Genomic DNA, 144,179 nt, shown 5'->3' with positions numbered 1-144,179 from the left:
GAAGGAGATAGCGGTATCGTAGTTATAAATATATTCTGGCGAATTTTATCCAGAGTCGGCGGCGGCAGCGGCGGTCTCCTTGGACGCTTTTCAATCCTCTCCTTAGGAAAGGCCAAGTCCAGAGAGCGCGTTCACGTATGCACGCACACAAATTAAGGGCGCGGGCATAATCTACATTTACAGCGGGGACTCGATGAGCATCTGCTTCTACCCCTCTCGCCCTCGACCGTCCCCGTTTACCCGTCGCCCTAAACTCGATCCCTTTCCCCGCCAACGAGCATCCTCTCCCAACCGCGCATTCTCCCAATCAGAATCGTTCTCTCTTCGTCCGTTGTTGTATCGGGCTCACTATCCCGCTCTCTCGCTCTTGTCCCCGCTCTCTCTCCCTCGCGTTTTCTTCATCGCTCGTCCCATCTCGTTCTCTCGCAAACCCACGAGCGAACGCGTGCAGTGGTGTCGATAGGTCACGCAAATCCCTGTTCGCATCAATTCGATATTGTTAATAACAATCTTTACGTCGAAAAGTTTATAATTACATCAATAATATATCGGGCTAATGTGCGTCATAACTTGACTCAAACTTATAATTCAAAATAGAAATACTTAAATTACATTTAACCCTTTTATTCGCGTGAGGATGCCTAGCTTCATAAATTCGCTAAATATTATTTATACATGTTTATATACACAACACCAATGCTATTTATACACATTATTTAGTGCAAATTGCTTCATAATTTAAAAAAATTAAATTTAAAAAATATTGTTTTGCTTTATGTTTATTTAAAGGATGTGTAAAATATTACCAACCTTTATTTAATTATAAATCAAGGAATAATGGAAATTAAGAATGTTGGAATGATGTCAAAAACACCCCACGCGAGTAACGTAGGGTTAATTACATAATGAACATAGGAAATAGAATATCGTCGATAATACTCTCACACATTGATATTTTACCTCGTGGAAATTCTCTGGTATTGTATTAAAATAATCCTTTTTTTTTTTTACAAATTATGAGAGTAAAGCGTTATGCAATTCTCACATGCCGCGTATAACACTCGATCTCATTACCGTTACTTTTGGCGGCCAGGAACAACTGGCGGTGGAAGGCAAACGACGGAAAATGGAAGACATTTTAAGGCTTTTTGCGAAAAACACGGGCGCACGCCACTCAAGAATTCCTGACTAATGCAAGTCCCTCGTTACCGAACCGCATATACGCCATTCGCCTCGCTCCTGTTATGGTCGATATGAATTTGCCACTGCGTGAAACTCGCGCTCCGGGTCCTCTCTCTTTCTCTCTCCACGGCTCTCTTGCTCTCGTTACTTCGCACTCTGTCTCTCCGTTTCTTTCTGTCCCTTTTCCTCTCGCAGTCGTACTCCGTTCGCTCTTCAAAGTTCCTTTCTGTTCATCTCTCTGTGCGCTCTCCCCCTATCACCTTCATTTCTTCTCCGCAAATTTGCGACGCTCCACGGAGAAGAGCAAAAGTCCATTAGCCGTGGCGAGAACTGGGTTACAGAAACGAGCTTGGCGCGATAAAAAAAGATGCCGGATGATCCGCGTACGATTCTCCATGTACATCGTTCCCGATCGCTACTGTAAATGATTGTATATCTCGTATCTTAAAGATTTATAAAATTTCTCTTTTATTGTCCTCGACAGTATATTTTGTTGGTGATTATATTTTACCGTTAATATTTGGAGCCGCGAGGCTCGAAAGAGAGATACAGTTATATTTCATGATTGACGGTATAGGTAAAAATAAAAGTTCATCGTCTTCGAAAATCTCATCGCGATGCTATCGAATGTCATCCTCCGTGAGGACAAATACCTATCGTCCTAGAGAGTCGTGTCTCTTACCAGCTTGACTGAAAGCACCACCCTACAAGGGGCACCATATCCTGGTATCCCCTTGCTTCATTGGCGTAGCCACGATGGTTCTCAATTATGTTTTATCGTTCGCGCCGCAGTAGAACATTGTAACATGGAGTAGCGTTTAATGTTCACAACTGTGTGCATAAATTAGCTGAGGCTATTAACTCTGATCACAACTATCTAAAATGATTTATTATTAACACGGAATTTTTCTGTTTCAATTTTACTTTACACAAGATATCTGTAAATCGAATTTGCGTGCATGTATTAATTGCACGTGATTAAAATATTGAAAATATTAATCTGTATTGAATGTACTTAAAATTCCACCCACGGTTTGATAACAAAAAAATTATTCTTTAAATCTGAATCAGTGGATAATCACTGATATCAATGTAAATGCCTGTAAATATGTCACTAATCAGTGAATGAAATGTGAGGTGCCTAACCTAATTAATCTTTATTACGTGATCTAACTAACCTTATTTTAGTGCATAAGTTTAATGAATATGGTATTGGAAGTTTAAAATTAACGTGCAAAAATATCAGTATTTTAATTACATAATACTCAAACTTTCTTTTTTGTTAAACTTCACTGATTATCCAGTGCTAAGTATGCCACCGAGTAATTAGTGACTATCCACTGATTCAGATTTAGAGAGTAATGTGTGTTGTGTGTGTGGTAATAAAAATTATTTTTCTCAGATTTTTTATTTATTATATATACATTGCTTTGAGTAATATCTCGAGTGTTAAAAATTAGGGAGAGATGGTGCAATGCCACCTGCAAAGCACCAACAGGCACGTGAAATCCGATAGAGAGCGAATCTGACCAGAATCATATGTGTGACACGCACGCACGCACGCATGTACGAATTCATGCGTATACGTACGCGCGAAGCGCATATGCACCGAGTAGGTTTTCGGCGACACGCGGCACCGACCTGCGCTACGTTCGAAATAGACATCTGGTCAGATTTCGTTAAGTTTGGCCCACATGCAGCCGAGTAGTACGCGTACCTACGTGCGTGCACGCGTGTATGCGTATGCGCGACGTGTTCGTCCACGCGACCGGGGTTCGAACAACAAATGTGCACATGGGGCTCTCTCCTGGCTGTGAAAAAAGGGGCTCCGATTTTTTGGCAGGTGCCACTGTCCCCGAGCGCGCGACGTCACCTTCTGACGTTCAATGGCCCGCACGAAGCTTGAAGGAATGTCACTTCTAATTGGGTAAAAACGATCATGAGATTCCATCGAGAGAAACGCTGAACGCGACCAAGCACGTCTAAACCCTTCGTTAAATCCTTCTGCTACCGAAAATAATTTTTACTCTGAACTTAACAGATTTCTTCTTTCGATTACTTTTCAGAAAGAAAGAATGAAAAATAAAATATGATTTAAATGAAATAAAAAATTGTTGATATATGAAGAGCTGTTGTATTGTGGTGAGATCTCTTTTTTAATAATCACAACTTCATCTCAAAATTCTTCTGTAAAAAGAGAAAGAGGCGTATATACGTTTTTCTTCCAATTAGTTTGAGCTTCTCAAGCTTTTATCACGCTCACTGTTGTATCGCGGAAGTAAAAATGGCGTCGTAAGTGCCGCGAGATCACCTGTTGAATGTATATCCCCGAGGGCAACCACCAAGATTCGCTCTCCTGCCTTCGGATCCTCATCCTCGTTGCCCTGCCGCGCGTTCGTCGTTCGTGAAGTCGTGTGAATGAACACGCGTGTCGAGAGCGTCGCGTAGAGGCGTCGTCAGTGAGTGCGAGCAAGACCAAGAGAAACCGGAACACGTGCGTGCCACGTGCCGACAGTGGCACGCGCGCGCACGCACTCTGGCCACTTTGGATTCTCTTTCTTTTCTCCTCTCCTCCCCTCTCTCCCCCCCCTTCTCTCTCTTTCTCTCTCTTCATTGCCCTTCTTTTTTTTTGCACGTACACACACGCACACCTTCCCCGTTTTCACCGATCGACGGAATCGACGACGGGCATACTTTTACTTGCCGCGAATTGCCATGAGCGATTGATCCGATCTCTTCTCGTTTTCGGTCCGATATTATGCGACAATCGAGAATGTAAAGAGCGTTTCTCGAGTACGTGGTAAACGTTGCCACGTGCAACGTTTACCAACAAGCATGATGCAACTTGCGTTTAACCCACATTCTCGAATACTTGAATTAAATTCAACTATTCAGCTTGAAACTGGATCGCATTGACGACATAATTGCTTGTGCGAATTTATTGTTTTTTTTTTTGTAATACCATAAATTAACTTATGCTGTATCTGATCATAGTTTTTAGTCTTTAGTTCTGAAATTTATTCCTGAAATTAACGCCAAGAGATACAAGAATTTATATATTGCGAAAGAAATGTTAAATTCTCTCTTCCTTCTCTTTCACGTTAATGGAAACTTTTATTTAATTAACCATTCTTTGTCCTATTACTGAAATTGTTTCTACAGCGAAAATCAAAGGTTTCTCTTCGTTCGGAGCTTCAGATTGCACGAAGCTTCGTTCACGAAACGTGAGTATCAATGTTGCCCGGTTATTTTAACGACAGGTTGAGATGCACTGGGGCCCCCGTGGTCTGCGCCAATGTCCTTCAGTGGGCCCCTTCTAGGGTAACACGAAGGGGGGCACTGGCAGCGACAGCTGCTGCTGCTGCATTTCCCCCCTCGCCCCGCCACCTTCCTTCTTCCCGTCTCCCCATATACACACGCCCGCCCCCTCCTCCCCCTTGGCGGTTCACGATCGCCTTGGTCCCGCGGGCCCCTTGGCACGCCGACATCCCCACCATGGGGCCCCATGGTCGCGTGGCAGGCAGCCTTCTCCTCCACAAAATACACCTTCGCTGTTCCGTTTACTCCCGAACGGCAACGGACGATACCTCCTCTTACCGCCCTTCCTCCGTTTGCTCTCTTTCTCTCTTTTTCCCTCTGCAAGTTCGCCGACTTTGTCACGCTACCATTTTCTTTTTGCCGTTTCGTTTGCTCGCTTGCGACCGTGACGCTCATACAAGTATCGATATTTAGTATCGAAGTTTTCATAACTTTTAATTCGTTTTTATAATTCTTTTTAGTCGACATTAACTTTGCGCGTTTATGATAACGCTATGATTTTTTAAATGTTTTATTTTATTATTGTTTGTGGTTATTGCTTCGTACGTTTTTATTCTATATACAATTGAACGAAAATGATTGAAAAACGACGTATTATGGATGGAATCGTTAAGTTATTTCCATATTGTAATTCATACACGGAGAAAATTTTACATTAAGTTTTAATACAATTTTAAATTACATTTTACTGTGTCTTGTATTTTCGGATGGACTCTCACAACAATGTTCCGACATAACTTTTGCTATGGTAATACTAATTTTATCACATAAATGAAGTAATTTTTGTTAAACAACTTCTTAAGCCATGAAAAGAGTTAATTTTTACTTTGGTACGTAAACAAAATTTGCCAGGTATATATTTTTTATTATTTTTACAATACTAACTTTTATTCAATAAATTTTGACTTTGTAATAAAAAATTTTTACTATGAAAAAGTGTGAAAATTACGTTATATTATTGTTTTTAAAAAAATGGCTATAGCATTTAAACTTATAATTACATGATGGTCCGCAGCTTCTACCACATTATAGTAATTTTAAATATAAAATTTTCTCCATGTATAATATGGAAAAAAGGTTTGTTATTATTATATGACATAATATATAGGAGAAAGTAATATTAAGTATTTTTTAAGAGCATGGACGGCATTATTGTTTAAATTTGAACTATTATTGAATACTATTATTGAATAAATTCGTGAGAAAGGAGTAGCAGGTAATCCTGTTGTTCCTTTTATTCTAAATAGAAAAGTGTGTTTCTTAAGTAAAAGAAGATCAGTGACAATCTCACGAGACAAAGTTCCCCGTTCTTTCCCTTTGGGCCAGTTGTGCTCTTTTGTACTCCCGCGAGCTTCTGACGGCACACGCGACGTTTCTTTCGATCTCGGCTGGAGGGGGAAATTGGAGCGTGGCCAGAAGTTCGTCTTCACAAAATTTCTGCCTCCTGAAACCCCTCTTCCTCCTGCTTCCGCGTTGAGCCCCGTGGGACTCGGGTCGCGCACTGCGGTTTTCGGGACCTACGGAGATCACTAGCGTAGGTACGCAGTCTGAGAATATAACGCCTGAAAGTGGAGCATGAACGTTCTTCTTGAATTTCGATTATTCTCGCTTGGACGATCTCACTGTGCGCATTCGCGATTTGGACCTTGCGGTTCTTATAGGGCTATCATTTAACGGACATTGCACTTTCTACAGCCATAAAAACAGAATATCTCATATTCTTTAAATATTTTAGACAGTTTTTGATCTGTTAAAGCTCTGCTTTTTCCACAAGTTTAATAATTTCATTATTCTTAAAAATAAATTTACAAAAAATAATATTTTTGTTGTATATATATTCGCATATTTTCAGGTTGCTTTTATTAGTTTTTATACTTTTTAAAACTATCATTGTAGTTAGTTTGTACTAATTTTTTAATATAATAATTTAGAGATAATTAACTCGTTGGTTACGCAACGGAGTTTTATCAGGACCGAGATAATAGAAATCGCGCAAGCCCGGTTGAGCACCAATGGCTACCTGAGCCTTTTTCTACGTTTTTTTCGTTTTTCTCGTCTGATTCTATTCTTTACTCCCTCGGCAAAACCCTATACTCCTCTCGTCGAGGTCGTAGGCCCCGAGGGTGGTAGGGCCCCCGCTACCGCCGTTTCTGTATACCTCAATGATCGTGGCTCCTTTTCTCGTCCTCCCCTTCTCGTTCTTACCTGTAGAAGCCTCCAACACCCTTTTAGGTCGCGTGGCACTATGCACTGGCACGATACACACGTGAGCTCGAACATAGGGTCCAGTAATAAAGTTAGCAAATGCTAAGTACAAAAAATAATAATGTGAACAATCGCTTTTGAATTATGTGTAAAGCGATTAAATGATGTCATTTTATATTAATAACAAATACGTTTCAAAAAAATAAATAGTATTTATACATTTTTTATACAATCATGATTATTAAGACAAGAAAATAATTTTATAAGAGAATAGAGAATCTTTTTTAATGAAAAAAAGTATTTTCTAAATCTTTATATTTAAATATCTCTTTACATTAAAGCTATGAGTTTTTTGAAAATGTGCAGATTCCAAACAGCTCCTTTTAAGCTTTCTAGAAGTCGCGTCACATTGGCATCGAATCATAAAGCTGCACGATTTCTGGTCATAATTACAAAGTTATTGAATTAAGGTACACAATGACATTTTTATCCCAAAATACCAGTGCATAGACTGAAATTACTGGAGATACGTCGCGTATCCAGATTTACGCAAGAGGCCTCCGTAAAACTGTTTGTAAAATTTACATCGGGCGTACAAAGAAAGTGTCGGGCATTTGTCGGGCGAGCTAATTGAATTAAGCCCGCCATGGCGCGCAGGTGTTCAATTATTTCCTTTACCGCTTTACGAGCTCCGCTTTTGCCGTGATACTCCCCGCGAGATTTTTCTTGGCGCTAGAACGGCATGTAACCTGCGTGCGGCATGCTCGCTCTCGGCAGGTGATCCGGTGGATACCACGAGAGATGATAGAACGGCTATTCGACCGATGTGCGAGATAACTGACTGAATTATTTTTCGGCCAAACATGAAAACCGGCTGTTGCGATTCACCTGTGTGCCGTTCGTCATGCATGAACTGGTATTCTTAGTTCTCGTTACTCCAAGCTGTGTGGTCCCTGAACTTCTCTCTCTTATCATGATTTAATGTATTAATTAATTATCGTTAATTACTTCTTCATAATTTAATAAATTTAACGTACTTGTGTAGGATATCTTCTGTCTTTGTTTATGATCTGTTATTATTGTCTTATAATATATTAAAACACTTCTTAATGAACGTAAGATATCTATTATTGATGGTTCGCTTATCACATTGAATTGTGAATTATCGCTGATTTTTACATTTATCTCTGCGAGATTAGTTGATTGAATGAACGATGAATTATTTTCAATGGAAAAAAAAACTGCGACATTAGATGAAAGAATCCACAAGCTCTCTATGAAATTATTTCCTATTTCCAGAATTTGAATATATAATTGAATAGAATTGATTTTTTTTCGAAGAAATTTAGAGTTTCTGATGCGTTTCAAAAAATTCTGACAATTAAGTAATGAAAGGCTGCCAATTTCACGGAGTCCAGATGGTCATCTAAGGCACAGGATCGTGTTAAACACACTCGATCGAGCAATCTCAATACGATCCCGGTGTATTCCTTCATGTATACTTTGTCCTCAAATTTTTCTTAAAATTCGCAGATGATCGGCTTCCCGATCGGCAAACTTTTTCTACGCGAACGGTTTAGCATGTTTTTTTTCTCCGCAATTAGTCGTCGAGACCAACGATAAGCTCTAATGCGACGTGACGCTGAAATCCTCCTCGATTTACCTCGGCCATTGCGCTGCGACGTATCAAATCGCGAAATCTCCCCAGCCGTGAATTATATATTTTTACGGTCCCCAAATGCTTCGATGCCGCGGCCGCGTATATTCACGCTCACGCGTGTCTATTTGTCGCATTCGCGTTCTCTGTTTTTTTTTATGCGCGCACTTTTGTTACGGGATGCCGCCCACTCTACACGAGCGGATGCCTCTTTTTTACGAGATCGTCAACGTTGAAAGTGTCCGACAGTTTTGGCCTCGTCGCGCAATAACGCGGCGTGATACTCGACTTTTCATGTTCCAGTTTTTACTCAAACATAAATATTCGTGATGCTCGGTCGTTAGAAGCTGACTAAAAGCTTGATACCTTGGTTTAATTTAATCTAGAAATTGAGAAGAATAAAGGAAGAGTTTATTAAATTAATCCTCTGTACTTTTCGATTTAATTGGCATTTTTTTCGTCTATTTTATACTTTATCGTGAATTTATTTTGTAAGGACTTAATTATTTCATTAGATAATATCTCATTAACAAGTATAAAAGTTACACAAGTGTATCTGAGTAAATCTTGTCATCAATAGTATAATTTAACGCAACTGATTATAATAATTAATGAAATATGTTTATCGATACTCAATTTTCGCTTCTGTGTGTCTTCTGTAACGCGATCGGTACTTTGTGGATTTTCAGAGGGACAAAACATAACCGACACGTCGTGGTTGCGTGTCGTCCATCGAAAATTGCTTGCTGTATAGTGGTTTTCGAGGTCGTGTCGTGCGAATCGTGAGGTGTAATATCGAATTAATGCCGCCTGAAAACCGTATGGATACTATCACATCGGACATCACGTTGCGCATTGCGTAACAAATTCCGTATCAGTATCAGCAGAACGTGCTGCCCTTCTCTTTCTCGTCTTTTATCGGACCATCTCTTGTTCTTCCGCGTGAATATCGCATTAATCTAACGTTTCCGACTATCCTTTTGACCGAACGTGTGAGGAAAATCAAACATGCAAAAAAGAGAGAAAAGAGATCACTTTTTGATAAAAATTTTCAACAAGAAACTTATATATCTTTCTGGACACGTTAATATTATGTTGTATTACATTTTTATGTTGTATCACGGAAAACAAATGTTTCTGGTTTACAGCTAATTCTGATTAGCTGAAATTGCATTAGCTACTGTAGCTATGAATTTGCTAATACGTACAAAGGATTTGCTGCTGTAGCTAATATAAGGATGTGATAAAATATGCATGTCTGTTACAGATCGATTTATTTAGCAATATAAAGTTAGTTGTTACAGTTATCGGATACGTCCGTGTAAAAGAAAATTGTCTCTACCACAGTTAAATATGGTTTGCTGAAACTGTACTTGCTACCAAATTGTCTGTTACACAGAAAATGTTTGCTGCAATGATCAGTACATCGATATAATAGCAAAATGCTTGTCTGTTACAATGATAAGTGTCCATATAATACTACTGAATTTAGCTGCCATACCTAATTTTTAGCTGTGGCAGCTAATCTTTTTTTTCCGTGATCAAATAACATTTTTTTTTTATTGTTCTTAATTGCTTTGACTTTTAATTGAGGCCGAACGTGTGAGAAAAATTAAACATACAAAAAAAAAAGATTATTTCTTGATAAAAATTTTTAACAGGAAGCTTACATGTCTTTCTAAACTTAATATTATACCGTATTATATTTTTTATTTTTATGTTGTACTAAACATTTATTGTTCCAAATTGATTACTTTAAATTTGGGTGTAAATTGGTAAATTTGCGAGCGATATCGTAATACGTGTATGTATCCAACATAGCAATCCGCCACTGGCGGCAGGTCCCACGCAATCTCACGATCGTTTCTCGGTGTCTACATACGTACGGTCCAGACTGAGGGCGGCGACACCCGCAACCAGCATTCCAGGCTAATTCTTCATCGAACAATTACCGAACGGATGACGGCGGCAGAGGCAACGCGGAAGACGAACTAGTCGTGACATGGAGGCCCGGTGCTCAGCACTACGTCATAACGGTCGAGCGGGCTTGCGCCGGCTCTGAGGATGACACGATGGACCATGGTTTAGCTTGTCCTTTGATGCATGATATTGCGGAGTCGGTGCCGCACGCTTCGGCAAACATGTCACGAGCAAGCCGAAACTGTTAGGATTCATAGTTATCTCGGGCGATCGTGTGCCGTCCGAGGACACTCGCCCTATCGTCCACGCGAGACTACGTTCTCTATAATGTAATACGTATACACCTGTAATGCGTGTGCGTTTCCGTATGTGAATCTCGCGATATCGCTACCCTGCGAATTTCGGACTGTAATGTCGTTTCTAGGATAACGATTCTCAACCGTAGGAGAATCTACAGGATATGAGGAAAGAAGGAAGGAGTTCGTGTAATGAAATAATATTTTTGTCTCCTTAATTCAATCTGATTAATTTATATAATCTTCTGTTTTATATATATATAATATATCACGAATTCTTTTCAAACGTTAAGATTCGATGAAAGGGTTGTACAAGACGTTAAGTCCCATGAGTATTTTTTCGTATAATTTTAATTCTCCGTCTGCAATCTAGGTCTTTTTTGTTCAGTCCAAGTTCTTTCACTCTTCTAAAAAATGTAGAAAAATTCAGTATTATTTTTCAACATTTCTATTGAATTATCAAATTGGTTTTTTTTATTATTTTAGGACACTGAGAAAAAATTGTTTATTTAACTGAATTAATTTAGTTTGTCTCTATTTCTTTCTCAATTTATGTATTTAAGTCAAGTATAATATGTTTGACTTAAATACATACATTCTTCATCGAAAGAAATAAAAACGAACTTAATTCAGTTGAACATAATAAATTAATTCAGTTGAATGAACAATTTTTTCTCAGTGGAGGGAGACTCGAACTTTATTTATCTTCCTTTATTTCAGAGAAATTTAAGAATAAAATTGAGGGGATTGGCGGAATAAAGGCACAATTATACTTAGGCTCTTTTTCCGGAGATTAGCTTTTTTTAGGTATAATATTAATCGTAATAGTGAAGTATTGTAACATGTAACTTCTTAAAGTAAAACATTACATAAATTCATTTGATACTGTACCCATTTGTGTACAATAAAAAAGAAACAAGTTATTTTAATTTTTATTAAAATCAAGATTTTGTAATTAGGCCTTATTTATTCCGTCCATCCCTTCAATTATACTTGTATCAAGAAAAACCCAGATTGCAGACGAAGGTTAATATGATAATGAAGGACAATAGGGTAGAGAAACTACAGTATAAGAGAGTACTTGCTAGTGCGTATCTCGTCGAATAAAAATTAATCTCGATGCGGCAACGCGTCGCTCTACAATTCTTTCCGGGCGTTTTTCGAAACGTAAATCCAGCCGATCCTCATAAATTCTCCGTAAGACACGGTGCGCCTCGCGCATAGGTTCGCACTCCTATGTATATGTGTTACGGGGTGGGCATTAATAACGGATGAAGCCCCGGACTGCGGCAACCTCGTAATGTTTATCTCGTTGTTTATTCCGCGTGCGTATCAGCCGCAACACGGAAAACGCGCGCATACATATCCCCGCGTGCGGATTCTTAGCGCGATCGCGATTTTGATTTATAAAGACGCATCGCGAATTTATGCCCGGCATTAATTTTGCATCGACTATGCTCTCGAGAGGGGAACTTTCTTTTCGTTCCCCCTTTCACCCAACGACTCACGCGCCAAGAATATTGCGGACTGTGGGGATGCGGAATATTCTTTTTTTTTCTAATCCCCTACCCGATACTGCGGATATTTTGTCAGGTATCCTCTTCCTTTGTCTTCCTTTTATAATATCGCGCTGCGTCTGTTCTTTTATTTGCCGAAGGATTACGCGCGAGTAGGATGCGGAAGGTTGAATTTATGTAAGGGCTTCGTACATATGTATATGCTATTATGATACACATTTCGTACATTTGACATAATTTAAACTATTTCAATTAGTATGTTAACGCACAATTAATACAGCTTTATATTATGGACAATGATATGTGAACTTAAATAAATTTTTTTATAAATCCATTCAATCTTTTGACAAAGAGCAGGAGAATTATTGGAGAATTGATTTTAACAGATTTGTTTTATTATCTGTTACAGAAAAGCCCTTTCAGACGTCGTATGGTCCCACGATAGACAACGGAATGGTGAGTGATCTTTTGATATTGACCTTCACGCCGACAATACGAATCGCAGCGATTTCTTTGCGCGCGTATCGCCTTTTGTTCCTTCCTGCCCCATTCGAGTCGAGTGACGGCGCGAGAGAAGTTGGAATATTCAAGATCTCTCCCTTTGTTACAACGACTTGAACCTCTAAACGAGGCGGGATTATGTAAGAAATAGGACCGTAATAATTATTGCAGTCGTAGAAGCGAATTTATCTGAGAAAAAGTTACTCGTTCCGCGCCGTTCAACTCCGCACTCTCCCTCCGACATCCTCAACGTAATCCCAAAACTTTACCCCGGATGATATTTTCGGAAAGCGGTTCTCATTTCTTGTTCAAACGAAAGATATTCTTCCTGGTAAGCATATTATTTATCGGCACGAGCGTAATACAGCACGAAAATCAACATGTGTGTTTGACTGCCTCGTTAATCTTAATGACATAAATTTATCTTTGTGACTTTGCTGTTGTGAATTAATTCTCATTCATTTATCATACTAGTATCAATATCATCTTAATTAATTAATAATTAATGTTAACAGTATATTATATGCGCAATAGCAGCAACGTAATGTCGCGAATCGAGACGAAAATATCTTTTAGTTTCACAAGGCTGAGCGCCGTCAACCTCCGACTTTAATATCACTTACTCTCTCTCTCTCTCTCTCTCTCTCTCTCTCTCTCTCTTTCTCTCTCATTCGTGGCAATTTATTCGGTGCATCAAGTTACTTGCACGTATTCCGTAAGGAAACTGGGATATTTTCTTTTTCATATCGTTGAAATTAAAAAGATTGTTACAGCACTTATTTTTGAGTTATTGCCATGTTTTTTCGAAATTTTTATGAAACAAAAATTTCTTGTCACTTATCGACGATTCTTGTTAGATAATCGCGTTATACATATGCGGAACGTGAGACCTTGCACGTATCTATTCAACGTGAGATAATGATCCTACTATGTTTGAGTTTTATACGCCTTCCGTTCATCGCAATTCTCGAGAATATAATTCAACCATTGTTTCTGCAAATGCTAGATGACAGCAGAAACGAAGCGAATACGATATACTTGAACTTTTCGAAAACGTTAGAGAGAGAAAGAGCAGTATCTAATCGACAGTCGTTAAACCATAGCTGATAAGGAATATTGATTTCGATGGATGATTTATTAAAGCCGCCCCCGAGTTATCGCTGTCGCATTTCCTCCATTTCGCATACTCCCCCATCCTCATCCTTCCTCTCTTCTTTCATGACTTGTGACAGTTATCCGTAATCAATGCAAAATGCAGGTACTCTTTTGACTGAAGCTATAATTTACGGAAATTTTATTAATTTTATAAATTAAATAAAAACGCAGTGTTTTTATAAATGAAGTGTATAATTATGCAATATTTTTGATAAATTAAAAGATATAATTACTCAATATATGTATATATATAATTTTAATGAAACATTTTTTGCAGCTGGAATATTTTTTATACGAACGGTGTCCCGTACTGTTATTATTATATCGATAATTTGTCGCTGCAATATTGCGATTATAATTGTCGCGACCAGAAGTGAAAATGAAAAAATTGAGAAAAAAAGGATGTATTTGGTGGGGTCGAGGGTACCACATATCCCCCGGACTCACCATATTTTCCGTTCGGGACCAGGGGTGTACCGGTCACTGTAGGTACCGTCACTCCCACCCCCGTCGTGAATCCGACTACCCCCGCTGGTACCAACGGCACACGGTTACCTAATCCCACTGGCGGTAAGTTCTTTGTTATCACATTATCTTTATCAAGGATCAAGATAATGAAATAAAAGCGAATGTGAGAATGAGAGAAAGATAACAAAAGAAAAGGATTTAATTTCCATTAATTTTATATGTTTTTACGTTACATTTTATTATCGGGAAATTTTTTTTGTCGAGTGTTTCGCACTGTGCATTGTGTTTTAAAAATTGTTTTGTAATATGATTTCAGGTGCCGCAACCGTGAAAAGGAAGAAGGATGTAAGTATTCGACGTCATTCTATTTTATCATTATTTTTAAAAATTATTACTGAAAATGTTGATCGCGCGATGTGATTCTATTACTCATTACTTATTAAGCTAAATCTATTACGGTTTGGTTTCGTTCGTTTTCGCGGCACCGTATATATGGGAGCCACCGACAAGGCGTCAAAAACAAGCATGACTCACTCGATCAATGATTAGGCAGCTCTTGAATCCCACGATCGATAGCGGTCGCGTTTAGATATTGCATTCGAACACCAGCGTGTCATATCGCGATCACGTGAACATATCTTTTGTATGTTTCCGCAACATTTTTAACAATATTCCGAATTTATTTTCTCTACAGAACCTCGACGGAACGGAAGGAGAGGTAGTGGCGACGCAGCATTGGGTGAGTGTTAAAAAAAAGATGTATCACGACTCATAGTATAAATTAGATTAGCTCGTAAATTAAGTTTTTGCTCGTGTTTCTTCGCCGTGAAGTGAGCGAGAAATATTCGGATGAGCTCAGGCAATGCATGTGATCTTTATGAGCGGCGTTATTGAGGATGATGATGATTTTACCATCCCGTGGTGGCTGGCACGAAACGTCGACGTTTCGTGACATTTTCCCAAGAATTTCGAGTCCGTCCATTTGAAATGTTATACTCCTACGAACACGTAGGAAGTAAAATTATTTACCGTTCAAAATAAAATTGTTATGCTTTTTTATCAGACGATAATAAAAGTTAACGCTATATCAAAGTGAAGATACACACATGTCTCACAATTTTTTGTTATATAATATTTCAATAATGTATATATTCCGGAGATTTTAGTTAATGAGGATCAAAAATCTTCACATGAAAATGTTCAGATTAATTTTGTAATTATAAGCGATTAAAATTAGTCAATGGTATTACATCGAATTTACATGTTGACGATAACAAATTTTATGCGATTTATCACTTATTAATTTTCACTTTGAGTGATTGATTTTTTTACTCAACATTTTGTCTTTTAGTTTTTTGTGCGTAAATATATGCATATTGTAATAATTAGTTAATATTAGTAATTTAATTACTACTTTACCATTTTTTAAATAAAAATTTAAATGATTCATTAAATGCTCATTGAAAAATAATGATTAAATTACCAGTTAATATTCAATTAAAAGAATAAAATATACCTTTGTCCTGTGACTGACAAATAGAAATATGTAATTTTGTTATTCTTTTATTCTCTCTCTCTCTCTCTCTCTCTCTCTCTCTTTCTCTCTCTAGAATCAGAATTATATAATTTTCTGAATAAATCAGGAAAAAAATCATAAATTTTTGCAGCGTTTTAATTCCCTTTTTTAATTTATTAAAGCTTTAATTCTCGATGTGTTAAAAATCATACATTTTTATTCCAGAAAAATTTAGAAAGAACTAACAATAAATTAATTAGAATATGTTTTTGCATAAATACCTTTTTCGAAATAAAGGTCATTTTAATCTTTAAATAAACATTAGACTCAGCGCGCAATAATTAATAGGAATTAATTTGAAATGTAAGGACTAAAATAGTATGCGTTTATTTTATAATATATACGTTATATTTCATAAAATGGCTGAATCGGTTGGCACACAGCATTCGTTTTTGCGACGTATTGCGACAATTTACTATGTTATGACGCGTCATCTTGTTTACATTCGCGTAGTGAGACTTGAGTCGGCAAGCAGCGATGTGAGCCGCTTTCACACACATTGACACATCTATGTATCGTATTATTATTTCTCGAGACACGACCGCGACAAATTATCGAAAGACGTCAAATGCAATCATTTTCTACCTATATACCTATCGCTTCTCATTTCAGCAATTACCAATTTTAATAGACTTTAAATATACAAGACATCACGGAACTCGGAAAAAAAGTGTCGTGCTGGTAATTTATCATAATTCCACCGACGTTTCTCGTTAGTTCTAACAGAATTTCATTCAGCGTTCCACAATTATTTTTAAACAGAGAATTTTTCCGACTGTTACTTTTTCAGTTTTGGTTTTTTAGTATACCAAATGCGGAACTCTTTTTATTTTTATAAGGAGCTGTAAGACTATGAAAAAAAAGAGTGCTACAAGAACTGTCATTATTTTTTTATATTAATAGAACGGCGTGCTAATTTCACAATCCAAATTTATGTAAACCTGTGAAGATTGACACACCATTCTATTAATATAAAAAAAATAATGACAGTTTTTGGAGCACTCTTTTCATAGTTCTACAGTTCTTTATCAAAATAAAAAAAAATGTTCTGCATTTTTAATACCTGAAGTCAAACATAAAGAAATGAAAAGAACTAATCATTGTTTTTTAAAAATTAGTAAGACGCCGTGCTAACTTCACAAACGGAGGCCCGGACAGACACCGGGTGATGAAGCAACCATGAGGTGAATATTTTTAATAACATTATTTATTTATTATTTGTTATTCAGTGATTTTCATATTTATTGCTTTGAAAAGATGGGTGGGTTAAAATAAATTAAAAATTTATATAATTCTAGATATAAACAATTTATTATTCATACATATACACGTATACACATATAAAGCTCAGATATTAGAGCTTATCATTTTGACGCATAGGTATCATTTATTTCATTTTGATATCCCATCAGATAAATTACTAACAAGATACAGTCATTTTTATAAGATAAACTCACGAATATTAATAAAAAATGTTTGAAATATTTCATGAGTAAATTCGGTAAAAAGCGGTAAAGTAACAATGATAAAATAATTTTTGGAAAAGAGAAAATGTTCCCATATTTGGTAAAAATATTTAGTTCCATGGTCATACGCTGCTTGCTGAATACTGTATACATATTCAAAGTTTTTAGCAAAATTAAAATATTATGAAGGTAACATTAAAATAATAATAATAATAATCTTTATTGAAGTGCAAAGTAACAAGAGAAGTATAAGAGAATGTACATGTACAATATAAAATAATGTATAATAAAATATTTATACAGTTTTAATATCTTTGTAATAGTAAAAAATCTTTAGTTTTATTTTTTTGTTTAATGAAAAAATATTTAACAGAAAAAAAATATATTAAAGTAGAAATATAATAAAATTATAAAGAATAAATTATTGAGAACTAGAATATAAAGTTTTTAATTTAAATATATTCATGGTGTTATATTTTATAACAGTCGGAGGGAGGATAAAAAAATGGTTTTTATATGTATTTATGTAAAATAAAAATAAACCGATATTAAATACGGGAAAAATATTCATTAATATTTGAATGTTATTTAATTTTCCTTTTTAAATAATTTTTAAATAGAATTTGAGATCAGCGTTTGGTCTTATTTCTCTTTTCCAGGATTAAACATTGTGTAAATTGGCGAGCGAGAAAAAGTCATATTTAGAATTTTTTTCAATATATATGTAATTCCAAATTTAAATAAAAAAAGGAATGAAAATATTTTATAATTATATGACATTTCCAGTATTGAACATTTCAACTAATTTCTTTAATAAAATCACACTAATGAAAGATTACTAATTATGTCTATTCTTATACAATAAATCTGTATGCCAATCTTTTTCATTTAATTTTTTATGGCCTCTATTTATCTATATTTATCTCAACTTTATATTGAAATACTTAAAATAAACTGAAATGAGTTGAATATTTTGTCATGAGGAAAGAATCTGTTAATCAGCTGAGCGACAAAAATCAATATCACCTAAATTATGAAACTAACAGATGACAGACTGGTACACGTGTATTGCAGTTATAAATATAAATGTGCGAATTCTACGTGTGATACCATTAATCAAGTTTAATTGATTAATGGTACTATAAATTCAAATCTACGTTTCGTTGTTGATTTGATTATTTATTGTATTAGGATTCTAATAAAAATCTCCAGAATACATTATTGAAATATTATATGCATTATAAAATAATAACGATTATAAATTAGTAATAAGATTAAATTATGTTTTTACACATCTATCGCTTTATACATCTCAAAAAATGATTAATAGGTTATCCGGGTAGAGATAGACATTAGATATTAAAAATCCGATATATATTATAATCGCGCAGTATGTGATTATAGGCGACAGTTCATAATTTAATATTTCATCTTGCGTAAACAAGAATCCGCAAAATTAAACAACAATCGAGTTATGATGGCGCATCAAACTTGTTGTTTACAGTCTCGTGTCTCAACGAGTCATCATAGTTTGTAAATGATGTACATATATGAGCGTATAAAGAGAGAAAGGAAAAGAACTGTTCATCTCGGCCTTTCATAAACAGATATAATATCGGTCGATCGTAAGAAATTCAATATTTGTCGTTTGCTTTGCATGACTTTCGCTCAAAAAGGAGCAAATTGTTTTTCGCGACGCGATCAAACACGCCGCCAGTTGTGTAAATTCTCTCGATGTAACCATTTAACTGATTTATTAATAGATAAATCGTGTAGAATCGTCAAGGTTCCCTCGTTTTTTTCTGTCGAATACAAAATTCAACATTATAATTTTCAGAATTACAAAAAAATGTTTTTCATATTATCTAGATAAGAGTGTTAATACCTGATTACTTTCACGAATTTCCAAGGATATTCGTTCTATAATAATCTAAGAATTATTAATCATGTATGATGGTTTAACAAAAGTAAGGATCACTTCTGTTATTGCGGGAATGGAAATAGTAATAAATATAAAAGAGCGGAGTTGTGTCGGGAGAGTAGAATAAATCCACGAGTGTCCCAACGGCGAAGATCATCGCTAATCCACGATACGGCGATCCCTCTCGTTCGTATAAACCCCCACGATAATTTATTCAACGGGCAAAACTACGCGATTACGTTTCTATTAGGATATAGGCATCGACGGCATCCTCGAGGGTGCTGTAACCGCCGTCCCAAGTGGCTCCTACGGGAATTTCACTTATCGTTAGCACCGACCGTGTTGTCCCCGTGCTCGTTTCTCCCTTTTTTCGAGCCCACTCAAACGTGTGGCCGTCGTCGTCGCTGCCGCCGGTGACTGTGTTAAAAAAACATTTCGCGGCGTTTCCGAAGGGAATAAATAACCCTCCGTGCCGTCGAAAGGCCGTCCCGCAGTCCGCCTCGTAATTTTCGCGCCAACAACGGGTCACTGACTCCCGTAATCAACGCGTCCACTGCGTTTGATCGTATGTATCCTAGCCGTATCGCAGTAAATCTATCTATCTACAACCTACGTTGTACCGGAATCGCCGAACGACCTCTCAGCCATAAATCCCGCGACGAGTATGAAGTCAAGTTTTCCCCGTGAGGAATTTTTCATTTTTTCAAACCTCAACATCTGAGAATGTGAGGAAATCGATTCAATTTCTTGTATTACCGTGTCAACTAAAAATTATTCGTTCTAAATTAGAGCTTCTAATTTCATAGAAATTATTGAAAGTTTCAGTTAACGTGACGTCGAATTAGGGCTGTTTTTTTATTCACATTTTTCTTAAGGAGGTTCTCGCGCCACTTCTTAGTCAATAGGTAATTTAAATTTTTTAAATTGTGTTAAACGATTAAAATATGCAAATGTCTCAAATTAAGAAAAAATATTTACGAGATAAAGTTTTGCGTATACTTGTAATGTAAAATATTCCATACATTTAGAATTAAATATATTCAAAACGGTTCGGTAAAAATCAATGAAAAATATTTTTAAATATTATTAATATAATCAACTTTCATATCGTATAAGATTTGTCTCAAACGCGAAAATCCCCTTAATTCGTACATTTTTTAAAATTCAACGTAAACGAAAAGCGCTGCTTTTTTTTCCGTTCTTTACGATTTTTCTTTGAATGCCAGTATCTTCGGCTGAAAGAACATCCGGTGGTTCCGGGCACCCTATGCATCCGCATACATTGTTCTTGATTCTCCGGGAAGAGTTTTGGGGACCGCGTTACGAATTTCCGCCGCGTTACCGGAGGGGCCAATTCTCGGGATGGGGCGTGCATCCGATGCGAGGGATGGTGCACCGGCCGATTCGGTTAGGATCCCGCAATTCCGCGAGTCTTTTTCGGGGGTTTCGTGAAGAGTTGAGGGGCCCCTCCGTGTTTGTGTGGACGGAGGTCACGGCAGACCATATGGTGTCGCGTGCTGCGGTCACCAGACCGTGCAGCAACAGTCGGGGCCCTCCTTTCCAAAGGTCTTTCGTACCCGTCTATGGCCATGTATAGTCCGTGCATCGCGCCCGGCTCCCCGGGCGTACCGATGGTTTCACACTAATTCGTGGCTTCGTGGAATTTCCTGGGAGCCTCTTGGCCTCTCCGATCCTTTCCGATATAGTATAGCAAGAGGCTGCCGTGTAAGTGGCACGAATTTACACGCGCCACTCGCTCGAACGCTGCCTGTTTCGATGGCGCGATGGACCGCTTTTTTTTGCACGCGGCATTAACACATTTAATACGGCCGTATCGTATGGTCGCATATATTTTACGCGGTGCCCTTATGGACTGCGCATATTTCTGCGATATTCCCGCATTTCGTGCTGCCAGACTTATTATCTGCGCTCGAAAGAACTCGAGGCGAATCGGATGTGACGTAGGGGATATTTTGATGCTTATATAGGTATATTTGATGCTCACGACACACATGCAATCGTTGCAATGTGTGTGGCAGGCTCGAGTTAATTTTGTAATAAGCAATACTGGTTTTACCGGAGGGCAGGTGTTTGTTTCGGATAGTCATAATTGGTGGTATTTTTAAGGTTTTGCACGTCTTTCTTGCGTATATCATTAAATGTACGCAAGGTGAGGGTTATTCATTTATGCATTACGTTATATCTCGTTTCTTATCAGGTGAAGTTGGTAAAATTCGTTTTTTTTATTTCTTAATCATAGCAAACTATTCGAGAGTAAAATTTTATTATAATATCTCTGCGTTACTCATGTTATCTATATACATATGTATTCCTTCTTCACGCGATGCAATACGCTCTCTGATATACAGTTTAATGCTCGGTTATTTACGCCCTCTTTGCTAGTATATCGGGTTATAGTGAAGTAATTAAGGAGTTTTTAAATGCGCTTTCAAAACCAAATTGCAGGTTTTACGTTTTAATTGCCTCGTAAGACTCACAATTCCCGGTTTATTCTTGTTTTCGTCTCTTAGTGCACAAAACGAAAATATCTTTGATGAAAACTGAGAGAGAAACGAGCCATTTACTTATTAATGAATAAGTCCCTTAAACGATCTTAACTCTTTTATCTTTCTGATCGTGCCGACGGAGTGTTTCGTGCGTTTAATTACGCGACGAATTTCGATTGCATTTTATTACCCGCGCGTTCCTTGAAGTTCTCGACGAAAGATCCGCTTCTTCTCTTTTACTTCTCGCTTCGATCTGATGTTAATTCGGCGGAGAGATTTCGCAAATTAAACAGGGACTTTAAACACACACAACAATGCAATTTTCAATCAAGTAAAATTAATTAACTATATAAATGGGACAAATAACTAGATAGTAAAAATTAAAAGATATCTCTCTCTCTCTCTCTCTCTCAAGGAATTACTTTTTATTGTAATTTTTATCGAGTACAAAACAATTTATTATAATGGCGGAAACAAATCACTGTCATTTGAATTTTACTTAATGATTTTCTAAGTCGTGGAATAAGTTGTTTTAAGATCACAACCGTTGAATGTTCGATATTCGGTGAATTTCGTCGATATCGATGTTTTTACGCTAACGTCGCGACGAACCGAGGAACGCCATATCATTTATTTAATCACGCACCTCGTGCTTAGTAATAGTCGGTTGTGCCCATCTCGAAAACAAAGTCGAGTCCTGTTTAAGAGGCGCCGTGAAGTCCGACGCTCCCGCCCTTTATATATGAGATTACACGGCTGACTCTTTTGGCATTACATGCATTCTTCGAAGAATCTCAAATTATAGACTCTAATCTTTCGAAGATCGTTTAATACATGTATGAAAAAACGGGAAACTGGCTTATATATCGATCCTCTACGATCGAAACGTGAGAAAAAGAAAGGCATTTGCTAATTTCTTTGAGACATTTATCTGTCTAAAGAATTTAGATATGTTTCTATTTTTATATTTTTAATATTATGGTTTGAAAAATTTTGAGTATATAGCCAATAATTTTTGAAAGATCGGAAAAATTAATTTTAAATTAATTGAAAAATTCATTAAGGAAAGATGGCTCTCAGGAAAGTAGATTTAGGGCATTATTTGTAATGAATTCAGCGTTTAACAGTTTGAAGCAAGAGAAGACTGATTTTATTCTCGGCTTCGTAATTTGCGCAGCGGGAGGAGATAATCACGATGATTGCGTAACACGAAGCCGCGCGTGATGCGCGGGGAATTATTTATCAGTGGCCGAGAGAGCGAGATTTATCGAGCGTGAAACGACGTCGACGAATAGCAACACCCTGGAATCTCTCCATGACTTGTATCGCGCGCGCGGATCCGACAGGAGTATGTCCTGTCTCGTCAGCGAATCAATTATCGAGAATCGCGTGCGAGGCGAGCCCGGCGGAAGAAGGTGAAAGAAGAGGAAGAGAGCGCGCGGGGCAGAAAGAGAAGCGGCTCGTTGCTAGAGACGTTGGTTGAACGTTGTTTGACGGGCACCTGTTGCTGGTGGCACACCAACGAATATCTACCTCTCCTCTCTGCAATGTGCACTCTCGCCCGACCACACTGTTCCTCTCGTCTCCTCTTTCTCCTTCTCTTGCTTCACTCCGGTCCTTTCGTGGCGCACGCTACTTCACTCCTCCCTGCGTGCCATTGCACTTGTTTGCTCGGTTACCTCGTGTTTCTTTCATGTACGAGGAAGTGAGAAGGACTCTTCGCGTTGGAGAAAGCTGTAAAGGTGAAATGACAAGTTCGTAATTTGTATGAAATCTAGAATAGATCTTACACACAGATCACGGACTTACTTTATCCTTGCGTTTCTATTGCGAGTTACGCTATTAAATTAAATGGCTATCATTGCCTGGCAGAGAGATTTAGTATGCTTTTTAGCCGCCTTCATACGTTATTATCGGAAATAGCGGCTGACGTAACGCTGGTAGCATTTGCGCACGCGCGCTCGTGCTAAGAGAAATTCAATCTTTTTTTCTTTTTTAATTCCATAGCGCGTGTTTCGTCACGGCAATAGCCATGCTGAGGTCGTAATTTCGCGTGTTGAAACCGTACAAGTGCGTTTCGCGATCAATCGGCTGGTCGCTTATCGGAATCAGTAAGTGGTTCGTGTCGTGGCATTGTTTGGATCCTTTTGTGCCTCGATCTCATCCTTCTTCCCATTTTTTCTTTCACTGGTTTCCGCGACGGCACGTGCACGCTCTCTCTAGATACGCTGACAATTTTATTACTAGCTAAGTAGACTAACAGTAACCCACCGCGATTACAATGGGCCGTATATGTCACCAGAGTCTAAGAGATAAAAATTATTCCACAGTGAATATGTACAAAGAACACGGATACAGAATGAACTAAGTCGGTTGTTTGGTATTGTTTTAATTTATTTCAATTTTGTGTTATGCAGTTAACGATGAGAAAACTTTTCCGGCACACGAGCGAGTCATATTTTAATGGTATTTAGGAAATATGGAACTTTTCTACTGAGTTTGGCATATTAAAGCCGAGTTACGATAACGAGAGCGAATTTTAGATGGTCTCGCAGAGAAATATTTGCGTTTCATTATATTGTATTTTATTTACGAACCGCGGGGAGAGTGTGCCATTTGTATTCCGATTCGGAAGTTGCAATGGCACGCGAGATGCATACGGTAACGCCGCATGCGGATACTCGTCATTTCGCACAAAGACGTAATTGTGTGATATTACAGTGCGAGCGAATCGATATCTTTTTTTTTTTCGAAAGGGAAATTACCGTTACATTTCAGAAAATTATAGCCTTACGAGATACCTGCAAGAGTATCGATGCCATTGCTCGCGAGGATCCTGGTTTTACTCTCTCCCGGTAATAATCTTTGAATATGTATGTTTCAATTATTATGTATCTCTTTGTAGCGATGTCACATCCATAGAAAAGATTCTAAACGTAAAAATATATGATCTTAAATTTATGTGTTATTCCACTTAGAAAAGATTTCTAATAATGAGACAAAAATATTCTTGACACAACAAATTGATCTTATCGCAACTTTATGCATCATAAAAGTAAAAGAATATTAAAATTAGATCAATTTCTTATTCTTTTCCCTAAAATTAATTAAGATTGACTTGTCGTCTCAAGACATAAGTTCATCTTATTTAATTAAAGAAAGGAAAATAAAAAGTATCGATTTAATTTTAATATTTATTTTTATATCGTGATAAGATTAAGTATGTCAAGAATATTTTTGTCTTATTATTAGAAATCCTTTCTGAGACGAAACGTTTCCAATGTCTCAACATATTTTTTAATTATGTGTGTTTTCATCCTTTTGTAGGTGTGAATTTCTTAACGGTAAAATCACTTTATTCACAACTCCTACTATTATCACAGCTTTTCCGTCACTCGTCTCGTCCTTCTCGCACGCGCGCGTCTCGTGCAAACTCGCCGCAGTGTACAGAGTACACAGAGCGCCTCGGGTTTATAGAGTGAGTTGTCGACTTACACCGGGTAAACCACCCGGCCGACGGGCTGACGGTGGTCGTTGGGGCGGTAGGATCGGTTTGGATGAAGAGCCGGAGAGGAGAGAAGACAGACCGCGGATGCGATCTATACACATATTTTCTGCCTTCGAGCGCGTCGGTATCACGTACGCTTGCCATTGTTTGTCCGCACAAATTAATTCATCGCCACTGTAGAAACGCATTGTGGGTAACCGATTAGTCCCCGATAAATCGAAAGAAAACAATGGGGAAATTTTATTTCACGCGAAGAAGAATCTTTTATTATCTTCACAAACAGTTTAATTGTATCTTTAAACGATTAGAAATAATTCTTTAACATTTCTGTTATGTGTTTCCACAGACTGCGAGAAGATTGATTGCATTTATTAATTTTAATATATATATGTGTGTGTGTGTGTGTGTGTGTGTGTGTGTGTGTGTGTGTGTGTGTGAGTGTGTGATATTTATATCGTAAGAATTAAGTACTACTAACATGTATTAATTTAGATATCTCGCGGCAAAAACCGTTAATGATTACGTAGATCCTATTAATAAATCTTTTTATCGATTCTCGCAATGAGGTTCGCGTAGAAGCGTAATTTCAGATTCTCGCCTCGCGCACCGTTTGTCAATGCCTCGTTACACACCGAAGTGAATTTTATTCTAATACGGAAGGATAGCCTATTGTAGCATTACAGATTACAACGATGTACCATACATCGACGGCTGTTGTTGGGCCGCGGAGTATGCGAAATACCGTGCAAGCCGACCAAAATGCACGCGTGAGCGATAGTTTACGGTCATTGTGGGATTATCGCGATAAATTATTGCATGTATCGCAACTGCGCTTATCGGTATGCCGATAGTATTAATTGGGTCGTCGAGATTATTACCGGGAATGTATCAATAATAATTACTAGCTTGCTGGGGTGGAAAAGGATTTCCCTTGCAATCATAATCGACCACCTTCGAAAAGGAGCTCTCACAAATAATCTATATAATTATATTTTCGTTTATCGAAGCTATCATACGCAAACGCTAAATTGTGTTGAAACTAAAGCAATAATCAAAATTATTTATGATAAATTATTTAATAAAGTGTCCGATACATTTTAGGTAACCAATTAATGAATAAAAATTTAATTAACATAATATAACAATTAATATAATATCAATTTAATATAAAAATATTATCAATGGCAATACTTATTCATTCTGTATTATACAGAAAGGGTGTTTGTGAAGTATCTAAAAATTTAGCTAGACAGATTTGAGAATAGTTTTGTTGGGTGATTAAAATAGTTATATACGACGCTCAAACTGATTGCTACCAGTTGTATGTCAAAACTTTTTACAGTGTTGCTCATCATGTTTGAGATTCCTTTGTAATTATTTTGATGTATCAACAAGATTATTCAGATTTGTATCTAGTTAAATTTTTAGATACTTCAGCAAAATCGTTCTTTCCGTGTAGGAAAAATTCTCATTACAACAAAGTCCAAAACGTTAGCACACGAATGGCGTACTTGCCCAAGATAGTGAGAATTTTTTGCGGTACATTAGGGGGGACATTAAGAGATATCATCGTTGCGTTGTGCGAAGGGTTGAAAAGTGGCCCATACGGCCAGTCCTATGGATGGCTGAGTTTTTCATGGCGCGTACAATATTTAATGATCCCGTCCACTTCTACTGCCCTTTCATCGGCCACCGACGCGTACGATTAATCTATTACCTTCGACTAGCACGAAATTTCGAGTGGCTACTATCTACCGCCGCCCTTCCAAGGGTCACGTGGCCCGCACGCGGGGTTTTCTACTCCAGTGGGTACTCGTCATATATCCCGTGATCGTTTTTATGGGGGATTAACGACCGCGGTGAGAACTCTGAGCCAATTAACATATCAATGACATTAAACGGATTCTCCCATTCCGATCTTCTCTAACTTGTTCGTATCAGCATACGAATATATTTCTGTACGAAAGAATCTCGGTGGATTTATCAGCTTTTTTTTTATTAATATCTTACCTTCGTAGTATCTAATCAATTTTATTGGTTTTATATTTTACGATATGCAACAGTAATTATTAGATGTATAAATTAATTCTCGACTCCAACATTTAATAAACTGCAGCACTTATTTAAGCGAAAATTTATTCATGCGAAGTTTTGTACTAAATAATACCAACCTAATGGAACTAAAAATTCGAAATTCAATCGACATGATCTCAAAAAATTGACCGTGACAGTAAGCAACACGATGTCGACAAAATACATATTAGGCACTGTTTACTTTTCGCGTTTCAATTGAAAAAAAATGCTTCCGAGGCGAAGGAAATGATTTGTTTGGCATTAGGAGAGAATGCTATATCCTATAGTAGGTACGTGTTAAAAATGGTTCCACAAGTTTCGGAATGGAAATTTTAATCTCGAAGATGACGAACGGCCTGGACAACCAAAGAAGTTCGAAGATGATGATTTGGAGCAATTATTGGTAGAAAACCCATGCCAGTCCGAATCTGAACTTGCTTCAGCATTAAAAGTAACTCAGCCAGCCATTTCTATTTGGTTGCGAAAGTTAGGAAAAATTCAAAAAGAGGGCCGTTGGATTCCGCACGTTCTTTCCGTAGACAACAAAGCGAGACGCTATGATACGGCTCTGTCTTTGCTTTTTCGATTTAAAAAGAAGGACTTTCTGCACAAAATAGTGACGGGAGATAAAAAGTGTATTACGATAACCCAAAAAGATGAAAATCATGGGTGAATCCAGGTGAGCCTTCGACATCGATCGCGAAATCCAATGTTCATGGCGAAAAAGTTCTTTTATGGATTTGGTGGGACTTCAAGGGTGTGATATATTTTGAATTGCTTAACCGAATGAAACTGTCACTGCTGAACGCTACAAACATCAACTTCAGCGTGTGAGTGATGAAATCGAACGTAAAAGATCTTTTACTGGCAAAGGACCTAGACCGGTAATATTACTGCACTACAACGCAAGACCTCACACAGCGAAAGCGACTAAAGACACTCTTAATTTGCTGGGCTGGGAAGTTTTGCCACACCCGGCGTATTCACCAGACTTAGCACCGATAGATTTTCATTTATTTCGATCCCTTCAACATCACCTTGCAGACTCACACTTTAAGATATACGAAGAAGTCGAAAATTGCGTTAAAAATTTCATTGAATCAAAACCGCCGTATTTTTATCGAATGGGGATCCGCCAGCTCCTTGAAAGATGGAAGAAATATGTCGATTTTGGTGGAGATTACTTTCCTGACTGAAGCATAATTTCATTCTATGTGAGTAAACCTTCTCACTAAAAAAAAGGCTGAGAATTAATTTATACACCTAATAATTATTGAAAGATTGATATTACTATAATGAATACTCAAGTTCAAAGTATGATCCAGGTAGTTAATTAAATAAATTCGGATGAGATGACTATACGGAAAAGATGGTTACAGGTCTCAAAATGACTACAAAAATACTTTGTTTAGTAATTATTAAAGAAATTACAGTCTATAACCATCTTTTCCGTATGACCATAATGTCGGAGTTTACTCTATTTTATTGTGTTTTTTCTGGCAGCTTAAGATACATATAATATGTTACATAAAATGTTCAATGTTAAATTAAGGGACATACAGCGTGAGTAATTTTTCCCCGGGGGTAAGCTCTTTTTTTCACGAGCAATTGAGGCGTGTGAAGATTTCGGTATTGCTCGTACATCCATATATCTCTTCATTGACCATGTACACCGAGTCGCGTGTGTGTGTTTGTTCTACATGCGTGGCAGTGTTTGCTCGATGCGTAGAGCTCAGCCGAGGGTGCGGGATGATACGAGCCAAATCGAGCACCACCCAAGTGTGCTTCATTTGTGGCGTAGCGGGCTGTGAAATTCGGGGATAGCGCTTTCGCTCTATCTTCAGTCGTCTCTCTCGAGCCGCTACCCCTCGATGGTTCATGATGATTTGTCGGCTGTCTGACCAGACGTTATCGAAAATTCGCGGGCAATCTTCTGCGATGATACCGATCTAGGGTCTTGCAGTGCTTGCGAGATTATGCAAAACCCGGTGTATTACGTGAAGCGAATTATTTGTACTATGTCAGATATATGACTCGGGCGTATGAGTATATATCGGTCCGACATGTACACTAGAATTTCAATGAGTTACGGATAAATTTGTTATATTTCTCTCATGTAACGGATATGTAGAGTTTAGCGGGTAAATTGCGTTTACGCGTCAACAACTGAATATTCCTTGAAATTCTATCGGATGATATTTCCCGCTAAAATTACAGCACCTACGATTAAGCGAGTATAGAAATAAAAAAAGTAGATTATTCCGAGATGAAAAGAACGACGGTATGAATTTCAAAATAAAGCTGTAGGTAGTGCAAGTAATTAAGGATTCGGCAACCGTAAAATATTCGACCCCCTCGCGACTGACACGGCTTCGCAGGTTATAATCCGTCGGAAAATATAAAATGACAGCTCCGTCGGAGCATAAAACCAACAGGCCTGGGGCGGAAAGGTACAGGTCGTTCTGAAAATCGAATATATACGGCCTCGCGGGGATGAAGAGGCCTTCCCCCTTATCCAGGGAGGTTTCGTGCTGGCGGAAAGCCGCGAGATCGTGTGTGCAAACAGCCCCCAGAGCAAACAAGTCCTGCACTCCGTAGTGAGCTTATATTATCTGTTTCGACGTGTACTTAAGGGATGCCGCGTCTCTTAAATCTTTCCGTAGTAACTACATTTGCCTTACGCGTTAGGCGTTTAATTACCTTTTGCATACATCGCGTTATGTTACGTTAAGGATCTAATCGATTTTAAGATTTACAATTTACATTTTACAATTACTCGAAAACCAATAATTTATTTGTTGAATAAATTTATATCGATATTGTTAATTTTTATATTTTCATACTATTGTAATAAATGAGTAAATGAGAGCCAAGCAAGAAGTTAGCGTTAATAAATTAACAATATATTTCTTACATAAAGTTAAAATTAAATAAAAGCCATTTAAAAAATTTTTTTACCTTGAAAAATTTCTTTCGGAATTAGAAGGACGTTTTCTTCTCGTTAAGTACCAGACATGGGTATCATGTTTCGGTCAATGACCTGGGAAATACCGTTTCCATTTTTTGACCTGTATCTTTGATTAACTTGGAGCTCCAGACGAAGTTATGCGGTCTCATCTTTCCCTTATCCTTTCCCATCGATGTGCAGTGTCACGCCTACGAGACCCTTGAAACTATCCTTGCGATACACGAAGAAAACTGATTAGAATTTTATTATCGCGAACGGCGAGAGAAAAAGGGGGGAAAAACCTACTCTCGAAGAACAGCATATGGCGCGACTAGCGAAGCCGCTCTCTCCTACGGCTTTTGAAGTTTCGGGGATGAAAGAGGCCGCCGTTCTTGAGTTTACTTGACTCTTGTGCCTCCCCCTCGGCCCCGAGGATTCTCTTCGAGGATACCCGTCCCTTGCTCCGCTCCTTCCTTCCTCCTCCTTCCGTAAAGACCTTACTCACGAAACGAGCTACAATCCCTCGTTCTATCCCTCCGGAGTGCCCCGGAGTTGTCTTTTGGAGTCTCGGAACGACTACCGTTACGGAAGACGTTGGCCAAACATCCGTGTGAATCCTTCAGTCGAGCTAGAAATGCTACCGATGAGAACAACCGAGCGGAAAAACAGGAGTTTTTTTTTCAGAATATTCCCAGAGAATATTGGTCTCGTTTTAATGCATTATAAATAATAATTGTTACTCTCTAAATCTGAATCAGTGGATAATCACTGATATCAGTCTCAAGTATGCTACTGGATAATCAGTAAAATTCATCTAAAAAAGGAAAGGAGTTTGAGCATTATCTATAGTTAAAATATCGATATTTGCACGTCGATTCCAATATCACATACATTGAATATACTAAAGTAAGATTAGATTAGGAATTCCACGTTTCACTGATTAAATTTTACTGTTTTAAATTTTACTGAATTTATTGATTATCCAGTGATATACTTGGAACTGATATCAATGATTACCCACTGATTTAGTTTAAGAGAGTAAGAAATTCTTACGTATAATAATTATTAGTAATTATGCCGAGATACGTTCTATTATTAACATATTTTTTTAATTTTGTTATTTCCCATATCTCCGGATGCAAAAGAGAAATGAAGAGTAGTTCGATAATTTAATAATAATTCCATGTGTGCAAAAATTCGCTGAGACGAAATGTAATGTGCGTTATGATATAGATACCATTGATCCTTGTAGCGATATTACAAGAGCAGGGATATGTTTTAGTAACAATCGGGGGTTCTCGAAAGGGACAAAGATACGAGCTTGGTCTCGGTAACATCGAAGGGCTCCGGGCGTATATATCGAGCCGCAGGAAGTTGTCCCGGGATTCTTTCGCGTCGCTCCCCCTCGGTAACTTAAGGGTCCCATTTCGTGAAGTGGTTTCCTTCCTCCTTCTCCCGCGTGCTCGAACTAATAGAAATTTCGGAGCTCGGTACCTTCGCATTCGGGTAATGCACCCTAAGTACTGCCATATAAGATAACAGTAAGTGGGGCGAACCTCGGGACGACGGATAACGTCTCGCCTTAACGTCGCGTCGTGCGGTTTTAGTCACTGTGAGTTAACGCGTGTCGGGAGTGCTTAATAATTTAAGACACGCGGGCGGCGCCTTTGGCGTCGCTCGCGTAATCGCGAATCAAGGAAGAACGAGTTAGAAACTGATGGATCTGTTTGGCGACGCGTTACATCTCCTCGTTACATATCGATGGCTTTCGAGCTGCGATATTACTTCCGTTTGCGAGACACTAATGTTGTATCATAAGCGAAGACTGATATGAATTGTCGTGGATAGTGTTTCGTGGTGGTTTGGTATTTCTCTCTCGAGTATCGACTATAGTTCGACTCTCGGGACATGCACTACGTACACTATACACAGGATGGGTAGACTAAGCGACGGAGGTTGGTACTAAATCTCACCCTAAAGCATCCCTACCGAGCCACCCCTAACTACGCTACTAGTGCTCCTGCTACCCCTCGTTCAGTGTCTCGCATTGGCGTAGAACAGGGCACTCTTTGCTGTTATATCAAGATATCGATATGTGATACATTATTTTCCATGAATTATTTCCGTGAATTTTTTTCTGTTTGATCAGATAATAATAGAGAAAACTTAAAACATACTTTTAGATATAAATTTGATATATGAACTATTTCTTAATCATAAAGAATAGAATTTACTAAAAAAATTTCATAAGTTGTTCGACTATCGGCTAAAAATTTTTAGGCAGAAGAGAGAAAGAACATCGTTAGTGTAGAAATTAAAATGAAGAAATGATTAGGCACGGTCTTCTTGTGCGGATTGTCGACCATCGAGCAAAAGACCGATGAGATAAGATATATTAAGCAGAAATGGGATGTGTGATAAAGAAAAAATAGAACGTTGCAGGTAAACGAAGTACGTTTGCTCGATATGGTCGGCTTTCGTCTCTTTTTCAAGATATCTTTCTGTGTACACGTTTGATACGTTAGTATGCGAATCTATTATACAGTGGCTGTTGTTGCGACCATGTCGTGCAGTGATCGAGATTCGTTAGTCGATCTATATTTGGACAAATCGATTGACGAGGAAATACACCGCTATCCAGGCCTCTATTAAGGCTAATCGGGATTAATCTCGCGAATCTTACAACACGAGAATGCTTCTGTTCATGTTCGTCCTCGTCCTCGAGGAAATTGAATGGAATTAATTCGAAGGATTACACGTGGCAAGCCTGGTAATGACAAACCACCGAGATTCTTCGGGCACGCGCGATTGTGCGTAGGAAAACTTACTGAATTAACTCTGCTACTAATTAACAAATATTTTTATAAACAAATTAAAATATTTATTCAAATATCTATTATATTTATTTAATTATCTATTTTATTAACTGTAGTATTTGATTTTATCACAGTTATCCTATAATTATATCAGAATAAGTCAATTGAATCATTCAATTAGAGATCAATTAGAAAATTGTTAGCAAAAAAAAAAGAAAAGGAGTCTTTTTGGATTTATAGTATTCACACAATATTAGATTATCCAAGATAGAGCAGAATAATTCTCAGAGCAAAATTTCAACCACCGCGTTAAGTCTGATAATTTCCGAAGGAAGTACTCTACGACGTGAAAGCGTACGGGGTGTTACTTCCATTACGCCACTTGGTTAACAAGAGGTCAGAATTAAGCCGTAGCTCGTCGCACGCTCCCGAAAACGATTTCGTTTTCCGTTCGGCTTACGCCAGTGGTGCGGCCTCAACCCACCCCTATATACCCCGTCGCCCTGCAGTTAATGTGTTCCAGGGTGGAACCCTGCCCCCCTCCCACCTTCTCATCCCAATTTCAGTTCTCCTACCACCCGCTCAACCTCCTCCTTCGTCCCTTCGAACTCACCGAACCCGGGATCTCGGCTTTGCCTCCACGAGAGAACGTTTCTCTCTCTCTCTCTCTCTCTCTCTCTCTCTCTCTCTCTCTCTCGCTCTCTCGCTTCCTTGAAATCGCTCGTTCATCTCTCCCTCTCTATCTTTTTCCCTCTCGTTCTTTCTTCCTTCCTCTGTCTGCTTCTCCCGCTTCCGTTGGCGTGCTACGATCCGCGACTCTCTTTGTTTTAGAAATTAGAAGAGGATTACCGGATCCCCTTTTCAGCTGCGCTGTTATTAACTATTACCTTTTAGCCATTCACCCTCGGACACGATATCCACGAAAGGGTTGTGACGGGGGGAAATTAAATCGGTTTCTCGCGGAGGTTTTGCTTCGTCCGCGCTTTTTACCGCGTTTACCTTTCGGCGAAATATCACCGTTTCACTTCCCTTTCGCTGTATAAAGATTATCGCATATGAGTGTAATTATTTCCGTCGTTCTCTTTGCTTTTTAGTAATTTCATGCCAAGTAGCATTGATTGGAATATTATTACTTTTACTTCCACAAGTCTCTTATTAGATGGCAGAAATTAATTGGCCACAAAAGGACAATCGATCTCCTCAAATTATACAAATTTATATAACAGATTCTAAACGAATTTTTGCTTATGTGCAATTATTTATTTATGCTAATTTATAGAGATTTTGCCAGCTGCATTATTCAACGTATATCGTATAATGATACCAGTTATGGTTTTAGAGCGCTTGAACTCGCGCGTCGTCGTAATGCTGCCGACGACGCGGAGACACCGAGTTCCGTTTTCTTGCCGGTCGACGTTTTTGTCATGTTCCCCCTGTGCGCGTCGCAGGGAGAACGGAGAAGACGAGGAGAATCGACCTCCGACAGCCACGATCTTATTATTTTTTTCACGCTCTCTCGAAAGGGGAATCGTGCGGCGGGGACAACGGCGCAAAGAAGAGAAGAAGAGGCGTCCGGGTCGACGACTCTTCTCTACCTTTCTTCGTCTCCACTTCTCTCGGATCTTCTTCTCTTTTACTTCTGCGTCTTCTCTTCCTCTCCCTTTATTCGCTTCGTCTTTACGCGACCCGATAAGGTGTAAAAGGAGCGGGGCCGCCGATGCCGAGGAGGAGGCGCAGTTTACACAGTTGGCCAGGCGAGGTTACCTAATTATTTGTTAGCTGTCCAATGACGAAACGCTTCGAGGCAACGTCATGTCTTTTCTTTCTTTTTCTATTAATTTTTATTATTCACGCGTTTCCTGGCGAAGCAAGGAAAAAATTCTTCGCGCTGTTTACGCATAACGTCGTTGCAAAACGGTAAAATTCTCGATCACTTAATCTTCTGTTCGGATCAGTTTAATCCAAAATCTAGTTTACTTTCTTACTGTTATTTTATTAAATTTTTTTTGTATATTCAATGACTTTGTTAATGTAAGGTTTTTTTTTTATGCAAACGTTTTTTTTCTTTATATAGTTGGAAAATTTGTGTTAAATTTAATACATTTTACATGTTCCAAACGGTCTATTCAAATTTTTGTGTTAATTTAACACAAGATAAATATGTTAGAAAGTAACATAAATATTGTGTAAACAATTAACGCAAAAAAAAACGTAACATTGATACAATTTGTAAGCAGTCATATATTTCTTCATTGAAATTAATACTTATAATATGTTAAATTACATATTTTATTCATTTATCTTAGAATTTACATTAAAATATATTTAGATGTTTTTTTGTTTACTTATAAATTGGGTTATTTTAACACTAAGGCTTAAGAGTTAACCATGAGTTATGGAACTGGGCCTAAGAAATGTTGAATATCAAATTTAACGTAAATATTCAAATAACGCACAATCACATTATGTTAAATTTGTGTATTTATTCATTATTGCATATTGAGAATGTAATGCTTTAAATATGCAATATATTAAATTGAAATTAAATTAAATTAATACTTGGATATACGAAAAATTTGACAGAAAGTTTTAAAATTTTAATAAAGTGGACTAACACAATACAAAATATTTTTAATATGTAATTTTTTTATTATATTGACCCAAACGTATAGTAAATTTGAACAGCAGATTAGTATTTAAAGGTTAATATGTGGCACGTTGATCTCTTTTCTTATTTTTTTTTCTCTAGAAATGAAAAGAAGAAATACGAGAAGTTTAGTCTTTCCTGTACGAGAAAACATTTTTAAAAAAAGTTGCCGTTTCTGTAAAGTATTTTCTTTGCGTATCTTATTTCTTCATCAAAGTCCCCGATATTATCATCCGGACTGATACAGCAATGGTCAAAGCGCTTTGCGATCCGATCTGAGAACACCATATGCTACTGATCTTGAGTTAGTCGCGCGACATGGTGAGTAACTTTCGAGATTTACAGCGACTGTATTAACAACAACCAGGGGTGCCGCGAGTATCATCGGGATCTCCTATGGTCCTCGCAGCATCACCGAAGTTCTCAAATGCGTCGCATTAGACGGAAACACGTCGATCGCCAAAACTTGTTGGGAGATAGACGCTCTCATGCGAGGCCGCCGTGTGATGATCGATACTCGAGTTGCTGCGCGTCCTCTGCTTATCAGCGAGTCGACAAACGCGAACGTTGCGTAATTATTTAATTAAATTGTGTCATTATTTGCTACGGCGACTGTGTTCGAAACGGTGGATCGTTTGTCTTATTAGTACATTTTCCGATTTGGAACAATTCCAATTGCAAAATTTCGTGCTCCACTTTTGTTCTCGGATATTGTTCTTAGGTCCAGTTTTTCATTTTCTGGTTAACTTCTGGTTAGGCTTAACCTGATGATAATGTAAAAATTGTATTTTCCTGGCTATGGTTAATCACTAAACTGATGGTTTTGTAGTGAATAACTTTTAAAGTTACCACTACAAAACTATTAGTTTAGCAATTAATCATAGTTAGAAAAATACAATTTTACATTATCATCAAGTTAAGTGAAGTTAAGTCCAAACTTCAAGTTAACCAAATTATGAAAAACCGAGCCATATTGATTCTGTTAGATATCAAAGGAGCAATGGTAACCCAATTTCTTGAGTTAAATAACATTTTGTTATTAACTGTCATATGTATCAAAGTCAATCTATTTCTATAGCTACAAAGGAAACAACGTTCACATATTAACATATGCACTTAGTAAATAATAAACTAAATTTGAGTCAAATTTAATACATTATTATTTTTTGAGTTAAATTGTTCCAAATTTAACGCCATTATTTTCGTTAAGTTAACTAGATATTGTATAGGAGCAGTGGTGACTCATAGAAATGATTAAAAATAACTCAAATTGAGTATAATTCGTCATAAATTTAACGGAGTACAGTGATAGTAAAAAATTTATAAGTAGCTACAGAGTACTAATACGTAAATAGTCGTTCATAAACGTTTATAAAGATTCATATCTCCTCCGGTTTCTATTATATTTTTTTTCTCTTTTATATTCAGTCAAAGCTCCATTATAAGATGTAACATGAAAAATTAGAGGAAAACAATTGACACAGCGTGTAAAATAGACGCTGTAATATAACATTTTCTACGTGCTTTTGATGAGGATTTCAAAATTATAGTGGGTTCCTAGTTGGATCATTATCGTTCAAAACATAGTTTTCTCTCATCGCTCCCAAAAATGTTTCGAAAAGCAGGTACAAACAAATCTCCAACTGTGCATTAACGCTGTCGCATTGTGGCGGTTGTCGTTTTACATGATTTTACTGTCGTTACTAGCTTATTTAAATTAGTGTGAATGGCATCCTTATACCTGCACCGTTTCAACAGGATGGTCATTTATTTTGACTGTTTGTCGGCTGTTACTTTATGGCGACAAGTGTGTTCGCACTTTGTCACCTTTCAGGTACGAACACCTTGTTACATTTACACCGCTACGTTTGGCGACTCTAATTTAATGCATTACGCGTTTTTTACGTCAAAATTTCAGAAGAATATACCGCTCTCCTTTTACACTAATAAAATACCGATTAACCTGCGCCATAAAAGTTGATATTGTTCGCTCGCTCGTACGCTCGTGTCTTGAATCAAAATGAGATCAAGTATCTTCAATAAAGCGGCCGTTCGCAATTGATGTCAATCGTCGCTACATTGTAATGTCGAACTATTTAGCCACATATAAATGCAAATACTTATATTATGCCATTCCTGCCATCAGAATTTGATTGCCGACTTACAATCGTCATAATATCTCGTTTATAAACGATCGCATCGCGTCATTAGGTCCAAGTAAAGTCAGGTCAGATATTAATTGGAGGCTCGTCGACAATTCCCGGTCGATCGACTCTTTCTTCTTTTTCTCCTCTCTCTCTTTTTTTTTTTAACGAGCTTCGCCTGTCGTATCCGGCGTTCGGGTGAGAGGAAAACTGGAACTCTCGCTCGTTTGCCAAGTGGGTTAGATTAGGTCGGGTGAGGTTAGGTAATTATAAACCTTCGGCCAGTCGCGTGGGTACGACACTAAAATTACTCACGAATATCCGACTAACGAGGCACCTTTGGCGCCACGAGATATCTCGTTTGTCCCCCTCCTTGACAGATTTTCCGAAATCGCGCGCGGTCATTACGGGGTCTTCTTCCGCCGTCATCCCCGCGAGCTCGCGCTCGCACGCGCAACGAAATGAAGATATTCTCGGCCACGATATCATTAAACTTCGCCGGGCGCGGTAAACAACGCCATTTAACTTCGCGCAAAAGTTAAGCACGCCACCTTAAAATTCGCCGACGATCCATTATACAGCGGGCGAGGCTCGCGCCGAGCTTTTAATTAACTGGGCGTCGGCGAGATCGGACAGTTTCAAAGAAACTCGCAATGGGACTCGTTACAACGTGAACCCGTCGTAAAGTTTTTCCCCGTTTTACGGAATCATATGAGGGATGCATTGATACGTAATTTGTGGATTAGATACTAGAATATAAATTCTACAAAGTCACAGTCGATCGTAACTTCGATCATATATTTATGCCTAAATTCTAAGCAGAATCGTAAGGCTCGTAATATATTCCTGTAAGACTTGTAAGAATTTTTAAGTGCTTATACCTTCATACAATATTTTTGCAGACAGTTTCTTACTAGCCACAAAATTTACAAGAAATGGTAGATATTTACGAATAATCGTAAATATCTACGATAAACGTCTTACGATACATTCGCATAAAATTAGAATACTAGTCATAAGTTCTTACAAATTTTACGAGAACACATTACGAGTCTTACGATTCTGCTTAGAATTGACCCATTAATCGTATCTTCGTCTATAAATTATTTTTTGGCATGTGTGGGTGGATTTTATTAATAGCGAGATATATTTTATATATAGCTTATTTACTACAACAAAACAACATAACTCAGAAAACAATGTTTTCTAGAAAATGAGTTTGAATGTTTTGAATCATTAAAATTTTGGAATATTAATTTTAAAAGTGTAGTATAATGACTGATAGAGGGATAAAAATATGTTCTTTTGAAATATAATATTCTTTCTTTCTTTTTTTTTTTGAAGTTTTCATTCTTTTTTCAATTGAATAAAAAGTGATCATTTTTTATATCTCTTTCTCTTTTTCTTTTCTGCAATTAATTAAAAAATGAACATTTTTTAAATTATGTCGTAGCAAATGAGTGACATTTCCTTTTTCTTGATACACATACATAAAAAAAAAGATACCAAATAATATGTGACTTACAAAAACTGTCTTACTATTTAATTAAAAAATTTTTGTTTCTGATCCGATAAACTCCGAAAAATTTTTAACTAAAATGTAAGAAAGTTTTTGTAAGTCATATCATTTGGTTATTTTAACCAAATTATGATTAGAACAAGACAATGTATTTACAATTTATTAACAAAATTATATAACACAGTTTATTCTAACCAAATTTTGATACCAACACAATTTTTTAATTAAAAGATAAGAAAATTTTTGTAGCTCACATATCATCAAAATAATGGTTTCTCATCAAACGTTTCATATCAAACGTTTCTCTCAGTGTAATAACGTAAGCAGTAGCAAATCCAAACTGTTGATTTTCTCAGTGATTACGTCTTATATCGCTTAAGCTTTTTTGTGTGCCATAGCCTTAATCGTAAAGGAAGATGGAGAACGGGACAGACTCGATCTCGTCACGACCGCGTATAGTGGCGCGTACTCTGAGGGTCGATCCTCTTTGTCCGTCCGTTGTTAGCGCCGCGAAGCTTTTTATCTCGTACGCCACTTTTCCGCGCGTGTACGCATACGAACGCACGCACGTACGCATCCACCCACACGCTCTCGTTCTCCGGGGTTCCGTCCTGCTCTCCTTCGCTCGCTCTCTTTCTGACTCAACAAGTGGACCGATGTTTTCGGCATGGTGCATAGCCTGCGGACAAGAGCGGAGCGAGAGAGAGAGAGAGAGAGAGAGAGAGAGAGAGAGAGAGAGAGAGAGAGAGAGAGAGAGAGAAAGCAATCCACCCACACTTTGCATTCGCGTTAGCTTGTCGCCGGTACACGAACGTCTGCTACTTCATAGACGCAAAAACGGCCCTATGCGTTTAGGGGTTGCTTCCTGCGTGAACAGAGCGTTAAAAGGACGAAAGGAATCATTGTCGAGTGAACGAACGAGAAGCGAGCGAGCGGAGCGAGCGATCGTACGGCGAGCGTGATGGCGCGCGGAGTGGGGTCTGTGCACGGGGTGTCGGTGGAAGGGATGGGAGCCCTTAACCGGTAGGGGGGTGGAAGGAGCCGTTGCGATCGCCTCCCCTCGCGACCGCGACGCGTCAGTCTCGTCGCGTATCCCGTGGAGAGAGGATCTTTCGCACGTCCGCTCTTCGACTCGCTCGCCGCTTCCTCCGCAACCGAGTATTCGCGACCAAGTGAATTCCAGTAGATACATCAGTAGACAAGTGAACGCGATCGCAGAACTCGAGAACCGAGCGCTACTCGCTCGCGGGCTTCAAAGGAGATGCGGCGCGCGCGATAGGACGCCACCGCCGGACGGGTTTCCTCTCTCGCGTGCCATCCGCGTTCTAACCTCGAAAACGGCGACCCCCGACGCCATGCAGCTGGTGGAGCGACGACAGCGATCGCGCGCGTGTGCGTCGTGATGCGCGTGCACTACGCGGTGACGTTCCCGTGTCTCCCCGAGCGAGCGAATGAACGATTACGGCGCGCTAATGATTCCGCGCGCGAATCCGCGAAGGGGACGAAAATCGTGCAGCGATATCGATAACCAGCGATAAGATACTCGGTGCTCACAGGCTTCCGGTCGCGCATCTCCTTTTTACTCTCCTCCCTCCCGTACGTATCTCTCTTTCTTTTTCTCTTTTTCCCTTTCCGTCTGTACCGCGTTCTCGAAATTTTGTGACAAGTGCGTGGTATGTTCGCTCTGACGGGGACGCGACTTCGCACTCCCTTCGACCGTTCTCGTGCCGCGGACTCTGCGAAGCGGATCCTCGTCACGTGACGACGCGTGCTCCTCTGGATCCCCCCTCCCCTTCCCCGCGCCGCCGGTGAGATTTTTAGCGACGATGACAACGGCGCGCGGTCGTTCGCCGCGAGACGCCGACGTCGCTAGGGTCTGACGTCGGAGCGTATCGGTGACGACGCCGCGATCTATCGCGCCGCGCGCTCGAACACTCGCCGCGCTTCGCGGATCATCCGCGAATCCAACGGCCACGTGCCTGTTCCCGTTGTGTTGCCGGTCCCCGCCTGTGAGTTATGCAGTCTAACACGATACTCCGCTCCGACGTCGGCAGTACGGAGAAACTGATGGGCAACAACAATAATCTCAACAACAACGGCTCGCCGGGGGCAGACATAATGTTCCAGATGGAGGACGAGGGCCTCACGCAGTTGGGCAGCGTCTTTCAATCGGCCTACCAGTCGATCGTGGGCGGCGGTCCTCAGGTAAAAGATCGAGGGACGCCCTCATTCACCGATCCGATTACTCGGAGGGTACGATGGGATGAGACTTCCCGAATTTATCTTCGATATTAGAGATTTGTATCTGCGGGAGGGACTGAAATAAAATACTAAAATATTAAAATATTACGTAAATAATATGTTATATTTTTCAGTTCATCTATTTTCTTTTCGTGAAAATTATATATTTGTTTCGCAATTTTATCGAGCCAATCGTGCTCCGTTTTTCTTGCATTTCATCATAGGAATCTATCTGCGCAGGAGGAATTTAAATAATTAAACTATCGCATAAATAATATATTATATTTAGTACATCTATTTGTTTTTGTGAGAATTATATTTGTCGCAATTTTACCGAATCGTGCTTTGTTTTTCCTGTATTTCAGTATTAGGAAATTCTCCATCTGCTGGAGGGGCTTAATTAAGGCTTCCTAAATGTATCTTCAATATTAGATTTATGTCTGCGGGAGGGACTTAAATAATTAAAGTACCGCGTAAATAATTTATTATATTTAGTATATTTGTTTATTTTCGTGAAAATTATCTTTGTCGTAATTTTATCGAGCGAATCATGCCCCCGTTTCTCTTGCGTTTCAAAGTAGCAGAAATTATCGATCGCAATTGATGTAATTTGGAAAATTGATTTGGTTCAGCAGGATCGTTTTCTCCTTATTTCGATATTATTATTTCGCTCTCGAATCTCTCATTTATAGCAATTTTAAATCGGCGCTTCTGACTCGGTGAAATACGATTTCGTCCGCGTCCAATGTAATTTAATCTGTACGGTATCACCCGATGTGTGCGCGTATAACGGGGGAAAGCGCGAAAAATCGTACATCGCGAGGAATCTTTCCGACAGAAGAGGCGAGCGGAACTTTCTACGAAAAATGTAAATTCCCCCTTGAGATTCCGACGACGTCTCGGCACGGGAAAGACGTTTTTCTCCAAAGCGGATTGCGCGTCAATCGTGAATAGGGGTGGGATGGCGGCCGGGACGGATTGAAGGGACCGTACACGTTTTACGATTTTTCCCCGTGCACCCGACGGAGCGTGTGGAGCACGCTATCGGCACAATGACGTCAGAATTACGTCACGACATGGCCGCTCTCACGTGGGCGGGCTCGGTGTCGTTCGACTCGCTCTTTTTGCGTCCTTCCTCGATTGTACAGGGTGCTCTAAAAATTTTTATGACCCGGCGCGACGAATTGTGCTCCCCTCCCCTCCCTATATAAAATCGGACGCGAACGGCGACCTTTCGATGAAATATCGGACGCACAAACTCGCGAACTGTCCTCCTGTGGTCCGCACCGTTCGATTGAAATTGATGGTACGCGCTAACTTTCCAGCTGATTTGAATAAACGACGGCTTGGGCTCTCTAGGTTGCGACCTAATATGAGATCCTTGAATGTCAGAGGGCGGTTGACGCCGGGTTTAGCTGCATATTGTTTCGGGAATACTTTTCCAAAACCGATAGGTCGGAAGACGCCGGCACGGAATATCGCGCTTCCTCAAAACTAGAACAGGCGATATCATTCTGCGCCCTGGAGATAGGATAAATCCTACATCCTGTCGAGATAGCGTATCCTTTCTTCTCGCGCTATCGACTAATATTGCTCGCTCTAGTTTCACAATGTAATCTGCCTGCCTTACCGCCCGGTCCCCGTATTGGGCGTGTTGTATCGTCGACGGGTGCTTATCATTAAAAAATAAATGAATGTAACTCGGCTGGGTCGGATTTGCTAGAGTATTAGTCCGAGATAAACGAGAACCGGATGAGGACGCGTTTTTCATTGCAAATTTAAATGTGGGAAAAGTGACTTCAGTACATATCATATATATGTGTGTGTGATTAGTTTTCCGTGGAAAAATAACATCTTACACTGCATACAAATAGGTACAGGGTTTCCACAAAACTGAAAATCAGGGAAATGTCATGGAGATTGAAAATGGTCAGGGAAAGGTCAGGGAATTTTGCAAAATTTCCTGGAAAATTAAAATTCTTGGCTTTAAAGAAATTTAATATACGTACATCACACCTACGCAGTCTTGGAATACTATCGACTTAACGATTAAAAATGCAAGCAGTGTCAGCAACATTAAGGGGATCCTAAAGCGGAGCTCGAACTCCGATGAAGTCACTAGATGTCGCTGTTTTTCCAGCGCATCGACATGTCTTTATATGCTACCATACCAATATCTCACGCAACCTATGATACACGCAGTCGCACGTTCGTGTCAATTTTCGTATAACAAATTTCGTCGCGACAAAGCGTCTAAGTCTAATTCTAAGAACTCGACGTTATTTATTCGTGTGTGTGCAAACTACGTGTTTGTGGATTACTATTTCGTAAGTACAGGTTGCAAAACTTTCGTATCAAGCAAATGTTGTCACGATTTGACAGCTTCAGACGCTATGTTACACTAAGAAATGGTAAAACTATATCAATTTCGAAATTTTTGGTCGTCCTCGGCATAAACTCCACCTTACAAACACGTATTAATGCGTATACTTTAATTCTGAAAAAGGATTTTCGAATTTGTGAAAGAGAAAAAAGTAGTTGTACAAAAATTATATGATTTAGTCGGTGATATAGATGGCTTTAGGATCTCCTCAATAGTAATTTAAATTGTTACACTGAAAGACATCTAAAAATATCTGAAACATCTGAAAATAATTTTGTTCGACCATCAAAATAATTTTACAGGAATCTTAAACACGATGAGCAAGCTGCAAAATGTTTTGATATTCTAGCAATCAATTTTGTCATCCTATCTATTTATTTTGATGATCTAGCTAAATTTTTAGACTTTTCAGCAAAATTGCTCTTTCAGTGTATGTTAGATTGATCTCAACAAAATATTTAATAAATCGAAAGAACTCAAAATTTCAAAATATTTTTGAAGTCAGAGAAAATTATGAATTTTTGAAAATCAAGGAAAAGTCATGGAATTTTATGACGAGGAATTCATGACAATCTTGAAATATGAGTTTACATTTAAACGTGTAGTATAGTGTCATTTTTACATGAAAAATTAAATAATACACATATACTGAGTCCTTTTTTACACACTTGAATTTGCAGTGTTCGCTTAAGTGTGCTCTCCGAGCAGGACAGAATATATCGTTGCCAAAATATATACACACTTGACGCGGCTCGCGAAGCTCGGCAGCGCGATAACACGGCTAGCTTGTAAGAATTTCGCGAAATCAGAAATTCGCTCGACGACGGGGGAGAGGAATATCGCGCCGGGAATGCCGGGACTGCAGTCGCGGCAGAGGGGCGGGAGGGACAATGTCTATTCCGACATTGCGAGTCAGCGCGTATACGGCGAAGTGACTCATCATCCCCGCATTGTTTCGTTAAATGGAATTTCTATCTAATTTAAATGCGGCTTAGCTAGAAATAATGCGATTATGCGTTAGCTTATTCTGTTTGTTAATCTCCTTTGCACACCATTGTTACCCCCGTCGACGGGTGAGGGAGATGGGCGGCGGAGGACGATGCGAGAAAGGGAGACGAGGAGCTCCCCCTCCCCTCTTGCCCCTCTTTTACGTTCCCCTCTCGCCGACTTGCCATTTTGTACGGCACTGTACATTATTTCAGTACAGTCTACACAGCCGCTAGATCCTCTCTGGCTTATGGACTGTTCGCAGCGGTTCTCCTTTTCGACCTGCGACTGCAAATTTAATCTGACTATCCTTGGATTTTCTCCACTTAAGTAGGATTAGTCTATGGAATGTTTAATTTAATTTTTAAAATGTTTTTTTTCTGTAATTTAGAAATTTTTTTTTCAACTAATTTAAGAATATTGACTGAAACGTAAATGGATCGGCGTTGATACAATTAATGGAAACTTGTCGTAATTTGTTAATTTAATTTTCTACTGCGATGCAGTACGTACCAAGTTCGCCGTTTTCTAACTGAATTATGACGGGCGATAATGCGTCAATTAAGCCGGGAGCTTGTAACGTTATTGCACAAAGGAATCTAATTTACTACTCCATTTTTAGAATATCGGCATTAGGTCTAATGGCGCGATCTGTAATTACTTATTCTTGACTGGGCGACCTCTTTTTCATCTCTCCGCCTTTGGGACCGGCTCGATCGGACGACTTATTAACGCTAACGGTACAAAAGCATTGTAATTATGCCTCTCGCGTTATGCCGAGCAAAAGACGTATTTAATGACGCAAAGCGTTATGAGACAAATGAGATCGAGTAGGTCACGCATTTACGCTGTGTTAGATCGACAGCTGTCGGTCCATTATTTCAGTATCTTCGTCATCAATTTCAATTCGCTTAATTGCCGCTTCTAAGAAAATAACACGACTAATAATGATTAATCGATGGAATCGGAATTACGGGACTGTATTACAAAAGTGAAGTTTTCGATACCTACATTGTTTTAAATGTCACTAGTTATTAAAGTAGGTAAATAAAAAAGTTATACAGTTATGTCATTAATTTTATATCGATTATATAAAATTAAGAATACAATGTGAACTGAAATGAATGTAAAACAGATAATGCAAACGAAACTACCACTTGCAGGGTAGTTACTCGAATTCCATTGTGATAGATCTTTGTCGATTTATTTTTTTATCGAATTTCTTTTTTTTAGTAAAACATCACGTCAGATAAACTTAATATTTGCAGCTTATTTCCCGCGATTGTTTTGACCACAGAGACCGCTTCGTCGTTCGTTCGTGCGAGGGAAAACTGCACGGTGCGTTGCAACGAGAATTCCCAGGGCCGTATTTCGCGGAAGTCACTCCGGATTAACTGCATTAAAGTTTCTCCGCGGCTCCCTTAAAATATTGCAACGGCTTAAACGTTTTTTAACGCCGAAACTTTTGCCTCCCTCGATTTATTCGAGAGCGAAATTATCCGTTATTTACCGAGCGAGAGAGCGGTAGGAAGGAGGACGGTGGTGGAAGTATTCTTTCTCTTTCTCTCTCCGTTTCTCACTTTTTTTTCTTGGCTTCCCTCATCTCTCGGCGGCGCTTTCGTGTGTCTGGCGAAACCAGTTTTTGATCGCGCCGGGTTAAGGGCGGCCATTTCCGGTCCGCGCGCGCCTTCCTCCCTCCTTCTCTCCGTCCCTCTCCGCGTCCCTCATATCCGGTACGGCACTTGCAACGTTTTAAACCCGCTGCTCTCTCTGGTACACTCGGACGACCTTTTTTTCCCCCCGAGAGCTTGTCGAGCGTAAAATCTTCCCCGGCGCGGCGCGTCGGGACGACGGGAAGGGCGACGGCGGCGCTCGAAAAATAGACAAAAAATCCACCTTCATTATGAAACGTTATCTTTCTTTACGTCCGACTTAATTAGCTCGCCGCGTCCATTTTGGGGTATTACAATGCGCGGACCTGGAGCAACCTCGGGTGAAAATTAAGTCGCTCGTGCTGTCGCACGTGAATCACTTTGATAGATTAAGCTACAACGATAAAATTCAATTTGATTTTCCGCCGAGGGGCCACATTGTATGTAATTTTGTTGTGGGTTTTTAATTTTTTTTTTTTTTTTTCAAAAATTAATAATCGAAGAAATTTATCCGTATTTGTCTCGGATAATAAGTGGATACATGCAACAGACGTTTGCATTTATTCGGTTGTTTTACGACGTCGCGTTGAGACCTGCCATTTCGATGTTATTAATGAAGATTCATATTACGTGCTTCGCCGCGATGGCGCGTTTCTCTATAAGCTCGTTTCAGCCGGATACAGAGGAAGATAGAGCTAAGAAAAATAACACACATCTACCTCGCCGCATAATAAATGGCTTGTCATAACTGCTCCCATTTTTGCATAATCCTATCATGGATTAATGAATTCAATTTCTTCATGCTTCCACAGCCGTGACAATTTGGAAGCTGCACGATTCTTTCGTATCTCGTATCTCTTTTCCTACAAAAATCCGATTAATATGCAGAATAACGTATGCATACTCGAATTTATTGAAACGAATTTCTCGGAGCGAATGGGAAGAAACACGAAAGCGAAAGTGGCTGTCGATTGCGGTGGTCCAGCGGCACGCCCGCTTCAATTAAGATGAAAATTTGAGAGAATCGCGCGCGCGTGCAGGTCGGATTGGTGAGATCGTGAAAGCCACCGCCGTCGTCGTCGTTGTCGAATCGTCGTGGCGTTTGGCGTTTTACGAGTGATCCACGCGCGGTCGATCGTCAGGAAAATAACGCTCACGCGCGCTCGCTTTGGAGGTCGGTATAATTGCCTCGAGAGAGAGAAAGGAAAAAAAAGAATCAATGAAACCGATAGGTCCGTTACGTCGCTCCGTTTCACCTGCCTTCCCACGGTGCGCGTTACCGGTGCGGCCAAATTTACTCCGAGTAGAACGCGGTGGTCGTGTCGATGTTGTACGTGTATATTGGTCACGTGTGAATGTGTGCTATATCTGAAATTCTGTCCTTCGGAACATTTTTATGAACTGGCACAAAGTAATCGATAATGTGGAATCTAATGTTTCTCGAACGTTATGATTTGTTTTAAAATTTTACGCAGATGGCTCTTAAGCTTTTATTCGATTTTCTCGTTACTTACTCGTCCGTTTTCATTATTTCAAGAAATTGAAAGGAATGTTGTTGCTCCATAAAAAAATCTTGGCGATGAGAGCCACTGATCACGCGAGTGCTAGGTTAAAAGCGGCAATGAATAGAATTGATATAAATGGGACGGCGACCTGGCTTCAGTCTCGAAGTTGATTGTTTTTTCTTTCCTCTACCGTCGAATTGGTCGACAAGTGCCACTTTATTATCGCAACGAGTTCGTTACCGTGCTTTTACCGAATCATCTGTATGAAGTCGATTAAGGTAGGAAAATTTGCGCCCGCGAAATACACGTACCTTCTCTGTAGGTATTAACGAACAGATGATTCTGCAATCAAATAATTTTTATTTATTATTTTAATAGAATTTTTATTAGTCTGTCATTAGGCATTATTTTCATGCACAATTATCTTTGATCGTCCATGTATTACTTTACAACAATACGTATGAAATAATTTTGAAAAAAGGGCGATAATTTGGCGTCAAATTCGATAGAAATTATACCGTTACTTCTACGAATTTAACATTCAATCTTGCTGAATTATCGCACTTCTTTCTTTTAAATTGTTTCACATCATCAAATAATGAATGGAAGATCAGAAACAATTTGACATGAAAATAATACCTAATGACATACTAATAAAAATTGTATTGAAATATAAATAAAATTATTTGACTGTACAATAGTTTCGGTGTTGTAATTACATCTGTTTACAAAATATACTTTCCTTTGCGCGCGGTGAACTTTATCTGGATCAAGTGAAAGAAACGATATTTACGCCCACTCATTACGATTCGTTGGGCAATCGCGGAAAGCTAGACACTAGGAGTCGCGGAAATTCCATGACGGCGGCAGTTCCGGTCGATCGTCGCCGCCCATCTCGTAATCTATGGTTGGGATTAGCATTAGTACCCGACACGTATGCGTAACCCATATGATCGCGCTTGTAGCTACAAGTTACGCGCGCGCACGCGGTACGTATATGTACATATACACGCTCGTATGCACACGCCGTACCTATAACGCTGCTCTTCTCTCCGTTTATCTCTCTCGTGCTTGCGCGCGACTCTACGGTTTAGCACAACATATATATATATATATATTACTCCAAACTATATATATATATATATATACAAATATATATGTATATGTGTATGTACACACCCGCGTCTAAACAGATACGATAGATACGGTGGTTACAAACATATTCGCGCGCGGCGGCGCGCGCGAGGTATAATTAGACGCGGCCTAGAGCCGTACTAATAGCGGTATCCTAGGACCCCAACACACGTCTGCCGATATATCCATTGCTGGTAACCATTATCCCCGGGTTCTGTTTGTGCGGATACGTCGCCTCCGGGACACGCGTACTCCGTACATATACACATGCACACAGGAGCGCACTCGTGTCCGCACGTGCGTTGTTTCTCTGTGGACGCGCGTGTTTGCACGCGCGCGAGAGCATGCATTTGCCCGTACCTACCGTTATATGCGTTGCGCATATTCTGTGTGCATATATGTACTTAAGTCAGCGTACATATATGTGTGGTGTGTGTATGTGCGTGTGTGTGTGCGTGGCTGTGTGTTTGTATGCACATATAAAGCGTATGTGCGTCCGTGTGTACATGTTTATACCTGTGTGCGTGCGATACTAATGAAGCCGCGCGCTCTACGCGATTATGACAATTAGCATCGGCGAGGTCGAGCGATCGAAAAATAAGAAACGTACGTACAACGATTGCCGACTCCGTTCGCGCTCCCGTTTGATGTATATTTTCGGTCGGCTTGTGCTATAAATGTGAAACGCATATAATCGTAAATTAATACCCGGGCAGTTACGGCTGCGACTCTATTCCACGTTGCACTCCGAGCGCTTATAAAGTATTCATGTACTCTGTTTGCGCGCCGCTTTCAGTTCCCGATTAATTGCGATGAAACTGGTGATCCTTCCAAGATCCGATATTGTTATTTTTAGTAATTTATTAGAATTATAAATATTTAATTTGTAGAAATTTATAGAAAAATTGCTATTGTGTTTATATAATTCTTTTTAAAACATGGATTCCAATGCATTATATATGATATTGATACGGCTGCGTTTATTATACAGATGTTTGAAAAACGCAACTTAACTTTTATAGAAATTTAACTTTTGCGAGAAAGCCACTGTAGTAGCACTGAAACATTGTCATGTTTCGAGGCAAGAAATACAATAAAAAAAAACAATGAATTATCACAAATCTTATTTAAGTTGTACTCTGAAAAAAAATTTATGAAATTTTAATAAATGTTTGTTTAGATAATTCCAATGGGATATTTGCTTACAGTAAATAAATATTTATTCAATTTAAAAAATTATTCTCAAATTTAATTATCATTTTTTAAAATAAAAATAAATATTTATTAATATTTCATAAAATTTTTTTCAGTGTAAAATTTTAAAAATACATCCCTGTCGTTTAAAAATTAATGAAGCCTTTATAGATTAATATCTGTTTAGATATTTAAATGAAAACTTATTTAAATGAAAATCTTTTTACATTTATATCCGAATGGGGAAGTACCTTTAGTTTGACATCTTTGTCAATTTTTAGAGCGCGAGCTGCGCTAGTTGTTCGCGCGTCATCGAATGAATATTTGATGCCGAAACTTTACTTTCCCGAGTTTCTTTCGTACTGTCGAGTATTTAAAATATATATGTATATCAGCGAAGTAGAACGGCAGTACGTTAAAGCGACGACTGAAAACGCCACGATTAGGAAGTAACTACGCGGCGCCGGATATCTCGATTATCTTCCAACGATCATCCTCCCTCTGAACCGGAGCGTGTATGCGTTCTCGAAACTGGCGCGTGTATACACGGACGCTCGCAAACGCGCAGGCATATGTCTACGCGAATACACGCTTGCACACGTACGCATCCGCGCATACGTACACATGCGGGTGCGCATTTCCTCCGTATATCTACCAGCGCAATATAACAGCAACGTCACATACGAGCCGCGTATGCTGATCTGCTGCAGGAGCGTGCGCGCGTATCCGTGTCTGTGAGTACTGTATGGACACCATATATACGTCCGATTATTAGTGTGTCACACACGCTTGATTTGGTAGCGGGCTTATAACGCCCGCTATAGCGCCGAGAGGCGCCAGCTGGATGTTTCGAAACATATCCTCCAACGCATCCTCCCCCCTGAACGCGAACTTCAATCTCGCGTACGTTCGTTCCCCTGATCCTCCGCCGATCCTCTGTTCGCGTTGATGATGATGACGTTGATGATGATGGGACTTGCGATGTGTTGCGATGCCGCACTAGACCGCGATTAAATAATCGAGATTTTCTGGGGGAAGTAAAGTGTCGCGAAAACGAGACGATATATCGAGCCTCAGGTGAAATAATCGATACTGAACTTCTGAAGTCGTACTTATGAATTTCCTGTAACATCATATAATTACGCGTGGAGCTACCTGTACATAATACGCAAATCGCAAAACGTAGTTTGCAAATATAGACGCAGAATGAAGATCTGCGTTTTGCGAATAGCGACCTATATAGATAAATGTCATTAGTTGCGTTCAGCAGAGAAACCAGCTTTTCGACTGTTGTAAAATTCTTTGATGTGATTGATTTTGTCCTTAGTTCTTCATTGGATCTAAATGTGTAAACCAATCGTATTAAAAAATCGTAGTTGTGCGAAGCTACTTTTTCTGCTGAACGCAGCCATTAACTTCTGCGCTGCGGCGACTGCGTTGACCAATGACAGAACGGCAAAGATTAGCGGGAATGAATTTTGTATTTGCTCATTTATCAGCAGAGTCTTTTTACAAATTTTCGTGATGTAGAAAATATCAGACAATTAGTTTCTCTAACCTGCTTAAATTAAAATGTCAACTGCTGTCGCAGTTCAATTCATTGCGATTGGTTTACATCTGCGTGTATCTTGTGTGCAGTGATACGTCATTCTGCGTCTGCGAATTACGTTTTGCGATTTGCGAATTATGTAGAAGCGACTTTACGTTGTAAATATAAAAGATTATATCAATTCTAATTATTTTTCTGTGATGACATACATTATTTCAGCGCAGAAGTGACAATTATGAATTTTATATTAATGTGAAACAGACCTCCACGATCTCGTAATCGAAATTAGACACGGCGTACGGTCGTGCGCGCATTTTAATTATCATTCGCAACGGCACGGAATTTATAGTCATGCTAATTGTGTACGGCATCAGTATTGATACACATCGTGCGACGGCTTGCACGATCCGCGTGCGCCAATAACACAGCGTGGAGAATTTATTAACATGGTCGTAGGACAGGGAATACACGAGGCCGTTTAACGGCGTTGCCAAACGGCGAATGCGATGGATTAGGCATCGCGATTACCATTTCCGCCGATGGCTACGTGGACCACTGATGTGGCTCTTTCATCTTAATATCGTACGAGTGGGCGTCGCCCGTGACGACACGATGGGACAGTTCGATTGTCTATCGTGTTCCGAGATTTCCATGCACTGTCCGCCGGCCAGCGGACGCGCGAACAGTGGAATATACACACGAATCACCGTGCTGTAATTACACGGTCCCCGGCCCGTAAGATATGTCTTCTAATAACGGTCCCGTTCTCTTTCTGTTTCAGGTGAGTTAACAGTTCCTCTCTCCATCTCGTGTGCCGATTAGTAGCCGTGAGCGCTCGCCGGTGAGAGATTTATATCTATATTTCTCTGTTGCGGCGTCCTTTTTTCTCATATCCCCTAGTTGTAATGATCTTTGCCGTGAAATTTTTAATTTCACGCTCTTTCAATTTTTATCTTAACTATCGTTTTCGATCATGAATAGGATCCATAATTAGCTTAACATATCGACACGAGTATTTAAATATAATATAAATATTTAATACAATCATTTGTACAGCAAATTATTTAAACGAGCAATAACAAATAGTAATTAATATATCAATAATTTATTTTTTTGGATATAAATTAAATACGTTTCAACTTATTTAGTCTTCCTCGGTTTATAATAGTTCCAATATTCAATAATTATTTACTTAGCAACTAAATTAAATTATTCTCGTATCAAGGTAGTTGGATAAAGAACGAGTTAAGATATGATTTCGGGATTTTCTAAAGCTCGAAGAGAAATACATCGAGAACTCGAGTCGAGCTAGCGAGTAGCGAGACGAGGGGGAGCTACTGTGAAAAAAGAAAAATAAAGATGCGTAGGGACCTGAGTCCGCTCCGGGGCGAAAGAAAACGATGGAAACATGGCGACTTTCGGGCCATATGGCGTTTACGGGTGCCCAAGCACCGTAAACTTTCATGGACGTAGTCTAATCTCTCTTTTTCTCTCCCTCTTTCCACTGTCGGCCCTCTTCCTTGCGAGAACAGAAGCCTTAATCAACGACCGCCAGACTCTTAAAGGATGACGAGTGGTTTCGGCTGAAAGTCACGGAGGCAAAGGTTCTTCGCCCTTTGCGTGTCTAGGTCGGGCTCGCATTGTTCCAGAAACTATTTTATTTCCCAACTCGTTCGATCTGTGCCAGATCTATCTCACCCTGTTCTCTCTTTATATCCACTTTACCTTCTTCTTTTATGCGATTGCACCAGATTCTCTCCGTTTGAAGCTCTTTAAATTTTTCCTTCAATTCTGTCTCTAGCTATTCGCGATAAGGAAATAACACTCCTATCAATCACAGCCGAGATAGACCGCATCGATCGAGAATAACGGATTACGATACCGAGAATTCTACATAGCGTGACGCACGAGCGCTTTGCGCAAAATTAATGCTACGTCCGATTAATTTCCATCGCACGTTTGCGCGTTTTCAAGAAGACTATACCAACGAAATCCCCCGGCGAATATCTAAGTCGGGTGGAATTATACGGTAGCGTCTCCAGCATTAATAAACGTTTCAATCGTTGCCCTAAAGTTTCTCTCTCTCGCGAAGCGCACATTCCGTACGTACACGCGGTAGAATACACAATGTGCCGATTCATATGCGCACACACAACATCCACATGTGTACACACACACACACACATACACACACAACACACACGCACCCGCGCAGGTCGCGTCCACATGCGGGCATTCTTGCCACCGAAACGGGCTTCACCTTCGACCCGAGGGATCGATCTGCATAGCGGGTAGCTCTCGCATAATCGCGCAAAACGCGCCCGGCGGACATGCACATGCAAACGGACGATCGCTGGGTAGGAGCGTTCGCATGCACACCTGTGCATGCGTAAGTGTGCGTGTCCAGTGTGTGCCGGAGCTCCATAACGCGAACATGTAAGCCAGGTTAGGCGTCCCAGGAAGGGTAAGTTTCCCGCTTTCTCTCTCTCTCTTCTCTCTCTCTCTCTCTCTCTCTCTCTCTCTCGGTACGAGATAGAGCTTAGATTAGGTTGGCTCGAGCCAGTTCCGATTTCCGTGCTGATCTCGCGATAGATCTCGTGCCTGTTTCCGTGCCTGTCTCCATCTTCTACACCCGCAGTCTTCATACCTCAATCAAATCCCTCATTATTATTGTTTACGATTATGTCGTAATTATGGTACCGCCCTTTGCAGATGTATCTCTTGTTTCTCTATTAATTAGATATAGTGTTTAAGTTCTCTCTAAATTCTTTGGAGTGGAACTCTAAAGAGTGGAAATTTGAACTAGTCTTGAAAAAGAATGGCTCAATTTTCAATCTTCAAGAGTAAGATTTCACTTTCCCGAATGACAATTTACTCTAAAAGTTTTAGAGAGTTAGTATTCACCGATGATGTAAAGTTTGGTTTGGCATAGGTACTTGGAGCTTAATTTTTAAGAACTTGCAGTTTTGACATAAAAGAACAACCGAAATTTCTCGACAAATATTTAAGCCGTTTATTGTAATTTGTAACCCGCCATTCTCTAGCACTCGCAAATCCAATTATCTCCAGATGAAATAAAACGGGTATTGGTACGAGTTATATTGCATCGGGGTGCATCGGGGTGCATCGGGGCCCGGAATAGAAGCGCCCGAGCCAGTTTCGATTTCTGCGGAGATCACGCGGTAGATCGTGCCTACCTCCGTGCCTGGCCCCCAGATTACTTCCCGGTGATCCTCGAGCGAGCGAGTTTACGTCTCTACGAACGGCTCTTGCCGTTGTTATCGGCGTCGCTGCGCCGTAGCAACGTCGTGTATTCAACGAGTCCGAAACTTTTCGCGACTGTGCACACGACTGACGAGGAAGTCACGAAGCAAGTTCTACCTCAGGGGACGCGTTTAGCACCGTTGCTTTGCTCGTATGTTCGTATCCGCGCCGATTTTACAACGGCCATTAAACAGCCGTTGAGCGAACCGATTCTCAATCCTGACGATTATTTCACCGGAACCGAAATAAATGTCTTTTATCGTTGGCGCTTATAAATTAAGCTCGCGAACGCGCAATCAGTTCCGTCATAATAATAAAATATTTTTGCACAAACATGGATATCGCGCCGCAATATCTATAAGATATTATACCCGATCTTGACATTGATCGTCACGGAATAGTACTTGGCCTTATCGCTTTGGGATAAGAGAAATTTCTAGATAACGAAATATTCTATAAACATCGTGAATTTCTTGAAATGAGATGGCGGTTTATATCTGATGCAGAACTTTGTTTTCGAGCTTTCGAAGAATTAATGCGATAACCAACGATCCCAAAGTGCATCAAGAGTCTCATGCCGATCAGCGACACCTAACCTTGCGAATGACCGAAGAAAATTAAGTCCTCTTACTGGAATACGCGATAAGATAAATTTCTTCGCACGGTTGATTTGGCGAAATGAAATGATATCCGCGATAGATATGATTTCTCCGTGACAATACGCTATACCCGGTGATGCAGCAGAATAGACAGCCACGTGTACGTCGCTTGCAGGCAAGTCCGATCGATCGTTCCGGGATTACCCTATAGACAATTGCTCGCTCGCGGACTAATTTCGCGAAATTGCATCGTTCCGCATCGCCTAAGCGATAATTGTCGTCGATAGATAGAGCGATTCCGCGACGAAGACTCGGTTCAGCTCGATTTCGCGAGATCGATCCCGCGTTATACCGAGTGGCGAAATAAAACTGCTACTTATTTGATACTTTTCAAACGCGAATCGTCCACGATGACTCTACTACAAAATTATTGACTTTTGCTATAAATACCGTTTGCGTTGCGGACTATAGTCGACGTACCTTCAAGACAGCGATTCTTCACCTTCGACCGGTTCTTTCCGAGGTTCCTATCGTAGAAGTTTTCTGTGTACTTGGTAAAACAATTGGCAGCAAATAACAATACAGTAAACTAAACGATAATATGATAAGATAATTAAAAGTGATAGGAATTAGAAATGTATTTTATTATTCGTTTTATTGGTGAATTTTGATCGATTTGTTACCGAACTCCTCTCGTATTTGCTTTTGATGATGAAAAATTCCAAGAGCATTGAAAGCAAAGTAGACTTTTACAAAATCGAGATTTCGACGTTCCTTGAACCTGGACCGATCGATACGCAGCTTCCTCTTCTTACTTTCCCGGAGACACGGATTTTAATTCGAGCCGCGTGACAGGCCTCTTGAAATTCGATCCGAAATTACGAGACACGGTCCCCGTTCCGAGTTCCGGGCCGGTGGTAACGAGGAGCGGATGGGTGTGGAGGTCCTCTCGCCTCTTTCCGCACAGCTCCATGGAATTATGGTTTCTTTGGTCAGAATTATGGTCGCGCTCTGCACCCATGACCGGGTCATTTCCTGAGCGCCGCGCTGGCGTATTCGTCCGTTTTCTCTCTCTTTCTCGCTCTCTTGCTCTCTCTATCGCGCTCTCCGTTTCTTATTTTCTTTTCCACGTCCCTTTCTTAGATTCTCAACAGCCCTTAATATGCCCTACCCTTACTCGTTCATTCCCTCGAACGAGAGGGCGTCTGAGTGAGAGTGCCTCTCCAACCGAGGGAATTACAGTTGAAAAAAAAGCATGGAAAAAAATGTGGTCCTCCGCCGCAAGAAAAACTGCTCCCTCTCGGATCTCGATGATATACACGGTCTAGACCGGAATGACTTGGCGTCGCGACGCCACGTACGTTTCTTTTTGCGAGCATGATTTAGATGATAAATCGTTTATCGATTTTGAGAGAAACCGTGTACAGAACACTTGCACGATGAAAACTGATTACCGATATGCATTACTGGCAAATAAGGAATTCGATTTTCGCGAAGATTAATTTGAAATGGAATAAATAATAACTTTGATTACAGTCCGAGATACTATAAGACAACGCGATAAAATGAAACGGCATCTAATAATAAGGCAGATATCGATCTTACATTGTTTAAGAACATAACTTTCTTGCTACTTTTTACGTACTTTTTTTCTTTGAATTATTAAGATTCATTTTATATCCGAACATTCCGGGTTTGCTGTGTCGTTCTCTTGACACAGGTGCGCCTAATTCGGCTTGTCTTTGACTATTGACGATCAAACTGTGCAATTCGCGCAACAGTAGAATACCACTCGTCTTTAATTGTGAAATTTTTTACTATTTAGTAAAATACTTTCAGCTTTGATGTCACGGATAAATATTGAAATTAATTCCATGTGTGCGGTATCAAAAATCGAATTTTAATACAATTTTTAATAAGAATTAATTTTGGTTATCTTAGCATTTCGAAAAAACCTTGCGAAATATTTCTGTAGCAACGTATTGCATTTCTTATTGTATTTTATTTCTTTATCCTGTGAAAAGTCCGAAGGATTGATCTTAATTAATCGGAAGAGTAATCGTTAGTTGCTTTCCACTTACAAAAACTCAGATAATTCTTATTTGTGACGTCATAATTTAGTTGAATGTACGTTCCTTTTCACTCTGACAAGTATGATTCAACTGAGTTTTTAACAATCTAAATATCAAACTACAACCTGCACAAATTTGAAACTGTGTGCTTTACCGAGTCTTGTAACTTGTATTAGAAGTGAAATTGTAAACCTGTATTATTAAACTAACTTTGTCTGCAAAGTCAGCAAGTAATGACGTCATTATCTGAATAAATAAGATACATAACTTTAGACTCAATATCACTTGTGTGAAAATAGAAAGCAGATATTATTTCTGATGCATAGACTCATTATTGTTGTTCGCAGGTAGAACAACAAGATTACCAACCGTTCGAAAACCGGTTACGCGTGTTTTTTTAAAACCCATAATCCTAGGTCGTAGGACCTGCCGGGACAGTATGCCGTCGCACGAATTTGTAGGCGAATGAACGAAATCCCTGACTCCCCGCGGCGGCTAGCTCACCCCCCGTGACTATTGTTTTCGATTCCAACGTGATGCGGCATTGCCATCATTCTCTACCTGTTTCGGAAAAATCATCCTCTATTCCGGATTTGCCCAGATGTGCCACCCAGACGAAGTAAAAATTTCACGGTTTTCCCAACAGCTAAATCTTCCGAGAATTTCCGGTTGTTCCGTAAACATGATTAGAGATATTTCAAGAAATATGTAATCTTAGAACCGATCGTTAAAAATAACGATTAATTGAAGGATATGAATAATACTACGGTCATTTCAAGCTGTCTCGTTATCAAACGTTGTAGCTCTATAATGTAAACTTTCGTTTTGTGTTACGATATATATAATGTATTCTCCAATTTATTGACATTTTGCGTTTATATATAGATGTATTTTCGGTTCCGGTGTTATCGGTTGCAATTTCAAGCATGTTATTTACGCGTACTTACAATTGCTCGTATTTATATAAATATTGACAGAAGAGCATTTGCCTATGCGTACGCGTTCCTGCACGCAGCTCACACACGCAGCTCACACACGCACATGCACACGCACGCTTTCCGCATGCTTGTGTACACGCGACAGCGATGTGAAACGATGACGATGCGCATGTGCGCGTGCATTCACGCATATATGCGTGCTAACGGCGCTTACGCATGCGCATACGTCGTCTCCGTAGCAGCTGTCCGCCAGGTGCGTGGCACCGTCGACCAATCGGAGGCCTCCCCTTGACCGGGGGGTGCTCAACCTTCGGCGTCCTCAATTACCTGCGTCCTATCCTGCAGGGATATAACCTGCCATGGAGGCATTGTCCATCGAAATAAATCCACCCTCGCGAAATATCCGTTCGTGTGTGAAGAAATAAAAAGGACCATCGATGTACGGTGAGATTTTTATAAATGCGTACCGCGGGACGTTGACGTGTAACGGGAGTAAGCAAAAGCATTGCTCTTTGTCGTGAGTACGATGCGATTTCGTTTGCAAAATGTAAACTTAAAAGAAGGATTTGAAAGCAGGTGTTGAGGATTAAAATGTTTTTACAGAGTAATATTTATGAAAATGATTTATTCGAGTAATATTTTACAGAAAACATTCACAATTCAGAATACTGATATATTGGAGACCACACAGTATTAAAATCATAATTATTAAATTTCAGTCATTGGCGTAATATTGTGAAATCTTTAAACAGCAAAAATTCGATAACTGATTGTAATCACTAAATTTCGATATGTTTTTTCTCTGATTATATTAATAGAAAACGAACAATTATGATAGCCAGGATTATTTATCAAATAATTATTATTAAGCACCGTGGGGTCCGCTTTGATTGAAAATAGGAATCTTTCTCTTATTCGATTTATTAAATTCTCGATCTAAATCTCATTTGTAATTATTTATTAAACTAACAACGACGTTGTCGCTTTTTTCAATAGCAGCGTATCGATATGTAACAGAACCGTCGATTCTGGTCCTTCGCGTCGCGGCGCCGTGCCTCAATTCCTGGCATTGCGCGGCGCAAAGTGTTACCGTTAAATAACAGCAATAGCCGCGCAAATTGCTGGCATTAGACGGCCGATCCATCGCACTCGGGAAGAGCGCGTAATATTCGCGCACGCGTCTATGTACCGGCGCTTTGCAATGGGTTGCAGCGGCTGCTGCTGCTGCTGCTAGGCATTTTTGTTCCGATCGCTCGCGGCGTTTTCTCTCCCCTCTCTCTCTCTCTCCCTTTCGGGCGTGCACGCGATCGGAATCCGCAGCTGTACGAAAAGTCATTTTCGTGCCTCGCATGAACCGTCCACGTGGCAACTTGCGAAATCAAGGCCCACCCGAGGAAATCCGCGCGGTCGGTGCGCGTTTACGGATCGCGTTGCGAAGTTTGAGAAATCGGTACATACGAGAGCGAGCCATTAAAGGAGATCGACACCGCCTAACTCTGTCCGTGGCAAATTGTCCCGCTAGCCGCGCCGTGACAATAGCGCGCCGCCTGCCCTCCCCCTTGTCGGCTGGGCTATAAAAGTGAAATAGAAACTAGCGATACTATCGGCTTGGCGAGTTCTATATCGTACGACGCTACATCGCGGGTAGTAACGAGTCGCGATTTATTAGTGTTCGCGATCGCTCGCATCGACGGCGTTGCGTCAGGTTCGTCGACGATTCGAGATTGCTGTATCGGATGGTGACTTTGATCGATATAACGCTGAATCGCACCGGTAAATCGGACAATTTGTCATACGGAATTGAAGAAATATACGATATTTCATTGAAAATGTAGCATTGAGATGGGCCGAAGCGGAGTAGAATAGTGCAAATTGACGTTATTTACTATTTTGACATCAAAATGACAACAAATAACGTCAACTTATGTTACCTAGATAATCATTTCATATGTACAGTGATTTGAAATACACAAAATTTTATTACACAAACTTTTTGCCACTCTATACACGGAGAGAAAGTAGGACGCTCGAACTAATTGCTAGAATGTAAAAAAATTTTAACATTCTAGCAATCAGTTCGAGTGTTCTACCCGAAAATATTGATGGTCTGTCAAAATTATTTTCAGATATGTATCTATAGCTAAATTTTTAGATTTTTCGGCAAAATCGTTCTCTCCGTGTAGAATTTCAAGACAGTCAAAGGCATTAAATTTAGCTAGTGTAATTATAAAATAGGAAATGCTGAAACGATAACTAGCGGGAGAGAGATAATGCGTCAGATAAAAGAAGCGAGTGCGTTCTCGTATTTTCTTGATAATACAACGGGAGTTTGCCGTTTAGGGAAATCGTCGGCTCCTTTGAAACGCCCGCGCAGGATCGCCGGTGATTTGCCGCGGAAACATCGGAGGAAATGTCGCGCACGTGCACCACGAGGTATATCCAGTTTAGGCCACCACCGCGCGCGGTACGATTAATGGCCGGCGATGGAAAACACGGTAGAGAAAGGGGCTTGGCACCGCGGGGAAATGACATTTTCCTACATCTGCGTTATTTAACGAAATACGAACTGCGTGAGAACGGGAGGATTGCGGAATCACATCGCGATACGCATCGCCCTGTTCGCTTCGGTATTTAGCGCTGCTCGTTGCCTCACGTTGCGTATCAAATGCGGCAGACTGAACAATGTGTGCTTGAAAGATTAGTTAGAGGTGCTGAAAATGCCATTGGGAGAAAGTCGAGTAGATAACGGGTTGTTGTTTGATTCATGATCTTGATTAATGAAAGAAAAGTAAAGTGTGAACCGAATTGCTGCATTTTCGGCACCTTTGTACGTTTCTTTAGATTCTGTGATTTTAATTTTTTCATGTCAGAGGCTGATATTTCATGGGTCGACAAATTTTTCAAGTGTGTTGAAAGGCTGTATAAGATAGAGAATTTTTGGAGGCTCTATTCTCCAATCAATCAATACATATAAAAAATTTGTCATACGACACATGAAATATCAGCCAGAGCCTGTAAAAGTTAGTGCAGTTGATTTTTTAAATATAAAATATATCCATCAATAGCTTTCGTTTGCAGGATTGTTAAAATTAAAAACTGTTCATCTCATCGCAGTGATATTTCGATATTCCGCGTATTCGTATACGTATCAATTTCGATTAGGAGTGCATTATTGTTTATGCAGACGCCCCTGCATATAAAGCAGTTCGCATCTCTCTGCGATTTGCACCGTAAAATCGCCCGGTTTGTTATCAAACGATCAAAACGTTTCGCGCATCGTCGACCATAGCCATGGAGATTAATGACAAGCTTTGATGCGTACCAACAATTATTAATTACTCGCATTACGCGACGCCGCCGGACTCGACGTACGCACCGTATGATGTTCAATCGCGTTAACTGTTAGCCTTAATACACCAGGAAATGAACTTGCCTTCGGTGATCACGTGGCTGTTTGACGGCCCTCGTAATCGATTATTCGATGATATCTACATCGCATATACATGAAGAAGAGGAAAATATTAAGCGTACAAGATAATAGGTATCTTTTATTTCATACTTTATTATAATAGTTGAGAGAAAGAGACAAATTGAAATTTCAAAGTCACAGTGGAAAGAAGATAAATACATGGAGTTCACATATGCTGTACAGAAAGAACGTTTTGCTGAAGTATCTAAAAATTTAGTTATAGGTTTGAAAATAATTTTGTTGGATTAGTAAAACAAAACTTTTTGTAACATTACTTATCATGCTGGAGTTTCTTATGTAATTATTTTGATAGTCCGAGAAAATTATTTTCAGGTCTATATTTACTTAAATTTTTTAATATTTCAACAAAATCGTTCTTTCGATGTGCTTAATACGTTGTTTCTATTAATTTTATTTATTATTCATTTTTTATTCTTCTCACTTAATTATCTCATTGCTTCGTAACCGAAAGAAAGATTTATCTCACATTTCCGGTTATTATAGCATCAGAATAAAATATAAATGCATACCCCCGTTGTCTATTACGACACGAGAGAACGTTAACGATGGGGTTTATTCGATTCCCAATTGGCTGCAGGATGTATTACGTAAATAAGTGACGACAAACTGTCACTCAAGATACGCCGCCGTTGTTGTTGGAAATTAATTCGCGTATTCTGCGCATTGTGCCATCCTTTCACCCAAGTTATGGAAACCGATCCGCGCAACCGGATGCCGAGATTATTCAGCAGGCTGCCATTTAATCAGGCCTCCTTAATTAGCGTCCAATTATTTTATCTGCGGCTACTGGTAGACCCACTGTTAGATCACCGCCGGTCTGTAAGCACTTCAGGCGGAATCGGCCGATGAATTATTTATCGCACGTTAGACGGGTCAAGGGTACTTTACCGAGTCTACTTCGTGCCAAAAGCTATTAGCTCGAGATGATTGTGGTAATTTCTCTCCTCGGCTTGCATCTTTTTTCAATCGTGCGTTTCCTTCATATCTTCACTTTTCCTTTTTCCACGGAAAAAAATATCTTAATCTGTCGAGATGGATCTTTCAGAAGTTTCCAGTATTGTTTTCTTATCTCTTTTGACGTCATTAGCGAGATAATGTTAGCGACAATAAAATTTTTATTTGTAGTAATTCTATTAGTTTTTAATTACATTGGCATTATAATTTTATTTAAAATAACTTGAACGATCGCCCCCTTCTACATTATCACTTGTCACTTGAAAAAAGAACTTCAATCAGTTTCAGCATTCACTATTGACATTTTCTGCTCTCTTTCGTAAGACAACCGAGTACAAATGGAAACGTTTTTCTTATCTTAACCGGGCCGGTTCGTTGCTTAAAACGTCGTTTCCCGTCCGACACGTTTCGAGGTCGGAATCGATAAGAGAATCCTTTCTTCGGTCGTACGTGGAATCCCATCAGGATTTCAACTTGGTGTCTATGTACCCAGTGTCCTTAGGGGATTCGTAAGTACGAATGGACGACGATGCCAAGGAGAATCGTTCAGGGCCGCCCGAGGGAGTTGGCACTGACTACTTGACTGACAACCAATTATACGAGCGAGTTGGTCAGGCAGCCACCGTTTATATATCGAACGAAAACCTCCGGATCTGCTTGGGTTAATGTCGACGAGGGACCTAGGGAGGTTGTCTTAAGGAGGATTATGCACCGAATGAAAGAAAGACAGTCACGGCTGCACGCGACACGGAGATTTCTGGATGCGTATAGGAGAATATTCGGTAATATTTATTGATCTGAATCTCTTGTTTACGTAAAATGGGATTAGATCGCATCAACGAGGATCAACTGCGTCAGATCGGAATTTTTTTTCTGGATGGAATTAACCCTTGCTTACAACAACTTCAGGTCGCTTGAATCAGAAACGAACATTTTTACACTGATTGTATAATATCTGTGTGATTGATATTACACTGTTAAATCTATATTGTCACATTTAATTCCATTTGAATTGTTTAACTGCATTGTTTTAGTATAAAATAACGATATATTGAATAGGAACAATATGGACTCAAATTAGGTTAAATTTGATCCTTTAGATTTAACAGTGCATAAGGTATCGTAATTGTAAATTGATAATTCTAAAGAATAATAAGATATAATTCTAAATTGTATAGGTAAAAAAAAACTTTGAATCTTCCCCTCTATCAGTTATCGTAAGGCGGAGGTTGTATTCTGTATATCTTGCATTTAAATAGAACGCTTTAGAATTTAGGTGTTGTTTTTATAGCTGTAGTAATTGAGGATTAATCATGGAACAAGAGAAATGTCAAAACTGGAGCTAGCAAGTTACTCCAGCGAGCGTTAAATGATACTATCACGGTCTTTTATTCATTATAGCGGTTTCCAGAAATGTCTTATCATATTTAGAACATTCTTTCGGCAACGCGGTTTCAATCAGTGGTTGAACTACTTAAATCGGAACGCGCCTTGTACGCGCAGATATCAGTCGGCTTTAATGCGTTGGCTTATCGCGAAAAAAAGTCCCAGAGCTCGAGGGAACTGTGTTATCGAATGCTTTTACGTTATAGGATAGGCGTGAACAACATGAGGCAGTAATTAGCCGCGCGGCGACTCGGGCGGTATCGTCTTCCAAGAAACGCGCCCCATCATTTTTTTCGGCGACGACGCGGCTTCTCTCCGCTTCGCTACTTTGTCTTTCGTCTATCTCCGTCAGTGGAGTTAGAATCGTTGTAGGAGATCGGGATGAGGACGGCGATCGAAGAGCGAGGGAGAGAGAAAGAGAGAAAGAGAAAGACGAGATAACCCCGAGGTGAAGCGAGATAAAAGCTGCCTGCCGTTTATTTTAATGAAAGCGGCTGATAATCACGGGTCACCGAGGAGCGCCATGTTGTCTGCTTGGTTATCGCACTTTTCGTTGCTTGATTGACGCGCGACAGGAAGAAGCCGGCAAATGACGATACCAAATTCGTACTCTCGTCACGCCCTCGAGCTTCCTCGCGTCTCTCGCTTCTTTGCGACTTTTACTTTTCATCGCTCATCGTCCGAGAGCAAAGGTTCGGGGTTAGCAAAAATTCGATATCAGAGCGCAGAAAATGCATCGTGATAAATCCGAGCGGGAGAAATGGCTTGAAATCGCATAATCAATTTTCACAACGGCTTTCCGTTGCGTGATTTTACCGAGTCGAGCGTGACTCGTCGCTAAAAATTAATTTCGTTTAGTGAAACGAAAATTTCGACACGTTTGCTCGTCAGCGTACGTGCGTTGGCGAACAGCGAAATTATTACATAATTGTTATTCGCACCGGGCGTGGAGAATTAAATCGGAGTATCGTGAAAATAAAGCGGACACGAGGCGACGGATCGGGGTCCAGACCGAAGTGCCCAATAACGAGGTGGTCACTCGTCCCGGGAAATCGCTCGTAATTCTCGTATCGGTGCAAACATCATTTTTGCGCCCTGGGGGTCGCGTGAGAGAGCAGGTTCTCAACTCTCGCTCGTTTACCTCTTCCCCCTCGCAAAAGCACGCTGCGATAATAATCGTCCGCGCGAATAACAATTTTTCGCCGCAGTTTCCACCCTCGAGCGCGTGTACGACGGCTCTAAAAAATGGTACAAAAATCGTCGAAAAAGAGTCGATACCAAAAATCCTACCGCTCGCAGGCGAGCTTTCCACACCGCGTCACCGCGCTATGCAAAAAGCGTCGAGAGCATCGCGCCGACATGTTCTCGTCGAGGATTTATCGTGCATTATTATTTCCCGCGAAGAGCAATTATGAGATTCGAATCAACGCGAATTTTTTCTCGTTATTTGCGTTAGATCGACATCGTCGACAAGCATCAAACCGATCATTGCCCTCCATTTGACGATCACAATCGCTTTGACGCGACTCTTGCATAGCATTAAAGTCACTTTCCTCGCCAGCCGAGCCTAATTACAATTATTATTATCATCGCAACGCGCCGTGGAATAAAGTGTGGGTTACCCTACCGTGATCATCGTCATTATCTCTTTATCGTCTCTCACATCACATTACCACTCTCGTTTACATCGGATGCATGCCTGTTCATTACTACGATCGGCGATAAGAATCGTTCTTATCGACTCCTCGTAAAAGGAATCCCGGGCCACACGATCGTATCCATTATGTAGATAGATAACGTTTCTAACTAGTGTTTCTACCTGGTGTTAGTAGACTTTCAATTTCCCATAAAATTCCCAAGACTGCATTTATTTCCCTCGATCGAATATGCATGTTGTTTTGCGTGTAAGTTGAAAATGTAAAACAGCATTTTCATTTCTACTACGTCGCATCGTTCTTACTCGAACGTAATTATCTAAAAGAAAGTAAAATTACATACTGCAGGATTAGACAGGGAAAAATTTCGATTATCGCTATAGCTTCCCTATAACAATAGATTCGATTCGCGTGTACGATGCAGAATCGCTTTGTGATCGACTATATCGCCGAGCGTGAATCGGCCTCTATATTGGTAGGTCGACGGCGATGGAAAACTGTTGTCTCGAATTATACTCCGCCTGTACTCTCCTCTCCTCTATATTCCGCGATGCATTGCGACGACCGGCCGGGATTGCGACCCCGCGACACGCGCGATTTACATATTTCGGCGTGCGTTTGACCGATAATAATGTTTCACCCCGTTTTCAACGAATGGCTCCATTACCGTGGGCCGAGGTATCGTGGAGTTGACTTTCTGTTATTATGTGCTTTGAAAAATCAACCGCCCACGCACGTGAGAGAGTACGTGGCCGCGCGTGTATCGTCGTCGCACACAATGCAGCGTGCTCGCACACAGAATCGTTTCTTTTGTGTCGCACGCACGCGCACGCGCGCGCATACACGAGCGAGTGGTACGGTAAAATAGGGGACGACTGTAACTTTTCACAGAGGCGGCGAAGTCTGCGCGAACCATTGATCATCGGTCCGCCGGGTATATACCGCGTTGAGGGGTGGTCGTCGGTCGCTCGGCTGAATTTTGGCTATTTTTCGGTGGTCTGATGTTTGTTAAAATGGATATTTTATTGTCGTTTGTGCCATCCACGGCCACTCCATTCTTCCGCTTGCCCGCGAAAGCATCGCGCGCGCTTTCGTTAAACGATAAATCAATACCATGCAAATCCCATAAAGCAGTACTGCGCGTTTTCTCGGCCGGGTTTCATCGTTCGGCGAGCGATTTCGCTCGTTCGCGCGAGTGAGCGGACGACTTATCGTCTCGTAATTTGTTCAGAAAGAAAGAACGAAACGTAATTTTGTTTCGATACGTGCCATCGATATTAACGTTTAGTGTAATCTGATATGGAGTTTTCAAGGCCGCACTTACATGGAAATTGGAAAAACAGATTATGTAGAATCGCTCGAAATATTGTTGAATTTTTTAACGATGCTGTAAACGAGGACAGTAAATTTTTATTTTAGACATATGCATATATAAAATATTTATTACATAGAATATAATAGAGAAAGAAACATATAGTTTCTTTTAACATACACAGAAAAATCGATTTTTGATGTATCTAAAAATTTAACTATAATAAATACAAATCTGAAGATAATTTTGTTGAAGTATTAAAATAATTATGTAGGAAATTCAAATATGATGAACAATGCTGCAAAAAAATGTCAACAATCAGCTTAAATGTCTTTCATAATTATTTTGATAGTTCATTAAAATCATTTTCAGACTGTACTTTTAAGCTAAATTTTTAGATATTTTTGTAATACCTTTCTTTTTGCAAAACCTTTCTTTTTATGTATATATATATATATATATATATACACACGGAAAAATATATGCAAATAATAATTACTTTCAAGTATTTCAAAAACAAAAGTTCATACATCCGTATATCTATTATAAGTTCAAAAGCATTAAATTTATTCAAAATACATTCTAAATCCTAGTAAGTTTAATACTTCAATCAAAATTACTAAATGAAAACAAATTCGAATTGCTTATTACATAAAATCGCTTCTTCGATCCATTTTATGATATTCTTCGAAAGAAAATAAATGTTTGTTTTGAGAAAAAGTGTATAATAATTAATTTTCCTAAAACTTGTAATAAGTATATTTTAAGATTATTATCAAGAAAATAATCTTTGTTAAAGATAATCGTTACTTAAAAGAAAGTAAATTGAGTAGTTACTTTTTTAGCAACAGAATGCTATTTTTCCGTGTGTATCCTTATTTGTGTGTGGTTCCATCATATTTTTAACAAAAACCAAGTTTCGAGGAAAAAAATATTTCTCTAATTCGTATGAAAAATTCGAAACACGATTATAAAGAACAATATTAGCGAAGAGACGAACGGAGCAACCACGAGGCATTCTTCCTCGGCCTCTTAATAACCTCGGGGAGAGGAAATAAGGAATAAGTTGGGGTAGCATATTCTCGCAGGGGGCGGAGAGAAACTTCGTCGGCTTTGGTTAAATATTTAAGTAACAGGGCATTTCACTCCTGAAAGTGGCGTCGTGAGACTGCCATCGGGGAGATCGTCGTCGAAGGGAACGAGGCGACACCTCAGAGTATTCCCCTTATCTTTATCCGTAAGATATCTCGCGGAGACGATGAGGATGATGGCCCCGACGAAATCCAATCGCGGTTTTATTTGCCTACTCTTGGAAGGCGGTTTAAGTACGTTTCTATGTCCCACGGAAATTCACGGGGCGAGAAAATGCCTTTTGAAAATTTCGACCTCTGTCACCATCCCCTCTTTCCTCTCCCTGCCTACCAGTTCTTTTGTTTTATCACTCTCCACGGTCCATTTTTCCTCTTGATTCCCGTCTTCCGGTTAAAATTGTCGAGATTAATTCGCGCTTTGCCGCACAATCTCGCTTTAATTAAACCAATTAGAAATTACAGAAATTGAGACGCTATAAATTATGCTAGGAATTTGCAAAATAGCTTTCATCGATTAAAACTTTGGTAGTGAGTACATTCGTGATTAAAGCTGATTCACGAGTTCGGGACCAACGCGAAAGTTATTAATCTGCTAATAACCGATAGGTAACGGCATTTAAATTAACAAACGGCAGTTTTAAACACGCGCGTTTAATCATATTAATAATTCAAAGTTACCGTACCGAAAGGTTGCCGGCCCGTAAACGCTTGTAACTCGCCATGTAATTCGCACTGCTATCGACACCCGTCCCACCGCGTGCGTACATTACGCGGATAATTTACGGATTCGAAACGAGCCGTTAGGCGTTACCTTCAATTAAAAGCGCGTAATTCCGAGAGGCCGCGACGGGGCACTCGAGCGCGCTGAAACAGTTGTTGCTTCCCGATGTGCGAAGTGTCGTTGATGTTTCAAAAATGATACTCCACTCGATGCGATGGTGTATAATTGAAAAATCAGTGAAGCGCCCTCAACACCGTTGGCCGCGCCGCGCTCGTCGAAAAACGCACCCTCGCACGCGCGTGCACTCGCGCTCGAGTACCCTCGTTGGTCGATACCTCGAATTGTTTTTCTCTTCGAAAAGCTGTCCTCATAGCATGCCCCATATGATTTTTAACTCGTCCATCCACTATCTTCGTAACAGAGTTAAACGTGTTCCCGTAATTAACGCTAAACCACAGACCGATTAATTCCAACACTGAAAAAAAAGTCTAATTGAATTAATTGGAATTCTGATTGAAAATGGACGAATCGGAATTTTCTGGAATTTAAATCTATTAGAATTGTAGTTAAAATAACCGAAATTTTTATTGGTATACAATCAAAATGTTCTGGTTCGTCTATTTTCAATCAAACGTTTTTCTCAATGAAGCTAACGTTGATCGTGATAGACGAAATGCGTTAAAAATGTGGGCTTTGAATACGAGCCTTCAAATCACAGGTGAGGTTGGTAAAGCGACCGAAAATACGAGAGAAAAACAATAAAAAGAAATAAATAAATAAAATAAAAGGGACCTTTGTGTGCTCCCAGCAATTAATTATCCACTCTATATGCTAATCGCGCATTCGTTGGTTCGTTCCGCAGAGGCGTGCCATTGTCTCCTGAAAAATTAGAAAGCCCATTTACGGCCTCCTATGCGGTCTCATTAATTTGCGAAAAAATTCGCGCGGTGCCCGTTGGAATAGGACCCCCTATGTAAATCGCGCGAGTGCCTGCATCCGCGCGATCCATAACGTGTCAAGGATGATCTACGCTCGTGTGTAAGTGCGCCGTGTCGAAAAGAAATTATTTACAGGTGTGTGCGTGTCGTGTTTATGCAAATAGCGGTGCCGGCATGCCTCTCGTGGTCGGACGCGAATGCTTGAACGGCGGTTTCGAGGCTCTTCGCGTATTAACGAGCGGCATCGACATTCGTTAGCTGGCCGTTAAAATCGCAATATCATAATGCCCTCCGTTTTCGTTGACACGACGATCTTTTGAAAACGCAAAGAGTGTTCTCTGCGTTTCCGATACAGCCGCGACGTCGCCTCGGAACAAATACTCGGGTTATAAATCGTGCACCTCGCGATTGTCGTATTTTCAATTCGATCGCAAATGGCTCCTCGAGCTATTTTGCGTTGTACCAGAACGGTTAAAAATACTAAAAATTTTTTCGCGTAAACCTTGTTTTTTCCCTTATTTTATAAAATTGTATTCATCATGGACTTAATTAATAATCATAAAAATGGAAATGAATAGCAATTATCTTGTTTAATTTGATATGCTTTGCCGCTCTCGAGAGCATATTTAAATTTTTTTGAACGTCCCAATTGTAACGTTTTGCGGTCGTGCCGAGTTTTAACATCAATGAATTCGGCGATGATCGACGTAAGCCACTTTCCACCGGCGATAATAAATAATAAAAATAGGAAGCGTTAAAAAAATGGCAAGTCATGCTCAGAGCGGTATAATAATATTTCGGCGCGGCACCATGCCCCGGATTGATCGGTCTGCACTTAACATTTGCGCAATTGCCGCAGGTGCGGCTACAATTTCACACGTCATTATTATTTGTTATCATTTAATTAATCGCCCGGGCAAGCATTTATTTATTTACGGTGCCGGAGCGCGCGCGTCGCATTGATCTCTCTCGCGTTGTGTTACGCGAACGTGAATATCGAGAGCGAGAGTAGGAGAGTAAACGCACAGGCGAATTAGCACGGCCGCGTCGCGACCGCATTAATTATTAGTACATGCTGAAACAAAATTAGGCGCTGTCATAGGCGTAATTTAATCGCGTGCGGGAAACGGTGTAATAAAGTCGAGCGAATCGTGTCGATCGATCTCCCGCGGGGAACAATTACCGGAAAAAAATTTACCCACTCGTTTCGCATTTCCTTTCTCATTTCTGCTTTTCAAACGCAATCTCGATATACACAGCTTTCTGATTTATTACTGAAAATTATTCTTAATAATATTATTTTTATCTTTTAATGCGACATTATAAGTATTTATAGGCTTCGCATATTAATCGCTATTTTACTAATTTGACGTTTACCTAACTAAAGCATTCCTACTAAAAAGAATACTAAATTTTAATAAATATTCGTTTGAATGATTCTAAGTCAATATTTATTAAATGTAAACATATTTATTTAATACAAAAAGATTAATTTAGCTATGATTTTTTTTTAGTAAATAATATTTATTTACTGTAAGTAATGTTTACCTAGTACTATTCAAAGAATTAAGTATTGAGATTTATAGCGAATCTCTTTTTCAGTGTATAAGTTTATAATAAGTTCTCAGAAGAGACTTGTTGTGTTTGTCACTTATGTTAGATGTATTTCTTGTCTGCTTAAGATTGTTTGATTCTTCATTGACTAGAGAATATCTTTAAATAAAGGCTCTTCGATATTAAGGCAGCATAGCGGCGGCATTAAATGACTTCACCGTTAGTTTGAGCAACAACTTCCTCGTCTCTTGAGGGCTTTCATCGACGCCAACTCGATTCGATTTGAATTCTGGATTCCGATCTGGTACTGCCGCGAGATCGGCGCGTTCGTTCAGCATTCCAGGATCGACCCTTTCGCTCGGCTCGAGTATCGATGTGCGTACAAGGCGATATGAGATGAGAGTACGTGTACACGCGTGCGTGCCGATTTATACGCGTGTACGCAGTATATCGCGTTGAGCGAGCGAGCGAGCGATTTATTACGTTTTTGCGGTGGACTCTCCGTGTAATATCTCGCGTCGCGGTAATTGAATATCTGAAAATGTCAGGAAGCATATAAGTCTTGCGGAGTGTACGGGGTCATTGCGTTCGCCAAGTGGAAAGCCATTCTTACGAGACGCCGCATTTCGGACGCCTTTATTATCGCGTCCTCGTTTCCCGATAATACGGCATCCGAGAGTGCATTTCTTTTTACAGACCCGTCATTATTATCGTTCCGCCGAGTTGTCGTGCGAGAGGTGTTTTCCGCGTTTCTTCTCGAGCTAATAGAGAAAATAAAAAGGGGGAGAAGCGCAACGATCGAGCCACGATCGAGTAAGAAATTCAAATTGCGATCTTCAGCCGATCGTACGCGGTGTGTGCCTCCTCCATTGATCGACCGCGCGGATTCGAGAGCGCCCGGTGCACAAATCATCCTTCGATCGCCGGTCGGATGCACCTTCTCGGTGGAAGCAGAAATTGCCGACAATAAATAATAAACCGAGCCGTGTAATTTGAGGTAACGGGTTTTCTCGCTCCCCCTTCACCGCTCACCTTCCCCGTTTTTCTCTCTTTGCTCTCCTCTTCGTTCACCACGCATACACGTGGACGACATGTTCGTGGCGCTTCGCGAGGAGACGCGTGCTCGACACGCACAGGTGCAAGCCGAGATTACACGCTTCTCCACGTAAACCACGCCAGAAGAAGTACTCTCGCGTTGCGCAGAAAAAGTTGGCCGCGGAATTGAGATGAAGAAAAGCATCTTAATTCGACCGTAAATATTTTCGCTTTTCGAGAGGCCACTCGATGAAGGTTGTATGCCGAGATATGAAACGTATCACGTTGTGCAATTCAAAGGTGTCAGAAGAAATTAACAAAATCATGAAGATATTATGAAGAATATTAGAAAATGTAAAAAGTACGATTGTTAAAAAATACATTGAAAGAATGATTTTGCTGAAGTGTTCAAAAATTTAGCTAGATACTGAAAATAATTTTGTTGGACCATCAAAATAATTATGTAAGATGCTCAAATTGGTTACTACTGTTGCTAAAATGTCAAAACTTTTTGCAACATTGCTCATCGTACTTGAGATTCCTGTATAATTATTTTGTCATAAGAGCATATAAAGTTAATTAGCACCCCAACTTTAGTTCTCAAAAGTTCTGATTAAAGTTCTATATAACTTCCTTTTGATGAGTATTGGAGTTTTTCTTAGTGGTTTTTTTCAAAATTCCGACAATTATTCAAACAATTAAAAAATTATATATGAATTTCTTGATCTTCGAGATCAATTCTGTTATTTTCACATAAAATAACTTGTAGTTTATAACGTGATCGCTCATAAAATCGTGAAATTATCTAGAATCATCACGGATATAAAATTACTGCACACTATAGCGCAGCTAATTACCGCTGTGATCTATATTCCGGCTAACGATACGGACGCTGTACAATGTACCGTAACTCTCTCTCTCTTTCTCTCTCTCTCTCTCTCTCTCTCTCTCTCTCTCTCTCTCTCTCGTGTGCGCGCGTTATCTAATAATGCTTATTAACCGTAAAATTGTTCGCATCGTTTTAAGCTATACAACGTAGTCGCGAGATTTTTCTTCATCATCCAATCGCAATGAACAGCTAATGCACTTCCTCTGCGTTACCGGTTACCACTCGGCGCGTAAATGCTTTTGCCAGCTCGATCGCGAAAAGTGTACGAATACACAGCCACATCCAGTCTGCTACGAGGATCAAAAGATGGCGAGGAGTACTGAACTGTAAGATATTTATCTCGTGCCCACACGCGCCTCGTAAATTCGCGCGTCGCTGAACTTTTATACTTCGCCTTTAATACACTTTACGCCGCACGGACGGCCTCGCCTCACCTTGCTCTATCCTTACCTCGTCTTATCTTAGCGATTGGAACCGGTATAATTCCGAGACCGATTTTCGACGCTATTTACGTGGAATAATGCATTTCACGCCGATCGCACCACGTTTCCGTTACCACGAATAAATATAGCGCTTATTTATGGCCCTCAATAGCATTTAAATCGGGATTCACTGAAATTATGCAGGAATGAATTTCTGTCGAACATAAATTTACATTAACGCGAACTTTATCATATCCTATTTATATTCTGTGATAATTATATGGGTTTACAAGGATTTAAATGTTAATACGCGTTTCAAACGTGTTGAGAATATAACTCAGTGAATTTTTGTGGGGAAATAATTTTAGTTGAAGGTGTCACTTTTTCTTTGATTACAGCGTGACATTCTTTAATATGCACTCGTTTTCTACAATTGTTGTCATCATTCTGGGCATTATTGTTCACCGCGCGAGCGAGTTTCTTCGTCGAAAAAGCGTCTTGCGCACACGACGATAGCGAAATAGCCATTAATTACCGAGAGTCGGCACTGGCCTTCTAATTAGCTCGAAAACCCGGTTTTGCTTTCGCCGTCCCCCCGTAACCCGCGACTGCACCGTCCTTTTCTTCGGCGTTTCCTCGAACTTGTTAATTTATGAATGAGCGAACTGCGAGTTAACGAGCAACGAAAATAAAAGTTGCGAGCGGCGAGTGAAGTATAGTTGCGCCAGACACATTTTAATCATGTCTTCTTCCTCCTTTTCTTCGATTTCTTCTCTTCCGCGAGGTCACATCGCGAACGAGGAAACATCTTTCATATTTTTTTGCAGTTGTATTTTTCGAAATGTCTTCACGTTCAGGCAAACATACGCGACAACATTTTTCACGGGAGAACTACATCATTTTCACTGAAGGGTTATTTATTACATGCTTGCGCACTTTCTTACGAGTACTAGCAAATATTATTTGTATCGAGCAGAAAAATACAACAGAAATAAGAATGATCGACGCCAAAACGGATTGTCAGATAACAATAAGACGATAGGGCGAGTAAGGCAATTTCCGACACCGTGTATAATGCTCGGGGGTGCGTCGTGGTGATCGGCTTTGTGTCCCGTTCCCTTCTCGAAGGAAAGCTTTTTTTTCACGCTCCTTCTACTACCCTCTCTACCCACCTCATCCTGTTTCAATCTAAATCCGCTTCGACGCGTATAATTCTATCGACCGATCAAATAATTGAAACGCTTTAATTCTCGGTATGCACCCCCGCCTTACTCGCTCTGTGCCCCGCAGCATCTTTATCCACCCTATACATCTCGAAGGGTGGTACCAATTCCATAGTTTTTCAAGGTTGAGGGCGACGAGATCCGTCATTATTGCTAAACTTTTCAAATTGGAATTGTAACGGGGATGAAGCGATAATAATTACTTCTTTATTGTGTTGCTGAAAAGTAAAACTTCATAATTCATTTCAAAAAATAAATTAATCAATTTTTTCTCCTGATCAAATTTATAATTAATCAATTCGAAATGTATTCTTAACAAAACTTGTTTCACCTTTAAAGGACGGTTATTTTTTTAATCTTACAGCTTTTCTGTCGAATGAGACTTGCTATAATTCATTATTTTTCATTATATCGTTGCCTCAAAATATGACACTTTCTCTGTAAAGGTTAAGTATTAATTAACCTTAAGATTAAATAACCTTAAAGTATTTCGTTATCATATGGAAGCAAGTATATTTATTAAATAAAATGAGAATATTAATGCGTATGAACGTGAAAGGAAAGTAGAAGTCCCTGGATTTACCGTCACTCTGTTTTCAATTAACATCTCTGTGTTGTCGGTTACGCGAGAAAGATCGGTGAGAAACGACGACGTCACTCCAACGAAAGAAAGCAGGACGAGGAGGTTAGAAAGGGGGAAAGCGGTAATGACGCGTATTTCAATCCCGAGGGCGCCGTGGCCCCTCGGCAGAGGCGGCAGTTTTCGGGGGCGAACCTACCCCCTGCCCGTATCCACGAAGTATACAGTACATCGAGCGTGTAACGTCCCACTGTCAGCCGACCCTACCGACCTCCACACACGTGTACGTGTACACACGCACAGACGCGCTTGGAACACGCGCTCGTCCCGAGTGGGGGTCTGCCCTATGATTTGTAGCAGTGCTATAATGCCTCTAGCCAGCACCCTCTGCTTCACCCCCTCTCGCCCCTCCGCCCTTCTCCCCTCCCGCCCCTGTTTCAGTCGTACCGCTTCCCACTCTCATCCTCCACGAACACGCTAGTAGAACGGAATACACGCGCAGCTTTGGCCCCTCGCGCGTGTAGCGACATGTAGAAACGGTTGCCGTTTCGAGAGCCGGCTTCAAAGCTAAGCGCGAGAGATGTCCTCGGCCTCGGTTTCTCGTCCACGCTTTGGATTTTTGCACTGGAAAAACTTTCAACTCGACGTATACTTTCGACCCATATTCTGTCTCTTGTCAATCGAAATATTAATCAATTTTAATTAATCATTACAGCCTTCATGTATTTTATGAGATGTCCCCGGCTTCTCGTCCACGCTTTGAGGCTTTTGTACTGGGAAAACTTTCAACTCCACGTGTACTTTCGACCCATGTTCTGTCTCTTGTCAATCGAAATATTAATCAATTTTAATTAATCATTGTAATCATTATAACTTTCATGTATTTTATTTAACGAACAGCTTTCGATGCACTTGTTTAATTAAAATGTGCGTGTCATGATTTAAAATACAATTTCACAGTAACATACACTGAGAGAATTATCTTTTAAAATTCACCCTAAAAATATGGTAGTGGTACAATACAATATTTTAAAGATTTTTACCATGCACTTCAGTAAAATTAATCAAACTTATTTTATATTTTATTGTCGTTTTATTAATGAATGCGAGAAATTTACATAAAATTTTTCGAAATACAATGTTGTCCCAGAACTACCATATTTTCCAGGTAAATTCTAAGAAAAAATTCTCTCCGTGTAGTAATAATAAAAACCAGTTGTTTGCGTCGCAGCGATATTCATTAAAATTGCAAAATGCCCGTTGTTACGAGGATCGAATTTTGGATCGCGGTCGTGATACACGCGAGTCCATCGCTATTCGAACGAGCTCATTCGGTGACATTATCGCCGACGCTCGTCGGGATGAAGAACGGAACGATGACATGCGACCGTTGCGATTTAATCAACGTGGAAAATTAACTGGTTGCATAATCCGAAATGCATAGCCATTTTCGAACGCGCACCATTATCAGCGCGTTTGTGCTTTATGATTGCGCAACGATTCGTCCAGATTTGATGCTGATATATCGCACGAGTATTCGCGAGTCGACGAGGTCGTTATCTTAGCCGAATGACGAATTCATGGTCTCTCTCGGCGTGATATTTAAATTCCCAATCCGATGATTTAATCGGGCCGCGCTCACTCGCGGTAATTATTCCACCGATGAATTTAATCGGCCGCTATCTCGCTGTTGCGCGATTAATAACGGAAAAACGTATTTCACGCGTTGCGAATTTCGCGCATAAAATTTATACAAATCGAGATTGAATCTGTGTGCGTTACTGTCTAACGGAAGAAGATTTAGTGAATGATTACCATTGGCTATAATAAAAATCAAATTTGACGTAAATAATTAGAGAACGGTTTTGCGAAGTTTGTTTTAACGACTAACCCGATCATTGCCGGGATCGCAGTTGAAGAATGAAAATGGAATCCGGACGATTCGTAAAATCCTATGGATGCCGGCGTTTAGCTTGTAAATGTAACGCAAGCCAGAAACTCGAGGTCTTCGACAGTTTGATCCGTACGACAAACGCACGACGGCGAGGTTTCCGTTTATTGGTATACCCGACATACGGAGCCGTAAAACTCCCGAAGATCAACAAGGAGACGAATTTATGGCAGTTTCGTAGCACGACTGCCGCGAAGAGGAGAGAAGGAAAAGAGGGCGAGGGCGAGAGTGTGAGGTTACTCGGAGAACGTTCGTGAGAGAAGTTTTAGCCATATTGAAGAAGGCCAAAGTCGTCGACTATCGGGTGTCTCAGGGTTGACTAGGCTCTTGAAGTGAGAATAAAATTATTGAATTATTAAATTTAATAGAAGCTGATTACAGTTTAAGTTAAGATTAAAATAAGAAGATATTATAGTAAAGAGAGAGGCTGGAAGTTTTATTAATTGGATTATGATGAGATATATTTCCAGTTAAATACTTTTGTCATTGCTGGAACAATTGAACAGTTTATTTTGAAATATCCGCATATTATAGGACAGAAATTATTTTCAACGCAATTTTTTACGATACATCCATTTACCGTGAATATCGCTGAAATCGAGTTAGAATGAAACATCTTATAGAGGGAGAGAAAGAGAGAGGTGGGTTAAATCGCGAAATGAAGATGGCTTTACTGTTGTTAAGCGAACAACGAAACGAAAGTACCCGATGGTGGTCGCGAGTAAAAAGGAGATGAATGATACGGTGATACAGTTACGAGACAAAGATGGCCATAATTCGATGGTACGCTCGTCAGTGTCTCTCAGTTTGCGACATACTTTTTTATACTATTGATCTATTTGCCGAATATATTCTACGTGATATAATATTTTGTTTGAGAAGAATGATTTAATAATTATTTTTTTTTTAATTGTGTAATTAAATTCGGTAATTAATAACATTTCTCATAATTAGAAAGGGCGTACAAGTCATTTTATTCTGTAATATATTATATGTTTCTTGCGGCTATATTTAAGTTTTAGTCTAATTTAATATTTGATTACAATTTAATGGATTCTTCAGAGGAAATACATTTCACGTCAATTTCCGAAAGTATTTAAGATGTATTGAGTGTCGCTGAGTATCGCGGCGGGCTCCTGGATTTAAAGGGATTCTCTTTCTTCTCCTCTACCTCTTTCTTCTCCTCTTCCTCCTCGACGAATAGCTACGTACTTTACCAACCGACCGACCGAGCGAGCCGAGTTATTAAATTTTTAATGTGTCTAAGTTGGTACAGTCTCCCTCTTCACTCTCTTTTATCCTCGTTCCTCCAACGACTCGACCGGACAATTCAACCCCACTGGGCTGAGCGAGAATAACTACCGTTGAGTCACGGGGAGGGAGGGTCGTAGAGCGAAACAAGAAAGGGTAAGCGAGGAAGGGAAGTCGAGAGAGGGACCTGTGTGTTATCTGTCGCAATAAATTTATGAATTGTTCCGAATTACACGGAAGTTTTTGGCCAATCGAGTTAACGCACGTCGCGTTGGAGGTGAACTTGAATTTTTTTTCAGTCTCTGAATTTGTCAGCCACTCGATACCTAAATTAACAGTCGCAATTGAAATTTAAACACGTTTTGAATATTAATTCAAGCGATGCAAAGTATATTTTGCAGGATATATGCATAGCGTCTCGTTTAAGATCGGCGTGTTATGCTTAAATTTTTCTTTTAAAAACAATAGGGATACGTTACTCCTGTATCAGACTTGTTCGCGTAACTGAATAGACACAAGATATCCACCTGATGACTGTGCGTTCGCGTTAAACACTTGATGTCGGTGTCAAGTGACGGCTGTCAAGGATTGTTTGCGTGTCATCTACGTAGAACCCACGAGCGCCTTACCGCCACAAGCTATGATCGTCTCGATGATAAATCGATAGAAACGCGCGTGCCTCAGCACATTGAATAATAGCTTCCGGATGTTTTGGAAATTCTAATCGTCTCCGATGCTAAATTATTCGCCAGAATGGAGGACTAGGTTATCGATTATTTAAGGATTATCGGTTTTGCCGTAAATTGACGTGAAGCTATTTCTTGAAGCTACGTCTGTCAATTCTGGTAATTGGCATCATGATAATTCGTTAATTTAAATTTCAAGTTAAGAGTGTTCGATTCGTGACAAATTAAATATTAATTTCCGTTTTCTAACTTCGAAGGTTTCAATGCGCAAGAATAAGTGCAGGATATGAGGTCATATCTAAAATAGACCTTACAAATTACGGACTTATCTCGCTCTCACACCGAACCCCTCGAGTCTCATCCGAGCTCATACATCGTGATAACGAAAAAGCACGCGATAGAAACGGACCAAGGATGACGTCAGTCCGTCAGCAAGAGAGTCGTATATCTGCAGGCGAAACTTCACGGGAAAGACACCGTCGCATCAATTCGCGGAAGTCGCAGTAAGATTCTCGACGTCCGTCTATCTAAATGACACCGTTAAGATTCACTGCGCGGAGTTCATCCTCACATTACTCGCATGCGTTTACATTTCTCGACGGATGCATCTTTGAAGCCCAAACGAACGGATTGTCGTAATTTCAAGCGTTCCGCGCTTTTTACCTGGCATTTAATTACGAGCGTGAACTACGGCACTTAATTCAAGGGAGCCGAATTTGAGCGACGTGAGAGAGGGAAAACGACGGCGACCACTGTTAAATAACAATTACAGCGACAACGGAGGGAAAGCAGCCGCCGAAATGTCCGTGTAACGTCAACCGGCGGTAATTTAACTGCCGCCTCCATAAACAATCGTAGCCGGGACCATAATTATTATCGTGCAGCGAGCGCGGGCAGGGACCACGAGCGACTGGAGCACATTGTATGCGCGCTGCGCACAGCGACAGTTAAATCGCCATCGTTAAATGTCCGGCTTTACGAGTGTCGTTGAATCGACGTTCTGTTCGTTATCGCCGCAAACTGCCCTCGCCCGCCCATTCTCTGCCTCCTCCTCCTCCTCCTGTTCCTCTACCCCGCGCTCTCCTTTTTTTCTTCTATTCTTTTTCGTTATCGAAATCAGCCACAATTTCTTTTGCGTCACCCGTTGCGTGGGAGACTTCCGGCCACCGTTTTAAAATGTCACGTCGCGGAAGTCCGTTGCGAACGCGTCTTAACTTACGATGGACGTCGTGATTCTTCGAAATCTGTCAGGTGAAATCTTTCGAAATGTGTCACGTGAAAATATAAAAAGGATAGAAATTGGTGCAACGTTAATGTATGCATGTGTACGCTCGCGGTACATCAAAGATGTTCCACGCTTTTCGCCAGATCTGTACGTATGCTTGTATAATGATACAATCACTGAAAAAAAATGTTTGGTTCAAAATAGACTAGAAAATTTTTTGGTTAAATCTACTGAAATTCTAGTTGAGATAACCGAAATTCTGATTGATATAATCAGAATTTTCTGGTTGTACATTTTCAACCAAACATTTTTTTCAATGATAAGATATATAGAAGCGATCGTAGAGGCGGGTTGGTCTTATGAAATTTATATTAGTGACAGGAACGACCAATACCCTACCGATGAAGGCTTGACGTTTTCATTTTGATGAAGGCCCCGTCCGCTTTTGTCCGCGTTGCGTAGAAAGAACAACGTTTTCTACTTTCTGCCTGCAAGTCGCGGGAATGACATTGATTGTTCTCTCCAGAGCGACGACATAAAAAGTACGTTCACGACTCTTCCAAGTTCGGATTCTGCTTCTCGGCAGAAGTTGCTCGCCGTGTACCTAATGAATCTTTCAAAATACGAAAGATGCTCGCGCTCTTTTCCCTTGCGAATACCATAAAGGGATCGGCTCTCGAGAAGACAAAAATGGCCTGTCGCGTTATCCTATTTTGGAAAAAGACTTGTCGCAAGTCATGTGGCGCGATGGAATTAAGGCTTATTTACACCGATTGATTTCTAAATTATGTCGCGTTAGATCAACTTTCTCATAACTTGTAAAATAATCTAGATATGACGAGAGAAATACGACAATGTTGTTCCAATCTAAAATCAATACTTATTCTATTATTTATTGATTTATTAATAATGATTACACATCAATTTTACTGGAATATTTCTTTACATTTATTTTATTAGAAAATCATTAATTACGTTTTGTTTTTTTTTACACTTAATTATAATCAATTTTAAGAAATAGGGGCGATAATAAAAAAATCATTTAAAGAAGCCTTTACTTGGATGAGTGTTGAACCGTCATGGCGCGCGATCGAATCACACGGCCTTGGCGAAGGAAGGGCGATGTATTCTGTCTGTTTCCCTCCTCTTTGTTAGTTCACGAAGTCCCTGATGTCCGTAGCCAAGTCCATTCCTCGGGAACTAATGCATCAATCGTCTTCGCGTAAATGGCTTCGCGCTGTCGTTTCCGGCCGCCGGAAGCAGCGTAGATGAATAATTGACACCTTCCGTGGATAATTAGTTCTGCGAATGTTCCACGTAATCTCTTTTGTCTCTCTAATATTCTCATATTTTCTTATACTCTCACAGGATACAAAAAGAAAAATATATTTCTCTTTAAGCAACAGATGATTTTTCTCTCACTTGCCATTAATATTAATCGATGAAATAGACTCAAGTTAAATTTTACAAAGTTTATCGCTGATTAATTTCTGTCTCTTTTTGTTTCAGGTAAGTTTAATATCGAGCAACAACGAAAGCCACGAGAACGCTCCCGTACGAGAATCGCAAACACCAACTGCACTCACGTGAGTCGTCCGCCCGGTTCCTAATCGTGAGCGTGAACACGTGGGTAGTCGCGATCGTAAGCACTGGGCGTGCTTAATTCATTCAACTTTCTAACAGCGCGCCTACCCGGCGCTCGTCGTTTTTCACGCGGGCGCGGAAATATTTGTCATTCGTTGTTTATACCGCTTCTTTATACAGCTGTAATGCGCAGTCATTTTACGTGTTTACCTAGTCGATCCATTAATCTTCGATCGCGCCTCGTGGAACGATCTGTAAATCTCGTCGGGAAATCGTAAGATTCCTCGGTGTCGTCGTGAAAGTCACGATGTTTTACAGGCGGCTCCCATATATTTATGATGCGAAGTAACACGTAATATTTGAGTGTATCGTGGATTTTATACACGCCACGTAATGTACGACATAACATAGTAAATGATTTTTAATATTGATAATCGGTATATCGCGAACTTTATATCTTTTTTGTTTTTCATCATGATTTTAATTCTACATTTTTTCTAATTGCCTCATCATGACATAATTTTAATTCTGTATATTTTCCCTAATTTTTTCATGACATAATTTTAATTCTACATTTTCGCTAATTTCCTCACGATTAATTATAGGTAGCAGAAACTTATTAATCTTTCTTGCGAAAGCTTATATCTTCACTTTCCTTTTACGTACAGCGGCCGAATTAATTTCCGGGTCGGCAAGTATTCTGAATCGATATTCAAACGGTACGGGATGCTGTTAGAGATCGGTTAAATATCTAAGCATTGTAACTCCGCGCAAGAGTGCTTATCTGCATTGTAGATCCTTTGTTTCTGTCACGCTTTGTTCGCGACAGATAGGATCGTAGAATGGCCGAGAGTCGGCGAAATTCGTGTGGACCGTTGAACCGAGTGGAAGTGACACTATTTTTTCCCTGCGGTCTAAAACTATTTGATTCTCGAATAGTCCGGGCTTAAAAGCAGACCGAGAGTACTGTCAATCAATGGACTCTTTGCGCAATTTTGCTATACGGGGTGTTTCAGAATCTCCGCTCTCTTAGCATTAATAACCGTATATATTTGTGACACCTCGACGATTCGATATAATGAGACGTCCTTTACTTTCAAACGGGGGTAAACATCCCGTTTTAATGCGAAAATAATAGATTGCATTTCATTAAGCAAATTAATGATTACTGAAAATTAATAATTAATGATTGCAAAGGGCACGTTATCGCCGCGCCGTTGTTCCCTTCGAAAATGCGGCGAACTGTTCACACGAGGTACGTCAAACGCAATGTTCAACGCGCGTGAAATTTGCGGTAAATAACATGTTTATTTTATGCAACTGGTATACAACAAATTATTTGTTGCGCGTGTGTCAAGATGTGGCGGGTAGGTGGGAGAGCCTTGATTTTAATATTACGTGTTTATGCAAAATCAGAGAGATATTCCACAGCGGAATCTCGATCGGGGCATTTAGGGCATTTATTAAAAGATGAACGGTTATTAATGACCTGATTGTAGATGTATAATACGTTCCTAAGGAATCTATTTCTAATGGGGAAGGTCTCTGCTTTTCTCTTTGTTGTCTTTTCATTCTATCCTTTGTCTGTCGGCACTCAAACGTCAAACATGCACGAAAGAACGACAGGCGCCAGTTTTATTTCTCGATGATTAAGACCGGAAACATAAAATCTTGTATAACGCATAACGCATAAGAAAATGAACTAATCAAAGTCCTTCATTTCCTTTCTTTCCATGAAATAAAAGATTCTGATTGAGGTTGATTTTTTACTCATTATGCAAAGGCTTGTGCTCTGGCCTAATCCCTTCGATCTTTTAGAGATGTTTAGTTAAACATATATCACCTATAAAAAGCGCATATTACATATAAAGGCGCTGTATGGCCACTTAGAGTTCTAATAACTAAGTTCCTTCGGATCCCGCTTCGTTCCATGAACCTGGCTATCAGTTTTTCTCTCCTGCTTCGTCCCTTATCTTTTACCTTTGCGCCTTCCTCTCTTTCTCCTTCTTTCTTCAGTTTCTCCCTCTCTTCGTTTGTCTCCTCCGTGCGCGCCGTCGTCATCGGCGACAGGCCGTCTGGCTGGTTCTCAGGTCTCTTTCCAGGTATTATCACGTTAGATACAAAAATCGCAGACAACTCGAGCACCATCGCGAGATGCATTCTACTAGGAAAGAACGTTCACTGCGTCGACGTGATATCTCTTAGACAACATCGTCTCGTCCTACTCGCTTGTTCGATCTTAGCTATCAATTTCTTTCTGCTTCCCTCGTCCTCTCGTTTCCTCCCGATCTCCCTCACTTCTCTGTCTTTCTCTCTTTTTCTAACAGATTGCATTACGTTGTGTCGGCGGCAGGCAGTCTGGCCAGTTTACTCTTCAGTGGCTAGTTTACCTCTCTCTTTTTCTCTCTGTCCTTCTCCCTCTCTCTCATTCCTTTCCTAGCCGTTCATTCTTCTCTCGCGCACCTTCACTGTCGCTGCATTACCCACGGACACGTTTCGTACCTGTCCCTCTCGTGTGTGCGATACCTGTCTTGCGTGCGTGTGCGATACGTTCCTCGGTTCCGACCGTCTCCTTCGCTAGCCAGTCCTTTAAAACCGGTACAGTACCGATAGAAAATATATATACCGCCACGAACACGCCCTTTCGCCGTTTAATCGGTTTTTCCTCTTTCTCGCGAACGGTTAGATATCGATGCAATTAAGCCTCGAATTCCTATCAGGGCAGAGTTCGATTAAAATGGATGGCGGAACTAAAACTTTGTACTCCACCCTTTAAACTCTCTCTTTGTTTCCTATATAAATATGTTACAAAACATGGACATCATGCAACTACAAGATCGTTATGTAATTGCTTTTTGTTGAGAAGTTTTACTTTGCGCGATTCATCGTTCATTTCTCTCTCTTGAGAAAAAGAGAGACAACGGCTGGTTTCGCAATGTGATCTCTATGCTCGATCATTCTGCGCCGTACAGTCCGGCTCGTTAAAAGTGAACGTTCTTGTTCCGCCTGTTTCCAGCAGAGTCGTATACGTGATTCGATGACGAGAACGACGACGACGACGATTATATGTTACGGTGTGCCTATATGTAACGCACACGGCGACTAGATTGAAATCGGTACGGAGAAGAAACCGAGCCGAACTGGTTGCACATGAATGGGACCATAATCATGCGGGGACGACGAGTCGCATACGCTTACGAGGGTCTTTGAACCACCAGAGAGGTATGCTTTTTCACCACCTTTCCTCTCCTCACTCGGCCGCGTTCGCAATATAAATTCACGCCCTCGAATGGATTGAGATTTTATCCGATCGTAAATGTCGGTCGATCTCGCAGCACTCTCGCGCTCATTTCGCGCGATCGCAGATCTGCAATCTTATGTTTCAATGAATTACGCCGATTACGATCGAAACGCATCGTGCGAACTCATCTGCGGAAGATAAAAAAAAAATCAAGTCCTCGTGATTCTCAAATTTAATAATTTAATCTCCTCAATCGTGTATGTAGGGACTCTTGCCACTTTTTAGTTAATCATATTTTTTCTAGAAAGCGAACAAAATTCTGTGCAATCAATGCTAAAAAATATAAGAAAATAACAAATACGTATATAGAGTAGCAATTAATTTTTCTTTTTCATATCGAAAATAATAGTAAGATTTTATGTTTACTAGAGTCATAGTTAATTCAGAAATATAAATTGAATTATTTTTTCCTAAAGATATGTATGAGAATTTTCTAACTCCCCACGTTATTAGCAAGTTACACCGACGTGAATAGATAGATTCACGCGTGCCTCGAAGAATCAAAATTATAGTAATAATGGGCATCACTGATACGTTGATTATTATTACACAATCCACATAATATTTCGTCTTAATTTTATCGAGAATCACTCAAGCCGGTTCGACTTCTTTATTATCACAATTTGTAGTGAAAGAAAAAATCAACCTGCCGTGGTGACGTGGTTGAATTATTGCACGTCGCCGCAATTCGATTTGAAAGGACATGCCGTCGTTGTCGTCGCAAGCATCGAGATATCTAGGTGAAGGTGTGCGATTAGGCATTTCGCGGACCGCGGCAGTGGTACATTTACCAGTTTCGTTGAGCAACCGGTAAGGCGCGCATTGATCGACGGGAATTCTGTATCGCCCGCTCGCTCACTCACCTCATTGCTCGATTTGCTACTGCACTTCACTTCGCGATCCGATCCGGATCGATGGTGAACCACCTACTTGTTATCTGCATGCGCGTTACCGCATTGATCGCGCGATTAGTACGTCCATTATATGGATAGAGGAAAAGGTAATACAGAGGAATACGCACGATATTCCATTATGTCATTGAACCGTAAAATGCGACGTTTAATTCTGTGGCTTGAAGCGCAATATATTCCAGTGATACAAACACAGATTACTCCGGCCATGTCACAGATTTAAAATCTTATATAATTTTCGAAAATTCATCGCTTAGTGTTCTAAATATCTCGATTGTTCTTTTTACAATAGGTCTGTTTTCTGTGGCTGAACTCTCTAAAATTTACTCTCTAAAATTTTTGAAGTGGAATTTCTAAAGAGTGAAATCTCACTTTTAAAAATTGACAATTGGGTCACTCTTTTTCAACATTGACTTAGTTGTTAGTTTTTATCACTCTTTAGATTTAGATTTTACTCCAAAGATTTTAGAAAGCAGTGTACACTTTTGGACCTTAAAGTGAGATAGGTACATGTTTGATATTTGGCGAAAGTGAAAAAGAGAGTTCTAGTTCAGTCTAATGCAGAAATAGGAAAAAAACAGATCTAATTATCGTAGCAATTGTAATAGATTTTGTTGAAAATTTAGATATATCGGAAAGAGATATCGTGACGTGACGATTATCGCGAGTACCATGATTGGCCCTTGTTACAGTTGACCTCAGACTCTTTCGCAACGTTCACCTTGACTTAAATCTCGCCAGAGGTGATTTCGTCGCCGTCACTGTACTCGCGGTGTCCGCTTGAACTTGCAACACCGAGCCTCTGCCGTTGGCTTCCCTACCTGTTGCACGTCGGACCAGGCTGGTTTTTCCTCGGGTTTACCTCCCCGTTTCCACTTTGCGTCGCCGAGGAGCTCAGCTGCCACGGAGATCAGAGTCGCGTCTGGAATTGTGAAGGCTGTGGACATTCGTTTCGTCGCACTCGCATCTTTACCCAGCATAATTTTCCGAGATCTTAAACGCCCCCGCGTAGTTTCCGAAATAGATACTTCGGAGTTGTACTTCAATTATTTCTCATGTGTTATTTTTACATTATTTTACCACTACTACTATTTCAAAAAAAAAAAAACGATCAAAATGAGCAAAATAAAAAAATGATAGATACTACTCTCTTTGGAGTGGAATCTAACACTAGAGTGAAATCTCAGTCTTAGAAATTGGCAATCAAGCCAATTCTTTTTTAACACTGGCTCAATTGCCAGTCATTTTCACTCTTTAGAATTAGATTCCACTCTAAAGATTTTAAGAGAGTATATCAACGTAAAATAACCGGCATCTTTGTCCGCATTCATCTATAATGGACAAATAATTAGTAGTTAAGAATACGTGTGGATACTTTCATTTCGCACAATTGTGTTTCAAGCGATCGTCTTTGTTACCATCTCGAATTCCGCGGCATTGTTTATGAAAAATCGACCTCGATCTTTTCTCTCCAGACGATTCTCAAGCTCTTTAAACGTTCGCACGAGAGAGTCGCGTCGAAGATCCGTTGGACCTTGACGTCGTTGATGTAGCAGCGGATTCTGTCCGCCGAGAATCGATTCCATGAGCCGCGGAAGTCGGAACAAAGGAATCGATTCACCCAGTGGCGACCACCTAATCCTCACAAAGCGCCTCACGTCGCCACGAAGTCGAAGTTTACTTTTCGTGCTCAAACATAACTCGGGGGCTTTCGGAAGCGCGTTTGCGCGACGGCGAACGTAGAGTCGACGGCGGGACGTGGGGTAGGAATGAAAGCCGTGACGAAGAAGGTGGGCGGGCGGGCCAGGGAGGGTTAAACACACATAATCCACCGTTTTCCGCTGTAACTCGTAACTCCCGCTCGTATTTTCTGTCGTTTCTCTCTCCGGTTCTCTCCTTCCTCCTCTTTCTGCCTTCTCCCATCTCGCTCCATTCGGCCTCCTCTCCCGAAATCCCTCCGCGGATAAACTATTTCTGTATCCCCGCAACGGTGCCCAACGAGAGATGGAGAGAGAAAGATGCAACGGCGTAATGCAGCGAGCTGCATCTTGGAAACTTCGAGAGAACCGAGTACTGTCGTGACTCGATGGGCGATGCGGGCCCACTCTTTTACGAACTAATGACGAATTACTCTTGAGACAACAAGACTTTTTTCTGCTCGACAGAATTCATTCAGACGAGAGCAACCCTCTCCTAAACTTAACAGTATATCTCTTCAGTGAAATATATCCCGCTTGTCTTTTATTGCAATATGCTTTTAGGTTTCTCGAGTCTGCCAAATTTAGGATTACTGGATTTTATTTTTATTCCAGGGCTGTCACAAATTCCTCATTCTAAAATTCCAAAACTTTTTCCTAATATTTTCAATAATATTCAAAAATTTTTTCTATTTTTATCCTGATTAGAAACGTAACACTGTAAATTATTATTAATTGTTAAGTTCATAGTACTAAAAAACTGCGTAAGTATGATGTTAATTTTCTTTAAAGTCAAAAATTTTAATTCCAGAAAATTTCGCAAAATTCCCTGACTTTTCCCTGATTTCTCTCATCGTTTTCCATTTCCCTGACGTTTCCCTAATTTTCCTGCTTTCCAATTTTATGATTCCGTATTCGCTCTTCGACAGACATTTATTTGAAGAACAATTGTAACGTTGCGAAATTATTCTTCAATATTGGACGCAACGCAGAAGGGATAGGCGAATTTTTCCGATTTTTTATAAGGCGAACAATCAAACATTAAGCATTTTGCAAATCTAACGAGTCGCAGTCGTGCACCGACTGCGAGAAATGGTGGCTCGATAGTATCATATCACGGCCAATGCGATGGCTTGGAAATAATGCTCTGATGCTGCGCCGAGGTATTTGACCCCTTGTAAAAAAAATGAAACAGAAAGTAAGAGGCGATTAAGATATCGCGCCGATCCACGATTAATGATCCGGCGTGAATCGAGGGGCAGATAGGCACTGTTCTAAACAACGCTCGCCCCCTCGAATCAATATCCGATTCGGTTTACATTTTTCTATGATCTACATTATTATCGAGCGAACGTTGCGCTATTAAATACTATCCGAGATATTATACAAGCTTCTGAGGCTTAACTCTAGTAATCGTGGAAGCGTTCGAGTTTAATTACGTCGAAAATCGATAGAAGGAAACGATAGGAAGTTGTGCGCAAATTCTGTAATTTGATCAATATCGGAAACATCGCAAGAGGGATCATAACAATTTATATCAGGAATAAAATAGACGTCAATCATTTTAATCGCCATATTGAAACTTTATGCTATTACGCGATAAATCGCAATCGTATCGCTCGGCAATTTCGTTCGGTGCGGTTGTCCCGAGCTTAATTCCCACGATTTTTTAGCGTGCAGACGTTACTTGACTCTCACGCGGAGTGCAACGCTTGCATTTCGTCTACGATGGAGTGTATACGCGCGAGAGACTGCAAGAGCGTCTCTTGTGGGGTCGGGCCGAGAGAAGCGGGGAAAGAAAGAGAGATAGAAACGTACATGCACGGAGCGAGAATGCATCGATGCACACACGCACACACACACACACGAGTAAGGACTTCTACGTACGTACCGCAGGGGGGGAGTAAGCACACTTGCTCTGTGTATCGTCTGGTGGAGGGGTGCGCTGGACCCCAGCCTCCTCCGTGCCGTGTGCGGTGTGTAGCCTACGGAGTCGGGTAACACAAAACCAGTCGTCTCTCTACTGGCTAACCAGCTGGCTGTTTTACCTTCTAATCCTTTCTCTTTCTCTCTTTCAATTGTTTCCGCTGTGGGACGTTCTGTGCGCGAGTGCAATCCCTGTGTACATACTGTAATCGCTGTTTGAGAATTTTATGTGTATCAATAGAAAATTCTCCAATGTGGAGAACGTAGCAAACAGATCGAGGGAACACCGCACTGCGAAAACCGTGTGTTGTGGTAGATTCGTGCATGACACCGTATGATGCAATTACATTCGTGTCAACACGAGTACGCGTATTACGACGGGCGAGATTCGACCAGCCCGAGAAAGCGTCGAGGAATCGAGTGCGTGTATAGACACGGTCGTGTTTTGCAAAAGTAGCGTTGCCTCCTTTTGGCGCCATGATTCAACGTATTTAATTGTTACGCGAATTATTTATTCTAGTCGAAGACTTTTCGATGTTATAATTTGTGCAATCTGTTTCATCAATACAATTTGTTATCGACACCCATTGCGACCTCAAACGTGTCAAAGGCGATAATTTTATCGTTCAACGATGAATTCCGTCGATTTGTCGAGCCATCAAAAATTCCATCTCGTTTTCCGTGACGCAAAATCAAAGACGATTCTTCCATTGCGAAACTCGGGCGTTTCGCCTCGCGACTTTCACTAGCGACTAACGATTATCGCGAGCAAAGAATGTAACAAAGTTGAGCTGATCCATCAATAATCATCGATCGTTGCAGCCTCTGATCAAGCGCCGCGCGAGCTCTCGAGTTTCACTAAATGTTAATTCGTCGTGTATCTGGCGTGATAAATAGCGACCGTGACGCTCGATGCAAGGCCGTTTCGTCGTTACTACGGTCACTATTTGGACGGTGACAGAATCCACGCGATCGCCAAGCGCGACAGGGTGTGCCAGCCGTGTGAAAATTCGACTCGCGAATATTGGAAGACGTTCAAAGGTGTCCGTTTCGAATACACCGACGACGAGTCGCGTCGGCAAATCGCGACGGATTGGAAGAATTACGCGCATCAACGCTGGAACTGTGTCAAGGCGGCGAGCGGTGATCAGCGGTGAACTGTCAAACGTATCGCCGCGACAGTCACCTGCGATTAATTTCATCTCTCATTTCACATGCCGTCACCGACCGAGAGGAGTCCCCTACAAAACATTTTAAACGACGAGTGTACCGTGCAGTAACGAACACCGCAGATGTTCCACGTGATTTATAAGATCCCGCGATTTTGTAATCCACGAGGATAGCTGGTTACAAGTCAGGTTTTATTTGCACAACGTCAAGACGTGTCGAGCGGTGGCGAAGGAAATTACATGACTACGAACGGAATCGAGATGGATCGGAGTTTCAAGAACAACGCGGATTTCAAGATGAATCAACAGAACTTTAAACTGAGCGATTTCGGGATCGACGTGAAATCCGGCCACGAATCGAAGACCACTGGTCAGAATAATCAATGTAAAACTCGGCGAAGTGCTCAGGTCAGTCAGCGGTACATTCACGCGGAGAATACACACGTGCGGCAGATTCCGATAAGTCCTGGGCAACTCGCGAGCGGCTCGAATCTGCTGCAGGTCGTATGCAATCGTTCTCGCGCCAGTCCGCTGATGACGTCCAACAGCAACCAGCACAGGAACAACCCAAGTCAACTTGGACAGTTGCAAAATATTGCTGCGGCGGCGGCGGCAGACCGATTTCAGACGTCCAGTCCGAGCAACCTGTCCGGAACCGGTCCGATCATGCAGCTCAGCTCGTCGCCCAGTTATTGGAAACAATACGGGGGGCAGGAAAGCGGGGTAAATATAACGAGAAGAATTGAAAGGAGGTGTATATCGTGATAGCGAGTGTATACCGTGGGAATACTCTCGATCGCCATTACAGCCAAGAACAATGCGACAAGCGGAGAGATTTTGCAGCATGATTATCTTCGTTGTTTATTAGAATGGATTGATTTCGCGATCGGCAATGTGTGAATATTGTGTGATCGGATGGCGTGCTGCGCATCGATCACATAGCATCGCAATAGCTAAGACGCGTCAAACCGCTAATGATAAATTCCTATCGATTTCGGCGTTACCGAAATCGCGTGTATGAGGGTGTCCAACGCGTGTTGGAAATCTCACGGCTCGTAAATTTTAGGGCGAACCAATGTCTTGCCACGAACGCATTTGATATTATGACCAGCTGAAATTCATGTGATATTTACCATTCGACCACGGACATTGTGTTTACGACCAGAACACCTTCTCCCATGTTAGCGGAGAAAAACACTTAATTTTTAATTCTTAAAAGAATTAACTTAATACTTATGTGTGACTTCGAATTGTGTTATTTATCACGCTTTATATATAATACTATTGCTAAACACACACTAGTAAAAAATGCCATATTCGGTCAAGGTTGTTTTTCATGCTTAATAATATTTCTTATGAATTTATACAATTTTCATTTTAAGTAAACTGTGCATTATTTACAAATTTTATAATGCTTATTGGCATCAAATTATTAAGTTTTCGAAGATGCGTATTTCCATCAATAATATTAAATTGTTTGTCAATTTAATTTATAATATCACTACTCCAATTTCGGTTTAGGAAGTCTTTCAAGACTGACAAATAATTAGCGCATAATTTGCTTGTATTGAAAATTGTATAAATTTACAAGAAATATTATTAAGCACGAGAAGAACCTTGACCGAATATAATAATAATAATAATAATATAATAACTATTGTGGTATGAAAAAATACAAATTTTAACAATTTCTGAAAGCATAGAATATGGCACTTTTTACTCATCAGTTGATTTTTGTTTAATATTATCTATATTTTAAAATTTTTTAAATTTATCTTTAAAATACAATAGCGATGCGCAACTTCTCGCGAAGGAAAGCGGGATACTACTTGGTCCTGGCGATCGCTGAGACAGGAAATGTCTCTTGAGGTTCAGCCTCGACCTGGCCGTACTTCAAGTACCGTGGCTGCCGTGGCTCTCTAGTATCTAATGTTTGTCTCTCTCTCCACATGGAGTTGTATTCATGGCGCGTTTCGCTCACAGAGCTAATTAGTATGTGCCGCCTTGCCGCGTATTAGGCGGTGGTCACAGTTGCATACGAAAGACACACACGAAGGGGTACGTCTCGTCCACTGTCGTCACCTGTGAAAGAATATCTCCACGGAATTCCAAGAATCTCTTGTCCCTCATCCGTTGCCGATATCCGTTGTTATTTCCGCTTATGTGTGTTTTTGTATTTTTTTATCTATGAGTATTATTTCGACAGGAACAATCTTTTTATCGACTGGTTAGCAAAGTTTTGTGTTAGGTGAAAAGAATTCCGAAGAAATCGGAGAGTCAGCTGGTGTCAATGAATCAGATTATATCGTACTGTCAATATCCGTTTGTTGGTACGTAATTGAAAATTTGACGTATCATCGTGGTTGAGCATCCGGTTAATTTACTGTAAGCGGATACAGCCCGTTATCGCGATTCAATCATAACTCATCCGACGTATGTATCTTGTCTCTCTCTCAATTAATGGGAATTAATTGATCACTGCGGTTGTTAATGCTAGCAGGTGTATTCTACTACCAGAGTTACAAATAAATAAGAGCAGCTCTAGCTCTCTCTTGATCGGAGAAGCTCTTTGATACACGTCGTCGTCAAGACAATTATATTAATTAGATCGTGAGATCGTTAAAGTGCCTGCGATACCTTTGTGCGCATCGTAGATACGTTCTCCTGACGTCGACGATAAGATTTATGACTGCCATCGAAATGTATATAGCGTTTGAATAATTATGGCTTGGGAAATCAGAAGAAGCTAAATGTTTTCAAGATGGGAGTTTCAAGATCTTTTTAAAAGAAAATTTCCCTGAATCGTATGAATAAAGAAATTGCCTAATTATAAGTCTCGAGCAAAAAGTAATTATGCAAACTATAAGAGAATTAACCCTCCGTCTGCAATCTGGATCTTTTTTATCCAGCTCGTTTTTTTTACAGTTCTAAACTTTTAAAAAATGAGAAAAAATTCAGAGTTACTTTTCAACATCTTTATTACATTATCAAATATATATATATAATATATATAATATATCTTACAAGATATTTTAAAGAGGGGAGAGGGGATAACTGTAAAGATGCGTTGTGTCTCTTCGTAGAGTTCCGCCTCTTTATTTCTCTACCTTTTTATTATCAATTTACAAAGCTTTTAATTGACTTTGAATTAATATCGTGTGGCGTGAAAATCCCAAAGTTGTGAAAGTTTTTGATTCTTCATAAAAAAGAATGATGATATTCTTCCCGTCATATCCCTTTTACAATAGCAAACATTTTAATAACTTTAGATTTTAAGTCCTATGTCACAGCCTATTTACAATACTAATTGAAGCCATTAGCGGCTGAACAAGAATAAAACCCGGAGGGTAAAGCATGAGAGGACAAACGTAAGCATGAAGTTTGTAGTGAAGTTAAATACCAGATAATTCCGAATGTCGACGCGTTTATAGGAAGATACGAAGGATTCGGCTTGAAGGACGACGTTGGCAGCCTCTCAAGACTGGTTTCCGCAGTTAATGTCGGGCTTTCGCAGATTTCCGTCTCGATAACTGTAATCGTAAAGCGAGCCATTACGGTAATCTTAGCCTCGTTCATACGGATTTGCTTCTCGCCGCTGTACTGTTCCGATGAGCTTAAATTCTCGTTCGTGCTTCTCAAATTTTACGGCGTAAGAATTAACGGCGAGGGATGATCGCGCGCAAATTCTTTTTGCGGGTCGAATTTTTACAGCGTCGTAAATTTTTCGGTTTTTTAATAACGAACCACACAAAGGTGGAAAGATGTGATATCGCTCGGGCAACCTTGAAAATATTGCCATGTTCGGTCAAACATGGAAAGGCATTCTGTCGTCTAGTTAACATGTCGAAGGAGCAATTGCAATTACGAAACGATTCTAACGAGTTGTCGGTGGTCACGGAAAAACGTGAACTAATTATCGCATAACTAGGCTGCACGCTCTTTTTCTCTCACTTTTTTCTTTTCTTTTAACTCGAGAGTATTCACCTGATTTTTTTTTTATGTAAACAATCACATGAAGTATTTTATACTCCAATTAAAATTATTATTAACAACATATTGTCTATTACTGATTGTTTTCTGATTTATTAATATTTGAAAATATGGATTAAAGAAAAAAAAATATGTTAAACAATATCCGATCAATATTTACAATTTACATTTTTTCTCCGTTGTGATAAAAATATCTCAGGTGATTATTCCCGATTAAGTAATGATATAAAATGATCTTACAAACTTGCATTCTCTGCGGCTTTGCGTACGGGACAAAATTAGATATTATTAAAGCCATAATTTCCGATATTTCAAATACGAAGTTATATTTGGAATGAATCTAGACATATAAATGGAGTTAGCGCGCTTCTGCGCTGAGTATTTAATAGATGCATAACAATGTAATAACGGCATACTTGTACACGTCCTGTTTCGAGTTTGACATTACTACGTTACTCGCGGTCACATGCAGGAATGCGAGCTGATCTCGTTGCGATTCGCAACGTCCCAGCAACATCTCTGTTGAATGGCCACGCGGATGTAGGCGATCGTTCGGTATTCTCTACACGGTAATGCAGGAGAGGATGGTTCTTCGTTCCTGTCGACGTATCCTATCGACCGACGGAACTGCGTGCCGCTTGTAATTCTGCGCAACGTCGTCTTTTATGCGAGGACTTAAATCACATTCTCGAGAAGTGACTCGGTTTCTCTCTCTCTCTCTCTCTCTCTCTCTCTCTCTCTCTCTCTCTCTCTCGCTCTTCCCCGGTGGTGCGGCGACACGTCGATGTATATTCTCTAGCGGGTGATCCGAGAGAAGCGGGCGAGCAAGCGGAGCTCTCACGAGAGAAGCCGATTCTATGGATTTGATCCTTTTGCGGCGGTCTGACTTTACATGGGCTCAAGTCGCATTCTCGTCGAGTGAGTCGACGCATTATAGCAGTTGAGAAAGAAAACCGAGTTCGCTTGCCTTCTCTCATTGTTCCTCATGAGCTATTGTTTCTACATCGGTGGTGGATGAGTTCTTCCAGTGCGTTTTTCTTCCCTTTTGTAACAAAACTGTTGCCTGCTTCTAGTTTGATAGTTCTAGTATTAATAATAATAACAGCTAGAGGATAATTTAGCGATATTTTGTCATTGAGTGATTGAACCTAAGAAAGATAAATCTGAGTCGTATATTATTAAGACTTGCTTTGGTCGAAAATGACATTCTTCTCTTATTTGTATTCGAATCCAAGCAAGATAAATCTAAAAATGCTTGCGTGAAACTCCAGATTTTTACAATGCAAATTTTAGGGGTGTAATCTTTTTAATAGCACTTAGCTTGATAAAGCACGCCATTATAATCGCCAATATTTGCACTTAATAACAGTTAAAAGTGCTATTTCCCGAAAAAAATAAGTAATAAATTTTCATTCATTTGCAGTTAACGAGTCCTTTTGAAATTCGCGGTGTTTCGAAATAACGAAGTTTTGCAGTGGCAAGTTATTAATCGGCACAAGGTACACAGTGACTGGGACGATGAAGTGAGAAAACGCATCTCGCCAATGCAGTAGACCGCGTTCGCTCGTTAAAAACTATCACGTAGCGCGTATCAAGCGGCTAATTGTTGATTATGCAGTCGTTTGTCTTGGCTCTCACTCGGTGTGTATGCGCGTCGCTGGTACGCCTAATAAATAATGTAAACCGCCTTGGATCTCTGGTCTCTTTTCACGTGGTGTGTCTGACGATGGTGGCATCCATACGGAATTACATATGCACACCTGCCCTATGCGTTATAACGTTGTAAACCGACGGCGGTCGGCGATGGTGTTGGTAACGCTTGCGGAGGCGGGTCGTGCCCATCCCGTGTAAATGGCTTTAAGCTTCTTACGTCAGGTTTCCGCGGGTGGGTACTACTGATAATTAACAATTAGTGGGTACCAATTAAAATGGGGCTCGTCCGGCCGACCGGTTATGCATCCGGAATGATCGTCGCCTTATTCTAAGGAGATTTATATATTATATATCTTCGTATAGAGCTCGTGTCAACTGAAATGTAAGAGAAAATTCAGAGAAAAAATTTATATTTTTAAAAAATTTCCATATTAGACAATCTTACTTGAAATGAACGGTTTTGCCGAAATATTTAAAAATGTAGTTAAAACTTTTGACAGCATTGTCAATATTGTTAAGCGTTTTACATAATTATTTTTGGTTCTATAAAATTATTTTTAAATCTGTTATCTATTAATCTAATTAAATTTTTAGGTACTTTAGCAAAACCGTTCTTTTCGTGTAACTTTAATGATTCTTTTTATCTGTTTAGAGTTAATTTAGAATTTTATTTTAGTCGAAATTTTATAAAGAAGCGATTCATTATTTTTCCAAGACCTTAAAAAAAAAATAAAACGTTTTTTTCGTAAATATTTCGTTATTGCGGCAGCTTGCGGCGTTGAAGGCAATGTAATCGGTTTTTAAGTCGTATTTATGTTGCTTTTTGATCTGGTCGAAACATCTCGATCCAATTTTTTCTGTTTACACAATTGGATCGAGCTGATGACAACGCATATCGTTTTCTTTCAGCCGTGATTAATTCGAAAAACGATGTATCTAAATGAAGCCGCTTTGTCTTGGAGACAGCTCAGCGAAAATTACACGCGACTGCGCGTTTAGTCATCCGACAATTATGGCGTGCCGAAGCGTAGCGCATAAAAATATCTTCTCGCAAAAATCATGGACTCCGCGATTCTTCAATGCAACGCGCGAAAGAAGACGTCAACTTTTGACGTATTCTACGAATAAACTGTCGTAGAAGTTATAACAAAGAAGAATAACAAAGCGTAATTTATAGAATACGGTTCACTGTCCGTGAAATGTAAAAGAATATTCTCACGAGAAATGTACGATAAAATTATAGCCGATAAGGCAAATATTCTTTTGATTGTCGCTAAATTGACTTCTTATCGTCTCTAGATAAATGCGGAATCTTTTTCATACTGCAGCGTAAGCACAACATCTGATCCGGTGACGGATGAAATAACGTCTAGCTAAACAAATCTCAAATATTGCCGTGACCGTGCCTCACCCGAGTTCTCGTCTCTCCCTGGTCGTTCCCTCGGTGATCGTGCTATCTTGATGCTCGCAATGATACGATAAGTGCAATTCTGTGAAATTGGAGCTCTTAATAGATTCTCGCAAAAGGACATCAGATAATTTGATATAACACCATGTAATCAGTATTTCTTAGCACCTCAAAATTACTATTTAAATTTAATAATATAATTTCTTTTCTATAAATCATGACTAAAATAAAATAATATTAAAAAATTGAGATAATATTTTTAAATTATAAATAACGAAAAATATGTTGATAAAAAAAACAATCTTTAGAGGAAAGTCTTATAGTTGTAGTTTCAGATTCAGGATATTAAAACGTTAGAACATGGATGTTAAGAACTTTTGTGAAATAATTTTTCAAAGGAGTGAATATGAATGTTTCTTTATTGTCAGCGTGATGTAATCGACGGTATTGCATAATTCAGCATGTGTTTAATTCAGTTTCGTCTTAAGAAATTATTCAAGGCATGACATCTTCGTAACAAGTGCAAGTGTTCGTTCGGAAAGACGTTCCAATTCCTTGGCAGCCGTTCGAAATGGCGCAACCGGAAGTCGTCCTGTGTCGTGTACATGCCTATTCCATCTACGGGTATTTCCTTTACGACCGCCCGCTTCTTTACCATGGGAACCCATTGCGATCTTGTAACACACGGGGGAGACTATAAGAGGCATAAATTTAAGAAAAGAAGAGACAGTCATTTCCATAGCGTGCTAAACAGCTTTTATCGAGCCACGAAGTTCCCACATTTCTCCCCGCCGTCTTATGAGTGCCCCTATGGGTCGCGAATTAAGATTTTGCACGAGTACCCAGTGTGCCAACAGCGCAAGAAGTTAAGATGACGACGCAGTGTCATTAACTGCCGAGCATAAACGAGCAGAATAGATTCCAAAGTCTCGAATAATTTCTTAAATTGTAAAATTGAATATTGCAAGTGTCGAAGATAATTTTACGATTAGTCGTAAAAACGAATAAAGAAATAAGAGAAATAATATATTATCTTGTATATCGCCTCGCGAATGATTTATTTTAGATAATTGTTTTTGTGACGTACATAAAATTTTATGACGAGCGGATTGGCGCGAGCGGAATACGCTTGTAACTTATATTGCATAATTAAGCGATATGAGAAGTAAGAAACGGAAAAGAGGAATATGTATTTTGATGTTTTTATGAATATTTTATATGAGTAAATCGTCTCTGGCGGAATTCTATCGATTCGTTCGCCCGATGAACGCACCTCTTATCGCACGACTGGACAAATTTTACTTTGAATTGTCTGAATTATTCTCTATTACTGATATCGCTGGCTGTATTTCTGCGTGTTGCCGACAATTTGTGTGTGTGTGTGGGGGGGGGGATTATCACACGCGTGACACGGTCTCTGTACGCTCGCGTGAGTACACGCGTGTATGGAAGCGTGAGGCTGTTGACTGAAATTATCTCGTCATCTACGGCACACGAGGCCCATTAACTACGACGACCGTTGCATCTATGCCTTTTTTTTTTACAAACGCTCTGCTATTAACCCATTATGCCGACAAAGGGGAAAAAGTGGCGTGTAGCGTGGCGAATAAACGGCTCCGCGGCCGATAAGGCTTATCGATTTGTCAATTACATGTGGATTTATTATCGAGGCGTCTGTTCGGGCATAAAATAATAAATCCGGTTTCTGTGCGTCGAAAATTAGTAAAGACAACGAATCGAATAAATTTCAACGGTATTCTCATGACACATTCACATGAGGCGAGAGATCGTTCGATGATAGGAGACGCCTTCATGGGAATTCCCAGGGTCCAGCGGTTCAACGAAAAAAGGAAAAAATTCATTGCTTCGTTCGAAAGGAGCACCTGGTTTCGTCTGTCGCTCCTCAACAGGCAAACGTCTCGCCACAGTAATTAATAAGGGGATAATCGACGATCAATTATCTCGTTGATAGTGACCCTCCGCCTTTTACATCTTCCCCTATCTTTCTCTTCTTTTCTCCTTCTTTTTCTTCTCCTCTCTCTCTCTCTCTCTCTATCTCTATCTCTATCTCTGTACCGCCTCGTCTTGACTATACCCTTCAGCTCATTTCCGCCCACGTGTACTTAATAACGGTCACAGGGAAGAGTCAGTGCGAAGAGAAAGTAATCGTGGTTTCAGTTTCAGAATTTATTTATTAAAATTGTTATGTTTTGATCAGCGAAATTATTCTTAATTATTATTTTACATTGTTCTTAATTATTATTATTGTAATCACATTTCTAGTTTTTATTTTGAGAAGTGTAAATATTACATTCTCTATCTCGTAGTTACAAAGTGACAGATTGCAGTGGTTAAGTCAGTTTGCAAATCGATCTCGTACAGTGTTAAATAAGTCAAGCGAGGTGAGCTGTGAATCACGACTATGGATGTAAAACTTCCAGAATATATGCGGGGATGAACGACGATGACAACGACGACGCGGTTGATCGAGAACGTGAGATGGCTATCACGTGCTCAATTTTCCAAAGGTTTCATAACATCCGTCTCTCAAGGAAGGTGCGTGGTGCCGCACTCCCTTCTGTCCTATTTCAGATCCTCGAAGGCTAATTTCCCTGACAGAGACATTTTCGTTGGTCCAGTCCGGCTTTCTCTGCATCCTCGACCACCGCTGTCTTTTCCGTTTCACCCTCTCGATAGATCGTAAGACCCACGGGGAAGTGAGGATAGGAAAGGAGAACTAAATCAATGTAGGACATTTATATTGGCTGGAAATCGCTGACTCTCCACGGACGACTGTGGACATATTAAGATTTCTGATCCGTCGTGTCGACCGCGGCGACATTTTTATCATTGCGTGTCCTTTCCTTTCCTGCACGTCCTGCGGCGAGGAGGAAATAAAACGTGAATTATTGTCCACGCGGTGTCCCTCTTTTGCCGCTCCGCGCACGTGGTTCAGCCCCCAGTCTCTATGGACTCGGGTTAAAGTAGCCGTTATGGTTTTCGGTGAATAATTTAATGGCCCGTTTAGTGATGTCGGCTCGTGAATATCGAACTACATCTCGATACGCTTAGCAAACATTTTTGCCCGCTCGGCTTGAATTTCGTATCCATTGCTAACCGAGAAAATTCGAATAAATTTATAGCGATTAAACACTAATCTGTATAAATAGAGTGACTGCCTGCTCTGCTCGTTAAAAAATAAATAACTTAAATTTTTTTGTTACAAATTATTTCTATCATGCGCTTTGATCAAAGTTTATTGATTAATTTTTGAACGTTGTTTAAATTCATTTATTTCCTATTGTGATCTCATTTATTACGACTATAAAGAATAAGAAGAGCGATTATTGAAAGAGAGGAGAGAAACATGATATACGAGATCGGTCGTTGTCAAAGTTCCGTGTTTGACCGCGGGTGTCAAAGCAATTCATTTAAATTAATAGGACCAGGGTCCGTACATCGCAGCTTATCATTCGATTAGTACCAGTTTTAACCTCCCTTTCCTGATCGGAGAGATGTTCTTATTTGTAAGGTCGTTATCGACCGGTTTCACCGATAAAGCTCGATACTTTTATCGGACTGTGATTATTCCTCTATCTCTCCCAGATATACTTCAGTGCCAGCGTTGCACGCTCTCAAAAACGATTTCATTTGTCACGCGTATGTCAGCAATAGCGTTCGTTTTTCTTTCTTCATTTCTGTTCCATGTTGTATCATATCAATACAAAGAAGAAGAATAACAGACGGAGCGAATACATGTTTTCCATCCGCGTTGCGATCGGAATCCGCGAACGTTATGGAGCTTTCTACAATAAACCATTACCTAAGTTTTAAATCCTAAGTTGTAAGAAATTGACCTATCATAGTCGATTATTCTTTTCACATTCGATTGTGATTGGTCAATTTTTTACAACTTAAGACTTAAGGCATAGGTAATAACTTATTGTAAGAAAATCCACAATAGATTGACCATCAATCGTTTGTGCCTCGTCGAGTCAATCAATTCCCAGTTGCTCCACAATGAATGGAAACGCACTCTTCTCGTAAAACGCGCGTTCAAGAGTCGCTTGCGACTCAAACCAGAGGGCTAGAGATCCTCAAGTGGCGTCTACAATGAGATTTTAAGATGTAAAATTTAAATTTAACCTTTAAGTAAGAAATTGACCAATTACAGCCGAAGAGGACAATCAACTATGATTGGTCAATTTCTTATGGCTTAAAATTGAAGTTTTACGCCTTAAGATTTTATTGTAGACATCGCTTAAGAGATTGGACACCATACATTTGATTCGCCATATTTTTCAGGATCTATTTCAGATTGAATAAGACAGATTATGCATAAGATAGAAAGAGATATCGGCGCATCTCATTTTATCATGCATTTATCTTATTCTATCTTAAGCAGATCCTTGAAAAATATGTGGTGGACCAATCAGGAATTATCTAAACGATGTTCAATCTCTTTCTTGAGGATCTCTACAGCGGGCTTATCGTCCATGCGGCAGCACGACTCGGAGATATCACTTCGAGGAGAGGATCCCTCCGCGTCGTTTCTTTCACGTAACCGTTGGTTCCATATGAGCGCCACGACGATTGGGTCGCGCGTCGCTCCCACCTCAACCACGCGCTCTCGATCGACGTTGGTGAACGCGCGATACCGCGGCCGACAGTCGCGCGTAGTCGGCCGCGTCGCTCGGTATTGTTTCACGTCAAGTCGAGTTGAAGTTGAGTTGAGTCAAATCGAATCGAGTCTCGTCGTTGCCATAGTCTGAATTCGCACGTGGTTTCACGACTATCGATCTATCGTGAGTCTCCGCGCTGCACTCCGCGCGTAAGCGTAGTTGCGAAGTTCTGACGTCGGCAAAGTTGTACGATTCTTTCATGGCCCAGAGAAGGCGTTAAATTTCGGCCTGGCGCCCCATAGTCCTCGCGTTAGCAGCCGAAGTTTATTCTACCGCCGCCTTCATCCCGCGCGAAGCGGAACGCGCGGCACTTTTCGACGTGTTGGAAAAGCGGGACGAGAGGGAGAAAGAGAACGGAACGGGAGGGTGAAAGAAGACCGGCATCGTGCGCGAAAGTTTTCGGCGCGGTGCAAGCGGATAAGGCAGCAGTACCGTGGAATATTTTAACATATATCACGAGAGAGAGAGAGAGAGAGAGAGAGAGAGAGAGAGAGAGAGAGAGAGAAGAGAAATTGGGACGAGGGGTTGTTATAGCGCGCGATTGCTGCCTCCCTCTCGTTCCTCTTTACTTGGCCAGCTCCTCTTCCGCTTCGTCTTCCTCTCGTTCGCGCGGCAACTCCTCCGCTCGTCGCCGAATCTACATATGCCTTTGTGGTGGTGATGTGCCGTTCTGTATGACGTGACCCGTGTGCTAGGAGTCGGTGTATCGTTCGAATCAACGTTCACACACCCCCGGCCGCCAACATGTTTGTCTGTCACACAGACTACGGCAGCTATAAAATGGTAAATTTACCAAAAATGCGGACTACGCAAAAGTCTCTCGATTGTACCCGTATCTTTGGTATAATCAGAACGATCGATAGATCTCCGTTTCTGTCGCGTGCACTCTCTGTGCATCATCCACTTACACATTGTTTTTTTTTCCATCCCGAAGCTCTCGTATTTATCTTGGTTTAAGGAAAGGGACATGGAAAGGAAAAGAGCGCCAACCATAAATCTATAACTTGGAACTGAGAGCACGAATGTGTTCTGTATGTAACTCGCAGTTCGCATAATCCGTCTTCGGTCCGCGGCTCTTCTCGGAGAGGAGAACATTTCCCGATCTATGTAGTCTCTCGGAGAGACGTCCATAATGGATGAGTAATCAAGTTATATTGGGTAACACCGTTTGCTCGATAGCGCGCTTTATCCTTCATTTAAATGATTGGAGTGCAATATCGGATTAGACAATCGAAAACTTCACTGCAAATCCAAGTGTGTAAAAAGTGACTTCGTTATATGTACAATACATTATTTAGTATTCCGTGTAAAAATGATACTATACTACATGTTTAAATGTGAAAATCTATACTTGTATGCAGTGTAGTGTGTTATTTTTACGGAAAACTAATCACTTGGATTACAATGTTTTTATCATGAAACTATTTCCGCAGTATCATCAGCCTTACATTCGACATATTTCTACATTAACGAGCTCCCAAACTCAACGAGCTTCTAATAATTATTTTATAAACACCGTACTTTCTGACCTTCATCACGTTCTAAAAATTGGAGCACTGTATATCTACCGAGTAAATCTAAGTGTTGCCGATATGAGACAACGCGTTTATCATCACTGGCATTTTTAACACATAAAGACTCAGTTTAACGATTTTTTTTATGAAGAATAAAATTATCACAGCGCAACGCGGCGAATGTCGTTAAATCAGATCTTCTACTCGTCCCTGTGAAGATTGATGGTGTTAATTAGATCGAGGAGGACGACCTAATCTTAGATTTTTATTGATGTCTCCGTTGCGCAAGGATAACCGTGTATATGTATACGTATATGTGTAACCATTTAATGACTCCATCATACCAATTTTCTCTCTCTAGAAGCGTGCGCATGTTCCTCTTTCGCGTCTACGTCGCTGAATTAATGACTATTCTCACTACCAGCTACGACGTTGCTTGGTGTCGTAATAGTCGACCGGGTCTATCGTAAGATCGATGAAGAGATGCGCTACAATACAATGCACAAAGATGTCGCAAGAAACGGAGATGCAACATCGTGCTGGTGTCCGCCTGATAGCCGATGGTGGAGTCCGCGTGTCGTCGCAATTACAGCGTAATTTTTCGCATTACACCAGAAATGCTGAAACGCCGACAAAATCGATGAAAAGTTTCGCGGCTCGTAAAACAGCGCGACGAGAAAATTATATGCGCGGCATTTCCGTTTGTCGCTGCATGTTGATTCGCGAGTCATTCGTTCGAACGAATCGTAGGATTTCCCCGTTTTTTTAAGCCTTGTGCGTTTAATAATGAATTCTTAATTATAAATATTTGCTTTTTCTGTTGCAGTATGGCTCGGATGAATTCGGACAGGACTCGCCGAGATACACGTCGCCGAAGGGTGCCCTTTACGCGGATTCCTATTACATCGGTGAGTAAACAAAAAATGAGAGTTATTAGTAAAAATAAGAAAAATCAAGATATACCTCGTTTCTTTATTTCAAAAGTGATACAACTAAAAAATGTGATTTTTTTATTTTTATCATGAATAAGTTAGGTTAAAAATTATTCTGTTAATCATCAAAAGTAGAAGAGACTAACTTAACTGCACATTCCATTCTGCCAAAATATACTTAAGTTATTCTTAAGAATAAGATTTTACAATTTAAATGTAAACTGTGGTATTTGTGTCATGTAATTCTTGATTAATTATTAATAATACTGGATTTGTTACAATTTTATTATAATTTTGATAGGATATAAAAATCGTCACAATTCAGGAACAGTAGTTTTTTAAGGATTGTAAAACAAAAGTGACATAATATGATTATAGTTTTAAGAGCATATTTTTTGCCAATACTAATATTGGCAAAAATTTAATTAATGAATAATTTTCTGTGAAGTTAAAAAGGAGCTTTTTCCCCTCTTCTAAAAAACTTGATTTTTTTTAGTTTTATCACTTTTTTTTAAAGGTACGTCCTATACTTCAGTTTTACTAACTGCGATAAGAATAAAATGGAATTTTATTGAATGAGTCATTGCATTCTTGAGATCTCTCCGGGCAAACAGACATCACGTAGATTAAGAACGAAATTAGAGCGCGTGGTAACAGACTCGTTATCGTTACTAATTTCACGAAAGTAGTTATATAATAGATTACTGACTTATATCTGTTAATAATCGATATCAGCGGACATGGATGTAATTAAACGAGATAGTGCGAACCTCCTGGTGGGTTCGATAGATCGATGGTTATCTGCGAATCAGCAGTCATCGGTATAGGCGCGGGTGTGTGTACGTCGCGTACGTATACATATATATATCATTTGGAAATCGCATAACGATCCGAATGGACGATAAAAGGAATTTTACGAGCGCACTAATATTCAACTGTTTAACGTTCGCTCGTAAAATTTGCCGCTCTGCCTGTCGCGCGTAAAAACAATAACAATCTCGTTATTTGTTCAAGCGGCGCGGCGGGGCATCGAAGTTCGTCGCTGGATTTCGCGGATATATCCGACACACCGCCGTCGAAAAAAAATTCCACGGAAAACTTCGTCGACGAGATATTGCCAATAAAAGCAATTCTCCGCCGCTTGCTTCGCTACCGGCCACTGCGAATGTTACTTTGTTGTTGCAATGAACGTTTATCGAAGCGCTGGCGTCTTAGTGTCGCTATTTTAGTAATTTTTCGTCGCTCGCAAAAGTCGCTTTTCTTTGATGTGCTTACTCTCTTACGCCATATTATCCGTAATACCGATTTGTTGCTTTAAAATTGATTTACGCGCGGGATTGTTCGCATTGTTGAAACAATTATATGTCGTGCGAATTGCTCCATTAGCTGCTGCTGATTTTTATAAAACTGTAATCGTTTTACGGTTTATTTTAGATTATAACGGATCTTTGAAAAATTATCGTCATTAAGACAGGTGCGATGTACACCGTCACGCTCTATGCTTCGGAGATATTCGTCGCAGCTCTTCAGACTCGTGCAGGAAATCGTTGGAAATTGTATACAAAACTTAACCCTCCGGTCGACAATATGAAATTTTCACCCTTCGTCCGTTTGAATCTTTAAACTTCAATATAGATTTTTATATTGTTCTGTATAAAGATCTAAAAAAAAATTATATACTTGGGAAGCTTTTTAACAATAAACTTTTACTATTACATAAGTTGAATTGTATTTTACTTATTTTTTTACAGATTTATCTATCAGAATTTACAATTAAAAGTCGACTGTGCCTTTAAAATCCAATATTGCCGATAAAGGATTAACATTTTAAGTAAAAATAACAAAGGATTTATTTGATTAAATCCTAAATATCGTGTAGAAGAATGCAGAACACAGGTAGTCATAAAAAAGCCACGTTAATGGAACAAATGATCCGTAGAAGAATTTTGCATGCTTAAATATGCAAATATTTTAGATGATCTTTACACGATGATAGATCTATGAAATCGACGAAGTTTTCACCGCAGGGCTCGTTATTATGGATCAGATGAGAAAAGTAGCAGTTTAAGTACGCTTTCGAAATACGTGTCGGCGCTCGTGGCACCCGGTAGCTGACCGGAATGGCTTATAAATGGGAGGCCACGACGAGGGGGCGAAAAAGTTTTATCAGACATCGAACACCGGTAGTTGGTAGGAACGCCCGAGTAGTTTGGCTTAGTTTCCGTTTTCTCGTCGAGGAGCGCCCGGTACGGGAATTATATCAAGCAAAAGTATCAAGAAATACGTTCCCGAAGCTTATTGCTGTTGTTTTCAACTGAAATAATGGTCCGCGCCGGGTACCGCGTCTATCGGCCCTTATACCGGGTGTGTGTGCGGCTCCACCGCAACGACCCGGGAACCGAGTGAGATGTTGGAAAGCGCGAAATTTCGACTTGGCGAAAGTCCAGGGAAGTTGTATCATACCGCGGACTCGTTCTCGAAATAATTACTGCGGAAGGAATGACATCGCCGCTTGATTAGGAAGTTTGGCGCGACGCTAGTTCGCAGTGGAACATCGCCGTTGTGTTAATCGACCAAAATTGTATAAACATTATGAAGTGCAAGGCGTCCCTGACGAGTGGAAAATTCAATTAAACGCCGCGAGGATGCATTTTAACTCGATTTGGACGCCCATTATCCGGGCACGTGCGCGACATTCTCCGCTCGCTGAACGCCACGTGCTCTATTATTTATTATTTCCCGCTCCAATGACGTAGAAAGTGCTCGGGGTAGTCGACGAGATTCTATTCTACATTGCGATACTTCAATTACATCGTATGAGAAAGAATTTTTACGAACACGACGAGTAGTGACGATGATGAAAAGGAAGCACGTTCCGAAGGTATCTAATAATACCTACGTCGCGCAAAATTCTTATTACTCCATAATCTGTATTAATGCGTCTGTATTATCGAGATATTCTGAAATTTCCCTTTTTCATACGCGGTTGCTCTGAATTGATTATTTAGATCTCGAATATTCGAATAATAATCGGATGACACATGATTGATCGAAACCGCGCCTCTCTCTTGTTGCAGATGGTAATACTACAGGAACCGGTCCCGGTGACCCATGGACGGGTAGCGGCGGTGGTGTCCAACCCCCATACAGTGGATATGCACCCTCTCACCTGGCGCAGCCAGCCTATCCCATGCACCTACCCCACGACCCTATGGTAAGTGATTTCTCCTACCTCTTCCATTCTCTCGTTTCTATCCCGACTATCCCCTTGCCGCGGCCGAATCCGAAGAAACGATCAATCACGCGTGACTCGGCTGCTAGTTCCTACGGAGCCGCCGCGCCGTCACGAAAACGACGTCTCTGGAACTTCGTAATAGACACGGGGATATTCCTTCTTCCATACTCTCTGTCGTCGAACACGACAGTGAGTTCGACGACAGAGGAAGTCGACAGATTAAAACCTAAGCGGACGACCTAATCTCGGTGCTACGGAAGATCGATGTGCCTACCGAGCAGCTTTGGTGACGCTCTCTCTCTCCCCCCCCCCCCCCCCCCCCTCTTTTTCTCTCTCTTTCTGTCCCGAAAATCGACGAGGTCCGACGAAACCTCGATTGCGTAATCGACGTATAAAAATTGAATTCGACGACGAAAGATCGATTCTTCGAACCGGAGAACTCGAACGCCGTAATTTCACCACGAGCTCTCGCATATCGCGATCAGTTGCGGTCGCTGAATTCAGCTCGGCCGGGAATTCTGTTAATTCGCGAACTTTTATCCCGTCGACGTCGTTGTACGTCGAAGCGAACGGATGACTGCTCGAAATGCACTCTTCTCGGACGAAATTCCGAGAAATGCGGAATTCTCGACGTTCTCGACGATTCTCGATCGAGAGAACATCTAATACAAATATACGAACTTTTCAGAGATTTATCGTATCGCGTTTAATGGCTTTCCACGGAACGTGATAAATTTCTAAATGCTAAACCTCGCCGACAGTCTCGGCGATTCATGAATTCACGCGAAGCTACCGGGGGTCGTCTCGAGGACGAGCCGCACGTCGCTTCTTGGTCGGCCATTACTCTTCGACCAACCGGCGTCGGCTCTAATCCTCCTCATCAACCTTCGTGATCCAACGGGCCAGCTGGTGGTCTCTTCTCGCTGTCTTATTTCGGACCACCCGGTTGATTGTCGCGTGCGCTCGAGGAAAGACGCGTTCTCTCTTCATCGTCTCGCTATGGTTGAGAGACACTGTTGACAGTGCTCCACGTACCCGGAGTAACGTCAAATGACTCACTGGCGTCTATATATAGTCCCGACCCTCCCGCTACTCCGTGTTTCTAGTCAAGTGCAGCCTTCGTTTGATTTACGCCGTTCATGGTTACCACGAAATCCTCCTCTTCGTGGCACCTCGTACCCGTCTCTCGGCAGCCTCTCTCTCTTTGAGACAACGAGAGTAGGCTTCTGCTACCGGCGTATGACGTCGTGGTCGTGATGCCTTCGATCGGTAATCGCCGATAGCTAATAAATGACGAGATCGCCAACGTTAGTTTTTTTTTTATTAAAACAATATTTTTTTATATACATATGTATATATACAATAGATTGGAATAAACTTCCGGCGCTCTCGGATCATAAAGTCCAATTTTTAACGTAAAACAAACCATTTTATTGTCGTTCGCGTAGCTACAGTGAGGCATTTTGGCCTACGTGATACGACAAGAAACATCGTAAAGCTGTTGTACGATTTAAGGCGAACGCGTCTAAGAAGGATGGAGTCAAGCGTCATGAAGTAAGATTTCTTTCGGTTACCAAAGATTAAACATTTACGATCTTCCAGTTTAATGAACCCGTCTTCTGAGAACGCCGTCCGCGGATCCATCGAAAAAGAGATCTCGCTGGATGTCTCTAGGTTTTTCTAGTAGTATATCCGTCAACATCCGCCGAAATCTCTCGGTCTCGCCGCGATATCCATCGCTATGTTTCTTCATAAAAGCGTTGATTAAAGGCGACGTTTTACGTGCGGCACGTACGTCTCTGTAGGCGTCTCCCGGGTACTCTAATTTGTTGATAAATACACTATGCTCCATAGACCGTCGGCGGTGGCTTAAAATTAGACTTTTACGAGCGATTTCAGTAGGTGCGAGAGAGCGCTATCCCACGCTCGGCGTATCCAATATCAAAGCTGGTCGAGGTGATCTATTATAACCAGAAAGACGCGCTTGAAGCAATCGTACAAATCGCGAGAGCCACGCGACTCCTGGAAATCACTTGGAATTCTTGTAATGGAGACCTTTACCGTTTGTAACTACACAGGATAAATCAATCCAACGTTTCGCGCACGCACGAACGCACTCAAAGAAGACATCCCTTCTGAAATCCTGCAGAATCCCTGACACCCTGAAGTCCTCCTACGACGAAATCCACGAAGATAAAGATTGAGATGCGTAGACTAACGTCAAATAGAGCAAATGACTTGATTATCTTCCTGTTTCACAAATCAGACGACGTTTCTGCGAACCTATAGAATTCCTTCTACAACAGAGAACCTCCGAGGACAAATTCTGAGATTCCGATATACTGGACGCAAGTTCGATAATTAACGTTGAAGATCGCGTATTCCCACGACTTCGCCTCCGAGATGGTTACCACAAGAACCGAGCGTCAAACCATTTGCGCTTGGCGGTTTCAGGCATACTCAGCGATGTCGCCGAATGGTGAATCTGCAGCGCCGATCCTGGGCTCGGCGGTGACCAGTGCGGCTTCCCTGCCGCCAATGTCGACATTCCGGGGTAATGCCGCGGTCGCGGCGAACAGCGGCACAGGGGCGCCGTCGCCGGCATCGTTGCAATATAGCCATAGTCCTGGTGCACCGACGACCGCGCCTTCCGCGCCCAACACTGCGCCCACGACGAACCAGCAATCCACCACGGACGACACCCTCGGCAAGACCCTCGCATCCGTCGTGAGCACTCGAGTATGTGTCCGTCGTCAAGTCATTTTTTTTTTATGCTAATAAAGTAAAAGATAATTAATAGAGATAAAACGTTATAAGATAATGGATATTATCTATTAACCGAGACAATACTTGAACGATCTAAGTAATCTATGTAACATTTGTCGCAACATTCAGACACATCTTACTTTACGACGCGACGTCGTCACTTCGCGAATGATTCAGACGATCGTACTTCGTAATAATATGTTACGATTGCGTCGTTATCACATTTTTCACAGATTTATCCCACGGACCAATCAGTATCCAGTTATAGCAGTAATCCATCTACGCCCGTCAGTTCGCCACCACCTTTAACCGGTTCGGCACCAGGTTGGGCACCTGGAGCCGCGCCAGTATCTCCGCATTTTACGGCGGATCCCAATCGTGGTATTCACATGGTATGTATCTCGTATTTCTATGATTACTAATTATGATTGACCCGGCACAAGCTGCAGGACCTTTTCAACGTTGTCCATTTTCAAATTACTTTAGGAATTTATTATTTTATGATATATGGAAATCTCTGTAATAGATCAAACATCGTTGAAAGGTTTCTTAAACGCGTGTATAATTTTGGCCGCTTCAGAAACATGCACGGGACAATTTTTCACTTTTACAAGCGCTGGAAGAGTTATGTTTTTCCAATGATATTTCGCTATATCTACACTATATATCGACGATATTATCAATTATCACTCGCGCAATTTTTGTATTTTTTGGGAGGGGGGAGGATTGTTACGAGCAACGGAGGAGCGGTATACAAGCGGAAATATAAAGAAAGGATTTGCTGTTGTTTGTGTCATAAAGGTTTATTTTTCATTAAAAGAGGTTACAGTCGCTATTCGCACATAATCACGCAGCAATCACTGAAGTTGCACAAAGTGCATGATCGCGTTTGCACCGAGAAATCACCGTTTGTGTGCTTCCTTTATGAGCGACTATTTTTATTTATATCCTCCCTTCGCCCCTATTTGCGTACAAATTAAGTTTATCGTTCCTCCCGTTCATTTGGCGACACACTTTTATTCATTCCGCCCTGTTTGTTGTGAACGTTGTGTTGACTTGGTTGTTTCTCTTTTTTTTTTTGGTTTTGTTGTTGCGTTGGTGTTGTGTGTGAAGCCGGCGCCTGAACAGCAGAGGCTAGACGATGCCATCGGCTTCCTTCGCGACCACGCCGAGGTGAGGACCGCCGAATTTCAGTTTTTTTACCAACCTTCTCATTTTCTCCTTTTTTTTCCACATTCTTTACGCATGTTTACACCACGACAAATGCCACGAAATGTCCATTGCACTTGCTAATTACGCTTTCAATTAATTTTGATTATATATTGTGATAAGATTTTCACATTGTACACAATGTATAATCATAGCTTGTACTTTTCCATTAACAAAACTTTCGATAATCAGTCGGCATTAAATCCTTTAATTAATCTAATCGGTCAGACTCTTTTTTACATAATATACTTTTGCAATTCTACTTTCCTTCCAAGATGCTTTTTCGATTAGCCGAACTATCTATCGTGAAGCGAAATGGAAAAATTCAATATTGAATTTCTCTCTTTGAAACTTTTCTGGAACAAACTATAAGAATCTAAAGAAAATAAAAAACGTCAGCGATACGTCTTCCTATAGAAGTCCTCGAATAATAATGAAGCAGTAGACAATTTTGAGCTATCGGCGCGTAATCGAGTCGCATTTTTGGTATTCTGTTGGTACAGGGGGCACGAATGGAGGAGCGGTTAGACGATGCCATAAACGTATTGAGGAATCACGCCGAAAGTCAAGTAGCCCTTCATCTTGGACCAGTTGGTCCACACGGCGGGATATACTCGCATACCTCACCACCGCAGTTAGAACATTTGGTAAGGAACTTTGTCAAGCAGCAAATAAAAAGTACCAGGGCAATTACGGATTGCTGGATTGCTCCTGTCCTTTTATTTATTTCGCGATATAATATTATAACTGTTTCAGACGAGTCCACATCCTGCGGTAACGGTGACGCAACCTCAGGGTTCCTATCCCGGTCTTACACCCACGCCCGACACAGATGGTTCGATCAAGATCGAAAGGTTACCTGTGACGAATGCCAGTAAGTTGAACCCGAAGTGATATACGGGATGTACCGCAATATAATTTGCAACATAGGAGAAACCAGATCACAATTACGGCGGCAATCCCTATAACAAAGTCTTGATAGTAGTCTTTCTTCGGTTTATTCTTGCGTTAAACACATTCGATGATTTTTTCATAAGAAAAATAAGAATCGTGATTACGCATTACTTTTATCAAGCTGTTCTATTCTTGCATCGTCGCATCATTGAGCAGTCACTTTTCCCATGAATTCCCGCGAAGGAGAGGGAAAAGGGAAGGAGCTCCCAGGTGTTCCACACAACGGACTCGCGGCCGAATAAGGAAATATTAGATAAATCACGCGAAGTCTTTGCTGTCCGGTGGTCGTGCCTGCATTATTCCCGTGAGTACATTCGGTTATCTCGCTCTTCGTTTCTCTTTCCGCCTCGTTGCGTCCGTCCCTTTCGGCCTCCCGCACTCTTGGAGTCATTATGCCGATGGAGAACATTTAGTATCCTTTTACTACGGATTAGGAGATCCTACCTATGTTAGTTTGTCGAAGGAATGCAGAACACTCTTGCGAGTTTAGAAACTATTTACGCGCTTTGTACTGTAGAAATATGTAGATGGAAATTCACGAAACCTCTGCGATAACTTCCGTGAAAAATAGTGTATTGAGAACTAAAGAGCTCAAATCCTTTAAGGAAATAAATACATTCAATTGCGCAGATAGCTGCACCATAAATATTTCATTTGTAGTTGCAAGTGCGTCACCGAGCACGATATAAAAGTGATCGCACTTTCGCACACAACCGTCTGATTTATCCACTGTGATTGTCCGCGAAGACTTTTAAAGAGATACATTCGCGGCATAATACTATTCGTAATACTCTCGCGAATCATTAGGCGAAAGAGAGAGAAAACATTTAAGGTCTGCTGAATCAGAGTTGAGCGAAATCCAATAAAGCGCGCTTCCTGCTCCTAATTGGACGCTTTTCACGGTTTCGTGACTAAGCCTCCTTGCCTAAAGCTCCGGGATAATCGAAGATCGTGATCGCCGTCTTCGGCGAAGGTCAGTCGCGTTTATTCTTTCTCCATTTCCGGGTAAGTCCGTGCCATTTTTCCGCTGTTGCATCAGATAACCTGGCGACAATGCTCGAATGAGGCTGCTGTCATAGTCTGCTTTTGAAACTCCTTAAAGAGATACGTTTTGATAGTTACCTTTAGAATTATGAAGAAAAGAAAAACATACACTGACATAAATTTTACCTGATTTCTTCTGTCTTGCAAATTGTATAATGTAACAATGCAATTGTCGTGGAAATTTTACGCAACAGTATTAATAATAAGCAGAATACATCCCCTTAGAAAAGAGGAAAGATCCGCCCGACAGTAGCGGCGGCGAAACAAAACCATCAAGCAGTGAACTCGCAGCCGGTGTAATCGGAGCTGCTACAGTTAACTCGACGTCGCAAGGAAAAGGAACGAAGAGATCGCGTAGATAGTAAGTATCTGAAGATTTTTCGAGATAAATTTTTAAATAAATCCCTCGATGGATTAGACAATGTCGAGCGACAAAAAAGATAAAAGCTATGATAAAAATAAGGAAAGTTGCAATCGATATACGCGTATTAACGTCATTTCGCTCCAAATCTCATGGATATTGAAAAAAAATAAACAAAATATTCGCTGCATTAATTTGAGAGTTTACTTGAAAATTAAACAAATTAATAATTAATTGGAGATGAGCTCTCCGATCTTTGAAAATTTATTTTTAAACTAACTTGCTGTGTCTTTGAACAACCGTTGTTCGAGCGCCGATGAAGACTGCGACGATCCTGGCACCAAAGCGGTGCGCGAGAAAGAACGTCGCCAGGCCAACAACGTGCGTGAAAGGTTAGTGAACACACGCAGTACGCACTTCGTTGCATCTTGATACAAACAATTCCTTCCGTCTTGTTCTCCGCTCCCACAATCCCGATAATATATATACGTCGCTTACGATGCGGATGATATGCGTATGTATATTCCCATCGCCAAGTGTACGTAAAAAAAAATCTCTGTACATTTTCCCGGAGAAAGTTCCTGGCCACCTAGCCTATGCACCGTATGCATGCCTAAAACGAGGTGCTATTTGTGACGAGCAATAAATCGTGAAACGATTAATTCATGAACGATCAGAGGAAAACGCGCGGCATGTTTACGACTTTGTTATAACATGAGTAATCCTTTACATTCGTTGCACTGTATAAGGCCCGTATTCAGGCGTGATAATTAAAATGTTTCTGGTTAAGAGGACAGAAAGAGATGAGACAAGATGGAATGTTAACAGCTCTCTCGTGCGTACCTGCAAATCAGTCTCATTTTAATTCAGCTGCGATTCGGTCCCTAGGCATGCCACTTTGTTTAGAACATTCCGCACTTATTCTGCATCACTGAACGTTGCATCAAATTACTCAGTTGTATAAACTTTTCTCTTTTTATCCTTACAAGCGCATTTTTTACTACCTTTGTACAAATGAAAGAACATGTCGTATTATTTGTAAACTAATAAATCTCACTGTGTTGGCCATATACGTGTCACATAAATTTTTATGAGGGATTGTCATATTATTCTCAAAATAAAAGTCGATCGATATCGATCTTTCAATTATACATAATCAAGTATTTCGATGTTAATTATCTTTTTTTTTTAAATCCACAGTGTTTCATTTTCTTATTTTATTTTGTGATTATTTTTAAATCCTTCCAAATTATGTTGTTCTGAAAAAGAAATTATAAACAATTATATAGATGTCATCTGCATTCTCTAATTTTCTAGGTCAGCATCAAAATAGAAGATCTACATTTTTCGATTCGAAAGATCACTGTCCCTTGACGTGATTATTCGCCATCGATTGTTTGTTCTGTGCAAAGAATACGGGCCTTTAAATTCGTAACCTACTTATTATCCACTCAAATGATGATTTCAAAATTATGAAACCATCTGCGTGTGTTCATTATTATATTGCTTGTCTATTGCAATAAGAAATGTACGAAATTCGCTCGAACAACAATTAGGTGATTAGACTTCAGCAAGTCAAAAGCCATTTTCTTGCAACTTGCGACTATATCGCGCGCGTGTCGCTTACGTTAGTAATTCGATTGCCGTTAGGTAATTTAAGCGATATAGGCTAGAGTAAGTTGTGACGTAAGCCAGATGATTAATCGCGTATTGTTATTGCGCAACTGTTGTTCGAGCGCTGAGGACGAGGATGATGATCCCGACATGAAGGCACAAAGGGAGAAAGAGAGGCGGCAAGCAAATAATGCTAGGGAAAGGTAAGATCAATGATATACGCAGCGGACATAAAAAAATATCAAATTTAATCTACAGTGATATGACAATTCCGGTCAGTAATAACGGCGGCCCGTATTCTATGTATATGTGACATAATAATGTAAGAGAATATTAAAAGTATTTCTCGGTTATATATGATGAAAATAAATGACATATTTCCCCATATACAATATTTTACAAAATCGGCATGTTCTTATATATATATTTATGCATGAAAAATTTACTTCTATCACATGCTTACACAATTGCATTTGTATTAATAAAGAATTGCAAGATATGCTCAAAAGTTTCAACATGTTTCGTGTTTCAGCTAACAATTCATATTTTTCATTTATAAAAAATATGAAATTAATTTGATATACTCTTTTATTTTCGGATTCAATACACAGTCGTGAATTGCCGACAAATATTTATAAACGGAAATTATAAATAAATTTCTCAAATATAAGCAAATATCATGTGTACCTATATCGGTATAAAAAAGTATATTAATTACATGCGTTATATATCAATAAATATTTAGATATAATGACTAACAATAAGAGAATAGAAATAATATTATTCTCGCAGAAATTAAGCATCAGATTAAATACAAGTCTTTGTCTTAAGACATTTAAAGAACTTGTCGGCAAAATGCCAAGCTTTTGGCTTCTGTTATGAAAACTCGAGATTTAAGCTTGAAGAAATAAAAAAATTTGAAAAAAAATAAATTCATTTTTTTAGTTTTAATGAAAATATGTAATATGTAATAAATTAAAAAATTCTAATGCATATAAAAACTATATTTTATTCTTTTTATGATATTACGAAGTTTCCAAATGGAGAACTGAAACTTTTGAGCGATTATAGTATTGTACAATTATATTTCTCATAATTTGCTCTGCTGTATTAATTTTTTCTATTGTAAACATATACAAGAAGAATATTGCTTAATGTGATGAGTGTGTAAGTAGATGTTAAAAAATGTAATATTATAAAATTATTATATATAGTATATAATCAAGAACTCCTTTCTATTTACTATTGAAACTTAAAGAAGATACTCTCGCATTTTTTAATAAGTTAATTAACATAATTTCATTTTTCATCATAGGATACGTATCAGGGATATCAATGAGGCTCTAAAGGAACTTGGCAGAATGTGTATGACACACCTAAAGACGGACAAACCTCAAACGAAACTCGGTATTCTCAACATGGCTGTTGAAGTTATAATGACACTCGAACAACAAGTTAGAGGTGCATATACCAACATGCATTTTTATGATTAATTGTATTATATCAATCTGTGTAAATATTCGTGTGTTTAACCTATTCTTTTTTTTTTATTCAGAGCGGAATCTTAATCCGAAGGCTGCGTGTTTAAAAAGAAGAGAAGAGGAGAAAGCCGAGGATGGTCCGAAGTTACCAGGCCATCTTGCAGCGCACATAGCACATCCGCATTCTCATCCACACGCGCACTCCCAACCGCCCTTTCCCGCATTACCTGTAAGATTCTGTCAAAGTTAAATTCATACAAGTGGGATTATTTTGGGATGCATAAATAAAATATACATGTTTGTTTTAGGGTCCACAACCTTCCCTTCAGCACAATCCACCACAGCCGCAGTAGCAGCGGCTCAGTGGCGGTATCATTCTGTGTTAAGGGGTAGATACATCTTAAAATCAATAAAAAACAAGTTTATGAACATGACTTACATACCTATATAGGATTTTTCTCTGCTCTTATAAGTTGTGGGAATGTGCAAAAAATTGTGGATATTATGTGGTGCGTTACATTAGTAGAAGACAGAAAAGAAGAAGAGATAAGAAACACTCAATCGTAGTTTTAAAATATTTTGTTCGTTATTTAATATTTATATATTAATTAATATTTGTATAATTTTTTAATAATTTGAATTTGGCCTGGAAAACATCTATCTATTGATTTAAGGATATGTATGTATGTTTTGATGCTGTAGAAAAAACGACACAGGAATACCCATAATTTTTTTCGCAGTACTTCAATATGCAATTAATAAGGGAAGAAGTTTCCGTATGCGCTCACCCAAGAGTAGGGCAAGTAGTTTTAAGAGGCATCTACCCCCTCAAGGCGGCTTCAAATTATTTTTATAAATAGCGAAAAGAAAAAAACAAAGGAATATGGTTCCTCTTTCGAGATATATAATGTGTAGTACGATCGAAGTTTTATTAACGATCGAACTTCGCTGCTGACTCATGTTAAATTGCCCACTTCTGTGTATACACTACCGACACGGTTTATGTTATAACGCGCAATAGCTAGGAAGAGAACTCGAGTTGGCGAAAAAACGAAGTCATTGACTAGAGATGAAAATAAAGGCAGTATATTTCCGAATTAGATAATACTTAAATATACTTTTTGATTATACATATCAACGGAATTAGGCAAATCGTTGATTAAGAACTCCACATTCTTAAAAACTTATCCTTTTTCAACTCTTTGAATTTAACTTTTTGCCAATTTGGCACATGGATTATGCCGCCTTTATATTGATCATTAGACGTTGGCAATATTGTACATAGAAACTATTATTTACGAGCGTTCAGAATGTGAATTGAAGATGCTAGCGGTTCGTTCACGCTCGCGAGAACATCATTTGTAACTGGTTCGCGGTGTGATAAGAAAAGCACATTCCGATGCTTGCAGTTTCTTTTTTGACATACAGCTTGATCAAGGAAATAAAGAAAATGAAAAATATCTTCGAATATATCATTTCTTATAAAATTTGCTTTTGTGTAAAACTGAAGAAAGATAAAGCGTATATGATACGCAATGTATATCATTTATACATGTGTATAAAAAGAAGCTGCAAGGAACGTATAAATAATTGAACATTTCTTATAATACCGCATCGTTAAAAATACTCGCATTTTTAACATCAGTACCACTATCTCAGAGAAAATAGGAAAACATGGCCGTGAAGATACTTTACTTAACGAAGTTATCAGCATGTATTTATTTTACTATTCTTCAAGTGTTTTTTTACGGCTAGAATTTGATTGTGTATGCCATTTAAGTGCCATTTTTATAGAACTCTCTTGGTTTTAATGATATTATTAATGCATTCAGTTATAGTTTATATTAAGCATAATTTGTATGCAAATCACTAGAGTCCGACCGAAACTTCTGCCGAAACTGAACCGAAACACTCGGCGAAACACATGTCAATTTTAATCGAAACCGAAACCAAAATTAAAAAATAGGATTCTTATAAAGGCCATATATATAGACATGTTTATATATCATATACTTTTTTTTCATAAATATAATTTATTGAAACAATAATTAAATTTCGGCCAAAATTGAGAACCGAAATTTCAATTGTGTGTCAATTTTGGTCAAAGAATATAAATACTTCTTAACATCATAATTTAATTATTGAAACAATAATCACACATTACTGTAGTAATAAATTAATATTTATGAAGAAAAGCTATATGGTTTCAGTCGAAACTGACACGTAATGAGTGTTTGTTTTCAGTTTTGGTAAAAGTTTCGATTGGACTCTACAAATCACATCTCATTTTTATTACATGCCATTTTAATAATTTCGAATTTTGTATAAAATATTTTTATAATAATCGTAGGAAAATAGCGTGAACGATCCGTGCCCAAAACCGAAAGCGCATATGTAAGAAATAACATTATAAGAGATAACATTTGCATTACTTTCAACGAATGATTTGTTAATCATTTTATTACACTGATCGTTCGAACGATTTTTAATTTAAGAATAATGAAGGATTTTTAATTTAAGACATTTTAGGACATTCTTGAATTATACATTAATAATTTTTATGTATTATGTCTTTTATTGTCCGTGTCTCAACACGGATATAAATTGCAACTCCGAAATGGATTGTCCCAAATATTATTGTAGCATTGAGAAAAGCATTGGGCGGTAAAAATATGGAGTAAAAAGAAAGAATTAAGAGATCTTTCCACAATTATTGATCCAGATTAGAACGCTTTACGTTTTCGCAACAATTTGCTACGAGACATACATATATATTATCAGCAAGAATTGAAAAGCATTTATATGTGCCAAGATGTGAGCATTGCGAAAAATACTACATACGCTTCATGCGAGATATATCCTTGTTATGACAATGTTTACGGACGCACTTTACAAATGCGTTTTGCAGTGCTTTTCTTTCATGATGCTGCATTGCTGGAGAAAATACGATCTTTCGATGGCATCGACTGGTTTTGGTACATCGTCGAATCACTCTGGACCTTCTCAAATCTTCAGGGGGCTCCTCTTCCTGCGCTACCTTTGCCCACCGATCATTCGGGCAAAACTTTCTGTACTTATATATACGCGGTGAAGTGGAATATAGATTGAGCGAACGAAAGCTTTCATAAGGCGTGATATAGAAGATCGTTATGAACACGATTTAGCTCGCAAGTACGAGAAGAGCCAAACCAATCAATCTGTCATAATCATGATTAATTATTATTAATTATTATTATTATTATCGATTACTTACCGTTCATAAGATCTTTCGTGAAAAGTAAAGAACGGGACATTTTTGTTTTTGAACAAAAATATAGCTCAAACGTATCTGTACCCAGTTGCCATGTATTTTAATTTATTTAGATTCTTAAATAAATTTTATTGAAAAAAAGAAACCAACGCAAACACATCGAGTGCCCGTGTTTATTTCGCCTCTTTTCTGTTCTACTTTCTTTTTCCTTTCATCTACTATAAGTATATCTTCTCTTGAATAACATATATCTATAGCTATATTTTTCTTCAAAGGCAGTATTTCAAAAAAATTACGGAAGATCGTATACATGTTACATATTCTTGCTCAGATTCTATGACAGGCTTTTCCTTTACCACCTTTAAAATCTAAACTCATATCAAAATATGTCAAACATATCATATGTATATTTATTGCAGGAATCTGCAACATATTTTCTCTCTTTCGCTCAATTTTTAACTTAACTCAGTTTGCATATTTTTGTAACGATATTTTTCTGAAAATTATATAATTTTCTCATTACACAAAATTATACAATATTTATAGTATTATATTTAAATTATAAAGCTATTTTGTAAGTGAAATGGTATAAATTAGAAGTTTTTTGACAAATTGTTTATTAAATTTTCTTCTTTCATCTGTAATTAGCTACAAAATGTTCAAATTATTTGAACTGGATATCTGTTTCAGTTGTATGATGTATGATAGATGACAAATATAATTTTAAAGACACAGTACGCATGATATAAATGTAAAATAAAGATCTCTCTATGATTGCGAATCAGAATGCGATCGTACAGTACTAAGTACTGTTAATACTCTGTAATATTTGATACGATACTAACATTATAAATATTTTAAAATATTTTATTTTCCAAACCAGTTAATGATACGAGAAGAATTGAAAAGATCATCCCAACGCTGATTTTTATAAACTGTAAACTTACGTATTTTCACTAGATCGTAGACCTATAAAATCACTTTCGTTCTCGATCAGAATCTGTAGACTATAGGTAAGCTGATCGGCAAGAACTCGCACAACCTCGCTCCACATTTAATTAATAATCATTAATCATGCTCCGTTGCTTCGGCGACGCTTTATAAAATTATATTTAACATAAAAAAGGAGAAGAAGGTGAAAAAGAGAAAGAGAGAACGTAACGATAAATGTACATTGCGATAAATTGCAGAAAGAGCCGCTCACAGATACTAATAAAATACACGATCACACATCTGTATTCGCGAAGGTAATCATGTAAAATAATAACGACAATAAATAGCTCGTAAGCCAGTCTAAGCTAGACACGTGTCGATAGTCGTAGATAGTCAAAATGAAGCTGAAGAGCGAAGAGGTCTACATAGGGGGTCGAAGTCGAAATTGTCGGCCATAGTGGCCCCTTCACACAGACCTTTGTACATGAAACGAAATAATTATGCTCTTATAATAATGATGTTATATTTTCAAGTACGTGCATATCAAGAATACGGGGCACCGCACTTTGATATGAGTTGGTTGTAAACTGATTTCAGTTTATTGATTACTGTTAAGCGTAAATATCATTGAGAACATAAGGAACTATTTGTTGCGGTCTAATTGTGTGTAAGGGTTCAATTTTATTGGTACAACTGCGAATCGATAATTATCATATCATATAAGGGTGTAACTATATTAGATATATAATATTGTATAATATGTAATAAAAAAAGATTAATGCGTAAGTGGGTTGTAGGCAGTTTGTGTGAATGGGCCTAGAGGATGTTGAAACCGATCTCTTCGACCCTACATGCGATTAAGAAGAATGATGCGATTATTAATATTAATGAAGTACGAGATGAATATAAATATCTAAACTGAATAAAAAAGAGAGAGAAAGAAATAAACGAAAGAGTGCAAGAGAGGGAGAGAAAGAATATGAGAGAGTGAACAAGTGTATCGATTGAGAAAGAAAAAAAATATGTAATTATATCATTAGTAATATTATTATCACTAATATAATAAATGTGCCATTTTTTCCATAATCACAGTGTCGCTTGACGTGGATCCTGAAGCGATCCGTCAAACGTTTCTTTCTTTTTCTCTAATATAATTTTAATATACGCACTATTTTTGCCATTATTTGCTTTTTTCTTTCTCATTCGTTATTTTATTTGTATTATATTATACTCTCAGTATTTTAGATAATATTTACATTACGTTTTACGTTTTGCTCCTATGATACGCATACTGATTTAAGTTTCAATTGTATTTTATTATATACAGAATAACGATTAGCTATATGTATGCACAGAGTATGTAGATACATTTAGACATTAACAAGTACAGCACATCACGAGGCTGTACTTGCTCATTTTTAATTGATACGCCGCAAAACTTTGCAAATTATTGCAGTACATGCAAGCATTTGTAGTCCACATTTTAAAGTTTATATTTCTCGTACCTCATGTTACATACAAGACAAGATCATCGCATTACACTTTTGATAAGTCATCGATTATCTCTTCTCGAAGAGAAAAATGCAGCGGAAATAAACTTATTAATTTAATGCGAGATCGAATTCAACAATAATATTATTCCTCCCAATCATTACTGAGGAATTCATTATTAACGGTAATTTCGTTTGATAGTGAAAGGCTATTAATTTCGTTATTTCTTAACTACTATTGCAGGTGTATATCTTATATAATATTATTACGAAATTATGTTTGCACGACCGCGATATTAGCGGTCCGTCGCCGCTCTCATCCTAATACGAAACACGCGGTTAACCTCGGTTAAGAAATCCTATTGCAAATTCCATGCACTCAGTAGTTTTTGACCTATTACCCGTGTCTTTACATTAACTGGCGAAATATTTTATGGCTTTTAGAATTGTTCATTTTGTATAGATATATAAATATATGTCGCGTTGCACAATTTCATTCAATCGAGCAGGTTTAAAAGAAACCGTTGTCATCGTGTAAAACTGAATAATTTATTCAAAATAGATTTAATATTAAATTCCTAATAAATTACTAATATTAATAATCTTTCGTCGACGTTATTTAATCGTTTAGATAAAGTTGTATAAATATACACAATATTGTGATAAATATCTTATTTGAATATGAGATTTCTTCGTCGACCGTAATAGAAAATTTTATTATTATATGCTTTCTATTATTAATAATTTATTCAATAGTATATATTTTTCATTGATTTTTTATTAACCTTTTTAAAATAGCTATGCTTAATTTATATGTGCATATTCTTGTGTACAACTCTGCAGTAACAACTTACAATATACAATATCGCACATATAAATCTATTTGCTTACTATCAGTATCAGATATTCCAATCAGTATTTACGAATGCAGTTGACGTAAACCCAGTTCTCATAATAATATACAGATATGCACAGAAATATCAAAGGATATTTCTTATAAACTGAATAAAGTCCATTGAATATTTTCATATTACTATTATACGTACAGCAATTTTAGTTCTATTAATAATCTGATTTGCAAAACCTGAATTCCAGAAAAATTATTATTGATATAAAGCTTCAGGAGAACATTCACAAATCACCGCGATGCACAATTATATTTTCTTATCTCTTCTATGACTGCGCGAAATAGTCATAATAATATATTCATCATCGTCCTAGCACGTACTATCGAGCACGAGCGTGAAAGTATCATCGCGCACTTGGCGTCCACAATGTCATAGTTCACTTTCTATAATCGTACTCCATCCTCCGTTCTCTGTATTTTATCTCGTATCTGGTTTGCATCAGATCAAGTTGCAAAAATCGACTCGATATAAGCGTTACTTTTACTTCCTACTGCACATAAGTTGTGTAAGCATTTATTTTGCAACTGACGTCTCGACTCTATTTAGAAACTATCACTGTCTTCTATCTTTAAGACTCAGGAAAGATCTGGAAAGATCTCACTACGAAGAAATAAACATATTATATTTAGAAACTATTTTTAAATATATAATATCGCACATATAAATCTATTTGCTTACTATTCAAGTATTAGTATCAGATATTCCAATTAGTTAATTGAAAGAGCATTTACGAATGCAGTGATGAAAAGATATTTTACGAAGCTATAGGTATTATGCTATGTTTTCACAGCCATACTGATGTTACACAATTTTTTCTTCACATTTTTTGCAAATACAACCTTGAGGATTTGGATCACTTATATAAATAGACTTATACTATATAAATAGACTGCTGATCCAATGTGATAGAAAGAGATCATGAACTTAATTCTGAGATGTCCTTGTTTTAGTTCCCGTATGCGTATGTATGCGTCCTGTCTGTGAGTATCATGTAAATTTATGCATGGTGGAAGTATATTATATTAATATACTTCCATCATGAATTTATCCATGTAATTTATACATGTATGAGTGAGAGAACTCAAATATGGTGCTGCCCAGCGCCGTCTTCAAATATGGAGATGAAGTTGGCAGTCTATTTATAGAAGTCTGTGATCTGGATCATCGATCTCACGACAATGTGTCTTCATCTTCGATACGAAAACAATATGGAAACCGAAAAAAATCTATGCTTCGTTTTTAAATACAGCTATAATACCCGCTTCACCGAACAATATACAGAATTTTCAGATTCATACTTTCGAAAGCTTTCTTTTTAACGTCACATAAGCCACAGTCCGAATGACTATGAACCAAGCGAACAGGACAACGACGTCGATCCAGAATATGGATTTGGTCATATTCAGCTCTTCTAGTATCAACGACGGCGTTCGTAAATGACAGTAGTCGATGTTGCTTGGACAAGGTATTGTCTCTCGTTGAAAGCCATAAATCGCTTGTATCAAGCCATCGAAAGCGAATCTGAAAAAGTTCATATAACTAACGTAGTAAAGAATCCGTGGCATGTGATTGAAAAATACCAGATAGCCGGCTAACGCCAGCATTATCGCTGTAATAACGGCCCCGAAGAAGGTGCCGTTGATGGGATTGAAAACAGTTCCTAAACCTAAGCCTATGCTTTCCGAGGTGAAACTCGTCAAGATCGTAATGAGTAGAAACATGAAGAACCGGGACCATTCCATAGGTTGTTTGGTTAGCACATAAGAAATGGTGGAGTAAACAAAAGAGGATAATATGGTCAACGGTAGAGTGATCACCAGCATGGCTATATAGTAAGTCCTCAGTTGATACCAGTTGTTGAAGCGCTCCTTCTTCAAAATGTTTAACTCCAAAGGGAATTTCAAAACGGCCGGCATCAAACTGGTGTACATGAAGTATAATATGGTTATCATCAAGAAACCAGCATTGCTGATGGTTTTGCTGGCATCAATGCCGACATGCTCGAATATCAAGCCCAATAAGATAGCCACGAGAAAATTCATGATTATCTTGATGTAGTACACCGACCAATCTCGATATATTATCAGGGCATAACGATATAATAATACCCTGAATTTTATCATTTCGGAAGGCGGGTCCATCATCATTTTCGTTTTCTCGTAGAACGACGCTTCTTTCATGATGCGCATCTTCAGAGGTGTCTCCTCTCTCTGGCAATATTTCTCCGCCGCTGCGATCAATTGATTGGTATAATTCCCATACTCTTGATTGACTACCTCCAACATGTAATCCGCAGGATTGTGATACTGTGGACACTGAAAACCTTGCTGGGCGAAATAACTCACCGTATTGTCAGGCGTGCCGGCGTACAAGCAGTGGCCGTCGACCACCAGGTAAATATAATCGAACATTTGATAAACCGCGGCGCTGGGTTGATGTATGGTACAAATTATCGTTCGACCACTCTTTGCCAGAGTCTGCAACGCGGAAATGCATTGCAGAGACGCTAACGAGTCCAGACCGGTAGTTGGTTCATCTAAAAACATTATCGGCGGATTATCAATCAATTCCAGGGCGATGCTCAATCTTTTCTTCTGTCCTCCGCTGAGCCGGTCGACTCTTGTATCCTTTACTTTCGATAACATCAGCGTGTCCAGAATGTTGTCGATCAGTACCTGTCTGAACATTACCGTCGCGCTGCTGCCGATCTTCAGATAGGCCCCAATCATCATGCTCTCCTGAACAGTGAACAAATCGTACAGATTGTCCGTTTGTTGAATATAGCACGATTGCTTCTTGTACATTCCCCAATTCTGTCTACCCTCACTACTGATGTACTCAACTGTGCCATGCAAGTGTCCTTGTTGAAATCCAGTCAAAATGTTCAGCAATGTGGATTTCCCGGCACCAGATGGTCCCATAATAGCTGTCAGCTCCGCGGCCTTGAAGACTCCATTTAGATCCTTCAAGATTTGCTTTTTAATCTTACGATATCCAGTTTGAACCTCAAACGACAGATCCTTGAATTGAATGTCGGCTATTCGGGACCGCGACATACGCATCGCATTCGTTGAACGTTTTCTTGTCGACATCACTTATTGATTTGATTGACTTACTGAAAATATCTTTCGCACTGCTTATCCGCTGCTCTTCCTTCTATCTCTTTAACGGTTTATCGGTTTATTGGGAACAAAAAGTTTATCTGACTGTTGCGAAAGGTGGGGTGAATTATGTACATTTAATGCACATTGCAAAGCGATGATTCATCCGTGACTGTAATATTTATTATTGTAGTTGCATGTAAGAAGAAATATTAGACGCAGCTAACATTACACAAATCTTGTTCTAAAGAACTCAGTTAACTGCCTCGTTTAATCAACGAATATATTAGTATACACATGAAAGTACAACTTGTGCATAATCTTCTCCAAATTTTTACGCTTTTTATAAGCGTAAGGTATTTTGCGGTTTATAACAATTCGGTTTATAACAAATCGTAGTAATGTATTCTTATGCAGTCAATAATTAATGAATATGCACGTGAAAATATAACTTGTGCATAATCTTTCTTCAAATTTTTACGTTTATTATAAACATAGTAAGATATTTCGCCATTGATAACAATTCGAATTGTGTATAATGTGTTTTCATATTATAATGTGATTATATTGTGTTTCATTCTGTGCGCGTGCGTATTTTTTTTATCTATAGTTAGATTACATACGATTTACATCATCCATTCCCGGAGGAACTTATTTGAAACAAAGACTTATTCTTCGTACGTAATACGTAATATTTCTTCAACAGTTATCGTCATTACTAGCAATCACTGCAAATCAAATCTTTTCTTGAGTTCCACTTTCCTTTTACGAGATTCACTCCGTCTCTCATTCATCTGCAACATAATTGTTATATTATTAGCTTTACATTTCGATTTACATTGCAAAAGATAACAGTTTCCGCGACATGATATTTAATAATGAATTAATTAGAATGATACTCAATAATATAGCAAGAAGCAACTGGTTAAACGTATAGTTATGCAACTATTAATTTATTTATAAGAAAAAATAGCTAACACAAGCAATTGCATGACTAGTACGGCATTGCGTAAACACGCAAAAGGAATTGTGCAAACGTTGATTATTATGTAAATAGTCATTACTTGTTTCGAGATTAAAGAATATCTAAATAGAAATCGGCATTTATATAAAACTATGAATCGTACAAAAATCTGCAATCACCAATTAATTTGTTTTCTCCTAATTAGCTTTTCCTAAAATCAAACTTTGTTTTATTAAATGGATAATATATTACCATTATTATAAAAAAATTGTTGATTTGTAGAGTTTGGGCGTATAATTTTCAAGTGTATAATCGGCTTCTAATTGTATCAGTAATAAAAATGTTATATATAGGGTACGATGTTATAAGAGGGAATTAACATAATAATGCATATTCAGATAAGCGTAATTAGCATTAAACATTGGCATTAAATAAATTTAACCGCGTTCGAGCGGAACTGATAGTCATCTATCTACGTTGAAATTTAAATAAGAAATCATTTTATAAATAAATTTATATTTTTTTTTTCTATGTTTAATTTATATTTATTACTTATACATTATAAAACTTGTAAAAGAAACAAGATAATAATTTGAGAAATAGATCTACACTCATCGAAGATATTTATAGGTGGTTTATAACGTTGAAAATTAATCTTTTTTTACTCGTATAACTTCTAGCGTATATTGCCGCTAGTCTATTTAGATTAAGTAACTTGCACTGAAAAGACTGTTAGTAATTGAGTGCCACACGTGTTACAGGCATTACTATGTACTGTTGAATCACACATAAGTACTAACACTTGCAGGTTATTTTTAAAATACCTTCCAATATTTATTAATGTTCTTTGAAAGTGCAAAAAATATAATTTATAATATTATGAATACAAATACATTCCTATATAAATAAATTGACATAAATCCTTAACGTTACGTCAGCATGTCAAATAATGAGAAGAATGACTTAAGAATGAAGTAAACTTTAGAGTACTACAGTTCTCGTGTTGATAATTTCAGTATTTTTCTATTATCCACTTTGCGTGCCACGATCGTGTATATTATATTAGTTGTTATTTTATTCTCTCTCTATATATATATGTATATATATATATATACATATATATATGTATATATACACATATATATATATTATCATCTCGTATTACTTAATTTAAATGAGATACATAAGTATGAGAATTCTCCATTCTATTCTACATTCCTAATTTTAACGCTCCATCGCTCTCAACATTACACGTGTTTTTTTAAATATTTAATTGTCATGCTACAAAGTAATATCAATTATTTTCTTTCTCGCATATGTGTACAACACACATATCTTTCTTCGCTTTTGTACAGCTTTTAAATTATAAGTTTTCACATATTGATGCTATTTACATTTCTCAAAGTAGGTCATGCAGTCGACAGTAATTCGTTTCAGTATATAACTACGCAATGCATTATGCTTCTTATGTAACAATAATAAACTATAATTTATATTCTGTAAGAAGCTAATTAGTCAAGATAACGCTTTATATCAGATCTTATGATCTTACATTCATGAAGGATAAAAGAAAATGTTCCATTTACAAAAGGTGAATGTAAATGGTATAAGTCATATATATATGTATTAACACATTAAGAAGAAAAAATGAAATGAACAAAGTTGATGTTAGAAAAAGCTTAGTAATCTTAACATTGCGAAATTTTTTTTAAAAGAAAAAAGGATATCTCTTCATATTTAGCAGAGTTGGAAAGCATTACTTTTTGTAATAAACATGACGTTACAATTTTTTATATATATGATTCTTTATATATATAAAATAAATGAGAAGATTATTATATTAAGACTAAATGTTAAGATTGTGCCAAGGTTGGAAAAATTTTTTAACCTTGGCACAACCTTAACCCAATAAACACATAATGGTATATTAAACGTTCATTAAACGTAAAGTAGGTGTAAAAATGGTATAAATATAACCAGATAAACGTTTAAATTTTTATACCATCGTATAATATACGATAATATGTTTTTATTACATTTGCATAATACAAAACGGATTTTATACGTTGAAAAACAGTGTACAGAGGAAAAGGTTTAATTTTAAGGATATATCTACGTTTATTGATATAATTGGACAAACATTTATTTGAAACGTATATAATTTATGAAAGAAATCTCATTTATAAATGTTTAGAAAATACGGTATTGTACAAACGGTATAATGTACGTCTTTAAAAATCAATAAATATTTGTACAAATATTTTACATATACGGTTTTACGACTAAAATATTATGCATATAATAAACATATTTTATTGTTTTTATTTAATTCATATTGAGCTAAAACATTTTTAACGTTTAATAATTATAGACATATTTTCTTTTATAAACATATGAAGATATCGCGTTATATAATTATTCATAATACACGTCTACGATTACATATTTTTTATTCGAATTTAATGATTTTATGGATTTTTTCAAAACTAATGTGACACGCAATTTGTCATATAATAATAATATTAATGATAATAATAATAATAAACGTCTTTATTTAACCGAGTTAATAAACTGTATAAAAACAGATAAGTATATGAGTATAATAAATATTTACTTGCTTAAATGACGAGATACACACTCAATAAACATATGTTGGTATATTATGTGCGCTTATTAAATTAAATGTGATATAAAATTGACATAGATATATGACATATACATTAAAATACGTTAAATTTCATTAAGTTCATGAAACACAAGCATTACGTACATAATATATATAAAAACAGTATAATATTCTAATTAAAAAAATACTTTTTAATACGTTTATAATTCCTAAAAATTATTCCTTTAAATAACGTATTAAAAATTATTAACGTATTTAAATGGTATATCATACCTGGATTTAATATTTATGATATGCTATCTAAATAATATGTTGTTTAAAGGTTGAGCGCATATTCATAATAAGAACAAGAAAATATAAGTACACATTGATATATTTATGGAATTAACATATACTATAAATGTGGTATATTAAACGTATACGACTTTTTTTTTTGGTTATACCATAAATAGACAATAAGTAAATCATCTATCAATTTAAGAAATGGTGTAGTACGTAAAGCAGAAGATTCATAAGTCCAGAGGTCTCAGGTTCGAATCCTACTAAGGTAAGTCCAAATTAAAAAAACATGATATTATACGTTTAAATAAGATATTTAAGGGAGATCTAAATGTAGTAGATTCAACGTTTATTAGTTCCATATAATTTTAATTGCGATAATATCGCATTTATCAAATACGTAGGTTCAACGTTGAACAAGTCCATATAATTTTAGTTGCGATAATATCGCGTTTATCAAATACGATTTTAATCGGTTGAAGAATAACGTTAAAAAACCGAATGCATTTAGTATATGACAACGTCTATCAACCGGACATCACAATTAGAATTATACGGATTTAGACCTCCCCGTAAATACCTGATTTAAACGTATAATATACCATCTTGCGTTTATTGGTTAGTCATAAAAAAATTGCAACGTCATTACCAAATTGTTTATTATAAATAGTAACGAATAAGTAATGGAAAAAGTAATGCTTCCCATCTCTGATACTTAAAGAATTTCGAGATATCTTTTTAAATACAAGCTAGATTTTCTTAATGTATCATTTTATTAAATTCGGAGCGAATAAAAATACATTTTTTCAACTAAATTCCTATGATACTCATGAATATTAATGAAGAATACGAGATTTTAGAATAAATAAAATAGAGATGTGCCAAATTTAGTCGTAGTTGTATAAATATCTTCATACCTAACAATACTTTTAAGTTAATTTTCATATTTATTTTCCAGTTCTTGAAGCTGTACAGTCAGAAGCAAAAGAAGGATCCGCATCCTGAACTTGATCGCGTATTCTTAAATTCATCAGAAAAAAAAGTGTCGCAATCTCATTGCTTGTGACGTACGTCAAACAGCGGTTTTAAGGAATATTTTAGAATTTTCAATATTCCAGACTTTATTTTTATGTTTTCCTTCTCTATATTTATTTCTTTAATAAAATGCAACAGAATAAATATATTCTTTTTGGCTGAACTTTTGCACCAGTTCATCTTTCTTCCTCTTCTTTCCTCCTGGAAAGAAAAAGAAGAAAGATGAACTGGTGCAAAGGTTCAGCCAAAAAGAACAGGCCTGATGTATTCACCTGTTTTTCTGGAATATTTATTTTAATTTTCTCTTAAAATAAAATTTTTTTAAAGATTATACAAATTGACGAAGGACATCTGGTATCGATACAATATTTCGCAAAGTGTAAAATTGTAAAATGGTAGAGGACTTTTCGACTTAGTTTTTTATTAGGAATAACACTATATAATTAGTGGGCGTTATTTCAGATATACTCTGTATATGCCGCTTTATAAAAAAGATGAATTAACTTGTTGACACTAATGCTCTATATATGTTGGTAACAAAAATTCTTGAAATGCATATATGTACAGAGTGTCAAGATCGAGGCCATTGCAGGCTGTACCTCTTATTTTCATTTTTACGTAAAAATGAATTTTTAGTGCAAAAATGAAAAGAAGTACAGCCTGCAATGGCCTTAATCTTGACAAATGTTATCCAGGACATGATCCCGAACAACATTCAAGAGGTTTTAGCCGTCGGTCGGATAACTTGCGTAATGCTAATGAAAAATACTTAATGAAAAAATATTTTATTATAGTGTTTTGGAAAGCTCTCGAAGTAAGCTATGAGAATATGTAATGAAAAATAGTGGGTTTAATTTAAGAAATTGAAGGTGACCTTCATGTGACCTTTAAGCGACTATCCAAGGTCAAATTAATGATACGATTTTATGGCCCCCTTGAAACCATACAACTTTTGTCTAAAACATTTTCTTGTAAAATGCAAGGGAACGGAAATATTTTGGGTGATAGATTAAAATGGGTCACCTTGTATATATACATACATATATGAGATCCCACGTATTGCATGCATTTTTGTGTTACCAACATTACAAAAAGAACCAAGTCGGTTTTGTAGTTAACTATGACGCACATCTTTTGAAAAGATTATGATATCACTAAGAGGAAATACGATTTTAAATGGCCTGTTAAATCATTGATATATTTTTCTGGATGTAATAAAATTATTTAAATAGCAAATGTGGAAGAATGTTAATGAACCTTTCGAGAATACGAATACCTTTCTCTCCCAATGCTGAACCTACATTCTTATATGTCTTGGTCCTTCACGAGTTGGACGAAGTTTATCTACAAGGACAACAAGTTCGACGTTTGTTTTTTTTGGCGTTTGAGTCAATGTTACAATGTATTCAATCTGTATTTAATAGCTAGCCTTCCTTATTAAATTATTTATAGTTTAATAACTGTTATTGGTTAAATGCCAAATTCAATATTACAATCTGCCGCAGTAGATAAAATATAAAAAGAAAAAATATCTGCAACATTACAGCAGTTTGAAATTAATGAAACTGATCTATGTTTTAGAATAAAACATATATTTCTTCTATATAAATACAGTGATTAACATCACTATCAATGCATCTATAATATGATCGAGATAATCAAGTAATCTCACTAAAGATGCGTTCCATTTAACGCCCGCAACGTTCGTGGAATTATTTTATCCTTGTTTTTTATCAAATATTAAACAAGGACAAACGATGTTCGCGAACGTTGCGAGTGATAAGTGAAATGCAGACTAAATAATCTCTTTTCGGTATCTAACTAATTTTCCACTACTAGATGTATCTACATTACAGATCTACATTTGTCATTTATAATTCAAATAAAAAATGAGTTACTTACCATACGATGAAGATGTCTTTCATCAATCTTCTTATGTTCGATACGTTTCCGCGTCTCATCAAAATTAATGATCTCCGTGAATTTGAACTGAAGAAAACTTTCACAATTCTTTTGGCATTCAGCTCGGACACCAGGCAATGTGGATTAACAATAAGCAGAAATTATTGGTTAGAATTAGCCGCGGTTGAAGTTACACTTCGCGAACGTGTGGGATCGATCAATCGACCGCGTCCGCGAAGCGAGTGATCCGTCAGACCGCACGTTGCAATATGTCTCGCAGTGGCGAGGAGACCTCTGTATTTTACATTACACCTGGCTATTCATCGACAGACTGCCCCCGCCGACACGTAAGATAATCTTTCCTTCCTTATCCTCTCTTTTTCTTTTAAACGCATAGTGTGTCTTACAAAATCTGTTCTAAATAAGTGTACAATCGTGTTATCAATCTGATTTCGTCGATGACTTAGATAAAAAAATTCTATGTTTCGTAATCTTTGAAAATATTCAAAATATTCAATAATGAATTCAAATATAATGAATTCATATAACGCACGACACATTATTTACGATGTCCCAAATTGATTAAAAAGTATTTTCCGTAAGATGAAATTTTTAAAATACACTATTGTTTCATCATATTTGTGTATTATTTTTGTTACATAAAATTACTACTTTCTCAACTTTATGAAGTATAAACATGTTAATTATAATGATATTATATAAAACATTTATATTATAATAATATACAGAGTGTCTCATAACTACCGCATTTCTTATTAAGGACATATGTATTCTTGAGCTAATTTTGAAAAGAAAATCCTAATATGAAATTGTCGAGACTACAAAAATTTTTTTAATTATAAGCTAACTTTAAATACTTATAAGTCAAAAACCATTTTACTTTTATAGCTTCTATTATTATTTCTAGATTCTTTTGAATATTGTAAGACGAAAATCCTAATACGAAAATATCGAGGCTATAATAGTTTCCGAATTACACACTATCTTTATCCAATTATAATTAAAAATCTCTATATTTTTATATAACCTCGACATTTTTATTCGGATTTTTGTCTCAAAATTACCTCAAGAATACGTTCTCAAGAGGAAATGTGGTTATGAAACACCCTATATAATAGTAATAAATGTATTAAAATGTATTTTTGATAAGTTGTTTGTAAAATTGGATTATAAAAAGGTTAACTTAATTAAATATACACGCAATGTTCATATATTAATTATGTATAAATGACATTGCAAAAACAACGTGCAAAAGAAAAGGAAATAATCTAATTTTATGAAAGTTTAAACATACAAAAAAAATTATATAAGTATAGAAAATATTTTTAAAAAAATTCGTTGCACAAATAATGAAGAGAAAGGAAAAGGAAGAGAGAAGGAAAAAAGGAAAATACTAACAAAAGATAATGATGTATTTAAAAATATTATGTAAATTTTGTGTTTGTGTGTGTATATGTGTAAATGCAATGGCATTTACGAATAAGATTTTACAATTACGTCAGTTATTATGATTGTTATAATTATATATTGTCAACATTAATGATATATGATTAGATCTTGTTAATCACATTTTAATTACATTTTATGTCTGTTTGTCATCTGTTATGTCTACAATAACTGACATTTCGTATAATGCATTTTCATAAGTTCTCATTCGATAATAATACATTCAAAACTACAATACGGAATTTACTATATACAGCTTTTATTTCGATAGTAAATTATTTTTTACAGTCTTTTATAATCTTATAAGGTTTATTTCATAAAGTATTGATTATTTTGATCGCGGTCCTTGCATCTTTATGTATATGTCAAAGACAACGATACAATAATAAAAAAATAATTAATCGTGAATTCTCAATGAATAAATTTAACTTCTGAAAAACTTTAATTAGTTACATCAAAGATATCAGAAGGTTTGCGGGTTATCGCTGTGTTTTTATCCATTGATAAGGGATTGCACCACCTTGACCGCCTAAAAGTCATAGGTAACTTTGGGAATTTTTTTAAGGAAAGCAATGAAAGTGATGAAAAATTTATTTTAAGGCTTTTATAGATCAAGTCTTTAGCTATAAAATTATATATTTTTTATCTTTTTTTTTTAATAAAAAATGGCGACACTACAGCCATTATATTGAACGTCGTTTTGCTGCGACTGTTAAATCGGCGTTGCGGGGATCTAACTTTCGGTTGGACCTAGAACAAAAAGGAAAAAAGTTTTATTTTCTACATAATAGGTACTAAAGAAATACATACGGATATTTCGAAATATTGATTTTTACGAAAATGGCGAACCTTTGAAAAAAAAGTATATGTATTTTTGGCTAAAAATTCGTTAAAAAAATGTTATAAAAAAAAGTTTTTAACATATCGCAAAATCCGTATGTATTTCTTTAGATTATACCAAAAAAAAGATTCTGTGTAAATTTCAAGTAAATCGGATGAACAGTTTCTAAGATCCGCGCAACGCCAACTTTGAAAATATAGTTTCGAGATAAACGCGTTTGAAGTTTTGCTTTGCGATATTTCGTGTGTTTAGTAGCAAAATATCAAATTTATCTTTAGTCTGCAATGCCTGGGCCACAACTGTCCTTCTACATCAATGTTTGCCTCATCGTTTTCTTTTCTGCTCTCTGCTTGTTTTGGATGATTTTCGAGCGTCATCGACCTAATTCTTTTTACCTTACAAGTTCAAATATTCCGAATTGCTCCGAACCGCTCGTCGGCACTACAGACACGCTTCACTAAACTGGCTCGAAACTTGATAAAAAAACATGAATTTTTAATTTTAACTATTAGAACTTTATTTTTAAGACTATAAACTATCATTTAAGGCAAAAAAAAATCGAATTTTTTGAAGCCTCCAAGGTGGCGTAACCCCTTAATGCCAACGTTACGTGAACCTTACCGTTCACTTCATCAGGGCGAGGAGCGCACTGATACTAGGATATCAGAATAAAAACAGCGATAATCCGAAAACCTTCTATGGTATCTTTAAAGATAATACTTATAAAAGCCTAAAAGCGTTATGTTAATTACATAATACATAACAAAATTTTTTTTAGTATAACATATATGCTAGGTATCCCAAAATTTACGCAGTAGCGAAATGCGTAATGAGATTTTCTATGCAAAGAGCATCAACTTTTTTCTTTAACAAAATTGACTGAACAATAATTTTTAAATGAGGATAATTGATTTAAACTTAATGAATGAGCGCTTAAGTTGCCATGAATAAAAAAAATTTTCTAAGTGATATCTCTAAAGAGCTTCTCTAAATAAGCTTCAAAGAAAATAGATAAATATGATCTAATTTACACAAAAGTCTTATTATCCATGAAACACATTTATATATACAAATGAAAGGCATTTCAAGAATGTGCATTAAAATATTTAATCAGCTTTCTTTTCAGATCTATAAATGTCTTTAGAACGTTAATATATAATTTAGACCTAATCTGCTTATCTGATCTATTTATTTTACCTTGAATTGTTGTATCTAAAATATAAGAAAGTTTTTGTATATATTATATATATTATATTATTAGATATATATTATATATATATGTTATGATGTAAATTACTATATTATAATTTCCTTTGATTTATTTGTATAAATGTTTACTGATCTTTTGTTTTGTTGAGCAATTGTAAGATATAATTATATGCAATAATTATGCAAGCTTTTTCATCTTTTCATTAAGTTTTTTTGTTGATATGCATAAACAATTTTTTTTCGCTTTATTAACATGTGTGTAGAGAAGCACAAGTAGTGGTAATCCATTTCAATACCGAGATATCTCGTATCAGATTCGTTCGTATTACGCAAAAGCAAAACGCAAAGAAGTCAGATCAATGATCGAATCAATTAAGATATATAAGTTAAATATAATTAAAAACATTTATTGTATAAAATCAAACGAATACGTTTCGTGACTACGGGTCACTTCTTCAGCAAATAAAAACATAAATCAAGTTGCTAATATAATATTGTTGATCTTGACATAATGTAACAAGTGTTGTGTAGTCACTAATATAATATTCATATATGTATAATGTCATAACGTAAAAAAATGTTGTGCAAATCTTGAGCTCTTTGTACATAAAATTATTGGAAATGTTGTATTCTATAAAATGTTGTAATTGTTGATCTCCCTTAATTCTTTCTTTTCTCTTTACAAAATTACAAAACTATAAAGAAAGAATTATTAAGGGAGGCTAACAATTCGATCTTTAACTCAATAAAAAAATTCTTTATATTACCTTTCATACCGAATATCTCAAACACTATCACTTCATTCATCAACAAATCTGCTTTTGTAATTAGATTTAGATGCTTGAATAGATTGAACCTCATTGTTAAAGTATATAAGGATAAACTCGACAAATTTTCCCCCAAAATGTAGTACAAAATAAACTGTAACAACTGCAAAGCCTCGTATGATGGACAGACGAAGAGACAGCTTAAAACTCGCATTAAAGAACATGAAAATAATATTAATAGTGACCCATCGATACATACAGTTATCACAAAACATATATTAAATTATAATCATACTTTTAATTGGGAAGATACAAAAATTTTGAATTTTGAAACTAATTACGATAAAAGAATGATTTCAGAAATGTTAAAAAACAAGATTGAGGCATAAATTCACAAAAAGATACAGAGCGTCTCGATGAGTCTTATTGTTATTTATTATAGTCTCTAACAACAGACAAATAATAACAACAGACAAATAAAAATCTTGATATTGATTCTCTCTTGTCTGTCTCCGTGCCGGTCTTTTCATTAGAATTTATGCGTTGATTCCTCAGATTTTGATGTAAGCTTTTGATTTCTATTTCTACAAAATTAACCGTATATTAACATTATATTTTTCTTTTTAATAACTATTAGACTACAAAGATAAAACTTTTATATCACTGACTCCGATTGCTACCTGATTTTCACTTAACAGCGAAATTTCGATGACTAATCAATTGAGAGAATTGACAATTATAATGTGGTCAAGGATTCGACACCTGCTTCAGGATTATTAATTAGTATGTACAACATTCCCAATAATTTTATGTACAAGGAGCTCAAGATTTGCACAACATTTTTTTACGTTATGACAATATTGCATTAGCGACTACATAATACTTTTTGCGTTATGTCCAACTATTGTTATATATTATAATAATAATATTATATTAGTGACTCGATTATGTTTTTATTCGCTGATGAAATTACCCGTGGTCACGAAATGTACTCGTTTGATTTTAAAAACAGTGATAATATTCGGCCTCGTAAAATTTATCGGTAAACGAAAAAATAATCGAGACGAGAATAAGACATCTTAAAATGCATCATGCACAAAAATTAGAAATTAATGTCTTCTGTTCAGTGAATATATTCCAAGTGGACTAAAGCACTCTGAAGTATTATGACAATTAAAGTATGAAGCCGATTAACGCATGTTCTTTAATTAAAATTTCTACCATAGATATAAATCTATATTTAATTTTTCGAGAAATTTACGATCTGAATTTTAAGTTAATCATCAGTGAAGAAAAGGTATTTAAAAAAAGAAGGTATTTAAAACTGAATTGCAAAAGCCACAATTCTGCGAGATATTTTCTTGAGATGCTTTACATTTTCCTCTTACCAATCTCTCGCGGCTATGACGACAAACGATAAAGATGATGACGTTGCGACATTAAAACTGCTTTTATTAAAATTATTTTCATATTAAAAATAAATAATTAACGAAGTTACTGTAAAATTTTATCAATTTATTCAGTAAACAAAAAATTATTATACAATAATTTAATAATCAAATTGATTGCTTGCAACGATGCATCTCCATCTAGCACCTACAACTCGAACCTGTTCTATGTCTCAAGATACATTGGCCATTGGATATCCTGCAATATAATTAACAGTCGGTTATAATGTTTAACATGAACATAAAATTATCCATCTGTAACTTTTTGAAATGACGATCTTTTGAATAATCTACACTATGCATAATTTAATTAATCCTTTGATTAAAATTTTTGTAGATTTAATCAGAAATATTTAGAGTAAATTGAAACATAATTAAATAGTGCTCTTCGTAATTTTTTAATTTACCTCAATGTTAAGATAGCACTATCTATATTTCTTTTTTTCATTAAATTGATATGCGATATTAGGGAGTTTTTGCAATGTGAATCCAGATACGGTGAACGTTAAATTCATGTTATCTTTTTCTTAATTAGTTATTAAAAAGAATATAACCTGACCTTAGCGTTTATCGTATCTGGATAAACGGTATTACAAAAACTCTCTAATATTTACGATAATATAATATCCGAGATAATTATTTTTCAGTACATTTTACAGAAATAATTAGGCAATGATAATAATAATAATATATTGTAAAAATTTCGAAGATTTGTAAAACTGAATTTATTGATCTTACTCTATTCTTTTCTTCTTGCCCGGATAAACCGCCCTTCACCCCTTGGTGAAATGAATAGGGACCGAATTAAAGATGGCGGTTCTTTTTCCATTGTTTTATCCCTTATAGTTACCCCACCTTCATCGTTTCGGTGCTTTTCTTTCGGAGGGTGGACTGCGTTGGTGGGGCGAAAAATGGCGGGGAATATTTTCAACGGAGACCGAAGAAAAGGGCGGTCGTTTACCAAAGAATTTCACCAATGTTCTTCAACATATCGGATATCTCTGAAAGAAAAAATAAATAATATTTGAACATATTATCTCTGAAAAAATAATGACACGATCTCAACTCTATTAATATTTAAATTAATTATCGATAGTGTCTGTGATTCGGTTAGACGCAATTAAATATTAGTTGTTAGAGATAAAGAATGTAGAAAATTTTTTATACATATATATGTATATAATTTTATATATTGCACACATTTTACATAAATGCACACAATTTATGTAAAATATTTTATATTTTAAAATCTATTCATTGCTACGTTTAGATGATATACTTTTTTTATTTTTTCAGACGTATTGATCCAACTGCATATTCCGTGGCGTATTCCTCAGTTCAAGATGGAAAAGTCGCTCTTTTTGTTTTTGTTGGAAGAGAGGAAAGCAGGAGTAGCATGCCGAAAGGAAGGAAAAAGGAAGTAAGAAGAGGTGAGGGAAGAATTAGAGGAGAGAAAGGAGGAAGAAATGGATCGCGCGGGTAAAGGAGAAGTTCATGGATGGAAAAGGAAAGGTAAACGAAAATGAGAGAAGGGAGATGAGGCCAGTAATGCAAAAGGTATGCAGGAAATCGCGAGTCGTCTCTGTTTTCTCGTTTTCTACGCGAACCTTTTCCTATCTTCTTGCGTGGGAGCTAAATGCAAAAACTTACAGCGGTTCCGCCAGCTCATAAATGCAAACGACTGCGAATATAAGGGGAAATCATCAATCGGCCATGTTCCTCCTTCTGTACCTTTTTAAAGATTTTCATTCAGCGCAAATTTTTTTTAATTCCGTTGAAAAAACGGAAAGAGGAATCTTTTATTTTTTTGTAAACAGAGGATAAGAGTGCCAAGCAGCATTTTTTTCGAATTTATATTAAATATAAAGATATATATTTGAATTTCGCAAATATCTATATTTGCAAATACGAGTATTTTTATGAATCGTTTTTTGTTATTTTTGATATTTTTATACAAAAAACAATTATTTTTAAACGCATTTAATCATAGGCGATATTAGCAAGCTTTCTAGTGTGAATTTAAATTCTTATTAATTTTCTGATCATTAATATTAGCTTATAAAATTATTCTTTATAATGAACTCACTTTTTTGAAAAATATTTCGCAAAACGACAAATATACGTCGAAGGATACTAAGAAGTATTTTCCAGATTAACGCGGATCCGAATTGGAAATTTGGATAATTTGGCGATCATGTTAATGAGACGAAACGGCCGATTACGCAAAACGAGCCAAAGGCTTTCCGAGCGCGCGGCTGGAATTTAATTAATTCGCGCATCAAGTTGCTCGATCGCACGATCCGCGATCGAGGGGATATTAAATTACGGTTGCGGGTAAACGCGCGTACTACGTACACGTGACATGACGCAAATACGAACTGCTACGTCTAGGATCAGCTGGCGAGCATGATTTTTCGGCAAGCATAGACGCGATTCGATCGTTTCTGATCATAAAAACCTCGGTATTCACATTTAAATTATTTAACTTTGCATAAATACAACATTCATTAAGTCAAAGAAATGGTTGAATATAATTATTTTGATAATGTATACGTGAAAAGAAAACATTTGAATATAAATTAAAATACTTATATGATAATAATATACAAGATGTTGTTTTTTCATTTTACACTCGATGCTAATGGCACATTAGTACACATGAATGGTGTACTCTAGATATTTACGAAATAGTGGAATAATGAAATTTCAATATCCATTTAAATTAAGCGTATTTACTAATTTCATTTATTTTGAAGAAACCGTTAGCTTCTTTCGTTCTTCCAGGAGTTAATAAATTTCCAAGCGCTCTGTTGGTTGACACACATGTTTCACAATTATTCTGTAATTGTTATTACCTTGCAATCAAACTGTACGTGACACTGATTACTCATGTTGAACACTTTTTTTCTCTCAGTAAATGATTAAACCGACTCTTTTGAAGGACTCTCGGACGTACACTGAATGTATTTACGTAAGCACGTTAGATTCCACACGCATGTTTCGAGCATTCGTGACCGTAATGTCAACGGACTTGTTTGACCGGTATGCAAATCTTACCTGACCAAAATGCCCGGAAAAAGGTCCACTTCCATCACTCTCTAAGGGTCGACACATCGCGCAGCTGCTCGTGGACGATCTCTTTGTTCCGCGCAACTGAGAGCGATTATTTTCCTCCTTTTTTCTCTCTCTCTCTATATATATGTATATATGTAAGATATTTTGAATGCCTTTAAATTGTATAATAATCTGATTATTTCGTTTATCAATGTACGTGACAGAATGGACATTTCTTCGGTCACGTATA

The 144,179-nt window shown here is 38.5% G+C and overlaps 1 protein-coding gene and 1 pseudogene across 14 annotated transcripts; one reads left to right on the top strand and one right to left on the bottom strand.

The window, feature by feature from the left end:
• Positions 1–40,939: 40,939 nt before the first annotated feature.
• da (transcription factor daughterless) lies at positions 40,940–119,208 on the top strand. 14 transcript variants are annotated; one of them, XM_018451320.1, is made up of 13 exons: positions 40,940–41,548; positions 105,886–105,967; positions 109,069–109,205; positions 111,681–111,965; positions 112,226–112,384; positions 113,106–113,165; positions 113,696–113,848; positions 113,958–114,075; positions 115,410–115,560; positions 115,863–115,952; positions 118,490–118,635; positions 118,730–118,884; positions 118,964–119,208. In XM_018451320.1, the coding sequence occupies exons 1-13, from the start codon at positions 41,360–41,362 to the stop codon at positions 119,006–119,008; spliced, it is 1,770 nt and encodes a 589-aa protein (XP_018306822.1). In that variant the 5' UTR covers positions 40,940–41,359; the 3' UTR covers positions 119,009–119,208. The 14 variants fall into 14 exon arrangements, with proteins under 14 accessions (XP_018306822.1, XP_018306826.1, XP_018306824.1 ...); XM_018451315.1 differs by lacking the exon at positions 40,940–41,548 and adding an exon at positions 91,914–92,535 and having other exon boundaries at positions 113,705–113,848; XM_018451325.1 differs by lacking the exons at positions 40,940–41,548; positions 115,863–115,952 and adding exons at positions 91,914–92,535; positions 117,288–117,377 and having other exon boundaries at positions 115,425–115,560.
• Positions 119,209–126,179: 6,971 nt separating this feature from the next.
• Positions 126,180–135,403, bottom strand: LOC108724619 (ATP-binding cassette sub-family G member 1 pseudogene; annotated as a pseudogene).
• Between the last annotated feature and the right edge of the window lie 8,776 nt (positions 135,404–144,179).

The sequence above is a fragment of the Mycetomoellerius zeteki genome, unplaced genomic scaffold (genome assembly GCF_001594055.1).
Source record: "Mycetomoellerius zeteki isolate Tzet28-1 unplaced genomic scaffold, Tzet1.0 scaffold31, whole genome shotgun sequence".
Lineage (NCBI taxonomy): Eukaryota > Metazoa > Arthropoda > Insecta > Hymenoptera > Formicidae > Mycetomoellerius > Mycetomoellerius zeteki.
Note: the sequence above shows the minus strand (reverse complement) of the source record. Positions and strands in the feature narration are given on the sequence as shown.

Excerpts from the sequence above, each read along its gene's own strand:
- da (XM_018451312.1), top strand. The coding sequence starts at position 92,053 with ATGACTACGAACGGAATCGAGATGGATCGGAGTTTCAAGAACAACGCG. Across the intron at positions 92,536-105,885 it reads ACGGGGGGCAGGAAAGCGGG|TATGGCTCGGATGAATTCGG; the intron begins GTAAATATAACG and ends TTTCTGTTGCAG. Across the intron at positions 109,206-111,680 it reads ACCTACCCCACGACCCTATG|GCATACTCAGCGATGTCGCC; the intron begins GTAAGTGATTTC and ends TGGCGGTTTCAG.